This window comes from Capricornis sumatraensis, chromosome 3, assembly GCF_032405125.1.
Source record: "Capricornis sumatraensis isolate serow.1 chromosome 3, serow.2, whole genome shotgun sequence".
Taxonomy (NCBI): Eukaryota; Metazoa; Chordata; class Mammalia; order Artiodactyla; family Bovidae; genus Capricornis; species Capricornis sumatraensis.
The window spans coordinates 3,984,793-4,106,688 of NC_091071.1; the positions used below are offsets into that span (position 1 = coordinate 3,984,793).

At 48.5% G+C, this 121,896-nt stretch overlaps 2 protein-coding genes across 3 annotated transcripts; one reads left to right on the forward strand and one right to left on the reverse strand.

Annotated features, from left to right (window-relative positions):
• Positions 1-60,084: 60,084 nt before the first annotated feature.
• Positions 60,085-74,588, forward strand: CYTH3 (cytohesin 3). Of its 2 annotated transcripts, XM_068969608.1 has the most exons (12): positions 60,085-60,132; positions 60,527-60,593; positions 63,159-63,277; positions 65,697-65,777; positions 66,496-66,608; positions 66,688-66,836; positions 67,121-67,232; positions 67,559-67,561; positions 71,001-71,077; positions 71,160-71,231; positions 71,310-71,464; positions 71,696-74,588. In XM_068969608.1, exons 1-12 carry the CDS (start codon positions 60,095-60,097, stop codon positions 71,766-71,768), a joined length of 1,059 nt encoding a protein of 352 aa, XP_068825709.1. In that variant the 5' UTR covers positions 60,085-60,094; the 3' UTR covers positions 71,769-74,588. The 2 variants fall into 2 exon arrangements, with proteins under 2 accessions (XP_068825709.1, XP_068825708.1); XM_068969607.1 differs by lacking the exon at positions 67,559-67,561.
• Positions 74,589-75,080: 492 nt separating this feature from the next.
• USP42 (ubiquitin specific peptidase 42) lies at positions 75,081-112,826 on the reverse strand. Its single transcript, XM_068967187.1, has 16 exons — positions 112,586-112,826; positions 110,377-110,577; positions 94,874-94,984; positions 93,114-93,216; positions 92,320-92,387; positions 91,274-91,344; positions 90,063-90,145; positions 88,525-88,636; positions 87,584-87,724; positions 87,298-87,398; positions 86,081-86,234; positions 83,663-84,376; positions 83,436-83,530; positions 80,426-81,895; positions 78,882-79,183; positions 75,081-75,909 (listed from the first exon to the last, which is right to left on the reverse strand). The coding sequence occupies exons 1-16, from the start codon at positions 112,824-112,826 to the stop codon at positions 75,869-75,871; spliced, it is 4,008 nt and encodes a 1,335-aa protein (XP_068823288.1). The 3' UTR covers positions 75,081-75,868.
• Positions 112,827-121,896: the final 9,070 nt, after the last annotated feature.

Here is a 121,896-nt window from a genome sequence, read left to right on the forward strand (position 1 = left end):
TAAAATCAACAGAAATGTGGGGCTTCCCTGGTGGTTATGACTTCCCGCTTCCAATGCACGGGGTGTAAGTTCAATCCCTGGTCGGGGAAATAAGATCCAGCGTGCCACTCATCTCGACCAAAAATTCTTTAAAAATTAAACAAACAGAAATGAATCTCTTCCAGTCCTGGAGGCCAGATGTCTGAAGTCCAGGTGTCAGTAGGGCCGACCGGAGCCCCTCTCCTGGCTGTGGGTGGTCCCCAGCAGTCCCTGGTTTTCCTTAGATGCTAGCTGCTTCCCTCCAGGCTTCGCCTCCGTCACATGGCCATCTCCCCCGAGTGCGTCCTCTCCTCGCATAAGGACACCAGTCCCTGGATTTATGGCCCACCCTAATTCAGTATGGCTTCCTCTTAACTGACTACATCTGCACAGACCCTACTTCCAAATAAGGTCATATTCTGAGGTCCTGGGTGGATGTGAATTTCGGGAGGGGGGGACACGATTCAGCTCGGTACATGAACAAAAACTGTAAATGGTGGCAAGGATCCTCGAATTCCAAACACACAAACCTGATACACAGAAACACAGATTCAAAGCCAGAGTCCCTCCTTTTAAGTACAACTACATTTCATCGGCTTTCTTTTTGTTTGTTTTGTTTTTTTAGGTTAAACTTCTGGGGCTCCTTCATGCCCCAGGCAGCACCACCCAGCCCCAGGTAACCGCCGAGCAGCTGGGGCCTTCGGGGAGCAATTAGAGGTAGCAGGGGTTCTCCGGGGGCAGTGCTCTGAGGGAACCTGCACGTGCTGGGTGCCAGTATACAGAAATACAGCTGGTTTTTAAACGCGGCTGTTACATCCTGTGACCTTACTGAATTCACGTCTAAGTCCCAGGAGACTTTTTAAACGGGTCCCTTGGAAGTTTCTGTGTAGACAAGCACATCATCTGTAAATAGGAGCGCTTTTGTGTTTTCCTTTGGCACTTGTGTGCCTTTTCTTGCGTTTCTTGCAAGTTCGTTCCGGCTCGAACTTCTAGGACTCTGAGGAGCGGCGGTGCTGAGAGTGAAGTCCTGGCTTTGTTCCCAATCTCAGGGGAAAATCTGTCAGTCTTTCAAAAATAAGTACGATGGTGGCTGTAGGCTTTTTGTAGATTTGGAGGGGCAGCTGTGCTGCGTGGCACATGCAGACCAGGGGTCAGTGTCACCTGCAGCGGGAGTGCCGAGTCTCAACTCTACCTCCAGGGACGTCCCCCCAGTTCTTTACACGACTGAGGAGGTGTCACGTGTGGGACAGTCCACAAGCAGACCGCGAGTGGCGTGGCAAGGTGTGTTCCCGAGAACAGACTTGGAAGCAGAACAGCTAGAAGGTGGTGGTGAAGGGGGGAGCCCTTACTGAGATCCACCCTTGCCTCCCAATCCAGACACCTACATCCTGGCGGGCTTGGGGAAGAGGGAGCAGAGAAGCTTTCTGTGCGTGACAAGGATGAGCATCGATTGAGCGCTTACTGTGTGCACTACACTCGTGGCGTATGATAGCATCGAGCTCTAGTTCTCAGAGTAGCTGTATGGGGCGGAGTCATTGTCGGTTCCATTTCAGCCGCAGAAACTAGGGTGCTAGGAGAGGTGAAGTCATTTGCCCAAGGTCACACAGCCAAGAACACGAAGTGCCTGGGCCGTCTGACTTTAGAGCCTGAAATATTCACTTAGCAGAGGTGACGTGCTGTGATGCCTCATGGCTGGGGCCTAGTGACCTTACTGGGCAAAGTCAGTGAACGACGGGAACTCGTGGCTGGCTTTCGCCACCCGACAAGTCAGACTGCAGACTCACACTAGCTCGGGCACAGTGAGGCTCTCTGGGTCACAGAATACTCTGTCAGGGGTATTGTTCTGCCACTCAATTGCTGGCTAAGAGCGGTTTCTATTCAGAGGACAGGGATCACAGATGTCCCATGTCCTGATGTTTGTCATTTTCACATTTTTTTCCTTTTTAGTTGCCTGTCTGACAGTCCACTCTGCACCCGGGGATGGGTTTTCCTAATGAGTTTAAGCTGCACACAGCAGACTCTGACCAACTTCTGAAGGGGACATTTTTAAATTAGAAAAAAAAAATTTTGTTTTTGTTTTTAGTAGTTCAGGGACATCCTATAAAAATGAAGAGTGAGATAAAAATAAAACAGCTTTTTATTACTACAGAAGACACTTTGTGTTTGAGAACTCAATATCCACATTGCCTCGAGTGCGTAAGTGAAATGCCTTTCTTCCAAAGAAATAGCTCAAAATGGTGGCCAAGTTATTTTTTCCCCCCGAAGTTTAACATTACTGAGAAATCTGACCTGCCTTTGTTCTTGCAAAAATGCAAGTGACTAATCAATCTGAAAGGAATTAAGCTGCCCTTGGTAACGTGAGGCCATGGAACTCGTCAGTTGTGTGGATTCCAAGGGGGAAGAGAACACGACCAAGTTAGACTGCCCTGAATGATTGGAAAGGGAGATGGACTCTGTGAAGAAAGTGATGTCTGGGTCTTTGAAAATTTAATGAGGGTGTGACTTGACACTTGGTCCCCTGTTGTTCGCCTGGGCAGAGTGGAGAACACTAGTCTGCACAAAATCATCTCCACTCCAATGAGACATTTTCTTTCCTAGATGAAATCAGACTTCTGAAAGCACTGTTTTCCTTTCATGATTGTGATGTGGCAGTGAGCGGGCCACTGTGTGAGACTTCCCCAGGCTGGACCAGACCCCTGAGCAGATGTAAGGGATTAGCTGAGGTTTCCATCTGCTGACGGTCACTGCTGTCTCTGAATCTCCTGACTGGTTATCAGAGGACACGGGAACTGCTTTGTGCAGGCGGCGTGGGCTGCCTCTTTCTGGCTGAGGGTGAAGAAACTGGCCTTGGCAGAGTTTGGGCTATTGTGACCTCAGTGCTGCGCGAGGACCCTTCTGTCCAACTGCATAGACTTTCTCTTGGAGGACTGAGATGAATAGAAAGGAGAAGTCCTCTGACCTTTCTGGAATGTGTGCACATTTTTTTGATTTCTTAAGCTCATTCTGCAATGGTCAAAGGCTGATAAATGGGTTTCAACATGTTTTCAAGATGTCTCCCACTTCTGCTTGCCATGGTTGTCCAGCAGCAAAACCAGATACGTCCAATTCAAGCAAATGCTGTTGCTTTCTCCCCTTCTCTGATACGGCCAGGCCCTGCAGTGGGTCACAGAGACATAATAAACACAGACTACAGTCTTGGTCTGAAGGAGTTTCAAGGCTGCAAAGCCAGTAGACAGGAAAACAGTAAGAGAAAGTCTATAAATACAGTTGTTGTTCAGTTGCTCAGTTGTGTCCCACTCTTTTCGACCCCACTGACTGCAGCATGCCCGGCTTCCTTGTCCTTCACTCTCTCCCGGAGTTTGCTCAGACTCATGTCCATTGAGATGATGATGCCATAAGTAGAGTAGGACATCACATTTTCAATTAAATAATTATTTGAGTAATTATTTGCTTAATGGCTACATTCCTCCTAGGTCAGAAGGCCCTTGAAGGCACAAAAGGAGTCTATCCTTTTCATCACGGTATTCCCAGCACCTGGGCAGTGCTTGAAACAAAGCAAGTCCCTAAATATGTATTGTCTGATGGAATGAGATTGCAACAAGGTTTTGGGTTTAACACTTGCTACCTTGGAGTGGTGTCTGCTACATGAATTGTTTTCCTTACAGGTTGACATATAAAGCTTTCAACCTCTAAGTAACATAGATGGGCATAAAGTGAGTGCCTATCTCAGTGGATAACTAGGATACTTAATTTTCCTTTGTAGGAGCAATCTGCCTGTGAGCAGATTAAAACGCCTGCTGCCTTGGTGGGAGGGGCTTCCCCAGTGGCTCAGTGGTAAAAAATCCACCTGCAATGCAGGAGACATAGGAGAAGCGGGTTAGATCCCTGGGTCAGGAAGATCTCTTGGAGGAGGAAATGGCAACCCACTCCAGTATTCTTGCCTGGAGAATCCTATGGACAGTGGAGCCTAGCAGGCTACAGTCCATAGTGCACAAAGAGTCGGACACGACTTAGTGACTGAGTATAGCATAGCACATCTTGGTGGGATTTAAGAGACACTGGAAAGCAGCTCCCTTTAAAAAAAAAAATTCTAATTTTTCAATTAGATATTCATTCCTTTGCACACTGCAGGTTTTTAAATCTTCCAATTACCCCATTCAAGTGCAGAAATAAAGGTGTGTACCTTAAGCTTCAGGACTTCCCTGGTGGCTCAGATGGTAAAGCATCTGCCTACAATGCTGGAGACCCACATTCAATCCCTCGGTTGGGAAGATCCTCTGGAGAAGGAAATGGCAACCCACTCCAGTACTCTTGCCTGGAAAATCCCATGGACAGAGGAGCGTGGCTACAGTCCATGGGGTTGCAAAGAGTCTGACACAACTGAGCAACTTCACTTCACTTCATCTTAAGCTTTTATTCTCCCAACACCTTTTGCAGGCTTTGTGGAAATGGAGGCCCTGCCTAAGCTGTGGGGATAATATTGATCTAACTCTCTGCTTACAAATAATGGGGCTACGGTTGATTCTGATGGCAATGAGCTTAGGTGGTGATTGGAGAAGCAATTTTCAGACTCAAACTTGGGAGAAGCACTACAGATCACACTCTTAAGAAATCTAAAGAATTCGGAACTGACATTGAAAAGTGTTTAAAATTGATAATATCATTGAGTTCAAAGCTGCACATGTCACATAATCAAGTTCAAAGTATACAGTCATTCTTTCTCAGTAACTACGCTGTTATCTCCAGGATAACCAAGGCTACAGGAACAAGATCAGGAAGCCAAGTCTGAGGGCTGAGGCCTGATGCCCAGACCCCCTTTCTGCTGTGCCTTCGTCACATAAGCTGCCACACGTCTTATCTGCACCCAGAACTATGTGGGGAGCCTTGAGCAGCACCCAAATGCTGGTTGTATAACTTGAGATTATTAGGAGATTGAATTCTTTGGGATCATCCCACAACCTCGAACAAAGAAAGTGAAAACGGCCCGTTTTGATAAATGACAGCAGAAAGTTCCTTCAACTCAATGGGCCATCTGTAGATATAAAACAGTTGCTAGTAAACTGTATTAGAGATGAATTATCTCCTCCATTACAATGTTTCCTTTTCTGTAATGCAATTTAGTTCAAGCAAATTGAACAGAAAAGCTTGGGAGGGGTCACATTCAATGGTGGTGGTGGTGGGGGCTGGGGGGGGAGGCAGAGAACTTACTGGAAGCAAGATGTGGAAAGGGAAGGGAGGTCCGGAGCACGGGCCAACGGAGGCCTGCTGCCCAGGAGGCCTGTGCCGAGGACCCTGGCTGTGCCCACGGGAAATTGAATTCAGAGCTCCTTCTGGATCGTAAATCCAGGGCAGCTGGCAGCTTGCCCAGGGCGGCTGGCGCGAAAGCGCAGGAGCGTCTGTGTCTGGCCGACCCCTCTGAGGGTGGGCCCCAGGTGTGCCGGCTGGGGATTCGGTTCCAGCCTTAAGATAACGTTCATCCATAAGCTTTACACTTTATGAATGTCAAAGCGCACTCATCGCCAGGAAAGGAGGGCCTCCATGACACCCCAGAAAGGGCTGAAAAGCTGGAATGACTCTGAAATGCCTCCGGACGAAGGGAGAAGGCTTGACTTTTAAATACGTTTCTCGAGCTTTTTCGCTGAGCGCAAGTGCGAGGAGGACCCCCGCCCCCGGACCGCCCCAAGCCCCTTGCCGCCGGGTTTTGTTCTCCGGACCCCACGTCGGTCCACAGGCTGCGGGCCCCTGCCCGCCAGGGTGCCGTCTCAGACGCTCGGGGCTCCGGGCGGGGCCGCGCGCGCTCCCGAGGCGGGGCCGGCGGGGCCCCGCCCACCGCGCCCGGGGCGGGGCCTGCGCGCCACGTGACGGCGGCGCCGCGCGCTGAGCGCCCCGCCCCGCGGGAGGAGGCCCGGGCCGCGACCCGGCCCGCGCGCTGCTGGAGCCGCCCGGCCGCCCGCGCGCTCCGCACCCGCGGCTCCTCGCCCGCCGGCCCCGGGCTCGCCGGCTGCGGCAGCCGCCTCAAGATGGACGAAGACGGCGGCGGCGGCGGCGGCGAGGGCGGCGGCGGTGAGTGTCGGAGGTGTGGCCGGCCCGCCCGGCGGCCTGGGGCCGGGCCGGGGGGGTGGGGGTCGCGGACCGCCGGGGAGCGGGGACGGCGGCTCCCGGCTCGGCGGCTGGGGGTCCGGGTCCGCCCGAGGAGACAGCGTCTGGGCAGCAGCGCTGCGGGCTGGCGACCGCCGAGGCCCGCGGCGCGCCGGGCCCCGGAGCCCGAGGCGGGGGTGCGGGGACCCCCGAGGCGGGGGCCGGCGGGGTCGTCGCGGGGGCCGGGCGAGCGTCCGGAACGGCCGGGGTCGCCAGGAGGCTGGGCCGGGACTCGGGGGTCGCTTTCCCCGGGGCGGGGGACCTTGGGGGCGACCTTCCCCGCCTCCTGTCGCCAAGGGCGTCCACGCCCTCGGAGCCCAACCGCCGGTGACCACCCTCCTGGCGTCTTCCCCAGGTGGTGCGGGTTGCCAGGGGGGGACCCCGGGAAACCGGGAGGGCAAAGTTTGGAATTGGGGATACCCCGGGTCCAGGAAGGGCGGCTGCGGAGAGAAGGTTGAGCATCGTGACAGTTTTCTTGGCTTTAGGTCCCAAGTGGTCACGGGGGTCGTTTAAGTGAGGAGGGGGCAGCGAGGGCACACGCGTGTTAGAAAGTAAGGGAACGTGACGGAGTCAGCCGAAAATAATAAGTAAAAAGTCAGAGGAGACGAGGGTCGGAGTCGGGAACTGCTGCCCGCCCGCAGGTGGGACCAGAGAGAACCAGGCTGTCCGTCCGACGCTCAGTCACCTCTTGCTGGAAGATTCACGTTGACTGTAAATTATTTAGTGGAATACAGATTCCTGCCGTGTCATGCTGCGAATTACGCCTTTCAAACCGAATAAGGCGTCCGCATAATATCTATGGATGGAGTGAGTCGTTGGCTTGGGACACAAAGGGTTAATACGCCTGTTTTTTTACAGGAACACTGGAAGTTAAGGATCTCTCTGTGTGTGTTTTTGCTAAAGATCTAAATGCTGACAGACGGAATCATCAGAATCTCTTGTAATAAGGGAGCGTTTGGGGAAAAGAAAAAAAAATTCTTAATTACAGGCTGCCGGAGCAGCTGCCTGTAAGAATCAGCAGTATTGAACGCTTCCGGATGAAGTAGTTAATCAAGGTGCTTTCTAGAATTTAAGTGATGCTCCAGGGGGAGATGTTTGCCTCGCAGTCAGCCGGTGGGACTGGGAGGGTGGGAAGTTGGCCCGAGCCCTGGCATTTGCGGAGTTCACTTCTCCTAGTTGAAGCTAGGGGTAGCACTGTGGCACCGAGTGGCTATGTTGTTTATGATGGGAAGTTCTGTGGGAAGAAGGAGCCCAGGTGCGCACCCTCCTCCAGCCAGACTGCTGTCTAAAGCGTCCAAGAGATGGATTCTCCCTGGACGCCCTGCTTCCTGCCTGTCACAGCTGCGGTAACGGTACAGGCAGACAAGCAGCTCCTCCTTCGAAAATGAAGACTGATCCACTATAATACTTAAACGTTTGGCATTCGCGTCCAGGGAGCATGCTGGCTTGGCAATTTCATTCGAAGGTGTTTTGGATTCTGTGAATCAAGAAATGAAGAAAACTTGAAGGTCACAGCAGGTATACATGTTTGTAAAATAGGAAGCCAGTTTAGATCTTGAAGACTAGAGCAGAGGATAGTATTACATCTCAAAAGTCTCAAGACTTGCTATTAACATAGCTCTTTCTGGGGATACAGTCTTGAGATGTCAGAAAAATACCTCATACAGGGGGCTTGCATTAACACTATTCATAATACAGAATTGGAAATTGCGGTGCCTAATAGATTGGTGAAGTAAATTATGGGACATTTTTGGATGAAATATTTCACAAGCGTAAAAAATAAGCAGTCTTATATATTATGGTCTAAATAATGTAAAAACTGATATACAGATGTTTTATTTTCCCAGTTTTTATTCTCCAAGTTTATGGAATGGTATATATTACTTTCAAATTTGGGGAAAATCTTATTAAAAATTTACCCTGCAGTGGGAAAAGGGCTATGATTGTTTTTAATGTATGTGTCATTTGATTCACTTCACTGGAACAGTCAACAGTGATACTTATTATCTAAATGTCCCTATAGCATTAACACATATTGGTGCAGTTTATAAAATATTTCTTCCTTGCTTTACGAAAGGCACTTTTAAAATATGTTCGGCATTCTTAGGATGAATATGTTTTTGAGTAAATGGAAATCTTAAGAAGAGTCATTATACAGTGATTATTATATAAATTTGGTGTGCTTATATTTAATTGTATTGATGGGGGTTTTGAAGTTAACGTAACTCTTTACAGTTCGCTAGTTTTTTTTAATCACCATTTAGATTTCTAAAAAAAATTGCTTCGCTTTAAAATTCTTGTTTTTAAAACTGAAGTTCAGCTCTTTGGAAGAGAATAATTTCTCGTGCCAGTCATTTGCAAACGTAAGTTTTTTTTGGCCTGTTTTTTTGAGTGTAGTATAAAACTTTGAACTGTATGTGGGGAAGTCAGTTTCAGCTTGTTTACAAGACAGGGTAAATAATCTATTCAAACAGTAGTCATGCCAGAGGGAAAAGGATTTAAAATACCTTCTTTGCTAATATCTTGGTCGAGTTAGGAGACTTCACGGGAGACTCCTGCTTGCTGTTTGGATCATTGAAGTTTTCCTTCAAGGCATTATTTGTTCTTTAAACGCAGGATAAGGAGAGAGGATGTGGCAGGAATGGCTGGAAGGCCCTTCTAAGGAGGAACACGTAGGGGGTACTGGAAGACAGGAGCACATTGTTATTTATAACCGTGCGTTGAGTGCATTAAGGTATTTTTGATTCCTTTGGGGGCCCTGTTGCCTTTCAGTTCTCGACCAGTTCTTGAGACGCATCTGTATTTGGAAGGTGCCTGGCTCGTCTGGCTGGTTGCCACCGTCCTAAGGCTCAGTTTGGGAACCCGTCTGATTGAACTTCCTTCGTGGACCATCTGTGGCAGATGAAGTGAATAACTTTCCTGGGCTTGCCTCTCCCTCTCCCAGCCCCCCACGCCCACCCCGCCCCGCAGCCGGTGTACATAAGAGTGAAATTTGCGCTTTAGGTGAATAGCTGCTCCACCTCCTTCAACAAAACTCACATAAATTAAGACCAGGTTGAGATCCCGGACTCCGCTTGTCAGACGAGCGATAACCCCCACACCTGAAACCATCTGTGGGCCCGAGTATCCATCGGGTTCCGCTCTTAAGGGGGCAGCGCCGGCCAGGGTTTGGTGGGTGTGGACCCTGCGCTTGGCCTGCGCCCCGCCGTGGGGCTCATCTCCTCGGGCGCGGTTTGGCCGGTAGGAGGCGCCGGTGGGTGACCCGATGGCGGGAGCCCAGGGAGGCGCCCGGTTATCATCCGCCCCCTCCTTCTGCCTCCGGCCGTGTGTCCAGCGGCTGGTCTGCTTTTGGCTCCAGCTCCTGCCTATTGACCCCTGAGCTGGAAAGCCATCCTTCCTCTGACCCTCCAGTGCAGAGATGCTGGCCGCTTGTTCCTCTTGCTGATCTCTGCATCGTCTCACTATTTCCTGTATGATCCTTGGCTTTTCTGTCACACGTGTAACCAACCCCCTGTTTTAAATTCCCTCTCCTTCAGCTCCTTAGAGGTTTTCTCTGGGTGGGCCCAAAAGAGATGCATCAGCTTACCACTGTGGTGAAGAACCTGCCTGCCAGTGCAGGAGATGCAGGTTCAATCCCCGGGTCGGGAAAACCCCCTGGAGGAGGAAATGGCAACCCACTCCAGTATTTTTGCCTGAATAATCCCATGGACAGAGGAGCCTGGAGGGCTACAGTCCATGGGGTCACTGAGCATGCACACACACATATCCTTGGAGGCAGCAATGCGGGTTCAGGAATTTAACATGTGTTTTTACATGTGTGAGATACAGGATTATTCACTGTGTGGCTTGTAATAGTAAAAGATAGGGAATAACCTGAGCGTGTGTTGCAGGTTGTGTACCCAGATGGCAAGTGAAGATGTGAGGCTTCCGAACGTTTTGCTAAGTTATAAAAGCAAAGTGTAAGCAAATGTGCATTGTTTGTTACCATTTCCGTTTCAAAAAAGGGGGCAGAAAGGAAGTGCTTGCATGAAAATTCTCAGGAAGGCTCAACGAGGAACTCCTAACAGTGGTTACCTGGTGGGGAGGCTGATGGAGGCAGGGAAACTGAAACCTCTCTCTGTGCCTTTTTAGTTTTTGCTGTTCAAAAAAAGGCTTGTCCATCTCCATTGTTTCCCAAACTGGAAACCAGTTTCACAGAAAAATAGTACACTGGTAAGGAAACACCCTTTGTTGAGAGAAATTTTGCAGTGGAAACAGTTGTTTCCATACAATGTTACATTAGTTTCAGGTGTACCACATAATGCTTCAATATCTTGTAGAGTTTTGCTATATTAAAATGTCAGGATAGCATGTAGAAAGTTGTGGAATACATTACTTGTTTTTCAGCCTATGCATAAGAAATTAACTGCTTTCTTATGAATGCTTCAAAAGTGGCTCGATGGGTGCCTTCACAGTGCTAGGACAGTTATTCAGCAGACATCGATACTGTCTGTGCCAATGCCCGGTCCTGTGCGAAACGGTGAATATGATGAATAAAGCAGCTGAATTTCCTGCATTCCTCAGACTTTTGTTTAGATGGGAGACTGATGAAAAATGTAAACAGATGTATCAAGTCCTTGCAGATTATGCTGATGTGTGAAAGGAAGTGTAGGAGGGGTGAGAGGTTGGGGGTGAGCGGGCTGGGGGCAGGAGCAGGTCGGTGGGGTGGGTGGGTAGGGGCAGGCGGCCTCCTGGGGAGAAAACTCTTTCAGGGGTGGCCTGAAGGGGTCCAGGGCCTGGCCAGCAGAGGGCCCAAAGCTGCCCTGTGTGGTGTGAGCAGAGAGGGAACTGGGATGTGTCTGGCAGTTAGAGTGGGTAAAGAATTCACATTTTATTTGAAGTGCATGAAGCCAAGGAAGGGTTTCAACCTGGGGAATGACATTTGATTTATGTGTAAATAATTGTAGCTAATGTTTACAGAATGGCCTCCGTGTCTGGTTCTGCCCCGCCTGCCTTACGGATCTTAACCTATTTATGTTGCGCAATAAACCTGGTAGGGACTTGACGTCAGCACCGTTTATGGATGAAAAGGGAAACCGTGGAGGCACAGGGAAGCCAGGTAACCTGGTTCAGCCGCCGCAGCTAGCAAGTGGTGGAGCCGGGCCCCGAACCCTGGCGTGCTGGTTCCAGAGGCCTTGCCCTTCACCGCTGGACACTGCCCTGTGCCGGAGGGGAGGATGGGCGGCGGGGACCAGGGCCCGGCCCCAGGTGAGGTGAGGCGGGTCGTGCGGCGGAAGTGAAGGCGACGCACAGAAAGCAGTGACACTCTTGTGTTCCCGTCCCCCAGGGTTCAGGTAGTAGGCGTTCCGTGTCCTGTCGCCCGATTCCAGGTCTTTACAGAACACAAGGATGGCATTCCAGGCGCGTGTCTCACCTCCGCGCCCGGCAGCGCCGTGCCTCGGTCGCCCGGGCGGCGGCGCGGCGCCGGCCTCCCCTTCTGCTGCCTTAGCCCTCCCTTAGTGCTCCGTCCCCCCGATGCTGTCCTTGGCGTCCGGCAGCCAGAGGTCGTGTCACTCCTCTCCACGTCCGCGCTGTCCTCGGTTATCCCAGAGCCCTTTGCTGCCTGCATCCAGGACCTGCGGTCAGGGGTGCCCGAGCCCTCGGCGGGGGGCTGCACGCTTTTCCTCCAGGAGGCCCGCCCGGAGGCGTTTGCAGCTGTGTGCACCACACACGGGCTCTGGAGAACTCTCCTTGGTAGCCCTGGTGGTGGTTGTCGTGTCTGACTGTGGTGCCATAGACTGTAGCCCACCAGGCTCCTCTGTCTGTGGGATTTCCCAGGCAGGAATAATGGAGTGGATTGGCCGTTCCCTTCTCCAGGGGATCCTTCCCACCCAGGGTTCGAACCTGCATCTCTGCCTGGCAGGCGATTCTTTACCACTGAGTCACCTGGGAATTGCTGATAACCCTTTAAAAACATAAAGACTACTCTTATCTCGGCCTGTCCTTGCCCTCTCTCCACCATGGACGCGTCCCCTCGCTTGTGTCCCCTTGCCGGTCTCCTGGCTGCTCCGAGCGCCCCCAGCCCCTGGTCTTCCCGCATGGTCTCCCCTTGGATGGCTGGGCACGCCCTGGCTTCCTTCCTTCCAGCTTCTGTTCCCGTGTCTCCTTTCCGCAGAGGTCTTCCTCGACCCGCCTGTGGTAAGCGGCATCTCCCTGCCCCCTTTCGCAGCCTGCTTTTTCCTGCTTGGCTTTTATCATTCCTCACCTGCTCCCGTCCTGTTCATAGTTGGCGTCTTCTTTCTCAGAAGGTGAGTTCTGTGAAAGCAGGACTGTGGTCTGCCTTTATCCGCCACTGTGTCTCCAAGACCTGGGCCACTGTGTGTAACAGGCCACCAGGAAATACTTGTTCATGAGCTGAGCGAGTGGAACTCGCTTTTGTCGAGCAGTTGTGGCTCCCTGCCTGCCTTTTGTACTTCCTCGAGGCAACCATGATGAATGTGATGTGGGCCCCCTGGGAATGGTTCTCACGCTTGAACACGTATGTGTGTGTGCCCACAAGCAATGCGTGGATCTATTTTTTGGTTTAAAAACTATCAAAAATGTCATTGTGCTGCGTGCAGTGTTCTGCAGCTCCAGTTAGAGGCTATCCACGCTGTTACATAGAGACCCTGTTTACGTGTTCTCTCTCTCAGCCTGCACTTGGACTGTCTGTCACCTTGGGTTTGTATCGTTACAAACAGCACTAAGGGGGTGCTCATCTCCATTTACGGGCGTGTGAAAGTTCCTCGCAAGTATAGCAGCTGTGGGTTATAGGTATGCTTTCTGCTTCCCCAGATGTTGGCAGGCTCCTTTCTCACTAGGTGTATTACCAGTATTCTAATCAACTCTTGCCATTTGTGAGACTTTTAAAATGTCTTGCCATCTCCTGGGTAAGAAAGGATGTGTTGTTTTAGTCTGCATGGCTTTGCTAGATGTATTTTGGAGAATCAGAAAAAGGTACTGACAGCTTGGAGGTTAGAGGAGGAACTGCAGAAGCCAAGGGGACCCCTCGGCTTCCGGCTCCTGTGACCGAAGGTGGTGCTGCAGCTTCACGAGGAGGGCAAGTCTTGAGAGAAGACTGTTTGGAGGGGCCACTTGTTTCTTTTTTTCCTTTGGTCCAAGGTGTCATTATTTTGCTTTCACTTTTGAAGGACAGTTTCTCTGGGTATGCCGTTGTGGGTTAGCTGGTTAATTCCTGGCCATGCTTTGGTGGGTCGAGTCATTGCTTTCTGCCTCCCGTCGCTTCTCTTGAGCAGTCAGCTGTATCAGGCTTGTTTTGTTGAGGGTGGCGTGTCTCTCCCCTCCCCTTGGGCTGCTTTTTAAGATTTTTCTCTCTGCCTTTGGTTCTTAGTTGTGTCAGGTTTTCGTGCAGTGTCCAAAGAGGGTTTTCTTGGAATTGGTCCTTATTGGAATCGGTGGTGGTTCTTCTTTTTGGTAGGGCAGTGACACGACTTACTCTTAAATTAGATTTGGGGAAGTCTTGGCGTCTGTCTCCACGTGTATTATTTTGGCTGTATGTCCTGTCTCTTCTCCTCTGGGACACGAGTTACCTCTTCATCGTGCCCGTGTATCTCTTTGACGTGCTTCCTGTTCTTCATCCTTTTGATCTCTCCATGCTTCACTCTGCGTAATTTTCTCCTGACCTACATTCCAGTGCACTAATCCTTTCTCCATCTCTGTCTGATCTGTGTTAAATTCTTAATTTCAGTCATTGCCCTTTTCAGTGTTCTTGATTCTTTTTTTTTTTTAGATACCAGTTTTCTATGAAAAACTTTGATCTTGTCAGTGACTTTCTGTATTAATCAGTTATAGGCGTCTGATAAACATTTGGGCATCCTGTGAGATTCTAGATTGCCTGTTAAGCTCTACTTAAATTCTGGATGATGGGTATGAAAAATGGTAGGGGTAGTCTGAGACTTGTCTTCCTCTAGAGAGGCTTCTGGTGGGCAGTTAGGATAGGGAAGTACCACTTTAGAGCCGTGAGGGTCGGTCCCCCTGTGGTTACCCCTCTCCTAGGGCATGGCTCTTCCGGGGTTCCAGCTGCAGGCTCGGGGCATTTACCAGCACCTCTTCTGCTTGGCAGCCCCTGAGTTCTAATTTGGTCTCCCAGTCCCATCAGACTGCTGGAGATTCTGCTGACCTCAGATTCTCAACTGCTTGTCTCTGCCCAGCTTCTTGGCCTGTCACTCTCTGCCTGAATTGGCAAGTGTCTTGAGGAGGAAACTGCACCTTCTCTGTGGGATCCTGGCCTCCTAGGTCCTCTGATACCTTCACACAGTTAGTTCTTACAATGTACTCAGCTTTTTTAGTTGATTTTTGGCAGAAGGGTTGTCTGCAACAAGCTGGTCAGGTTTTACTGGAAACAGAGTCTCAGGAGTTCCATTTTGGTGTTTAAAATCAGACCTGTTTGTTGAGATGTCCTGGTAGAGATGGTAAGAAGATGCTTAGCTGTGTAGTCTGCTAGGAAGATTTAAACTCATTTTAATTCATGGGAATGGATGAGTGAGATCACTTAGAGAGAGTTGAGAGAGGAGGAAAATCCCAGGACTGCAGACAGCCCAGTACAGGAGGCCGAGAAAAGAGTAGCCAGCGAAGTCAGGCGCAGCCTGAAGGCCGCGTGGAGTTGCAGGGGGCGCTTGGAGCAGAAGCAGTGAGTGGCCAGCTGCGCTGGCTGAAGTGCGGTGAAGGCGCCCCGTTGCTTGTCCGACTCTGCGACCCCATGGGCTGCCGTCTCCCAGGCTTCTCCGTCCATGGAGTTTTCCAGGCAAGAGTACTGGAGTGGGTTGCTGTCTCCTTCTCCAGGGGATCTTCCCAACCCAGGGATCGAGCACCGTTCTCCCGCATTGCAGGCAGACGCTTCACCGTCTGAGCCACCAGGGGAGCCCAGGCCTGAATGAGAGGTGGACTGAAATGAGAGTGGGCACGTGTCTACAGGGTTTGATAACTTTAGACCGGAGAGGGCTAAAAGTGAACGGGAGAGATTTTACCTCGCGGAGGAGTAGCCTGGGCCGTGGCCCTTCCTAGAAGTTTGCTGTGTGATGAGAACAGAGGGGAGGGGAGCTTAGGATGAGAAAGGTAGGCATTTCTCAAGTAAATCCTGCTGACGGAGGACCAGAAGTGATCCATCAGGCGAGTTAGAGTAGTAACGCTGTTTGCACACTACCACTCTTATTATAAATAACTTTGGGAGAGAGAAATTGTTTTCTTAAAGTTATTGGCACATCCTTCAGGATGCAGGTTTATCAGTTTGTAATAGAGGATTGTTAAAACTTCTGAAGTGAAATGAAATGAAAAAATAGATTTTACCATAGTATCCCAAAAGCTGCATGAAGCATATTAAATATTTCAAACTTGTGGGGAAACAGTAAATCATTTAAATGAGAGTAGAAAAATACATGATTCTCCAGCCTGATTTTTTTTTTTTCCCTTGGCCATGTGGCCCGTGGGATCCTGGTTCCCTGACCAGGGATTGAACTCACACCCCTTGAGGTGGAAGCGTGGAGCCTTAACCACTGGGTCGCCAGGGCAGTCCCTCCATCCTGATTTTGAAGTTAATCAAGCTTGTCGACTTTTTACAGTTAATGTTAGCCTCCCAGGCGACATGATAGAACCGACATGAGGTCCTGTCGTGTTTTGTAATGTGACTGGAGGCAATTCAGCAAGTGTTTATTTTGGGTAAATGTCTTTCAGTTTTCTGTAAATATTAGAAAAGACTCACCTGAGTCAATTCAGTTGGCTAAGAATATTTTGTGATTTACTTTGCTAGAGCAAATTTACTCTTTTTGCTGACTTAATGTCACCAGGATCACTGTTCAAATAGTGAGAAATAAGTTCCTGTCTTAAACTCGTAGCAGGGCAATTTTTAAAAATTATTGTTCTCTTCTTTGAGCAACTTATTCCTGTAATTAATAAAAATGGCAGTTTGCTATAAAAAATGGCAGTTTGCTGTAAAACTGGGCATTTTAATGATAATTGGAAAGTATTTCCCAATATCTGGCTAATAGCGATTTTTTTTTTTTTTTCCGGTTTTCATCCAGATGTTTGGCAACATGTCGACACAGTCTTACTGCAGTTTTCAAATTCACTTTCATGGGAACATATAATATCCTCCGTTTATCTTGGACGGCAGAGCTTCCTTTTTCTCTGGACAGATGCATATGAAACGCATGCTCTTCAAGTGGAGTTTGTGGTCCTCTGAGAATTCCATGAAGGAGGAAATGGGTTGACCTATTTGGTTGCTATGAAGTAAAAACAATCTTGTTTTCATTTTTTTTTTTTTTTTTTAGAGAACATCTGGGTTGCATTTATTTTACATTCTGGAAGTTCTTTAAAACCACAATTTGATAATGTGAGGCTTCATTAAAGCAGTCACTATTTAGCTGTTTCTCTAGTTGATTTAGTGCTAGGGTGGCCGCATAGGCTTTTGAAAGTATTTAGAAAATTTTTGCTTTCTGTAACATGTAACTTTTAAATAACAACCCTTGATTTTAAACCAGAAAACAGGACCTAGACATTTTGGGGCAGCAGGGGAAGGGCGAGTCAACTGGGTTGTTTCTCTGCTGCCCACCGAGTGCAGGCGGGCCGTCTGTAGGGCGGAGTTGGAGTCTGTAGCAACCCATTTTGCTCCATATCCCGAATAAATCCTCTCTTTCTTCCTTGCTTAACAACCCTGATTTGCTTAAGCCGTCTAAACGGGTAAAGGTAATCCCGTTTTCCTTATTGAAGGAAGGATATAGAAGCCAAGTTCAGCATGAGCTTCGAGGGGCAGTTTACAGGGAGACTTTTGGGGAGACTGTTTTCCTTCTTGGAGGAATACTCAAGGAGGAAAGAGTTTCCTCTTGCCGTGGCCTTTGTCGGGCCCGGGTGGTGGCCAACCTGTATTCACGGTACCCCTCAAATCTGTTCAGTTCCAGGCCCTCAGGCTGAGGATGGTCTGCCGGGCTCTCGGTGGAGTTGCTGGGTCACATCCACCCAGGAGGGCCCTCTCCCCTCCCGTCTCCACGTGTCCCGTCTCGTGGGACTGTAAATACCTGTCTTGTTTTGGGCTGTGGAGAGGTGGTGGACCCAGGGGCCGCGAGGTCGCCTGATGCTGGCCGGAGCAGCAGGCGAGTTTCATTCTCTTTTTTATCAAGAGTAAGGATCTTGTCTTGGCCACTGAGGGCCCAGGGGAAACCTCATCTCTCTCCCACACGTGTTCGCTGGGTATATATATTTATCCCTTTAAGAACTGGGCTAGGTTATACTTTCTTTCTGAGATGAACACTTTTCTCCTACATTGAATAAAACAAAATCTATTTTCACATGCTCGTAAATCCATTAACAGTTTCGTTTGGCACATCCTTATGACTACATTTATTTTAACACAGAAGGACTTTTTTTTTTTTTTTTTTTAAACACAGCAGTCAGAAGCAGCAGGCATCGGCCATTTAATATTCTGTTAGAAGACAGGACTTCCTTTGAGCTCTTCGGAGAGGAAATAAAGCGATCAAGAATGTCCTTTTCCAAGTTGCAGTAATTAGATTAAAATTTTTTTGAATTGAGACAGGCAGATGAGTTCATTTCTGTGTGTGTTAGAGTATGGGAAAACGGGAGGATTTCAGTGACTTTTCAGTGTTTGGCCTGTTCACACGATGAGGCTGTATTTCCCGAGTGTGGGAGGACAAGTGGCCACAGACTTTGATGCAGTGTGTGATGCACTCAGAGGGCGAGAACCGTCTTGAGAATAAAATGATGCCTTTCATCGCCTGCGCAACAGGAATATTAATGTCGGGTGAGTGTTCTTCTGAAACATTGCCTGTCCCCAGGAATCACAGAGTGTCTGCCGTGGGCTCCCCCAAGATGCGCCGTTTCTGGAGCTTGAGCCTTTTCATTGAAAATCGCGATTAAGCTCTGTGCCCATCAGACGGTTACTGTGATGTTTTTGACACAAAGTCACATGCCTTCTTCCCTCCTTCCTCGGGTCAGACTGGTCCTGAGGGGCTCTGAATCTTGCTCACGAGAACATTCCTGCCGGCGGGGCAGCCCGAGGGAGCGTGTGCGGGTCCCACGCCCATCTGGCAGCCCCTGTGGTGGTTCTGCCTCCCAGGTGCCCTGTTCTTTGGCCGGACGTGCAGAACATGATTATTATTACTATTTTTTAATCTGGAAAGAACATAAGCCAAGATGCTTCCCCGGGGGCTCTGCTTCTGTCAGCACTGAGGTGCTTGGCTTCAGGATTTCAGTCTCTGGGCCCTGCGGGGGCCTCCCTTCTGCACCCCCCCTCCCCGGGGGGGTGCATCTGAGGCCTGTGTCACGGCTTTTGCACAGAGCAGGCTCGCCCGAGTGTAGCACTGAGAAAGCCTCTCAGAAGTGTTCTGGCTGCTTCTCCATTCGAAATTCTATCTCCCTTTTCTGTTGGTGAGAATTTGTGCGTGTGTGTCAGTCACTCAGTCGTGTCCGACTCCGCAGCCCCACGGACTGTAGCCCTCCAGGCTCCTCTGTCCATGGCGTTCTCCAGGCAGGAATACTGGAGTGGGGTGTCATTCTCTTTTCCAGGGGCTTGTGAAAATTTGGGGGTAGGGTAAAAAGCATTGCACGCTTGAGAGGAAAGTCTGCTTCACCTAGTCCTTCCAGCGCCCGGAGATCTGCGGCAGGCCTGCCTGGGAGCCCTGAGTCAGGGGTGCGCCCCAGCCCACTGCCCTCCAGGTGGGTGGTTGCTGGCCGCAGCTGTGTCCCTTTGGAGAGGGAACACCTAGAAGCTTCTCTAATCTCGAGCTTGGCTTGGGCAGTTTTATCTTGGTTTTAGCAATCAAACAGATTGGCGACTGGGAATTTCAGGAACAGATTTGACAGGAGAACCATTTCCTTAATTAAAAGAGCTGTAAATTGACAGCCAGGGCCCATCCAGCGTTCACTAGAGATGAAACACCAAGCTCCGGTGGTAAAAGCTAACCTCATCACCTTCCCCAAGTGCTGGAGAGGATTCTTTTAGTATAAACCCTTCATTTTGAGGCTGTTTTTGCTTGTTTTATTGAAGCTCTTGTTCCCTAGTGTCTCTGCACTCCCCCACCCCTCATCCATCATCCATCCAGAGACCATTACTTTAATCCGTTTATTGGAATCAGGGTGCTGGGTGATTCAGTGCTGTGGCGGTGGCCTTCCTTGTCCTTGGCCATGCTTCCTCCTGGCCGGCTGTGTTGGGATGAACCACGCAACCGCTCCGGCACTGATAACCTCAGTCCCACGGGATTGGAGAGGGCCCCCCCCCCCCGCCCCCGCCCCTTGTGAAATCTGGGCATTAAGAGTCCAGGGTTTGCCCATTTGCTCCATCAGGTCAGCCACTGAAGGATGTTTCTGACAGTTTCCCCAGTTTAAGGCAGAAGATAGTCAACCGTGGCATCAGTGGTTTGTTCTGAGAATCTGAGTCTAGTAGGGAGGTTTGTTTAAACATTTGAACCTGTTATTTGCTGTTGACATTTTTAAGCAAATATCTGCAGCTGTGGTACCTCCAGCCTTGAGGCTTTGTGTCGATTACTTAATCTCCTTAAGTCTCGGTCTTCTCATATGTAAAATGGACATGAAAAAGCCCATGTGAAATTATGTCCTGAAAAATTAATCAAAAATCCCAATCAGTAGGCATTTAAAGCCATTAGTCAGCAGAGAGGCCCGCCCCTTGCCCCCATTTGCGTTCACAGCAGAGCAGAGGGGCGGATCCTGTGGGTTTGGGTTTAGGAATAACCAGTGATTGGCAGTACACTTATTGTTTCTTTTCTCTCTCAAGTTGGTGTTTTAAAAACCTTTTGAGTCTGCAGAAAAGTTGAAATAGTGTTGTCAATATCCATGTATGTTAACCTCATTGCTAGCATTTGCCACATTTGCCTTATCTTTTAACACTGTTAATACTACTTTTTTTTTTTTTTTGGCTAACCCATCTGAAAGGAAGTTATGTATAATGTGACACTTTATTCCTGAATACTCAACAGCATTCATCTCCCGAGGACAGTCTCCTACTTAACCACACCGTTGCCACACTTAAGGGACCCAGCAGTAAGTCCACACTGTGCTTTCACATGTCATTCAAATCCTGCTCTCCCCAGTTTGCTATTTTTCTTACCTATCCAGATTCCCGTCAGGGTTTACACTTTATATTTAGTTCCGTCTCCTCAGTCTTAAAAACAAACAAACAACTTTTTTGTTTTTTACAATGACTTTTTAAGAGTCCAGGCTGGTTGCCTAATACCGTTATTTGTATCCTGTAGTCTACATGACATATATGTAAACAGAAGAGAGGAATGCTTTGGTTTCTTTCATGTCATTTAAAGAACTATATGTTAAAGTCATGTGCTTGATTCAAGGTCAAAGCCACATTCATTTTTCTTGTTCTTTGGTAAATGTGGATCAGATTGGTAACCAAAAGGAGTTACTAACCGGCTCAGATGTCAGTGGAGTATGCGCGTGGGCGGACTTGGAACCAACGCACACAGTGGTTGGTTAGCCCACCCCCATATGGAGGTGATTAGTTATCTGGCTTAACATACTGAGGAGTTTGTTTTAATATTTGGCCCTGGTTTCACAAAGAAACGAGCTTTAGAATTGGAAAACTTAGTAAGACAAACTATTTACATAACACAGAAGAGATGTCTTTGCTGCCAGAACCTTGGAGGAAGAGCAGACGTTCCAGCTCTCAGGGACAAGTCTTTTTCTTCCTCTCTCCTTCCCTCCGCGCCTTCCTATTGGCTTCAAACGCTTGTAGACTTGAGCTGCAGCTGAGGCTAATACAGGATCCAGCTGTAGCTTTTTCTGTTGTTGTTAGTATATCCGGTGATGATCATAGCACACTCATTGTATGAAAATTCAGTAAAGGAAAGGGACGGGGGGGGGGGGGGGGGGGGAGTGACACTTTGTAAAAGTATTCGAGAGACAGTGACTGGTTCCAGGAGTCTCCCTGCCAGACCTGCCCTGAAGTGCTCCTTCTGTCTGCGAGGAGTCCAGCAGGCCTCTCGGTCCCTCCCTTTTAATCACGTGAACAGCACGAAGCTGACGTGTTTTCAGCGGGGCAGGGACCCCTCAAAATGCTGTTCATGCTCCCGTGGAGGGGGCAGCAATCTGGGGAAAGAGTGGTGTTTTCTTTCCTTAGATCTGTTCGGTAGAAGTCACACTTAACTCATTTGCCAGACAGCAAGTCAGTATGGAACCAGCAGTTCAGTAAGATTAGACTGCAGACTTGCTTCTCCGCTCCCACAGAGTTCCTGTAAAAGCCCTCGTCCCTGATCAGCTCTGTCGTGCCAGTGTCCGTCGCTCAGTCGTGTCCGATTCCTTTGCGACCCTATGGACTGCAGCCCGCCAGGCTCCTCTGTCCATGGGATTCTCCAGGCAAGGATACTGGAGTGGGTTGCCATTTTCTTCTGCAGGGGATCTTCCCGATCCAGGGATCGAATCCAGGTCTCCTGCATCGCAGGTGGATTCTTTATGGTATGAGCCACCGCGTAACCTCACCCGGTAGCAGAAAATGGATTATGGGTTTCCAAATAATAATTTTTGTGATCGTTGTAGTAATCATAAGACTAGTGATTTTCACATCCTGTGCATCTTGAACATTTTGTTTCTTTTTTTTTTTTAATGTTACGGAGGTCAGATTTCCCAGGTTTCTTCTGGTTGTAGCAGACGTCTTGTCTGGGGGCAGTTTGAGACCCGCAAGGCCTGTGAAGAAGTCCTGGGGTTCCATGGTGACCGTCTAAGCTGTGGGCTCTGGACTTGTCCTTGAAACTCTGTACTCTGTTTTTAGATGATCTCTCTACGTTTCTGAGGTTCAGGCATCAGTAGTAAATATATTTATTATTTAGCATAGAAATACTGTTGAGTGTCTTAAGGCTGTGTAAACTTTATAAGAAAAATAAGCCCGTGACACTTTAGTGGATGCAAGAGATGGGTGCTGCTTAACAAATCGGAGAGCTCTCTGCCCGGTCCCTCAGGCCCCTGCTGTGTACACGCTGGACAGTTCGGTCTCCTGGGTTCTCACAGATTACTATTTTCTGCCTCCCACTGAGAGAAGCGGTTTTTTTTAATGACCCTTCAAGAGACTTCCCACAGTCTCCTCTACCTCCGTCCTGCCCCAGCTTTAGTCATAGTTTTTGCTGTTTTTTTAAACTTCCAGGTGGCTTAGTGGTAAAGAACCCGCCTGCCAGTGCAGGAGGCGTAAGAGATGCAGGTTCAGTCCCTGAATCGGGAAGATCCCCTGGAGAAGGAAGTGGCAACCCACCCATTCTCTTGCCTGGAGAATCCCACGGACACAGGAGCCTGGCGGGCCATAGTCCGTGGGGTCGCAAAAGCGCCGGGCATGGCTTAGCAGCTAAAGGAAGGAATAGGCTGGTAGCGTCTTAGATTTACGACTGATCCGTCTGCTGCTCCGTGTAGCACCAGAGACCCCCCGTCCTGAAGTGACCGTCCAATGAAGGTGTTACGGCACCTCTTCTTTTTTTCTTCTTTTTTTTTTTAGAAACTGAACTGTGATTTACATAATATTTTGTCATCCTTTTAAAAAAGTTTATTTTTTATTTTCATTCTGTTTAGGTTTAAAATTTTTTTCAAACTTTTTTTTTTTTTTCAAGTGTCCTGATTTTTTTTCCCCTTTTTCAAAAAACTGAAGCATAGTTGATTAACAGCGTGTTTCCGGTATACAGCAGTGCGATTCAGTTATACATATATTACTACACATGTTTTCATATCCTTTTCCAGCATGGTTTATCACGGGATGGTGAACAGGGCTCTCATGCTCTACGGGAGGACTTGGTTGTTTATTTTATAGATGCTAGTTAGTATCAGCTAATCCCGAGGTCCTCATTCATCCCTCTCTGCTACACCCCCTCTTTGGTAGCAACTGTGTTTTCTGTGTCTGAAGAGTCACCCTTTTAGAGTCATACAATTCCTGGTTTTTAGTATATTCACAAAGTTACGCAGCCATCATGTAATTTTAGAACATTTTCATCGCCTGAAAGAGCACGCCACCTCTGTTAGCACAGGCCTCCCTACTCGGCCCCACTCTTCTGCCTTGTGCCGCTGTGGATTTGCCTGTTCTGGACGTTTCGTGGCCATGTCTGTGTTTGGCTCCCTTCTCTGAGCGGGTTCCTCCGAGTTGTAGCATGATCCCATTTTCCGAGCTCATCCACACCCTGAATGATTCAGTCTGGAACGCCTGCGCTCTGCCGGGGAGTGCGGGGGCCCTGGATTGGCTGGAGAGATTTTACTCACCTTTGTCACATGGTTGACAGCGTGGTTTGTGTGCTGCCTTGAAGGTTTTTAAGTTGGCATGTGTTTTCTTCCCATTGAGAAAGCTGAAAGTTATTTTCGACATTTTTATTTGAAGAAGGACGACACTGAAGGTTTGCTGTCCTCAAGCCTTGGTTTAGAATGTAATGCTCTGCGTGGTTGCCTCAGAGCAGAACCGAGTCGTCAGTAGAAGATTTTTACGCTGGAAACCAACATACGGGTACAAGAAGCCGACTTTCCCAGTGAGCTGTACTGAAATGTTTTAACGAAAGCACAGAGAATCCCCCAGTGGGGATCCAGTGAGACTTGGCAAGTGCGATCCCAGCGGCGGATGCCTGAGACCAGACTTCTGTCCTGTGTTCACCCTGCGTGCACGTTAACTCACTTCAGGCGTGTCCGACTCTTTGCCACCCTTTGGACCAGTCTCCTCCATCCCTGGGATTCTCCAGGCAAGAGTACTGGAGTGGGTTGCCATGCCCTTCTCCATGACATCTTCCCAGCTCAAGGATCGAACCCACATCTCTTGAGTCTCCCGCATTGGCACTAGCACCGCCTGGGGAGCCCCTGTTCACCCTGAGATCCCAGCAAACACTCAAAAAGGAGGCAATAGGAAACTCAGAGCAGCAGAGACTGGGAGAGGGACCTTGTACCAGAGGAGAGTTTTCTACAGACCTTTGAAAGAGATAAGAAATTGGAACCTTTCAAAAAGAAGATGAAAACCGGGTGCAGGTTGAGAGTGAGCAGAAGGGCTCCCGGGCCGCCCCTGGGCTGAGCGAGTGTGGTCGTGGATGTGGTCGAGGACTCAGGCCGTCCCCCGGGGGTGCTCCTTCTCTTATCCCGGCCAGGGGTCGGAGCCAGGCCCACAGCCGTCGAAGTGCCTCACTGCTGGACCACCAGGGGATTCCCACCTCTCCCTTCTCGTTTTGAGGCGATAGCACTTTGCCATAAGGCAGACGTTTCTTCATGGAGATGGAATTCTCTGGGGAAGAATGGGGGCTCCCGGAGTAGGTACCAGCACCCAGCTGGAGCTTAGTCCCCCGCTGTGTGATGGGGGCTTTTCATCCCAAAGTGAAGCCTGCCAGGGACTTGAACACAGTGAACCTTCCCGTTCAGGATGCAAGTCGAGGAGGGAAGGTACCTAATCCAGTGTGAGGAAGCCCCACAGCTGCGTCTTACTTGTAAATATGTCCAGACAGATGGGGAAAAAACAGCGTGAAAGAGAAAACGTAATACAAAATTTTTATGGAGAGGGTAACTGCCTCCCAAAGGAGGGGGATTCCGAAGCTAGAACCCTTGAGAAGAGGATCATTGGAAACTTGAGGGAAGGTGGGACTCGCGCACTGAGGGGTTTGACTTCCGGCCTCCCCTCCCCGTCGGGTCACTAGGTTCTGATGGAAGTGATGGAAGAGAAAAAAAATCAGTGAAAAACCGAATGGTGAGAATGGAAATCAGGGTGAAGAGATCCCAGGGGCTGACTCCTGACTGCTTCTCAAGGGCTCGGTGCAGGGTTAGGAGAAGTGCAAGAGGACGTGCTCTCGGCTCTGCCGATTGCAAGGAGTACAGGGAGAGAGAGGCCGGAGGACACAGACAGCTGTAGTGTGCTCAGGCCTAGAGGGGGTCCACCGGCTCACAGTCGCGCCCCCCCCCGGCCCCCCCGCCGGTGCAGTGGGAGCACCCCAACTCTCCGGAGCAGAAGCCGTGCCAGATGGAGAGTGATGTACAGAAACTAGGTCACAGAAGCAACACGATGGATTCACGGAGAAGCTGGACCACTCGCGAATGGGTGATGCAACCTGATGTGCCTCGGCCCTTCAGCTCACAGACTTAGATCTGGAAGGAAAAAAAAGCCCACCAAACTCAGCTAGTCCTAAGCAGTACCAGCCATTGTTTTGAGGGCAAATCGCACCTGAATATCCTTGTTCCATGATAAGTAAAAAGCAAAAGAAGCAACATGTTGCCAGGATAAAATAAGCGACAGTGGGAGACTTTTTCAGGCAGAGGAAAAGTGTAATTTTTGAGGAAGACTAATTATAGAAACTGTAAGTCAGTTTCAGGTTGAATCTGCTTTGTGCTTTTTTAAAAAAAATAAAATTCAATTTAAATAAAATTCAAGGAAGACTCTGAAATAACGTGATTGAAAGAGGAGATAAGGGAGATAAAGTGAAATGAATGAGCTGAGAGGAAGAAACCTTAATGATACTAAATGCATTTGCAGGAAGAACATCATTCCAATGTAGCAAGTTAATCAGTGCTCTGATCTAAATAAGTTGTTCCTGAGGAGGCTGACCCAAACCAGCAGAACAGAGGCAGTAATCAGAGATACAATGGAAAAACCTATCTTTGAGCTGAAAAAACAACAGCTGCTTCTGTGTATTGAAAGGGTTCATTCTGCTAAGATGAAATTAGTGGAAAGAGCAACTGTGCTTGTGAAAGTTTTAGATCTCAAAGATAAAATACAGCACAGCCAGCCAGTCAGAAAGGGGGCTGGGGGAGGTTACTTAACAAGGAAGAATCCAGATGACTTTAGGCTTTACTGAACCATTGCCAGAAGATAGAGTGGAGGGTAAGAGTTTTGTGGCTGAAAGATTGTAACCAAGAATTAAATAATTACACTAATTGCTGTTCATTTGTGAGGGCAACAAACAGATGTTCTGTGAAGGTACAGAAGTCAGGCCTAGCACCCTGCCTTCTGCTGGAGCTCACCCTGCTTTTGCACTTAAGAATTACAAGGGCCAGCATATTTCCTTATGCTTTAAGGAGCTTTTTTTTTTTTTTTTTTTCCTGCTGCTACCTGGACCAAATATCTTCCTGATAGGACCAGCTGTGAATTTTTCTTGGGGTAGGGCGGGCACTTTTTCAAAGATATATTCCAATTTACTAAAAGGTTACTTAGAATAACTTAGGAAGGAGAAAGTTGTGATTTATATTTATAATATGATTTACAATGTGATTTATTTTATAATAAAATGGACATGGAATTGAAATCAGGTAAACATAAGTGTAAGTGTATGTAATTATAGATTTGGTTACAAATCAAAATTCAGTCGTCATAAGTCTTGCCAGAGAAGATAATGTAATGAAAAAAAAAAAAAACCCACAGTAATTCAGTAATAATGGCAGCAATAATAAAGGTGGTTTGAACTCGAACAGAAGCCAAGAAGTAGGTGATGGGGGAGTCAGGGAGGTTGTGACAAAGTAAAAGTCCTGCGTTTTCCTCTTCCTGTTTTATTTTTGATCTTGAAAAATAGAAAAATATAGTTAGTAGTGTGATTTTAAAAAAATAGCTTCAAGTAACATCTAGAATATTTGAAGTAGGATATATACATTCCACATCACTAGAGGGAGAAAAATACGGGTAAATTAATTCACGGGGTAGGGTCAGGTTTTGTGGGATCCAGGGACGGGGGAGCCCGGTGGGCTGCCGTCTATGGGGTCGCACAGAGTCGGACCCGACTGAAGCGGCTTAGCAGCAGCAGTTCCCTGACTGGGGACTGAACCTGTGCACTCTGCAGTGAAGGTGCAGTCTTAACCACTGGACTGCCAAGGAATTCCCAGTGGAGTTTTGTTTTTGTCACTGGCTTTTTGAGTTTATTTAGAGGAGAATCACCTGCTTTTCTTCTGCCCACATATGGGAAAATCTTTAAGAAGTAAATGCCTTGGGGGGGTAGGGGTTAGTGGGAGATTATCCATTCTGTGGAATGTATTTGTTTAGAAATTTAGATCCTCCGTGACTCATCCCCGTGCTATTTTGAGATGTTTCTGGACAGATCTTTAGGAAGGTCTCTGAGGCAGAAAGGACTGGGGAAGAAGGGTGGTGTGATCAGAGGTGGGGAGGCGGGTCTGGTGTGGCAGTGGCTCCCTCTAGATGCGGTTTCCCAAAGGTGCGCCTTCCGAGGGTGGCGAGGACCACGGGGAGTAGGGATAGCCCAGTGAACTGCCCCATCCAAGCGTCCTTGGCCAGCTGGGGAGGAACTGGCTTTTGTGGGACATGAAACTCATCATTTGGAACACCCTCTTCAAGAAGCATAGCACAGAATTGAGTATCAAAGCGAAATTGTTTACAGTGAGAAAGAAGTCATAACTTAGAAATTTTAGAAAGCTTAAAAAACCACAAACAAGTCAAAACTGAGACAAATCCCACAGTTCTTTTCTGTGCTTGCCACAACTTTATACTTTTCCCTACATTTTTGGTTGCCTACTCTAGCTAATTGATAACTTCTGCACATAACAATTATGTTGTATTTTACTGAAAAAAGGAATAGCAAGATCATTCAGTCTTTCCCCCTAGGATGGCTGAATGAAAAATTTAAATTACTGATAATTTAGGAAGGTTTCTTTTAAGATTTTGACCATTGAAAGTTTTTAAGTTTTCATTGTAATACAAGAATTTTTTTTGACATTTCGAAGGTTTTTCCAGTCTTTTCTTTCAGTTTCTGGTTTTGAATTTTACCAGGATACTTTTCCATATATTTGAGTTTTTGATTGATGAAATGTTCTGAAAAACATACCAAATTATTCTAAGGGTGATGCAGGTAGAAATGGAATCGGAATGCATGGAAACGTTCCCGCCAAGTTGTGTTACATTACGTAGTTGAATCATGAGCGGGTTTAGAATTTTGTCACCTGAAACCATGTTTCTTCAGGCTCTTTTGTCACTTCGATGGTAGCCTGTGTGCTGCTTTGCCTGTGGAGTCTGACACTGCCAGGATGCACCAGACTGACTGTGGTTCGCTGGGCTGCATCAGGCATGCACGTTCAACACAGACCTACCTGCTAGTTCCCGGCCGCAGGTGTAGAAACCTGTACGCATCGGAATTCTCAGACTCTGTTTTTCACGGTAAACACCAAAGAAGAAAAAAGTGTACTTGTGACTTGTAATCGGCAAGTGTCTTCCTAACAGGGCAGCATTTCCGTTTTGATGAGACTTCAGTGGTAGGATCAAGTCTGCTCTGTCTGCAGCGTCCTCGGGATGTCCCCCGTGGCCCACTGGTTAGGACTCGCCCACTCTCACTTCTGAGGGCCGGGATTTGTTCTGTCCCTGGTGGGGCAACTAAAATCGGTAAGACGCAGGGCAAGGCGCAGAAAAAAAAAAAGGTACGTATCCAGTGATGGGAACCACTTTCCACAGACGGCCTTCTGACTCGGTACAGTTCCCAGCTCATTTCTCCTCCGCTGCCCTCCCCCTCTCAGGCACCGAGAGGCCTGACTGTAGTAAAGACCCCTCTGCCTGGTGCCCGCGGTCCACTGTTCCATCAGGTAAGGAGGCCTAGGTGTCTGTCAGCCCTCGGATCACGTGTCCTGTCACGTGATCCACAGGCGTGGCCGAGAGCCACGTAAAGTATCCCAGGAACCGGAACCACGTACATCCCCAGCTCAGCTTCTTCTTCTTCTCAAGTTTTGCAAATTGATCTGAGAGAGAAATTTCCACAAGTGGGATTCTGGATCCAAAGGGAAAATGGATCTGAGAGGCTGATAGAGGTTACCAGACTTGCTTCCACACCTGTTTGCTATTTTTAACTCCCACCAACCACGTGGGAGACCTCAGGAGCCCGCGCAGCCTCATCCACAGAGAACGCCAGCTAGCCTGTGGGTCTGCGCCGCCCGACGGTCAGAAATGGAACCTTAGTTTAGGTTTCATTTGCTTGCCTCTCATTGTGTGCCCGTTTGTCCGCTGGGTTATTGATCGTTTCCTTTTCAACTTCTAGAAGGTGCGTCTTTGTTCGGGCCATTCATTCCATGATCTGCAGATGTTGTCTCCCAATTTGCCGATTCTGTTTTGACTCTCCTTATGACGTTTTGTTGGCTTGTTTTGCTGTCATGAAGAAAATCTTATTTTTAGTGTAGCCAAAAATTTTTTTTTCCTTTTGCTGCGTCTTAATTTTGAGTCATACTTAGAAATGACTTCCCCATTCAAAGATTTTCATAAAAGAGTGTATCTGAATTTTATTTTATAGTTTCCCTTTCTACATTTAAGTCTTTGAACTACTTGGGATTGCTTTTGGTGTATGATGTGAAGTGTACATACAGCTCCCCGCCCCTCCCCCGCCCCCCAGAGGACTATTTGGTCCCCATTTTTTAAAAAGTTCATCTTTACCTTGCCGCCTTGTCATAAGCTAAGTTGCCATCTGATTCGAGTCCTTCTAGACTTAACTGTTCTGTTCCCTTGGTCTGTCATGTCAGTACCGCCCGATTCCCCTTCCTCATTGCCGGTGCTGTTTTACCATTGTTTAGGGTTGTTTCTGCCCCTTTTCATTTTTCTTTTCAGAGTTTTCCTGGCCCTTTTTCTTTGCTTCTTTTTTTTTTCTTATGATCTTTACAATCTGCTTGTGTACAGCAGAAAATAAACAGCTGCCACTTTGAGATGGCGTTAGATTTATAGATTACCTTGGAGAGTATGACATGTTTCTGATGTTGCATCTTTATATCCAGAAACATGATACGTCTTCTCATTTAAGTCTGTAAGGTCATGCAAGAATGTGTTAAAGTCTTCCTTCCACTTAGACACAAGTTTTACACATCTACTAAGTTTATTTCTGGATGTTTGATGTTTTATTGCTCTCTCAATTGAGGTGTTCTTTCCAGTTTGTTTCCATTTTATTATCTAACTAGTTATTGTTGGGATTGAGGTAAGCTGTTGATTTCTGTGTATTAACTTTGTGTCTCACTAGCTTACCAAATTACTGTTTTCTAGACATGTCAAGTTTTGGTTGGTTCTCTTAGATTCTCTACTTCCACAGTTCTTTCTTTGGCAAGTGATCATTTTATCTGCTCTCCAGATTTTATTCCTGTGATTTTAGTCTCTTGTCCATTTGCATTGGCCCGGAGTCCTGTTTTGAAACTGTGTTTTGAGATGCTAGGGAGGCCTCCATAAGGAGGAGGAGGAGGCGTGGGTTTGAAGCTGAGGAGACAGCTAATAGGGCTGGGAATCATATTTGCAAGTCATTAACTGAAGACATTGGGAGCAAGTGCAGTGGGGAATGGGGACAAAGCTGGAGACAAAACGGTGACGATTCGTGGGCGATGATGGGCAGAGACCCCAGAGCCCAGGCGGGGAGGTCTGGCTGGCTCTCTTCTTGTTTTCCCCTCATCTTAAGTAGACTTTATTTTTAGAGCAGTTTTAGGTTCAGAGCAAAACTGAGCAGAAATTTCAGAGGTTTGGTGTGCCCGCTGTCTCTCCGCCCCTGCCGCGGGCAGCGCCTCTGGGAGTGGTCGGCTGCGTCGGCGCCCTGGCGCATCGGGCAGGGCTCAGGTCACCTCAGGCCTGCTCTGGCGCGGGGCACCCTGTGGGTCTGGGTGCAAGTCTGGTACCTGGTGTCCCGCGCAGCCGCTTCACAAAAGGCTTCCTCTGAGAGTTTCCTCCTGCTTTCTCAGGGCGCTTGCCCACACTGTAGGCTGTTCACATTGCACTGTGCTTTGTGTTTTCTCTACTAAGCACACGACTCTGCCTAGTCTTTGTTGAACTCCATCTTGTTCATTAGCAGTCATTTCTTTAATCTTTCGCTATTTTCCCCTCAGCCCTTTTATTCTCTCTAAAAGCAAAGTAAAGAAGTTCCTTCCGTGGGAATTGTTCAAACAGGTACCTGCGGGGGAACTGTGCCTGAATGGCGGCCCGAGGGCGCTTGCTTCCTTTTGGTGACAGATAAGCAATAAAATACCTGTTTAGGATTCAGTGTTGTTGTTTTTTTTTAATGGACCTGAACTTAAAAAGCAATTCTTTTAAAAAGAAAACAGCTTTAAAAAAATACAACTGGTTCCTAGAATGTTAACAGTTCATTCTTCTTCTGGTTGGTACAGGCTGTGTAGTCATTTTGAGTGATAACTGTCGGCAGAGGAGACTCATAGGGTCGGAAGGTTGTCCGAGGTATATAAGATGTATTTTCTCCTATCGGAATGTCACAGTGAGGGAAGGCCGTGGTGACGCTGTCCTCGTGGCTCAGCGTCGCGGCCGGCCGGGGGTGCGGGCCACGTTCTGGAGACAGGAGCAGACACACCCATGCGCGTGGCTAAGTCTCAGAGGGTTTCCACTCTTACTGTCCCTGCAGGTTGGCCAACTTGGGAGACTTTGTGTAGACGAGATGAAGATCAGTGTATACATAGCGCTGCCGTCTGTGGTGTGGCGTCTTAGCTTTTGGTGGGTTTCATACGTGGTAGGAGACCACCATGTGTGAGGAAGAGAGTGGGGGCCTTGGTGGGGGCACCCAGAGCCCAGGACAAGCACCAGTGGCCCTGCCACAGGGGGCCTTGCCTTGGGGGTGAGCGCTTCTGGCCACAGGGACCAGGGCCGACCCGTGGAATGAGTGGTACCTGAGGCTGGGGGAACGAGCAGGTGGTCCTCCTGCCAGGGGGACACGTGCCCCCAATGGCAGGGAAGCACGCTGAGCCTAGGGGCCGGGTGGGGGAGAGGCTTGAACTACTGCCAGGACCAGAGGCGAGGCGCTGCACGGCTCCCAGGAGGCTCTGGTTCCTGTGGTGGGTTGGTGGGGAAGAACCGTCAGTGATGGCATGCCCTTGTTCTGCCTGCAGATCGCCCCAGCCCTCCCACTCCCGAGCACGAGGAAGTCCCGAGTCCCCTTCAGGGTGGCCCTGCTGGACCCCGGGCGCGTCCTGCAGCCGGGCGGGGAGCCGGAGGGGGTGTGGTCTGTGGGCACTGAACACGCAGCTGGCCCTGCCTGCACACAGCTGAGTGACGGGGCTGCTGGGTCCCCAGCGGGGACCAGTCCAAGTTGGTCTTCAGTCCAAGTTGTGCTGAAACCAGCCCCCTCCTTGAGCGCGAGCCGTGGTGTTGAGCCCCTGACGGTGTCCTCCTCGTAGGGGCTTGAGGTGTCTCCTGCTGGCTGACCTGTGCAGTCAGGCTCCCCGAGAACTTCCAACACGAGGGACGAGGGCCTCTCTGCTTTGCCTCCAGAAGGTCCCTTGGCCCAGATGCCGAGTGGACCAGTGGCATCGAGTTCCTGGAAAGGCAGATCTTGGTCAGGACCCAGGAGTCGTGTGTCCTTTTCCCAGGGCGGTGGGCGCCCGTCCTATCTGGTAATTGCATCCTGGGGACTCGGCACGCCCCTTGCTGGCAGCTCTGCAGCACAGGAGGGTTGACCCCACCCCGCCCCGGGCTCCTGCAGCACGTGATTGGAGGGGAGGGTGGGCACGCTGACCAGCTGGGTGATGTAGGAAGATAACTGTGTGCCTTACATTTACATCAGCGAGGAGGTCTTGAAATAGGGTACCTGCTGGGACTAGAGAGGAAGAGACAGGCTTACTGTCTTAAACAGAACCAGCACTTGACAGAGGTGGGGTTGGCAGGACTTGGTGACCTCTTGGGTGGAGGTCAGAGAGAACTAGCGTGGTGCCCAGTGAAGACCTGAGTCAGGGAAGCAGGGCGAGCCGAACGCATGGAGTTCGGGGTGGCGGGGTGGCTTTGGACACGGTGGTGTGTCTCTGTGACGTCGCGGTCGGGACGTCAGGCAGGCAGGTGAGTATCCTGGGGCAGCCCACGCCCCGTTGACCTGTGCTGTGGTGACAGCGCTGAGCTGTCAGGAGATGCAGGGGCAGGGGGTGCCCGAGGGCCAAGGTTGCAGGGAGTGGCCCTGCGTGGGGAGCGTGGGGAGCTTGGGGAGGGGAGAATCTGGGGTGGCAGGGTGAGGACGGAGGCAGCGGGGTGCGGGTTCAAGTGACCAGAGGCAATGGTTGGGAAGACGCCAGGGAGGGCACGGAACCTCTGGGAGCCCGAGAGCCCCACGTGGAAGGCCAGCTGCGGCTGGAAGAGGCCGGGCCGCAGAGCCCCCTTCCTGGGCAGGTACCCACCGGGTCCTGGCTGCTGCTGGCACTGGCGAGCTGTCTCTAAACTTCCGGAGCACGTTCTGTGAGCCGGAGCCCGGCGCAGGGGCAGCTTGCAAAGGCTCCGTGGGTTCCCAGATGTCAGCGGCCCCTCACGACAGGCCAGGAGGCGGGCTGGGAAGGTCGGCATGCACCACACTCCTGGTGGGCTTAGCAGGGGCAGGAGCAGCAGCTGGGAGGATAAATGGCCAGTGGGAGGAAGGAGACCCCTGTGCCCCGGGGCCTGGTGGTCAGGGCCGGAGTGTGCTTGACCTCTGGGGGCTTATGGCCGCCCCTACAGCCTGGACTCCTGGGGCCTGCCGGCGTCTGGCTGTGGGTTTACCAGGGTTGGAGAACTGATTCGCCTCCTGGTTTGTGGTACGAGTGCAGGAATGCGCTTGTCTCTGGGTTGGATTAAAGGGTGGTTGAGTTTATCCTTTGTTTTTCGCTTCTCTTCTTTTCACAGCTATTTGTAAGGCCTCCCTAGACAGCCATTTTGCTTTTTTGCATTTCTTTTCCATGGGGATGTTCTTGATCCCTGTCTCCTGTACAATGTCACGAACCTCATTCCACAGTTCATCAGGCACTCTATCTATCAGATCTAGGCCCTTAAATCTATTTCTCACTTCCACTGTATAATCATAAGGGATTTGATTTAGGTCATACCTGAATGCTCTAGTGGTTTTCCCTACTTTCTTCAGTTTAAGTCTGAATTTGGTAATAAGGAGGTCATGATCTAAGCCACTGTCAGCTCCTGGTCTTGTTTTTGTTGACTGTATAGAGCTTCTCCATCTTTGGCTGCAGAGAATATAATCAATCTGATTTTGGTGTTGACCATCTGGTGATGTCCATGTGTAGAGTCTTCTCTTGTGTTGTTGGAAGAGGGTGTTTGCTATGACCAGTGCATTTTCTTGGCGAAACTCTATTAGTCTTTGCCCTGCTTCATTCCGCATTCCAAGGCCAAATTTACCTGTTACTCCAGGTGTTTCCTGACTTCTTCTTTTGCATTCCAGTCCCCTGTGATGAAAAGGACATGTTTTTTGGGTGTTAGTTCTAAAAGGCCTTGTAGGTCTTCATAAAACCATTCAACTTCAGCTTCTTCAGCGTTACTGGTTGGGGCATAGACTTGGATTACTGTGATATTGAATGGTTTGCCTTGGAAACGAACAGAGATCATTGTGTCGTTTTTGAGATTGCATCCAAGTACTGCATTTCAGACTCTTGTTGACCAATGGCTACTCCATTTCTTCTGAGGGACTCCTGCCTGCAGTAGTAGATATAATGGTCACCTGAGTTAAGTTCACCCGTTCCAGTCCATTTTAGTTCGCTGATTCCTAGAATGTCGATGTTCACTCTTGCCATCTCTTGTTTGACCACTTCCAATTTGCCTTGATTCATGGACCTGACATTCCAGGTTCCTATGCAATATTGCTCTTTACAGCTTCAGACCTTGCTTCTATCACCAGTCACATCCACAGCTGGGTATTGTTTTGCTTTGGCTCCATCCCTTCGTTCTTTCCGGAGTTATTTCTCCACTGATCTCCAGTAGCATGTTGGGCACCTACTGACCTGGGGAGTTCCTCTTTCAGTATCCTATCATTTTGCCTTTTCATACTGTTCATGGGGTTCTCAAGGCAAGAATACTGAAGTGGTTTGCCATTCCCTTCTCCAGTGGACCACATTCTGTCAGACCTCTCCACCATAACCCGCCTGTCTTGGGTTGCCCCGTGGGCATGGCTTAGTTTCATTGAGTTAGGCAAGGCTGTGGTCCTAGTGTGATTAGATTGACTAGTTTTCTGTGAGTATGGTTTCAGTTTGTCTGTCCTCTGATGCCTTCTTGCAACACCTACCATCTTACTTGGGTTTCTCTTGCCTTGGGTGTGGGGAGTTCCAAAGAATAGCAAGAAGAGATAAGAAAGCCTTCTTCAGCGATCAGTGCAAAGAAATAGAGGAAAACAACAGAATGGGAAAGACTAGAGATCTCTTCAAGAAAATTAAGAGATACCAAGGGAACATTTCATGCAAAGATGAGCTCGATAAAGGACAGAAATGGTATGGACCTAACAGAAGCAGAAGATATTAAGAAGAGGTGGCAAGAATACACAGAAGAACTGTACAAAAAAGATCTTTAAGACCCAGATAATCACGATGGTGTGATCACTCATCTACAGCCAGACATCCTGGAATGTGAAGTCAAGTGGGCCTTAAAGCATCACTATGAACAAAGCTAGTGGAGGTGATGGAATTCCAGTTGAGCTCATTCAAATCCTGAAAGATGATGCTGTGAAAGTGCTGCACTCAATATGCCAGCAAATTTGGAAAACTCAGCAGTGGCCACAGGACTGGAAAAGGTCAGTTTTCATTCCAATTCCAAAGAAAGGCAATGCCAAAGAATGCTCAAACTACTGCACAATTGCACTCATCTCATATGCTAGTAAAGTAATACTCAAAATTCTCCAAGCCAGGCTTCAGCAATACGTGAACCGTGAACTTCCAGATGTTCAAGCTGGTTTTAGAAAGGGCAGAGGAACCAGAGATTGCCGACATCCGCTGGATCATGGAAAAAGCAAGAGAGTTCCAGAAAAACATCTATTTCTGCTTTATTGACTATGCCAAAGCCTTTGACTGTGTAGATCACAATAAACTATGGAAAATTCTGAAAGAGATGGGAATACCAGACCACCTGACCTGCCTCTTGAGAAATCTGTATGCAGGTCAGGAAGCAACAGTTAGAACTGGACATGGAACAACAGACTGGTTTCAAATAGGAAAAGGAGTACGTCAAGACTGTATATTGTCACCCTGCTTATTTAACTTCTATGCAGAGTACATCACGAGAAACGCTGGGCTGGAGGAAGCACAAGCTGGAATCAAGATTGCCGGGAGAAATATCAGTAACCTCAGATATGCAGATGACACCACCCTTATGGCAGAAAGTGAGGAGGAACTCAAAAGCCTCTTGATGAAAGTGAAAGAGGAGAGTGAAAAAGTTGGCTTAAAGCTCAACATTCAGAAAACAAAGATCATGGCATCCAGTCCCATCACTTCATGGGAAATAGCTGGGGAAACAGTGGAAACAGTGTCAGACTTTATTTTTTGGGGCTCCAAAATCACTGCAGATGGTGACTGCAGCCATGAAATTAAAAGATGCTTACTCCTTGGAAGAAAAGTTATGACCAACCTAGATAGCATATTCAAAAGCAGAGACGTTACTTTGCCGACTGAGGTCCGTCTAGTCAAGGCTATGGTTTTTCCTATGGTCATGTATGGATGTGAGAGTTGGACTGTGAAGAAGGCTGAGCGCCAAAGAATTGATGCTTTTGAACTGTGGTGTTGGAGAAGACTCTTGAGAGTCCCTTGGACTGCAAGGAGACCCAACCAGTCCATTCTGAAGGAGAACATCCCTGGGATTTCTTTGGAAGGAATGATGCTGAAGCTGAAGCTCCAGTACTTTGGCCACCTCATGCGAAGAGTTGGCTCATTGGAAAAGACTCTGATGCTCGGAGAGATTGGGGGCAGGAGGAGAAGGGGACGACCAAGGATGAGATGGCTGGATGGCATCACTGACTCGATGGACATGAATCTGAGTGAATTCCGGGAGTTGGTGATGGACAGGGAGGCCTGGCGTGCTGCGATTCATGGGGTCGCGAGGAGTCGGACACGACTGAGCGACTGAACTGAACTGAGTTTTTCCAGGCGTGGGCTTGGCAGTGGGTCTGGTGGAAGGGCTGAAAAGGAAAGAAGTTATTAGAAAGGTGCGTCTTTGTGCTGAGCAGGGCACGTGGGACCTGGAGCGTGTGGAGAGACCAGGAGACAAGGGCGTTTAGTGAAGGCAGGTGGCGGAGGAGAGCAGAGCACCCAGGTTGTCGCCCAGGTTGTTGGGTCAAAGTCAGAGGAGAGCCTGGGAGGGGACAATTGGGAAGAGGGCTTGTTGGGGGCATCTCAGGACAGCAGCGACGTGTCCTCGAGGCCTTCATGAAGGGGGAGATTGGTTCCTGTCTCGGGGCTACAGACTGTGAAGGCAGTCCGTCCCTTCCTGGGGTGCAGAGGCGGAGCTGCCTGCTGGCCCCCAGGGTCCAGCTCGGTGAGACCCCGTTCGAGTGTGAGGGTGTGTGCAGCGGGCGTCAGCAGTCCCCATGGAGGGACGGGGCATCTGGCCAGGTCCTGATGCCCTTAAACTGCCCCCTTCCTGGGTCGACTGTGAGCACACAGCGGTTTTTCATTATGAACGGGCTCCCCACCTGGGAGCTGGTGTGGTGATCATATTAATTCTAGTATCTGCCTGTCCCCTGGGATAGGTCCATAATTAACCTCTGAACTGACCAGTCAGCATGAAAGCGATGAACAGTCATATTTCTTACTGTAAATGGATAATCAGGCATGCCGATTTGAGACATAAATTGTTCGAATGTGACTCTTGTGTTGGAGGACCTGAGAGGTGGGCCCACTCCTGGCACATAAGTGCAGCTTCTGGGCTGCAGGGGCCCTCCGGCAGTGAGCACCCCTGGGTGAGGCCACTGGTGGGAGGGTGCCCTTTTGCGAAACACTGTCACTGGGTCCCGTGAAGTCTGAGCAGGGCTCCCACTTCTGCAGAGCCCTGAGTCCCTGCTCCACAGGGCCCCCTGTCCAGAACGCCCTTCAATCTGGCTCCGTCCCGCTCAGCTTCCAGGGCACTTGGGCAGGTCCTGAGGCCCTTAACCTGCCTCCCTCCCAGTTCAGCTTCGTGGGCAGCGATTCTCCATTATAAGCGGGGCTCTTCCCAGCCCTCTCTAACCCTCAGTCTAAAGTTCCTGCTATCCTCTTTCTTCCCTCGTGGAACTGTTGTTACTGTTCTAATAATAATGCAGTCCCTGCTCTGGGCAGGTGTTGAGTAGTGTTTACTCAGCAAATAGAGCCCTGGGTGTGGGGGGTACAGGTGGGAGGGCGGAGACCTCGAGATGAACCCGGGGAGTGAGGCGAAACCCCGCCGAAGGTCATGGGGGCAGGTGCCTCTGAAGCATGGAATGACATCATCGATTTTCTTTTTTCTGATTGTAAAAGTATAAGCTCCTAAAAAAAATTTCCAGAAAATTACAAAGAGGAGAAGGAAAGCCATCTATAATTCTCACGATCCCCATTTTTGGTTTGTGTGACTGTTCTGTGGGTGAGTATATATATTTTTCAGAACATGAACACAATTTCATACACTTACGGTTTCCTACCCAGGTCTTCTCATTTAATTACGTCATAGACATCCTTCCGTGTCAGCGAGATCCATGTTGGATGGGCTGCATGGTACGGTCATTGGAATGCACGCCTTTCTCCTGTTGCAATTGCGTAGATTACATTGGGTTTTTTTTCTCGGCCGTGTAAATTGCACTGTGATGAACAGGCTTCAGATTGTCATTTCAGTCCTCCAAGACAGAACCTTCCTTGAGTCTGTGGCGGGTGGAGTAGAATGCAAACTGGGCTCCAAGCATTTCTTTTTGACCGGTTCTGTCTCCTTTGCGTGAGTCATTTGATGCCCTCTGTAGAGCCAGAAATCCCCAAAAAAGTTCCCCTCTCCCTCTGAGAAGAAGGGGAATAGGTATTTTAGCTTTAGGTGCCTGAGGCTCTGCGTGAAGGAGGAGCAACGCATAGTGAGTCCCTCTGTAGGTGAAGGATGCTAATAGTTAACCGGATGAATTGCAGTAACAGCAGGAACGGTTCTGGTGGTCGGTTATTAATTGTCCACGACATGCCCCGTGTTGCACGTGGCACTTTGTGTTCTAGAGTAGGAGCTTCTCGGTTCTCTCAACAGTCCGTGAGATCGGTGCTATCAGCCCCATTGTACAGATGAGGAAACCGAGGCCTGACCAGGCGGTGCTGAGCCGTGGCCCCCGCAGCTGTGTGTTCCTGGGGTCCGCCCTGGTGACCGTGCCCCCCTCGGTGCCTCTCAGGAACATGAGCTCAGCTGGCGGCCCTGAGAGGTAGTTTCTCTGTAAAGTGACATTAAAAAGACTTTAAAGACACCGTGTCTGTAAAAGGAGAAGCAGAAGTGTTTTAACATCTGGGGGAGCATATTTAAAAACCAGGTGTGGCTGATTCTGTCTGTTTGGCTGCAGAGGCGGCGGGGGAGAGCAGGGCCGTCGGGCGCCCGGCCGCGCGTTTCCTCCTGGGTTCCCCCTGCTCTCTCTCTGGCTCGGGCCGCTTTCACCTTCTGTTCTTCTGGTCTGCGCTGTCGCTGGACAGCTGCTGGACATCTGTTGCTGAGGATGTGGTGCGCGGATGTGCCAGCGGCTCTGACCCTGTCGGTATCGGCGCCAGGAGCCGAAGGGTCTCCACGGGCGCTGGGCCGCGTCTTCTGTTCCCCCGGTCACCCCAGCCTCAGGCGCTGCCATCGCCCATAAAGATGTCTGACAAAGTTAAGGGCCTTTCTCCCATCGCAGGAATAGAGGAAAAGATGAGACAAAGTGGAAGGAAATCTCCCATTAAAAAGGGGTGGAATTTACATCCTTGAACACAGTGTTCTCCAATGCGAGGGAATCCTCTGTGGATCTGGGCTGCGGGAGGGGTGGCCGAGGGGGGAGAGGGGCCCGGGCTTCCAGAAGTTAAAATGTTAAACTTGAGCATGGCTTGGATGCAGATAAGAAGTTCTTTTGCCTCCTCGACTTGCTTTACAACCCTCATTTTTTATTTTTAAGGTCATCTGGGGGCAGTCTCTCCACTCGCAGCCGGGCTCTTTCAGTGTGGCCTGACCCCCGAGTCCAAGCCCTCCCACACAACTTGAGAACTCGATTCTTTGTTCACAAAGACTTCTTTCCAACCCTTTCCTCCCCTCAAAATACTCCATATTTGGAGCTGAGTCTTCTGAACCAGAGCATGGCCAGAGGACACGCACGTATGTTCTTCTGTCGCGTAGACACAGAAAAATCTGCTCCTTAAAGCACGGGTGTGAACATGGAAATGCCCCTCCCAGCTTGGGGCACACGGTTTTAGGAATGTGCTAAGCTGTGTGATCTGTGTGATGCTGATCCCCGAAACTGAGAAGGTGATCAGCGGTGGTGTGAGATAGTAAAGGGGGCTGGAGAACCAAGGATACAGGTCCTTAGGCCGTTGTTACGTGAGCCTGGGTTTAGCAGTTAAACCCTGAAATGGGGACGTAAAATAAGGGAAGCTTCACATTTTTACATTGATTGTTACATGATTTTTTTTTTTTTTTAATAGGAGAATCTGAGTCAGAATGAGCCCGAGCCGTGGTCTGGGTTTTGAAATCAGCCCCACCTCCCACGGTCTTCTGATTAAAGACACAGAGCCGAAGCAAGTCAGCGGCTCTCGTTCTCCAGAGAGCTAGAGTTTTTATCCCCTGGTTCAGCCGGGGTCCCATAAGGTTACTTGTTCACACACATGGTGGAATTTTCTGCTGGTCAGTCTCAGAAACATTTGCAGTAAAGTTTACGAGATGATGTTGTCTTGGAAGACACACAAAGACTCTGACAGCCCGTTTGGGTGGAGAACTACAAATCTGCTAATTATTGGAAACTTAGTTGATGTCAGTGCGCCTTCCCTCTGGAAGCCCCGCGGAGCCGCGTGGGTTGGAGGCAGCGTCTGAGATGGCTGCGCCCGCGTCTTGGCCCGTCCTTGTTGGGAGTGCTTCCAGGTCTGCTGAGTGTTGTAGGTTTCTGCCAGAGATCCCTTGCCGAGGTTAAGAAATCTTCTATTCTTAGTTTACTGCATTTTTTTTTTAAATCAGGAAGGGCTGTTGAATTTTATCAAGTGCTGTTTTTCCGTCTGTTTGAGACAGTCATGTGTTTTCCATTAGGCGCCTTTCTGTACCGTTCAACTTTCTCAAAAAGCCATTTGCACATAGTACATCCACTCACCCAAGGCTTAGAGCTCCTTTAAAGCCCTGACTTTGCAGCCGTGTTACTGCATGTGTTTTTCCTCGAGTTTGATTTCTCCTTCATTCTGTACCTGTCTCCTTTCCACTTTGAGGTGATTCCTGCATTTCTAGGCTGTTGGTGATTCTTCTTTTTCCAGAAGCCTCTCTCGTCATTTCACTCATTTAGTGGAGAGGGAAGCACGCACCCTTATGCCTGGGCTGTCCTTTGACCTTGGGCTGCCCTTTGACGTCGGTCGTCTCAGGGACTTTGAAAAGCAAACGACAGAATTACCCTTTTTTCTTTTTTAAAAATATATTTCAGCACAGGGTTTCTCTGCCTTTAGTTTTTTTGCGAGCCTCATGTCATTTACCATCAATGGAATCACACGGTATGTGGGCTTCTGCAGCTGGCTGCGTTTGCTTAGCATATCTAGTAGCAGGAATCAGTAGTGGGGTTTTTTGTTTGTTTGTTAATTTTTGTGTTCTTTTTTTTTTTTTTTTTGCTGAATAATATGCTCCATTTTGTGGCTATATCACAACCTGTTCATCTGTTCATTGGTAGCTGGACATTTGGGTTGTTGCTGCCTTTCAGCTGTTGTAAACGGTGCTCCAGGAATATTCATGTACCAGTATTTGTTTGAATCCCCGTTTTAAGTTCTTCTGGGTATATTCCTAGTGGAGTTACTGGGGCATATAGTAATTGTGTGTCCAACTTTTTGAGAAGCCTTTAAAATGTTTTCCGGAGAGACCGAATCATTTTACGTTCCCAACCAGCAATGTATCAAGAAGGTTCCGATTTCTCTGCCTCCTTGCCAGCACTTGTTAGAACACTTCCTTGGTGTGAAGTACCACCTCATTGTGGCCTTCATTTGCATTTCCTAGTGACTAGTGGTAGTGAGCGTCTTCCCGTGTGTTTCTTGGGGGTTTGTATGTCTTCTCTGGAGAGATGTCTGTTCAAGCCCTTTGTATTTCATGAGTCGTTTGTCTTTGAGTTACAAGAGTTCTTTATGTTTTCTGGATGCTAGACCCTTATTAGACACATGATTTAGGGATATTTTCTCCCATTATTCTGTAGGTTGGCTTTTCACTTTTTGATAATTTCCTTGGATGCACAAAAGTTTTTATTTGATAAAGTCCAAATTACCTTTTTTCTTTTGTTGCTGGTGCTCTTGGTATCATATTTAAATAATGCCTTTTTGCCAAATCAGGGTCGTAGTGATTTACCCCTTCCTGTTTTAAGAGTTCAGTGGTTTATTTAGCTCTTAGATTTGGCTCACTGATCCATTTTGAACTGACTTTTGTATATGGTGTGAGGTAGGGGTTCAACTTCTTTCTTTTGCATCCAGATCATTTGTTGTCCCAGCATCATTTGTTGAAGAGACTGTTCTTTTAAATACTTTTTAATGCACAGTTCTGTCCTTAGGCTCTGTATCCCATTCCATTGATCTGTCTGTTTTTGTACCAGTACCACACTGTTGTTACTAGAGCTTCAAGGAGGGCATCCAGACCTCAGTATATACCTGCTGATACCAGCCTATTAATAATACTCAGATTATCTGTGTCTTCAAGAACCAGAGAGAAAGTGCAGGCTGCTCCTTCTAGCAGTTGACGTGAGGAGAAAGGAGATTGTGTGACAGCGCCGAAGGACTGCGGTAAGTAGTTCAGAGGCCTGGGGTTGGAGAGATTCGATCCAAAGCAGCTGGGTCAGAAAGATAGAGGTTAAAGATAAAAGAGAGAGAGAGGGGCTGTGCCTTTGGGAGCAAGATTTTGGAGGAGAAAAGGAGTTAAAGGCAAGGACTTCGCTGGTGGTCCAGTGGTTGGGACCTGGCACTTTCACTGCGGGGAGCCTGGGTTCAGTCCCTGGTTGGGAAACTGAGATCCCACAAACCACACTGCAGGCGAAAGAGAAGAAGGTCAAAGGCACAGGCTTGTGTGCACTGAAAGGTGCTGTTCACGCCCTGGGAGAGCGAGGGACACCGTACTGGGAAACAGGAGCACACTTCGGCTTTTGTAATCTAGATGGGGGCGGGGGGTTGTGGCTTGAAAATTGGGCTACATGTAAGTAGTTGAATTTAAGTGGATGTGTGAAAGCTAGTCATTCTTTTCTCTGTTAGGACTGCTATTAGTTTTTCCTTTAATGAGTACAGTGCAGTCTTTCTCTATGGGGAATGAGTTTCAATTTAAAATAAACTAAGAAGGACTAAAATAAATGGTGAACTTAACCAAACTTAGTTTTGACCTAAAACGTAACTCTTGGTCCTATGATATGAGATTTAATTTTGTTTTTGTTGCTTTTCATATCGTTACAAAGTTTCTTTAAAAGGGTGGAATGGTGTGGCGCTGGTTTGTGTGGCCAGGAGAAGTGATACAGTGAGGTGCTAATTATTATAAGAAAGTGAGCGGCACTGAGCATGGAGCAAGGCACCGCCGTGCAGCCTGGGCCCCAGGTTGCCCAGCCGTCAGGCTGTCGTGTTAGTGTTGTCCCATTAAACACCCTTAAAGGTTCCCACTTCTCTTTCTGTGTCTGTGTATACTTGTCTATCTGTAACCTAGAAGGATGGATCTAGAATGCTAACTGGGGGGTTGTAACTGCTTTTTCTTCTGCTTCTCATTTGCTTTTTCTGCTTGAGTGAGGTAGAAAGATTTTAAAGATGGGTGAATGGGGATAGAGTTGTGAATCAATGAGAATTGTGCATGGAAACAGAAGACAGTATTTGCCCCACTCAGACTTTAATGATTTGACTGCTGTAAGTCACACTCATTGTCTGTTCTTGAAATCTTTGGAGAACCTGTAGAAATACCTACTCTCCATGCAAGTGGAGAAGTGAATATCCTTACTCACTTTCAGCTGCTTCAAATAATGGAGAAAATCACTTGCCTGTCAGTAAAGACTCCCAGCAGGTATTTTGTTCCTGTTAATTACCGATTCATTGACTATTTTGACCCCGGCTAACCGAAGTGTTTGGAGAAGGCAATGGCACCCCACTCCAGTACTCTTGCCTGGAAAATCCCATGGACGGAGGAGCCTGGTGGGCTGCAGTCCATGGGGTTGCGAAGAGTCAGACACAACTGAGCGACTTCACTTTCACTTTTCACTTTCATGCATTGGAGAAGGAAATGGCAACCCACTCCAGTGTTCTTGCCTAGAGAATCCCAGGGATGGGGGAGCCCGGTGGGCTGCCGTCTCTGGGGTCGCACAGAGTTGGACACGACTGACGCGACTTAGCAACAGCAACAGCAAACCGAAGTGTTGTATGGAACCACTTTATAAAATATTCTTTTGTCATATTAGCTGTGTTGTCAGATAAAAATTAACCATCACCCCAAATCTGCAACATTTCTTTATTATAAGGACTTAGAATAACTGGATCGGCTCAGGTGAAGAGCACTCGTAGTGACTTCTGTCTGGATTGCTGCTTCCCGGAATGTTAAGATGGTAACGATCCTCCAGGTGGGCGGGCATCCTCACCGACTGCGCTGCAGGGGAGCAAAGCCAGCTCTCACCTCCCTTAGCAGAGTCGGGGCCTCTCTCTTACCGGCTTGTTCCCATCTGATGGAGTGAGTATCTTTAAAGGAAGCGAGCCCTGTTGCTCCCTCAGTGACCTTGACAGTTCTGCTCTTGAAAGTCAGCCTGCTGTTTCCTTAGCACTCCGATCCCACCCCATTCAGAGACTGGGATGAGCACTGATGGGGGCAGGGGTGGGGGGCCTGCGGTTCTCTGCTCTAGAGCTCTTCTCGGACCCCCTGCCAGTTTTCCCTGAGGTGGCTCATGGGACTGGGTAACTGGAGATCAAGGGGATAACGAGTTCCTTCTGTCCTGTCACACGGGTATAGAAACACCTGTTTGTTCCCCTCTAGGTGATGTAATTTTTTTTTAAAAAAAGCAAACTTTTAACTTAGAAAGAAAGGAAAAGGAAAGTGAAGTCACTCAGTTGTGTCCAACTTTGCGACCCCATGGACTATAGCCTACCAGGCTCCTCTGTCCATGGGATTTTCCGGGCAAGAGTATTGGAGTGGGTTGCCATTAAATTTTGAACTAATTATAAATTGACAGTTGCAGAGCCAGATCTTACTTGCTCTTTACCCATCCCTGCTCACTGGTTACGTCTCATGTAACTAATACAATATTAAAATCAGGACGTGGGCATCGGTTTGATGTGGGTATGGCTCTGTGTCATTGTAACCCTTGTGTCGGTCGATGTAACGACTAGCGCCATCAAGATGCAAAACCACAGAGATCTGTATCTTTCTCCTGCTGCCCCTTTACAGTCATCCCCAGGCAGTGACTGATCTGGTTTCCATCTCTATAATATTGTTGTGTCAAAAGCATCATATAAGTGGAACCATACAGTATGTAACCTTTTGAGATTGCCTTTTTCCGCCACTCAGCATAACGCTCTTGAGTTCCGTCCGACTTGCGTGTATCAGCAGTTGGTTCAGTCATATTTATTGCTGAGTCGTATTGCATGGTACAGATGCACCAAGTTTATCTCCCTACCTATTGTAGGACACTGATTGTTTCGCACTTTTAAATGTTATAAATAAAACTGCTGTGGACATTTGTGTATAGGTTTTTATGTGAACGTAAGTTTTCTTTGGGATAAATGTCCAAGAGTGATGTTGCTGGGTCGTGTGCTTAGCGTGGGTCATTTGGAAGAAATTGGTAAACTGTTTTCTAGAGGGCTGTAACAACTTATATTCCCACCAGCCACGTAAGAGAGACCCAGAGTCCTGCATCCTGTTTTAAATGCTAGCTGTTTTAATCGGTGTGGTGCATTTTTCTAATGACTAATATTAAATATCTTTACTTTTGCTTATTTGCTGTTTATCCTCTTCAGTGAAATGTTTCTTTATGTGCTTGCCCGTTTTCTAATTGGATTATTTATTTTAAACATATATATAATTTATTTTTGGCTGCGCTGGGCCAGCCTTGCTGTGCAAGGGCTTCCTCTAGTTGGGGCGAGTGGCGGCTGCCCTCTGATTGCGGTGTCAGGCTTCTCACCACGATGGCGCCTCTGGTGGCCGAGCACTGGTTTAGTTGCTCTGCGGCACGTGGGATCTTCCCAGACTAGGGATTGAACCTGCGTCCCCGGCATCAGCAGACAGGGAAGTTTCTGTTTAAGCATGTTTAAGTATGGTGAATCCACCAGTTAGCAGTCTACCAGGGAAAGCACTTAGTCTCATCCATTTCTTTCTGAAAGATACGTGAAGTTGGAAGGAGAAAAGTGGCTTTCCTTAAGCGTGGGGGCCGCTGCTCAAGGCGGAGTCTGAGGTGGGGTCAGTATTCATATCAGAACTGGTCAGATGGATTGGAAAGAAGATGGACATAGGCAGGTTTATTTTGGGGACATGCTTACTTGATGCAAATTCTATGCATTTTCAGCTAACTGGTTATAAAAATGTTCTTATCTTCCCAACTTAATGAAGCTTTCAAAGGCAGAGTTTTTGAAAAGAGTTTAAGTGAAAAGAATAAAAGGGCATCTTAAATTTTAGGTGATGTTCTTCTGACATCATGGTTGAAAATCTCATTTGGAATCTGATGAGGTACCTCTTTCATCTTCTGTCTGATCTTTAGAGGAACTTTTTGGAAGTCGGGGCCGATTAAAATGCCAGCGCTGACGCCCATAAAATTGTTTAAAGAATACTATTTGGAAGCTTTGAATGTCATGATCTCTTTTTTAGAAACATTATTAATCGAGTTTTTGGGGGGAGAGTTTTAGATTTACATTAAAAATAAAAAACTGAGCAGATAGTACAGAGTTCCCGTCTGTCCCCTCCATGTCAGGTTTCCCTGTTCATAACACCCTGTTACTACTTCAGTGTGGTCACATTACAGCTGATGGACCAGTAAGTTACTGTTACCTGAAGCCTGTAGTTTCCAGTAGGGTTTGCTCTTGGTGCTGTCCGGTTCCGGGAGTTTTGACAAAGGCATAATAACACTTCTCCACCGTTAGGGCATCATCCAGAACAGATTCGCTGCCCTAAGCGTCCGGTGCACACCCGCTCACCCCTCCCCTGAGCCCCTGGCAACCATTCATGCTTTGACTGTCTCCGTAGTCCCAGAGGTCACGTGCCTGGAACCCCCCTTTCAGACTGATTTCTGTCCCTTAGTGACGTGCATTTCCAATTCCTCCGCGTCTTCGTGGCTGGATCCTCATTTCTTCTTCACACTGAGTAACATTCCATTGCCTGTTGTACCACACTTTACCTGTTCACCTCCTGAAGGATGTCTTAGTTGTTTTCCAGTTTGGGGCAGTTGTTGTGTTTTTTTGGCCATGCCCCTTGGCTTGCGGGACCCCAGTTCCCTGACCAGGGATCAAACCTGCGCCCTCAGTGAAAGTGCAGAGTCCTACCCACTGGATCTCCAGGGGAACCAACTCCCTGGGGCAGTTTTGAATAAAGGTACTGCAGGCATTCGTGTGCAAGTTTTCCTGTGGCCAGGGATTTTTCAGCTCAGTCGGGTGAATTCCTGGGACTGTGATTACTGGATCGTATTGTAAGGTGGTGGTTAGCCTTGTCAGGAACTGCCAAACTGTTTTCACACGATTTTTATTCATCTGTATTTGTGAAGCTGTTCCCACTCTGTCCTCCACCACCGATCGCAGCTTCTGCCTGGGGAAAAAAAAGAATCAGTTGCAGGCCTGATGTGAAAAGTTGTTTGCTTTTTCAGTTATCCAGGGTAGAAATAGAAAGTCTCATTGTTTATTATTAGTTATTCGTGATTGAGGTTAAAATGCATCTTTCAGGACCTTTAAATGGTTCTTGCTTCAAGATACAATATTTATCTTGAAATTTCAAGCAACGTTCAAGAAGAGCATTAAATTTTGATTAGCTTTTTGATGAGTAATGTGGGGACTATCCTATCACAGCTGAGGCAGCTGAGGCACAGAGAGAGTCGGTAAGTTGCTCAAGGTCACACAGCTAGTAAGTGGCGGAGACAAGCTTTGAGACAGGCAGTCTGGCTGCAGGACCTAGGCTCCTAACCACTTTGTATGTATTTAATGTATTGCACTCCTGATTTGTGTTAAGGACGTAGCTGCGCATAGCTACATTTTAGCAATGTTCAACAGAGTCATTTGGGAAGCTCATTAAAATTCAGAGTCCCTGGCCTCCTACCCAGAGGTTCTGATTTGATAAGCATGGGCTAGGGCCTTGGAACCCTATTTTAGCCAACTGCCTTCACGGGTTGCTGATGAGAAGGCCTGTGGACCGTGTTGAGCGAGAACAGCTGTAGATAATGAGCTGGGATTGCTGATGCAGATGAGACGCGATTGATGAGGCTTCCAGAGAGCTGGCTGAGTCTTGGCTGTACGTGTACTTTTGCTGGATAGAGCCAGGGGGTCACTGCCCTTCGCCACTGCTTTCCGTGGTACACACGCCGCTGTGGAAGTCCTCCCATCACGTGGTGGTGGTTGGCTCTTCACCCACCGGGAAAAGTGCCCATTGTGGGTTGGCAAGTGGTCATCCAGAGGACGTTGATATATGAGTGTCGAAGCTTGTTTGGTGAAGTGCAGCCCCATGTATTCAAAAAGCTCGCAGGGCCTGCTCTCATTCCTAGCTTCTTACTGACTTGTCCTGTCATTTCTGTTGAGCAGTGCTTCTTAATGGGCCCACCCCAGAATTGATGCTCACACCTGAGGGGAGGGGGCCTTTGGAGTCACAGCCGTCGTTTTCAAAGATTTCACCTTCTAGAGCAGTTAGCAGTGGTTTTTATCTGCTCTGAAAGCAACTTAGAGTTGAGGAATCCTGTTCCTTTATAAAGTAAGCGTTCTTCATAGCTCTTCTGCCATTGATCCTAGGATGCACATCTCAACCTCTCTAAAACTGGAATGTGTCTTACAGTTGGGCATCTTTAAAATTAAACTTGGTAGTCTTAGGGCTTTTTCCTTCTTCACAGGATGCAAAAGAATAATCAGTGGACTCTGTGATGACCTTGGTGGGGTGGGATGGAAGGGCGGGAGGGAGGCTCCAGAGGAGGGGATGTATGCATATATATATAATATAATATGTATATTTATATATATATAAAATAGCTGACTCAGGTTGTTGTCCAGCAGAAACTAATGAAGCACTGTAAAGCAGTTATATTCCAATTTTAAAAGTCTAAAAAGAATTTTAAAAATAATGGATGGATTTTCAGTTTTCTGAAATAGGCTAACCTTGGAGACATCGCAGCCAGGCCACCGACTCAGGTTTGTACCTCAGACCAGCCTACCCTGCCGTCGTCCCAGGCGGGCGCGCGTCCGTTTCTGTCCACGGGGCAGGTGCGAATGCTCTTCCGGTGTCTTTTCAAGGAAATTCTGCCTTCGCTCTGCTGAGGGTTATACGGGGCCACTCCTCCAGAAGCCGACCTGCAGGGCGGTGAGCGCCCCGCCCCGCTCCCAGCGCGCAGAGCTGCTCTCCGTGGTAAGCGCATGCGCAGCCGCCACCCAGATCCAAATGCAGGGCGTGTGCTGGCCCACGGCAGGCTCCCCCTTCCCCGGACGAACCCGTCCTCCGGTTTCTGTTGCCACCCGTTCGTTTTTTCTGTTCTTAGCCTGTTCTGGATGTTTCCTATCAGCGGAGCTATGCAGTGTGTGGCATTCTGTGGCTGGCTTCCTTCCCCTTGAGCATAACGTGTCTAAGTCTCAGGACTTCGCTCCTTGTGTGGCTGCATAATATTCCTTTTTTGGGTTCACTCTGTTCATCCACTCATCACTGGGTGGGCCTTAGGCCTTCTCCGCTTCTGCCCTCTTGGGAGTGCTGGAGCTGTGGACAGCCATGCACCGGTGTCTGTGTGGACACGCGTTCAGTTCTCCCGGGTGAGCACCTGCGGGGCACTTGCTGGATCCCACGCAGGCTCAGTGTCGAACCTTTTGAGGAGCTGCCGGACTGTTTGCCAGAGTGGCTGCACTTCACTGCCTTTTTAAAATGAACTTCTTTTCTGTTCTATTTTCTCCTTTGGGTTTTAAACTTATTTTAAGGTGAATGCTTCTCTTTTCATCTTCAGCGTAATTCTTAAAGAAGCATTTTAGCTTGTGAGTTTCTAAGGACTGGTTTAGCTGGAGCGGATAAGTATTGACACATAGTTGTTTATCATCATTCTCAGAATGTTCTCATTTTGAGAAAATGCTATCTTATGGTGTATTCTTTTGTGTGTGTGTGTGTGTGTGTGTGTTCTTATGGTGTATTCTTTGACCAAGGAATTATTTACAATTGTGTTTCTTAACTTCCCGCCTGTTCAATGGGTTTTCTAGTCACTTTGTTGCTGATTTCTAACATAATTGCTGTGTGCCCGGGGAACGTGGTCTCTACGGCAGCATTGTTGGAGTGAGTGCCACCTGAGATGCGTGAAGCCGGGTGAGTGTCTGGAGCAAGAAGAGAAAATATCATAGGGAATCAGGTGCTTCTCACAGTCCTGGAATGGCTGGAGGACGGGGCTCTGGCAAGGTCTCCAGAGTTGAGTCATGGATGGAGACCCTTGTAGGCGGCCCCTGGAACCATGGAGGTCTCCCGGGGGTCGGCCCACAAGCCTGGATCCGGAAGCTCTCTGCTGCAGCCCCGCCTCGATTCCTAGCAGCCCCTGGAGAAGGAGCGCGAGGAGGCTGTAGCCGGAGACCCTCCGCTTCCGCATCCTCACTGGCCGGCCGGGAAGCCTTCTTTCACACGGGAGGACCCCTGCTTCTCCTTGCTCTGTGGACTCCTGGGCGGTGCGTCCCACGCGGAGAGCCTGCTTCGTCTTCAGAAGTCTAAACGTGAGAGAGTCCAGGGGTGTAATTTTGACCTTTCAATGGAGCAGAGCCAGCTCATTGCTTCCGCCACTCTGGTCCTGTGACAGTTCGCGCGACTTTTGCTGAGGGACAGTGTGCAGTCAGTTTGCATAAACATCCCCCTGCGAGACCGCACACCGCCCAGCTGCAGGGGTGTGACTGAACCTCTGTCTCCAGTCGTTGTAAGATGCGTCATCATTTTATGTTCCATTAAGGAAGAATCTGTCAAACTAGACTTAATGATTTCTTCTCCCTTAGGCTTTTTAAAATTTATACTAATTGAAAGAGTTCTTTGAACTTCTTGAAGTGTTTAATTTTTTTTTAATAGCCTTTACTAATTATTTACTAATAATTATTTTATTAGTAGTAGATTAGGTTATTTACTAATAACCTTTACTATCATGCATACATAGAGTAAAATAGAACCCAAATAAGTTGGTTGAGGTGGTTCTAAAACGTACTCACATCGGAGCCGCCCTCCACGCAGAGTAGGTGTTCGGGAACACAGCGGCGGCGTCCTCTGCTGCTCAAGGCGCGGCTGACCCGACCCTTCTTGAATGGCTCCTCCTGTGCTGTCTTGGGGAGTTCTCCAGTTCTGCAGGTTATCGTGCTGAGACTTGGTGGATCTTACCAGAGGGGACCCATGCACATTCCGAAGCAGCAGCCAGCCTCCTGTCTCTTCATCGATGGGTCTTACGTCGTGTTCTTCGCAGACCCATCAAGGACTGGCACGTCCGCAGCGCCCCCGGCGGTGGGACGCTCACTCCCAGACGTGAAGGCAGTGACCTGTGTGTGTCACATTGGATTTCATAGATGCGAAGATGTGCCTCTTAAAACTGACGAAGCGGAGGATGCCTATTAGTTCAGCTTGTTAATTAGTCAAACCTATAGCTCTTTCTTTCGCCTTTAGGAAGAGTCCATTTTTACAAGTACACCTGTCAGTTTTTGCTGTGTATGTTTTGAACCTGTCGTGTTAGATGAGTGGATTTCAGACTTGTTAATTTGGGGATTAATGTAACAGCGTCAGTATCTGGTGACTTTTATCTCTTGTCTCTTTTGCCTGCGTTCGCGTCGCAGGACCAACTTTCCTTTGGTCTATCACTCCTTGCCCTTCTGCCTTCAATTGTCATGTGTTCTTACGTTTTGAATAAGCCTCTTGTATCTAAATGGTAGAGATGAACTTATTTCCAAGAAGAAATAGAGTCACAGATGTAGAAAACAAACTTAACGGTTACCAAGGTGCAGGAAGGTGGAGGTGGGATGAGCTTCGAGATTGGCATTGACGTATATACCCTAGAGTATATAAAACAGATAACTAGTGAGAACCTGCTGTAGAGCACAGGGAACTCTGCTCTGTGGTGGCCTAAACGGGAAGGAATCTGAAAAAGAGGGCATATATGTCTACGCATAGCTGATTCACTTTGCTGTACAGCAGAAACTAGTACAGCATTGTAAAGCGACTTTACTCCAATGGAAATTAATTTTAAAAGGAAAAAAAAAAACCAGGCCTGTTTGTCCCTAATTATACTCAACAGGCTACACAGCACAGAGGTGTCCTGTTTTGTAAAAAAAAAAAAAAAAAAAAAAAAGTCCACCATCAAGTCAGTTAAGAATCTTCTTAGGGACTTCCCTGGTGGTCCTGTGGTTAAGAATCCGCCTGCCAATGCAGGAGACACAGGTTCCCTCCCTGGTCCGGGAAGATCCCACCTGCCACAGGCAAGTAAGCCGGTGTGCAAACCCCAACGAGAGGCCCTTGCAATGAGAAGCGTGCTCACTGCAACTAGAGAAAGTCCTCACGCAGCAACGAAGACCCAGCGCAGCCAAAAATAATAATAAGTACATTTTTAAAATGTACCGAATAAAGAACCCTCTTAGTTCAATACAGTTAGTTTTCCTGGTGCTTCTTCTCTGGTTACAGATTTCATGGCATCTCTAACATATTAACTTGCACCATGATGTCCTCAGAGCGGTGATGTATGACATTGGATTATGGAGCAAATCCATGTTTGTGGATTTAAATTTCAAAAATTTTACTCTTCACGTTTATAGCAGCATTGTTGACAACAGCCAAAATATAGAAACAGCCGAAACATCCATCAGTAGATGAATGGACGAGCAAAACGGTGGCTTCCGCTGACCGGGCCCCTGATGTGGCTGACATACTGCTGGCCCCGCTAGCCACGTGGACTCCTCCGTCACCACACGAGGGGCAGCCAGTCCTTAGGGTGACCACACCCGGAGGTCCAGCTGCCGCCGGCCACAGTGTCCCTCGGTGCAGCCGCACCTTCAGAGCAGCTGGCCCCTCCTGCTTTAACTGTCTGTCGCGTTTGCATAGTGCTCCAGGGAGGTGTTACTTGCTTGGGTTGAACCACACTCCGCTGTAGAGTCTCAGAGTTCCACCTCGTGAATTAACGGGACCAGAGGCCCAACCCTCGCTTTCCCAGCATTCTTAGTGCTGCAGCATTGACCAAAACTCTGAAAAATACCGTATCATAACAGAAAAGTTAGTATTGATTAGTAGCCGAGGTAACAGTAAGCTTTAGGTGACATCAGTTTCCATTAGGGCTAGGTTCCGAAAACACACAGTTGTGAGGCATCTGCATGTGCTTGCTTAACTCTGTCTTATCACCTATTATCAAATTTGTTAAATTTATTAAATTATCAGTTTGATGTTGAGTGGCTAAAACAGTGAGGGTTTCTGGCTGTAGCTCACATCTGTGGCGCATTATCATCTTCTAGGAGAGCTACTGATTAACCTTATAGAGGGCTGTGTGTGTGTAAGATTTGTAAGGCAGTCATTAGATAACTATAGCAATAAACCAAATCGCAGCTTCTTGGTGGATTGGAAGCTGTTAGCTAAATAGGTTATTAATATAATTTGAAAATTAGGACATACTTGGAGATACCATCTGCTTCTGCTTTGATCAGCATATATAATAATCTCCCTTTTCCAGTGATTCTGATTTGCAAAAAATTTCCAAATCTTGACATCACTGAAATGGACATTATATTTGATGGGATCTGAGGTCTTATTAAACATCATAAAGTGGTGATTTAATCACTAAGTCGTGTCTGACGCGTGCGACCCTGTGAACTGTAGCCTGGCAGGCTCCTCTGTCCATGGGGTTTCCCAGGCAAGAAGTACTGGAATGGTTGCCATTCCCTTCTCCAGGGGATCTTCCCCACCCAGGGATTGAACCTGTGTTGTCTCCTGCATTGCAGGCGGATTCTTTACCTACTGAGCCACTCTTATTAATAAGCTATTTTTGCGTGCTTTGTGTTTGTGGTTTATTTCAGGGTTTAATTGGTATTTCTTCTTGGATATTAGATAGTTTAATTTATCAGACTCTACTATCAAATAATATCACACCACTTCACATCCCGCGTAGGAAGCTCCTAACTGGAGTTGCATTTCTCCCCTTCCAGCCTTTGTGCTCATGTGTTATCAACCTAACACACGTTTTTGTTATTTTTGCCTTAAACAGTAGCTGTAAATGTTTTTAAGAGATTCATATCACGTGGGGAAGCGGTTTACTCCCATAGTTGGCCTTTACAGTATTTTCCATTCTTCCATGTAGACGCAGATTTTCTTCTGGTGTCTGTCCAGCCCCCACCCCCCACCCCCCGCCATCCCATCGGAAGGACGTTTAAACATTTCTTAGTGACTCAGCAGTAGAGAGTCCACCTGCAGTGCAGAAGATTGCCTGCGGTGCAAGGGATGCAGGTTCAGTCCCTGTCAGGAGGATACTCTGGAGGAGGAGATGGCAGCCCACTCCAGTATTCGTGCCTGGGAAAGGCCCTGGGGAGAGGAGCCTGGCGGGCTACAGTCCATGAAGTCGCGAAGAGTTGGACAGGACTGAGCAACTACACCACCACATCGCGCAGGTCAACTCGTGACAAATTCCTTAAGGTTTTAATGTCTGAAGACGGCTCTGTCTCACCTTCGTGCTGAACGCTCCTTGGCAGGGCGCGGAGCTGTGTCCGTTGTTGCTGTTGTTTCCAACAGGAGGCTAAGTCTATCCCTGTTACTCCGTCTGGGCTGAAAGCAGAAGCTCTCACTTCAGTCCTTTAATTAAATCACATGTCCCGAACCCCAAACACCGCCCTCCCCCCACGAGCCTCCATTTGTGGGAAGGTAGTGACTTCTCAAGAAAGGCGGGGGCCTGGCCTGAATTACACAAATTGCTCCTGATTCTTAATCTGAAACCTCACTGGCAGCACCTCTGTACTAAAACGGGGAATTTCTCACGACCTTTCCACGCTGCTTTTCCCCCGTGAAAACATTTGTATTTGTAGAAACTACACCTGCTGGTCGTGGCTAAGGGAACTGGCCTGAAGGGACATGAAGAATAACCCCGTGTCTCTGCCTCCCCATCTCTGTGTTGAGACTTGAGCAAGACCCTTATTGCTGGAAAATCAGGAAGACTGTGATCATGATTGAAGCGTTCAGCTACAGTGAATTGCAAAGAATTCTTACCAGCAAGTTCCAGTTAACTTGCTTTTTAAAAAAAAGAGCTTTTATTGAGATTGGAAGGAAATGTCTCATTGCATGCGCTTTTGTATATGTTCAGAGAACATGTGCCTGTGTGTAACCATATCCATGTATAACTTTTTCAGTGAAGAAAAAAAAAGCTAGCTTCTTAGGAGAAAAATCAGCTGTAGACTTTCATCTTACCTAACGAAGTCAAAGTGAGAAAATGTGGATGATAAGCAAGCCAAACCCAATTTTTGTCTTCACTGGGAGAAGGCTGCCGAGTTGTGGGAGAGGTGGTGATAGTTAAGAACACTTTCTTTGAACATGGCTTATCTCCCCATTTTTTTCCCATGGCACTTGCACGTGATAACCTGTGCATGAGCAGAGTCTGTGACCACAAAGTTCTTTCGAACGCCAAGAGATACTGATAGACTCTCTCTGACTACCCGCAGAACGTTGGTATCCACTGCGCATTTTGGCTGGTGATAGAAATAATAGGATAGCGAGGTATTTCAGTGACAGCTTGAAGAGATTGGCCCCGAGTATTTCATTGTCTGCTTCTATTCTTTCTATTGACTAATTCTTTCAAGTGTGCCAGGGAACATCCCATTATTTCTCATTAATACTTTAGCCAAACACCCTGAAAAGGTGCCATTTGTACTTGAAACCTTTTTTTTTTTTAACTTATGAAAAATTCTAAACCCTTAAAGTATGAAATAGATAATGCATACCCATATATCAATCCAATAGATTTAACAGTTGTTACCATTTTGCTTAATTACTTTTTGGCTGAATTATTTCTAAGTATGGCTGTAATAACATCACAGCTCGTCAATTCTACAGTGTGAATAAGGACATTTTTTTAACATAGTCACAATGTCATTATCCCCCCTTACAGAATCTTTCTTTTAGAGGAACAAATTCTGGTCAGAGTAACTGTAAAGTAAATGGTTATTACTTTAACTCTTTCAGGCCTTAATCGTATAGGACAAGATGGGCATTATTGAGAGAAGGTCAAGGAAATCCATTGATGATCATGGTTAGAAGCTTCAGGATCTTGAGTTGAATCACCCCGTGTTTAGATTCTCTTAGGATGTACCTTCATTCTGTTATCGGCCAGCCTTACTTACCAGGGTTGGAGGGGAGAAGCTGGAGGTGGGTTTTTTTAAACCAAAAAGTCTATTGATGATTGAACTAGAGTGCCACCCTTTCAGACTCTTGTCCTCACATATCTGCCCAGGTGAACTCAGCAGAACAGGTGTGTTTTTTCATTACGAGGTCCCTTTTGGGAGCCCAGTCTGTGCTCTGTAGGTATCTTTATTCTTTCATAACAGGATAGTGTCACCCAGCTGGTTTGTTACTTTCAGATTTCCTTCTTAATTTCATTAAGATGCTTGCTGATAAGAGTAATTCCTTGGAAAGTTCAAGGATTGGCACATCTTTCCTGCCTTGGTTTGGGAAGCATCATTCTCTGCTGGTTCTTATTTTTTCTCTTGATCTGGATACTTCCCCCACCCCTACCCCCCATGTATAAATAAGAAGCTGCTGGAAGCCACTAGCAGCAGCTTTAGGATGAAGCTGACACTTTGGACACCAGGATGGAAAGACCATGTCCATGGTGACACTCTTGAGCTCCTGGGCCCATGTGTAACATACTCTGGGACCTTGTGGGTCTTTAGGTTTATCCTGCTTGGAGCTTGAGCACCTGGGACATGTATATTCATGTATTTTATCAAATACAGAACATTTTAGCCATTACTTCTTCAAATATTCTTTCTCTATCAGGGAAGATCATTAGATGTCTCTTGGCCTGTTTCCCTAATTATAAAATTAGGATAAGAATGGCTGCTCTCAAAGTTATTTGGTGTGGAGGGAGGGTGTGGGGTGTGCGATACAATTTCCTACCCTGAATTTATAAATACATTCTTTCTTTATAAGAAATTATGTGAACTTAAGCCTTTATTCTACTTGGAACTGGTAAAAAATATGACGATAATCAGGATTCAGTTTCATTTTCTCACCTGGAGATAACTGACACAGCACATGTCGCGCACAGGAGTCTGCCCTGTCTCTCTGAGCTGCAGCGTCCGCTCTGTGCTGAATCAGTTTCTGTGAGTCCGGGTGTATCTCTCTGGCTACTGTCTTCCAGTTCATTGGTCCAGTTGTCTACCCCGTGCCATGATCCCATTATCTTGTTTGAAGATGCTCTGTGTGTTCTCTTGCTCTTTGCTCAGATTCTTAATCTCTTGTTTCTTTAAACAAATTAATGAAATAGAAATTAAACATACAGTAGAGGATTATTAAAATCAAAGCCTGTTTCTCTGAAAAGCTTTACGAAATAAGTCAATTATAGCATAAAATGAAGAGAATATAGACGTAAGAATGGAAAATACTACAGAGGTTAATCATTAATACCAGGATATTATGAAGAACTCTGTCAGATAAATATCCGTGCGCCAGCCAGCCTTCACCCACTGTGTTGATGCTTCCTAATATCCTTCTTCCCTGTAGCTCAAGTGGTAAAGAATCTGCCTGCAGTGCAGGGGATCTGGGTTCAATTCCTGGCTTGGAAAGATCCTCTGGAGAAGGGAATGGCAGTCCACTGCAGTATTCTTGCCTGGAGAATCCCATGGACAGAGGAGCCTAGCAGGTTACAGTCTGTGCGATCGCAGAGTTGGACGTGACTGAGCTACTCTCACACAGACACAGACACACCCACACCCACACAGACCCACACACCCACACAGACACACACAGACGTACTTTCTCCCACACCGGCCTACTCGGAAGGAGGCGGCATCGGGAGTGCGGTGCGTTACTGACGCTCTGCGGCACACACGTGTCGCTCCTGAGGGCGTCACAGCCGGTGTCTGTCTGCTGCCGTTACCTTCTTTTCGTTCAGCGTGAGCTTCATCTGTGTGAAAGACTGGGCTCAGCCCTTGGTAATTGTGCGAGATCCTGTTTCATGACTATGCCACAGTTTATTTTCTTAGTGGTGACTCAGATTGTCTTTCTATCAAAACAGGGCTGCTACGCATGTCCTACATGTGGTCTGCAAGCGACGGTTCCTTGGTTCCTTTGAATAAATAACCTGGGCACAGAATTGCTGGCTTGCATGTATGCCCATCTTCAACCTTAGTGGATGTCTACAGATTGTTCTCCAGAGTTAATTTGATTTTTTTTTTAAATTTCAGTGCCTGAAGACCTGTCACTAGAAGAAAGAGAAGAACTTCTAGACATCCGTCGAAGAAAAAAGGAACTGATTGATGACATCGAGGTAAAACAAAAGAAATGCCTTTTCATTTTTGCTCTTGGGTAAAATTGTAAATCGAGTAGCTTCATGAAAATGTGAAAAAGTGGATATCTAGTGTGTGCATATTCGAAACACACGGGGAGGCAGGGGTGGGAGTTACCCAGGCTGGTGGAACAGAACTGGTGCTCGCCGGGCAGACAGACTCTGGGGTGGAGGAGAAGGCCCGACTGGAGTCTAGAGCTGGTGACTCCTGACGCCAGCGTCACAGAGGGCATCACACGTACTGCCCTCGGAAATTGTAGGATGAGTCCCTATCTCGACCAGTGTCCCCAGCACCTAGGACGCTGCCTAGCATGTTATTGGCACTCAGGGATCTTTTGAATAAAGGGCTAAACCTATATCGAGTTCTGGCCGTGCACCCCGCACCTACCAGGTGGTGGGAGTAGAATGACGGATAGACGCAGACACACGGGCGTTGCGCCTTCTGCCCTTGTGTGCTCAGAGGGTGGAGTGGAGGGCTCCCACGGGAGGTGCAGGGGAGCCAGCCACAGTGTCCGAGTTGGTACATTCGTAATACTTCTAGAAACCGATCGGACGTCCGGCTGCTCTCTGAGCAGCTTCCTAACCACTGGCGAGCCCAAGTCCACTCCGCCTCCCCAGCCACTGGCCGTGAGACCGAGCCATGTCCAAACGGCAGCTCCTTTCTAGGTGCTCACGGTTTGAGTCTGGAGTTTCTTGGCACCTAAGAATCATAGGGGCTTGATAAAAATTTCCTTGTAGTTGAGAGAGAGTTTGTGAAGCTTTTTCTTGTATGGTTATCTGTCATTCTTGGAAAAATTAGGTAACCCAGAATATGTGCTTTGGTTGAAAGTATATTTCAAGGCTAACATTCCAGCGTGGATGTTAGTGATCACAGTGACCCCAGAGCCTCGTGTGGTTCTCACGACCTCACTTCTGAGCTGAGGCCGCCAAGGCCCAGGAGCTCAGAGCCGGCTCAGTGGGGAGGACCCGTCCCTCCGTGAGGCCTGGGTTTGCCCGAGGCCACAGGCAAGAACCTTGACGCCTCCTGGGCTCTGTCCACGGTGCTGCATCTCACCCAGGGTGACAGGATCATCCGGAGACGGTGGCTGGGGGCCTGGTACTGACCTGTGTGTGTCTGGCCCAGGCCGTCCTGAGACCTGGGTGCCAGCGCTGGCAGGTGGGCGAGTGGCGGGACCTGTTGCTTCCTTTTGCTGTTGGTACCCTTTTACCCCTGTGATTTTACACACGCACACTCTAGACTCTGCCTGCTGGGCCCCCCTGCTCTCGCTCTGATGGGAGGTGGACAGGCGGTCATTTTGTTTGCTCCTGAGTCGGGGTGGCTCTGACTGGGAGGCGCTCTGTGTCAAGAAGAGGTCCTGGTTTCTCCACACTTGTGTTGTCCCAGCGCATCCGAGGGCAGCTAGAACCTGGGGGCCTGAAAGGTCTCCGGGAGGTGGAGGCCCCTCTGTCAGCCCCACAGCGCGCCCTCTCTGTCTCAATAGAGGCTGAAGTATGAAATCGCAGAAGTGATGACGGAGATTGACAACCTCACGTCGGTGGAGGAGAGGTGAGCGGCCGTGGCTGCCCCTTCAGGCCGCCGTGGTGATGGCAGCGGAGGGGGCCGGGCCGGGGGCGCCTGTCGGGGCCTGGCCCTTCACCACCACCCCTCACTGTCTGGCCTTGCCACTGAGGACACAGGCACAAGCCCCTCAGAAGCACCCTGCCCCGACGTGCCCTCTCTCTAACGGGGAGCTCTGCTTCCGCTTAGCAGTTCATCACTGTGAAGGGAAGGAGCCTTGTGGCCGCCCTGAGCTGCACCCACCCGGGAGACTGGGGGCCCCTCAGGCAGGGGCGTTGGGGGGCTGTGGCCGTTCCATCCCGAGCTGTCTTGTCAGGACACGAACTCCTTGTGCTCTGTGCAGACGTCCAGTAACAGCTTCTCCATTGTTCCCCACGCACAGCAAAACAACTCAGAGGAACAAGCAGATTGCCATGGGAAGGAAGAAGTTCAACATGGATCCCAAAAAGGTAAGCAGCCGCCACGAGCACGGCTGCCCGTGTTATTTACAGATATCCACACCATGAGTCCCTATTCAAGGGTCTCCAAAGGGAGTTTTCTTCAGATACAGCACGTCTGCAGGCGCAGGAGAGTCTCATTTAGCTGGGTGTTCCGGCCGCCGTGAGAGTTTTCCTCTTGCTTCCTGATTCTCTGCTTACAAGGTGTGAGTCAACTCCAGATCGTTAGGGCAACAGTTTTGTGAACTTGGTGATGATCTGATATTTGGGATTTGTAACAAGAGGCTTTTGTGTTTTTTCCCTTTGGAAGTTGAGTTTACAGAGTAGATGCAACAAGCACTGGAGGGAGGTGATCTAACAGGTGGAAGTTTTCAAAACCAGGCCTTCAGTTCTGGGGGCAGCACGGGGGAGGCCGTCCAGTTCGTGGAGAGAGTCAGGTTTTCTCTCATAACAGACAGGCAGGGTAGTATCCCCGCTCGGCCTGAGATGCTCACTGTCAGGGCCTAGGAATCCGATGAACTCTGCATCACACCTGCAATAACAAGGACTAAGGTTTACTGAGAAGTAACTGTCAGGAGCTGTGCAGAGCACAGCCGAAAAAAGAGAGCAAAGAAACCAGAGCTCACAGTAAAATCTGGCAGCCACGGCCCCACCGTGGGCCCACGGCCGCAAGGACCCCCAGCAGGGAGGCAGCTGCTGCGGGGGGCTGGCACGGGTGGCCACTGGGCACCACCCTCGCCGGTATCACAGCCACGATGGTCACAGAGACCTGTGTCCCCGGGGAGCTTTTGCTGGTCTGCATCCTGGACCTTGGGCTCCTCAGAGCCCCGCTCCCTGCAGTGTTGGGGGCACAGAGTCTACCATCTTGCCCATAGCCCGTCGAGCCCTCACGATGAGGGCTCCAGTGAGGCCACGGGGGGCGGCCCTGCCCCTGACCCCTTGGCATGGATTTGAGGTCAGACAGCCTCTGCCCAGCCCGCCTCCCCACCTCACTCCATCCCTCACCCGGGCACCACCCTCGTCCCTGGCGTTGTTTTCCAGGAATCTGGGTGAGGGCTGTGCTCACCTCTCATCAGAACACTCTGTCCCAGTGTGTCTTCACACTCTGAAAATGGTACCCAGGTGGCTGTATCCACTTAAGCTCCCACCAGAAATATAGGGCAGTTAATTTAGGATTGTCAGACTTACTGGGTTTCTTCAGTAAACTTTTTTTTTTTCTTTTGAAGAATAACATGGTACACAGACTTTAAACGTACAGCTTGAAGAATTTTAACAAATGCAAATACGCATGTAACTACAACCCAGACCAAGATGCAGGGCACCTGAGTGTTGCCTTTTTAAAAGCTTACATAGGTGGAATTACAATATACTGAGTCTTCTTACTCCGTGTCACGTCTATAGATTTTATCCATGCCTGTGTTTGTTCCATCTGGTCCTGTGGCCTTTCATCATGTGAATGTGCTAGAATGTACTTGATGGTTCTCTTACTGGCTGCTGGGTTGTTGCCAGTTTTTAAAAATTCCACATGAGGCTGTTGGGGCCGTTCACGTGTTTAAAAAATTAATGGGCTTTTCAGGTGGATCATGTGAGGGAGCCCTGGCCTTGGGCCTTTAGGCTTTTAGCTAGGCCCTCTCTGCATTTGTAGAAACAGTCTCTGGGCAAACAGACAGCAGAATTCCCTCCTCTCTTAAAAGCTTCCTAGTGTGTATGTTGAAACTAGCTCAGCAGCTGTGTCGGAGGTAGACTGTGCTCTCATTAGGGCTTCCTCCGAGCCAGAGCACTGCCAGTGTGGGTCCAGCAGGCGCTCGCAGGGACCGTTGGCTGGTTCCCGCAGGTCCCTCCGTGGCCGTGGATTTGGCTGCCCGAGCTCACTGGCACGGTGACCGAGTACTGTGTTCAGCCACGGGTGGCGGTACATCCATGAAGACAGCTTACCCTGCAGGCTGCCTTCTCGCAGCAGAGGTGGCCTCAGTGTCGAGTGGCCCCCAGGACCCAGGGCATTTCTCGCAGCAGAGGTGGCCTCAGTGCCGAGTGGCCCCCAGGACCCAGGGCGTTTCACTGTGTGCTGGCGGCTGCCAGGGCTCCTGCCATCACGTCTGCATTCACAGCAGGAAGGAGGAGGGAGGAGCCATGCTGCTCAGGAGTCCCCTTCTATATCAAAAAACGAGCAGCTCTCCAGGGTCCTCCTCACAGACTTAATCTGTTTCTTTGACCCAATCTGTTCACAAAGTCGTTTCAAGTTGCAGGGGAGGATGGAGAGGGGGTGCTTGGGACTGGTGTTGGGTCGGCCAGCTGCATATGACGAGCTCCTCTCACACGCAGCACAGACCCTTTTCCTGAGCTGGGGAAGCTCTGTGTCGTGGCTCCCTCTGCCTTTATAATGTCTGGTGACTTAGGAGGGCTTATTCCGCAGCCTGTCTGTCCTTAGCCCGGTCGCTTCTCTTTGACGGGTGAGATGAGTTCAGTGATGGGAGCGCCCCACTGGTCGTGTCAGTTCGGCTGTGTCCAAACCAGCGAGGCGGCGACACGTGGTCTCGGGACCTTCCTCAGCGCTGCTTCCTCCACGTTCCTCTCCAGGGAATCCAGTTTCTAATAGAGAATGACCTGCTGCAGAGCTCCCCGGAGGACGTGGCCCAGTTCCTGTATAAAGGGGAAGGCCTGAATAAGACGGTCATCGGGGACTACCTGGGTGAAAGGTGAGCTCAAGGGGAGACGGCCACCCGCCTGCCCAGGCCGACCCTTGCATCGGGGTCTGTCACGAGGGCTCCGGGGGTGCCTGTGCTCCTCAGGACTGAGCGAGCCCCGCGGAGCCACATCCTCCCCTGTGTCTTTGTGAGCAGGGGCAGGGGGCAGTCCTGGGGCCAGGTGGGGTCTGCGCTCCTCTGGGGCCCTCTGCTTACCCCGGGGACTGTAGCAGAACCCAGGAGGCCGCTGCTTGCCCCAGAAAGCATCGTGACCTTCTTGGGATGTTTTGCACAGAAGCCTCGGCTCTCTCGGCGGTCGTCTTGCCCCTGTTAGTTGGGGGTATGAGGAAGACTTAATGTTGCAAAAATGGCAACTGCCTACACCTTGATAAACAAATTTAACATACTCCCTAGCAAAATCCAAGCTAATTTCTTTGTAGAAGTTGACAAGCTCATCCTATAATTCATACAGAAATTCAAGGACCCCAGAATAGCCATAGCCATCTTGGAAAAGAAGAACAAAGTTGGAAAAGTTACACTTCCCAATTATCAAACAGACTAAAGCTCCACTAACGAAGACAGTCTGGTGTAAGAACAGGCATGTCGGTCATCGAACAGAGTTGAGAATCCAGAAATAGACCCTCACATAGACCGTCCAACGAGCTGCCGAGTCTGTTCGGGTGGGGAGGTAGTCCTTTCAGAACATGGTGCCGCGACCACTGGAGACCCACACGCAGAAAGACGGCACTGGATCTCTCACCAAAGACCTAGACACGAGCACTGAAACTATAAAACCCTAAGAAGAAAACCTCGTGATGGATCTCTGTGGCCTTGGATTAGGCCAGGGTTTCTTAGATAGGACAGCAGAAGAGAAAAACAAAATCATCAAATTCCAAAACATCAGTTGCTTCGTAGGACATCATCAAGAAAGGGAGAAGACAGCCCACAGAATAGGAGGAAGTATTTGCAGGTCAGAAATCTGATCAGGACTTGTATCCAGTATATAAAAAGAATTCTTATAACTCGGCCATAAAAAGACAGTCTTCGATGGGCAAAGGGTCTGAATAGACATTCATCCAGAGAGGATATACATACCTAGGCGTATGATAGGGGACTTCCCTGCTAGTCCAGTGCAGGGGACGCAGGTTCAGTCCCTCGTTGGGGAACGAGGATCCCACATGCCATGGGGCAACTAAGCTTGTTCGCACGCACCGCTGCAAAGCGCCTGTGCAGCCAGAATAAACAGGCATAGGACAAGGCCATGAGCACAGTGGCCAGTAAGCATACGGTGAGGTGCTCAACATCATGAGTCATCAGGGAGATGCAAATCAAACCACAGTGAGGTAGCCGTTCACATCCACTAGGAATGGCTGTTCTTCAAGATCATAAATGTTGGTGAGGATGTGGAGAAACTGGCACCCTCATACATGGCTGTAAGAAAACAACGATGGTGCAGCCATTTTGGAAAGTCATTGGCAGTTCTTCCAAATAGTGAACTTACCATGTGAGCCCAGGACCTTGCTTTCTGGCTCGTGACCCTGGAGGAGCCGTCTCCCGGCTCTGAGCCTCAGAATCCCGCCTGGGAGGTGGGAACGGGACTAGCGCCTGCTTCGTGGTGGCCCTGAGGTCGAGGCTCTGCACCACGCACCTGGGTGGGTGCCTTAGCGCTCAGCACAGGGGACTCTGAACCTTGGCAGTCGGGCCTGTATTTGGGGTCTTACCGTGACTCGTACTGATTGTGAAGTAAACTCCACATCCTACTGGGTCGTCTCCTTTGAGCTAAGCTTGAAGACAAACGCACTGTGAAAAATAACTTGTCTTTTAGTCATATGACATGAAATCTCTTGAACACTTGCTTTCAGTTCAGTGCAGTCCCTTGGTCGTGTCTGACTCTTTGCAACCCCATGAACTGCAGAACGGCAGGCCTCCTTGTCCATCACCAACTCCCGGAGTTCACCCAAACTCATGTCAGTGATGCCACCCAACCACCTCATCCTCTGTCGTCCCCTTCTCCTCCTGCCTTCAATGTTTCCCAGCATCAGGGTCTTTTCAAATGAGTCAGCTCTCCGCATAAGGTGGCCAAAGTATTGGAATTTCAGCTTCAACATTAGTCCCTCCAGTGAATATCCAGGACTGATCTCCTTTAGGATGGACTAGCTGGATCTCCTTGCAGTCGAGAGTCTTCTCCACCACAGTTGAAAAGCATCGATTCTTTGGCGCTCAGCTTTCTTTATAGTCCAACTCTCACGTCCATACATGACCACTGGAAAAACCATAGCCTTAACTAGACGGACCTTTGTTGGCAAAGTAATGTCTCTGCTTTTTAATATGCTGTCTAGGTTGGTCATAACTTTCACTTGCTTTAGGAAATGTCTAATGAAACGACTGAAATGACATGCAGTGAGGCTGTAAAGTCCATTTTCTTTCCTAGGGATGAATTTAACATTAAAGTTCTTCAGGCTTTTGTGGAACTCCACGAGTTTGCTGATCTCAACCTCGTACAAGCCTTAAGGTGAGCATTCATGCCCTGCGCGTGAAGGGAGGCTGGGCGGGAGAGTGGCTGGGCGGTGACCCTCCGGGTAACTCCAGCCACCAGAGAGAGAAACGGGGGCGGGCCTCTCCTGCCTCCACGTGGCCCAGGCTCTGGCTCCGCTCCCTGTCGCTTTGCCTTCTCTCTCTTTGCCTGGTCTTCGGCAGTTGTGGGTGTCCCCCTTCCCACCTCTGGGTGCGGTCTCAGTGCCTGGGCCCACTTTACGCCACTTTTGGCTTTGCCCACTAGCCATGTGGAGGCCTAGGGTGTGCCTAGGAGGGTGTGGGTTTTGTGCCCGGGAGGCCGCCCTGGCCCAGGATCCCAGCCTCGTTGGCAGGTGCTGGTCTCAGCCTGTCTCCTGTGTCCTCTGCCGCAGCGCCCGCCCTTTCCTGGTGACTGCTCCCCCAGCTGTGAACTGGGGTGGCCGCTGTCTTTCTGTGGGCTCAGCCCCTGGCCTTGGCTGAGGGCCGCACTGGCGGGTCCAGTTTGAGATGACGCGTTTTGAAGACGGTGTCTTGGGGAGGGGCAGGCCTGGCGAGCCTGGGGTGCGGCCACGAGGACCCTGTTCTTTCCATCAGCTGCAGGACCTCCCGCAGACAGCGGGCGCGCCTTGGGGTCCAGGGGGTCAGTGTGCTTCGGCCCCCCGGAGGGCCTCTGGTCTTGGAGATGTCCACCCACCCCCCTGTTCTCGCCCCTGCAGGCAGTTCCTCTGGAGCTTCAGGCTGCCGGGCGAGGCGCAGAAGATCGACCGCATGATGGAGGCCTTCGCTGCTCGCTACTGCCTGTGCAACCCCGGCGTCTTCCAGTCCACGGGTGAGTGCGCGGCGGGTGGGTGATGCGCGGGCGCCCGGGCTGGGCCCGTGCTGATGGCCCGCGGCGCTGACCCCCCCAGACACGTGCTACGTGCTGTCCTTCGCCATCATCATGCTCAACACCAGCCTTCACAACCACAACGTGCGCGACAAGCCCACGGCTGAGCGCTTCGTCACCATGAATCGCGGCATCAACGAGGGCGGGGACCTCCCCGAGGAGCTGCTGCGGGTGAGCCGCCCCGCCATGCGCCCCTCCTCCCCGTGCACCCCACCTCCCCGTGGACCCCCGTGTCCCCTGCCCCCTCCCCAGGTAGCCGCCCCCCGTCCCCGCCCCGTGTTCCTCTTCCCCGGGCCGTGTCCCCCTCGTCCCGTCCCCACCTCTGCTCAGGAGCGTCAGGCCCTGCCCTTGCGCCCAGGTCGACGGCCTTTAGAGGGGCCCTGGGCGCGCCCTGGGGGGCTTCGCGGGGCGGCTGGTGGCGCTCGGCCTGAGCCCCGGCCGCCCTCCCTGCGCAGAACCTGTACGAGAGCATCAAGAACGAGCCGTTCAAGATCCCCGAGGACGACGGCAACGACCTGACGCACACGTTCTTCAACCCCGACCGGGAGGGCTGGCTCCTGAAGCTGGGTGAGCGGCGGCGCCGGGGGCGGGACCCCGCCGTGGCCCCTCCGCCCGCGCCCGCGCCGCAGCCCCCGCGGCGCCCCGTGCGCCTCCCCGCGCGGCCGGAGGCGGCGGCTCCCCGAGGTCCCCGCACAGCGGCCCCTGGCGGCCAGGCGCGCCCGCGCGGCGTCTGCTCCGGCGGCCGCGCCGCCCCCGGGCGCCCGCCGCCTCTCTTGGTTCGGTGTGGCTGACTTTCGATGCGTGGTTTAAATGTGCCTTCTTGTTGTTTTCCTTCTGCCTGTGGCTCCCACCTTTCTGTTCTGTGATGGGCTGTCCCTGCTTGTCCTGCGTAGGAGGTACGTACCCAGCGGCTTCCTGCCCTTTGCCAGCTGCTCTCTCTTCTCCTGTCTCTCTGTCGGTTCGTGTGAAGCTCCGACTTGCTTGCCATCCATCTGGCCCTCGTGGCTTCAGACGTGCCGGGCTCACTTCATCCTCCACGCAGGGCAAGGTGCCGCGGCCGCGTCGCCCCTCCGCGGCTGGGCGAGGAGTGAGGGACCGAGGCGCGTGGAGATGCCGGGCGGAGACAAGCTCGCCCCTCCGCGGCCTTGGCCCTGAGCGCATCGCCCGCCGCCCATCCCGCTAACCAGGCAGTGCGTGTTTGCACCACCTGTGCAGCGTCCAGGCGCGTGTGTTAGAACACGGGTGCTCTCGTCTGACCTCGGAAGCTAAGCAGGGCCAGGCCTGGTTAGTACTTGGATGGGAGAAGCGTGTTAAGAACCTCTTGACTATTGACAAACAAGCAGAAGAGCATTTATATATTCTGGGCCATCTTAGGGGTCCGTAGGGAGTTATCATTCTGGTGGGGGTTGAGATTCCTCCTCCTGGTGACATTAGGGCCTGTGAGATGAGCCAGATGACGCAGGCACTCTGCAGACAGTGTGTCAGACACCAGGGCCTACAGGAATGCTGGTGGCTTGAGTCTTTAACCAAGAGGGGATGAACATGGGCCTGGTGACAGCGTGGCCAGTGTAAGAGTGTGTAGCGTGGGGCGGCTGTCCTGATTTGGGATCTAGCTCTCACCTTTCTCTGGCTGTGCCAGGGTTCGGAAGACTTTTGGATCTTTGCCTAAAAAGCCAGAAGCGTAGCAATGGCCCTGGGTAATGCCTGAGTGACCTTCCAGACACACCTGGCTTTGAGATCCCATCCAGCCTGTGCGCCTGGGATGAGGATACGAGGAAGGTGCCCAGAAGAACAGCAGCTGCACTTGGGCTCTTCCTGTTCTCTGTCGCCAGCAAGGGCCCCCCGGGATGGTGACAGCACAGGCCTGCCTGGCAGCCAGGGTGCCCCCAGTGCCCCCTGGGTGACTCTAAAGACTGAACTAGATGTCTGACACCAGGGCTCGTGTTCCAGCCTGTCATCTGGTCGAGCAGATGACCGGACCACAGCATTGGGCCAGGGCACCGACAGGCACAGGGCTGGCTGGTGCCCAGGAGGGGCCAGGGGCCCAGGGCTTGCTGCTCACCCGTTCCTGCGGCCCCTGCTGTGTCCTCAGACCCAAGGCTGAGGGCCACAGAGCTGGTGACAGCTCAGGTCGCACCTGCAGCCCGGAGCCTCAGCCCCTGGGGCTGTTCTGCTCTCAGAGCTGTTAGCGTCCCCCAGGGTGTCCAGTGCACAGCTGGCTGGTCAGCGTGCCAGACTCCTGCCTACGGTTCTGACCCCATGAAGGGTCCCTGGGTGTTGGTCCCCTAGGGACCCAGGAGGCGGGTGCTGAGGCCGTGTTAGGCTGGGCCTGGGTGCACACCTGTACTTAGTGAGGACACACAGCCCTAGGCCCCTGAACGGCCTACACACGCAGGCAGAGAAGCCAGAACTGTGGCGTGTATGTGCTAAGTTAGGAACCGGAGGTCCTAGCATGACCTCGCTTGGGGATTGGTTGTCGTAAGTTAATCTTAGAGGAGACCGTGCTTTCAGGAGGCCAGGGTGCCCTGCCAGAGCAGAGCCTGGTGATGGTGCTTCATGATGGTCCTGTAAATACCGTGTAGTCACTGTGTTTTGAGAGTGAGTCAGATGTGTTAACACAAGAGTTTGGTTGGCACAGAGCTGGCGTGCAGAACAGGCTTGCGTGGTATGCATGAGAGCCCGTGTCTGCTGACAACTATGCAGCAGCAGGCGTTTACAGAGAGAAACGGGCTGCTTCTATCCATACTAGTCAGGAGCAGCCAGGCTCCTTCCTGCAGGGGTGTGTGTGTCTGTGTGTGTGTCTGTGTGTGTGTGTCTCCTTGTCCCGAAGCCCAGTCACAAACACACGCTTGGGCAGAGCTGGTCCATCTCCTGCAGCAAAACCTGCTGGAGCTCAGAGACCAAGAGGGTCACCGCCGCCACCCTGTAAGGGGGCTTGGGGCCGGGCCAGGCTCGGGTCCACCTGACCACACACCTCCGTCTCAATGCCCACTGCCCCTGGCCCAAGAGGCTCCCCTGGTCTCAAGACCTGGACCAGGGGTTGGGCTCCTCCAGACGTGCCACTGAAGTTGGGTGTAGCAGGGCAGGAGTCTAGGTGCAGAAGAGTCTCGAGGCCTTCCAGGAGAACAGAGAGCCCTGCCCATGGTTCGAGACACACCTTGAGGGGGTGGAGGCCTTGGGGGTTGGAGGCATGAAGGGGCCTCAGGGTACGAGGGCCCCCAAGGACAGTGGAATTTGGACAGATGCTTCTGACGGGGATGGAAAGTGAGATTAGGGGAGCAGGGGAATCTGGGGACCCTCTTCACGGCATAACTGAGGCTGCCGCCCCACACACCTGCCCTGCCTGCCCAGCCAGCCTGTGGCCATCATGAGGATAGACATCTCATCAGTGACCCAAGGGTGAGGGTCCCAGTCTCCGAGGACCCCTCAGTGGCACTGAAACAGCAGGCGGGGCTCCCTCCCTGCAGCTGGGTGTCTGCGTGTGTCTCCTCCCCCCAGATCTCCCCAAATGTCAGGCCTTGTGCCTCAATTTCTGGACAGCCTTCATGTCCCCCCATGTCCCTGTCTGGGCTCCTCAATCTCGGGGACCAGGTCCGTGACCCTCAGCCACAAGGGTCTCACCTGTCTGCACCAGGGAGCCAGGGGGCGGGGCAGCTGCTGCTTACTTCATGCTGGTGGATCGCAGACATCTGTCACCAGGCGCACGTTCTCTCTTTCAACTTTTGTTTTTAAACTTCATGTCGGAAGCAGAGACTAGAAATAGAAATGGAAACCAGTTGGTTTCTACTGAATATTTGAGAGTGAAAGGTTTCTTTTCTGTAGTTTGAGGAGAGTGGGTGCAGATGAGCTGTGTGTGTGCATGTGTGTCCCAGATCTTGTTAAGAGATTAATTCAATCTAATAATTCCCTGGGCCAAGGCCATAATCGATTTTGATGGATCCCAGGGCCGCCCCAAGTCCTCAGTAATGTGATGACGGTCCTGACGTAACGGGATTAAGTCCTGGACAGACCGGCAGCGGCGCTGACTTCATCCTGTTGTCATTTCCATGTGGGGAAATTAAGACCATTCATCACGACTAACTCTTCCAGGAAGCAGACTTGGGAAACGCTCGGGTCATCTGGGTGCCCTGCAGGCGGGCGGGGGGTGCATGCGGGCCCCAGCAGCCACGGGCAGGCCAGGCTGCACACCGTGGCCAGGATCTGGGGCAGAATGTGAAACGTTTTCACGAAGGAGGAACTGTAAAACCCAGCTCGGCCCCAGTGGCATTTCTGAAAAGCACAGTAGCTCGTGTAGGGCTTGCTCTGCCCAGACTCACGGGGTCCCTCTGCTCTTAGGGGGGCGCGTGAAGACCTGGAAGCGGCGCTGGTTCATCCTCACCGACAACTGCCTCTATTACTTTGAATACACGACGGTAAGCGCAGGGCTGCGGGTCCTCCAGGTCGCGGGACCCTCGGCGGGTGCGGGGGAGGCTGGCTGAGCGCTTTGTCCCGCAGGATAAGGAGCCCCGGGGAATCATCCCGCTGGAGAACCTGAGCATCAGGGAGGTGGAGGACCCGCGGAAACCCGTAAGCTGGCTTCCCCGCCGCCCGCCCTTCCCTCCCGCTCCCCCAGCACCAGGTGACAGTCCTGTCTGTCTCCACCAGAACTGTTTCGAGCTGTACAACCCCAGCCACAAAGGGCAGGTCATCAAAGCCTGTAAGACAGAGGCGGACGGCAGGGTAGTGGAGGGCAACCACGTGGTGTACCGCATCTCGGCGCCCAGCCCGGAGGAGAAGGAGGAGTGGATGAAGTCCATCAGGTGTGCCCGGGCCCGCCGGGCGGGGCCTGTGCTGTGGGCGTGTCAGGGGCGGGGCCTGTGCGCTAGGTTGGCCGGGAGGGTTGGGCTCTCGACTGGTCGGGGCGGGTGAGGCCCCAGCTGGGGCTGTCAGAGGGGCGGGGCTGTTGTCGAGCGCGAGTGGCGCTCTTGGTGGGGCCTTGTGTGTAGGACTGCCCCTCCCATCCTAACCCAGTTTTTTTTACCCTCTCCCAGAGCGAGTATCAGCAGGGATCCTTTCTATGACATGTTGGCCACGAGGAAAAGGAGGATTGCCAATAAGAAATAGAGCTTTCCTGGTCTGAGCAGCAGGTAAAAGTAAACTGAAACCCCACAGCAGAGTGACTGGGGGCCCCTCCACGACCCCCTGGACCACCCCGACGGCCTGCCCTGTCTCCTCCGGGACAGCAGCCCCTGCTGATCTCAAGAGGCCTCACGTCACCCCTTCCCGCCGCCGCCCTCCCAGCTCCGGGTACATCCTTCTCGAAGCCCCGGCCTGCAGCTGCGCCTGGTGGTCCAGCCTTGAATATCCGCGGGGCAGACTAGGGGCCACACGTGCTCCTTGGTGGCAGTGGCGGTGTTGGCCGTTCTGGAAGCCACTGTTTTGTGTCATAACAGGAAAGGAAAAGCTACCACTTTTTTATTGAGTTTTTTTCTCAGATATATAGGATTATAGCTTTTATACGCCTTTTTATATTCTGAAATTATAATGAAAGATACTTTCTAACAGTAGTATTTTTAGAATGGCAGCTATAAATTTAACTTCTGGACACACGTATATACTGTGCACTGAGAACAAGTTACATATACACATGCAGCAACTGGGGAGTGGGGTGCCGTGCTCAAGGGGAACCCGAGGGCGCCCCCTGGTGGAGGGAGACGCCCGCGTCCTTGAAGACGCGGCGCTGGGCAGGGTGGCTCCAGGGGTCCCGTCTTCTGAGTCATCCAGCTCCGTCTTCGTGGCCCCGCAGATAACTTTTACAAAGACACAAATCATTAAATTTTGGTTTGGGGTGTTTATCCTGTAACTGCTGAATCCCAGGACGGACAGTGTATGTATTGAACCACATGAAACTGCTCACATTTGACCCCTTGCTGATACCCACAAACAGCAGTGTCACGCGGTCCAACCAAACACATGGTTCAGGCCAGCTGTGACCCCTGTCTTCACTACTTAAGGCCTGTTGGCCAAACGAATGCTTATAACGATCAGATATATTAATGTAATGTGTAGACATACAAGGAACTAGAGACAATCTTCCTCCGAGTTTTGAGAGATTTGACATATTACAGGAAGGGAGAGAGCAGGCTGGGGAATGAAGGTGTATAGCACTTACGCTTTTCTGTAAATAGTTTAAAACCCCAAATATGCACTGGTGGTCGGACTGGCGAAGATCCCTGACCAGGAGGTTGCCGGGTGCCGCTGGCTGAGGGAGAGGTGCTCAAGCGTGCAGTGAGGAGCTGGGCCCATCACGCCGCAGAGATGGCCCAAGGGTGCACAGGTGGGGCATTCAGGGCCGGGCCAGTGACATGCCTCTTGTTGTAAGTTTCATTTCCACCACCAGAACCCCCGCACATTATACGTAGGACCGCCTCGCCCACATGGGCTGTTCCGGTGGAGGGTCCCTTCCCTGGGGGACCTTTCCCTGCCCCACTGTGAAGGCACCCACCTTGTTCAGTTTGTACACCTGAGAGGTCATCACCTCTCCTGTGCAAAGGCCAAGTTCAAGAAAGACCACCTCAGCCTATGCATAGAGAGGTAAAACAGAGAAAATGTTTCCTGGGAGTTGCCTCGATGCTGAGACGGAATGGCTGTGGGCTCTCAGCCTCGTGCAGCTTACAGTCACACTAAACTGCATGGGGGCCACGCCCAGGACTCTCCACCAGGCATCAAACTGACTTTTTTGGTTCATTTCCCAAGCATTTAGGCTTTGCTACTGTACCGATACCTCAGATTCAAACCTATAGTTCTGAGAAAGGCAAGTCAGCATTCTTGACATGCCTGACTGGCATATATGCAACTCTGGCCCCAGTCTTCGGTGAAAAGACGCTGCCCAGACCACCCGACCAAACACTGCTGACGACACCGGCAGCGCCCGCCCCTCGGGCCAGCCCTGCTCCTGGGCTGCCTGGGGCACAGGCTCCATCAGTATTTTGTGTGGGACAACCGATCTCTCTCTCCTTTGTTTGATCCAGGTAGAACCCTGGGGATACAGGACTTTCTGTCTTTTGGGTCTGCATCAGGGTGGGGTTGAGAGAAGTGAGCAGAAGGAAACCTCTGTAAGACATTTTCTCTGACCACTTGTGAAGGAGCCTCACCAGACGGCTGTTTGTCCAGAAAGATGCAGAAGGCCGTGGTGCTCAGGATCTGTCCCTTGCCCTAGGAGTGTTACGTGAAGTCATGGAATTGCAGGTTTTGTTGTGACAGTATTAACCTGACAGGCTTAAGGTGTCCTCCCCCCACTAAGCCCTCAGATGGCCTGGTCCAGAAGCCCTGCTGGGTCAGGGCTGTGCGGGGACAGGTCTGTGGCTGGTGGGCCTGGTTGCCTGGACCTCGGTGTGATCCTGTTCACCCCCCTGCCACCCTCCCGTCTGCACTCAGTGCTTGAATTACTTGCCTTGTCCCAACTCTGGCCAAAGAGCTTCCCTCCAGCGACAGGGCTGGAGGCAGGAAAGGTCTGCTGGGTGGGAGGCATGGCTTCCACAGCCCGACTTGCCCCCATTAACATGTGGGGTTTAAGTGGACACCCTGGGCCCATACAGGCAGGTGTCCTCAGGATCACAACATCCTTGAGCAGTTTAATGTGGTACCAAACGAAGTCCAAATAGGAGCTATTTATAGATGAAGCAGCATTTAATGCTGCATATAAAGCAATGCATATTTTTCAAGCTAAAATGCATATATCTACGTAGATGTGCTTTGCTGAGAAGTTAGGTCTGTTGTAGACCAGAAACCACACATTGTGATTTCTCGTTTTATTTTCTCTTAGAAAACATTTCTATTTACAGTAAATAGTTAATATGTAAATAATGTACATATATGTTGATTTCTGGAGTGTTTGTTATTCAATGTACATACTCTACAACGTGCATGAAGAAATACCCTTTTATCTATTGATAATTTTGTTGTAAAGTGAAAGGTAAGCCTGGAGAGTGTATGGTTGTCAAATGGCAAATACTATGTTCATTAAATAAAAACACAGTTAAAATAAGATTGCGTATAGCTGGGTTCTTTAAAACAGGGGGAGTGTGGGTGAAGCGGCCCACGCCGGACGCTCTCACCAGTGGGGCCGAGAGCCCATGGCTGGAGCTTTAGAAGTTTTAAGAAAGTAAATGCAGAGAAAGAAGTCCGTGAGAAGTGTCTGCAAGCAAATGCGGAAACAGCAGTAAAAAAAATAAGACACAAAAGGTTTAATTTGCTGCCATTTATATACTATATAAATTTTACATGCTGTATATTTACAGTGGGGCAAGTGCTTTTTTAATCTTTAAAAAAACAAAGATCAAACTTTAGACATCTCTGAACAACACAAACTGTATAAACCATACAGATTATTCAGATACAAACTGTATTAAATACAGTTTTCCCCACTCCATCTCCTGATGCAGGACCAGTGAATTATAAGTGTATCACAGTTTGATAGCATATCCATATTAAAAATAAAATCACAGTATGATTTTGTCTGTAACTAGAAACTTTAAGGGACCAAGCTGACAACTCAGACTCCAATATCATAGTCAAGACAAGAGACACTGTATAAAAAAGTGTTATGTAATAAAAACATACTGTAGGCCTTACAAATAATGTTTGGATTATACATTCATAATGTAAATACTCATCATAACTGGTAAATTGATTGGAATAGTCCCACAAAGTTCAAAAACAGAACTTGTCTATAAAATACGGCTTCAAATCTTGAACACAACTAAAATACGAAGCAGGTTAGTTTCTAGTGTCAGACGTTACAGAAAACAGACCGCTCTCAAGTCTAGCCGAGAGCTTGTGAATCTTTAAATAAAGTCTTTAAATTAAATATACACGCTGTCAGTTTGAACTTTTAATAATTCCATGGTTTCCCGGTTGGTCTTGCACCGGATGTCTAACTTGGAGGAGCATTGCATGGAATACGAGTGATCAACCTGAGTCTGTGATTAAGCAGCATTTGAGATGTTCTAGTCCAGGGCGTTATTTTTCAATGTGATTTATATACACAGTTTATAGATTTACAATGGTCAGCAGTTGTAGAAAGTGTTCATCCGTTTGGAATAAGGGTAATTAAGAAAAGGTAAAAACTAAAAAAAAAAACGTCCTCCATGGTAAAATCTGTACAGTATTTACTAAAGAAGCACCACGCAGATTTGAACAAAGTTATTTTCTCTATTTATAATTTAAGCTGGGTTGGGGATGGCTTCTGTTGAACACGGTGAATCTGAAAGACAAGAGGCAGCCGAGTCAGTGATCCAGAGGCAGGAAGTGGAACCCAGGGCCTGGTGAGCCCCAGCTGGGCTGTCTTCCATTCACGTCCCCCCACCCCTTCGCAGATGCCCCAGGTCTCTAGGAAAGCCCCCTGGCCTCCCTGCGGGCAGTAGCTGGGAGGCCAGTGGGGAGGGCGCCCTCTGCTGGGCACTCGGAGCCGCCGCCCTAGGAAGAAAGTCTGCGAATTCCTCAGCGGGGCTCAGGGCTTTCCCCTTGAGAACTCGCTGCTAAGCGTTCACTGGCCCCACGGTGGTCCTCTGTAGACAGTTCAGTCAAACCTCACCTTGCTGAGGAGGAGTTACACATTTGGGCAAAAGTCCCTCCCCCACCCCCGCTGGCACCACTGAGCACCAGGCCTGGAGATGATGCTCGAGGCTTTGATTTGCTATAAAAAAGCACCCAAACCTCATTCAGATCAAGCCAAGCCCTTCTCGTCTGAAACAAGCGCAGGGTGGGGAGGAGCAGGGCGCCCAGAGCTCAGGACAGGGGTCTTGGGAAGGGGCCCCCTCCTTCAGGCCCTCAGGTAGGGCTGTGAAGAAATGGCTTCTCCATCTTTCAAATGACTTAAGCTTCTGACCTGCCCTCGTTTTCTCCAGTGAGGGAGAGTGTGTCTAAGGCCCTGAACCTCACCCCTCTCAAGGGCTGACTCCCCACCTGCTCCCATGCAGCCCCAAGCTCCCTCCTCAGGCCCCTCAGCGGCTCCACAAACGGTCAGGACAAACATGCAGAGAAGAAAAGAGCTCACCATAACTAGTGAAGTTTTTGTTTTGAGGCCAAGTTTTCAATCACCTAGAAAGCAAAGGTTAGGAAACATTTTAATGATGTTTTGGCAAAAATTTTAGCGCCTGTGCTCTGTGCGTATCATGTCATTAACTTAGAAGCAGTTCTCAAACAGGCTCGTTGCCTGAAATAAGTCCTACACGAGCTGTGCTTCCAAGGGTTTCACTGAAAACACGCTTTTACATGGTGACTCAGGGCCACGTCCCCGTGGGAACAGCCCAATCTGATCCCAGCAAACCCATCAGCATTTCAACCCTGGGTCAAAGAAATCCAGAGCTTGATGGTGCCAGAGAACAGGAGTCTGGAGGAAAGGTCAAGGCACCAGCAGGTAAAGAGGTCCGTCCTCTGAAAGGTGACAGAGGTCAGGACAGGATGGGCATCTGAGCGTCATCAGATCGAGGACAGGAAAGGGTCCCCCCGCCTGCAGCCCCTGGAGACCTGCATGTGGGCCACCACATGTCCACTACCGGGCTTTGCATGCCACCTACTGTCCCCCGAGCCAGCTCTGTGGGTGAGCCGTGCCCATGGTGGGCTGGCGGCCTCTGGCTGTGGTCCTCACCACAGACCTGCAGCCTGAAGGGGAAGATTCAGGCAGACACGCAGAATCCTGAGGACCTGCCCGGACCACTTCACCACATGCAGTCAGAAGGGACTCATCTCATCCAGCCCCTGGCCCAAACCGTGGAAATGTTGGTGGAAACCAAGGTGGAAATGCACATTGTTGCCATCTTAACAAACACAGCAGAGGACACCTAGCTTCCCTTTCCTAATGGCCCCACGAGTCTTCTAATTTGCTCCAAGCATCCCTGGCATCCACCCCTCCCCAGACACCCCACCTATCATGATCTCTGCTTCTCCCAAACGCCAGTGCGCTGTGTGGCCATCTGTCCCTCCTCTACCAACCATGACGTGACTGTGGGCCATGGGAGGGGGTCCTCCTCTAACCAGCATGACACCTCCCTGGGTCCAGAACACGGTAGAGAACCCATGGTCTCCGGGGCTCCCGGACGGCAGGCAGGGTCACAAGGGGGCACCTCGGGGGTCAGGGTGGGTGGGGGGTCAGCAAGCTGGTCCATGGAAGGCCCAGGCCGGGCTCCGCCAGCTCCACGGGGCCACAGACGGACTGGGCTGCAGCGCAGCTTTACTGACACATCAATTTCACAAAATTTTCATGTGAAATGAGTCTTCTTTGGACTCTTCCAACCATTTAAAGGAGAAGCCAATGGCAACCCACTCCAGTACTCCTGCCTGGAAAATCCCATGGACGGAGGAGCCTGGTGGGCTGCAGTCCATGCGGTCTCGAAGAGTCGGACGCGACTGAGCGGCTTCACTTTCACTTTCATGCATTGGAGAAGGAAATGGCAACCCACTCCAGTGTTCTTGCCTGGAGAATCCCAGGGACGGGGGAGCCTGGTGGGCTTTCTTCTATGGGGTCGCACAGAGTCGGACACGACTGAAGCGACTTAGCAGCAGCGGCAACCATTAAAAAATGTCCAATCCTTCCCAACCGGCGGGCCACGTGAAAGTGGCGTCCCGCCCTCGGCCCGGCCCCCTGCAAGGCTCAGCACTCCTTCTAGGGTCGAAGGTCAGGGGAACAGCTAAGAAAGCCAGAAGGGCTGCGTACAGGGCGGTCAGAGCAGGAGAGGCTACAAGTGGGCCAAGCCCTGCAGGGCAGACAGGAATCCCAGAGCCCGGCAGGCTGCGGTCGCCCGGGACCCCCACCTGCAGCCGTAGCCCAAGACCCGGGCCAGAGGCGTGACACCTGCACACCGTCACCAGACAGACTTCTAGGGTCTCCTCACAACGGACAGGGGTTCAGGACCCGGGAGAGAAAGGAGGTACCACAACAGTATTTCTGTCAAACATGGCGTCTGAACAGTTCTGTCCCCAGTCAGACGCCCAGGGCCACACGCAGCACGGGCTCCCGGCTCTGCCTCGCTCAGCTTTCCCACCAGCCTCGAGGCGCCGCGCGAGGCCTCGCGGGAGCCGGGTGAGGACGCGGGGCGGGGCTCAGCGAGACTGACAGCTGCTCCGCCCTGTGAGGCTCCTTCCTCGAGCGACCGCCTCCTCCCGAGGGAAGGGCGCCTATGGCCGCCACTCCCAGCGCGCCCCCTCCGCGGCCGCTCGCCCCGCGCGCCCCCTTACCCTGGCCGCACTCGGACAGCCGACACCTGACCTCCCGGCTCTCCATCCTGAAGTGTTTGGTTTTCTCACAGAAAGGTGCCGCGCCCTCCAGCGGCAGGCCGTCTGCGAGGGGGAAGGCGCCCTCCGCTCTCCGGAAATGGTCCACAGTCTCACAGCTGGCTGCCTTGGGCAAGCGCGGTTCTGAATCTCGCCCAAAGTCCTCTGATTTCCTCGAGTGTCTCTTCTTTTTCTTCTTCTTCTTCTTGTGTCTGTGGAGGTCAGCGTCAGAGTGCGCTACGGAAAGGTCTGAATCCTGCTGATGCCTGCCGAAGACAAAGCCAGGACTAGGGCCACTAGGAAAGCAAACCGCCCCAAGGAGAACTGGTCCTCTCTCTGACCCACACCCACTTCTGCGGACACTCAGCACGCACACACAAGTGAGGCTCTCCTAATTAAACATGCGGTTTTCACTGTAGTAATTTAAGTCCAGGGTCATAAACTCACCAGTTTCAACCTGTCCCCACCGCAGCCTTCAACTCTGGGGAGAAGAGCTCTGGCCAAAGCACCAGAGGAAGGAAGGACTCCACCACCTTTTCCTGAAACTAGTTAGTGGCTAAAGGAAAAAGTATCTTTGCCGGGTGTGTCAGGCACACAGAAGGAAGGAGGTTTGATGTCCTTTTCCTTCAAGTAACCACTCTTCACCTGTGGCTTCTGGTAGGTAACCTCTTCCCAGGGTTTCGCTCTTAAGAGACACCAGTGTATAGTAACTGTGTGCTCAGTCCTCTCCTCACGGAGAAGTCATTTTCCAGAAAGCTGCTGACCAATTTAGCTTTTAAAAAATACAAGAACTTCCCAATGAGATTTCAAACTGAGAAATGCAGAAATGGAAACTCAGTTTGAAATCTCACTGGACAATTTGTTGGAGAGTATCAACAGACGTAGAATTATAACTACATCTGTGAATAAATAGGTTAACAGTCAATCCTAAAGAAAATCAACCCTGAATATTCATTGGAAAGACCGATACTAAAGCTGTAGCTCCAATACTTTGGCCACCTGATATGAGGAGCAGACTCATTGGAAAAGACCCTGATGCTGGGAAAGACTGAGGGCAGGAGGAGAAGGGGACAACAGAGGATGAGATGGTTGGATGGCATCACTGACTTGATGGACATGGGCTTGAGCAAACCCTGGGAGATGGTGAAGGACAGGGAAGCCTGGAGTGCTGCAGTCCATGGGGTCACAGAGTCGGACACAAATGAGCAACTAACCACCACCACCACTGTGAAGCTGGACAGCGCCAAGCTTCACCTCCTGAATGCCGCATGTGTACTCAGAGTTACAAAGGACCAACTAAACACAGCCACGTCTTGAAAGACCAGGTTTTTGGGTGTTTTATAAAACCACATAATAAGATACCGCTTAAAACAGAGCTAAGGTTTAGGAATCGATAAAAACAGGGCAGTCCCAAACCCCCCGAGATGAAAGCTACGCACGACAGAGCCCTCACCCATCCGCAGGCTGGGTGCGGAGGGCGCACCCCCCCACACGCAGCCGCCCCTCACCTGGAGTCTCGGTCCCGGTGTTTGTCTTTGGATTTCTTTTTCTTCTTCGACTTTTTGTGCTTCTTCACTTTGGGCTCCTCTACAGGGTCCTTCTGTAAGCTTCTCCAGGCTTTCTTTTCTACGTGACTCTCATTCTCGAAGCTATCGTATCTCCGTTTCCGTGACTTAACGTTGTCGTGTTCGTGAAACCGCGTGGCCAGGTCGCAGCTGCCATCTTCAGCCCCGAAGCCGAGCCTGTCGTGGGCGTATTTGGCAGCGGGGTGTGGAGGGGGCACGTGGGCCATGCCCGCCCGGGGGCTGCTGAAGCGGTGCCGGTCCCTCTCTTTGGCCGCCAGCTCGTAGCCCTTGCGGCCTCTGTAGTGGTCCTTGTAGGGCCGGCCGCCGTAGGGCCCGGCCCGCTCGTACTCTCGCTCAGCGTGGAAGGGTCGCCAGTCCCGGGGCTCCCGGCCGGGGTACAGGGGGGACCTGTCGTGGTGGTACCGGCAGCGCTCCCAGCGCAGCCTGTCTGGGTAGTACTTCTCCCGGGCCCAGGCGTGCTCGCCCTCGGCGTGGTGGTAGCGGCCCCACTCCTGGTCGGGGGCGCCCCTGCTCCGGGAGTGGTGGTGGCCCGACCTGGCCAGGGAGCTGGGGCAGGGGGGCTGTGGGGCCAGAGCGCAGGGCTCCAGCCGGGGCCGCTCAGACCGCGGCCGCTCATGCTCCCGGTGAGGCCGCTTCCGCCGATGCTGCACCTCGGTCCTGCTCCGGCTCTCCCGTGCACGCTCGCCACTGGATGAGCGGTCCCTTCGGCTACGGTAATGTCCTCGGTCAACCTTTCTGAGGCTGCTGACCTTCTCCTGGACCGGACACGGCTCTGGGGCCTTGTGCCCGGCCTTACTGTCTTCCCCTCTCTCACTGCTGCTGCGCTCGGGGGGCCCCTCAGGACGGTTTTCTGTGGTCATGTCTAGCTGCGGAGAGGGCACCTCATCTGTGGACACCCCCGTGCTCTTAGCGGGACCCTCCACCTCTGAGCCTCTGTCCCGACCGCTGTGACCCAAGGGCTCGGGCTCACGGTCGCCCTCGGAAGGCACAGAGGGAACCGGGCTCAGCCTCCCTGTGGCTTCTGCAGCCACCGGGTCCGGGGGCCGCTCTGGTAACGTCCCTCCCACATCTGGGGACGGTTTGCTCTGATCATCTGTTAAATTCCCAGGGTCACAGGGTGCTGGAAGCTGATCGTCCCCGAGGGCATCCTTGTCGGGGTTACAAAAGGTGCTGACACTCGGCACAGCCTCCTCGGGTTCTGCCGAAACATGTTCAGAGACTTCTTCTTTGGTAGGTTTGATGCTGGGGTCCGAGGGCGGCGAAGCCTTCTTGAGTTTGCTGCTGAGATTCGAGACAGGCTCCAGGTTGTCCTGGGCATCGCCGGGAGGGGAGCAGCCGGCCTCCAGCTCCGCCTCCAGATGCTCCAGAGGCCTCTCCTCCGAGCCAGGTGTCCTGCAGCCCCGCAGAGACAGAAAAGGACAGGGGTCATTTACTCTCTGGGTTTTTGTCAATGGGCTACAGGGACGGACAAACACTTCATTCATTTACTGAATATTTTATGGCTTTACTGTATCTGGCTGAAACCTAAAACTGGGCTTATCATTTTTGGAAACTTCAAGTTTTCTCATTGTACATAAATGTAAAACTTTCTATCAAGCCTACTTAATTTTTCAGTAATAACTCTGCAATTCTAAGTGCCTCTGGTTTTCAGATATTTTTCTAATTCTTCTCAGTAACTAAGTCCAGACCATCAAAAAAGTCAAATAATGACAGGGCGCTTACTTTTTCTCTGGATCCCTTTTCTCCGAATTTTCCTGGAGCCTCAGAGACAGAGTAGTTACCTCCCAACAGAGCCAAGAGCTCCCTGAATTACCAACAAACTGTGAGGGACCACTGCTGCAGTAAGCGAATTCTGCCATGCTTTTGACGGACTCCTCAAGTTAAGGAAAGCTGCCAGAAAACAAGAAAAAGCCTAAAGCGGGCCCCCTTTTCGGTCTGGGAGAGAGAAGACACGCGAGGTCACTACAGAGGCTCAAGGTCGCACGTGCAGCTGGGGCAAGCATGGCTGGGGTGTGACCGTCACAGGTCACCTGTCATGCTGCTCACGCACGTTCCACCTGAAGACAAGCTGAGCGACGAGGACAGCCGTGCTGCCAGGGACTGAGTGCTCAGGCTGCCCTCTCTGTAGGCTCAACTGGGAACGTTCCTAACTGGGGTTCTTGCTGAGGGCACATCCCCCTCAAAGGCCCTTCTGACACAGAGTGCATGGAGGTTGTCCCTGTGATGGGGGAGACCAGCGCACCAGTAGGGAGGGGCTGAGGCAGGCAGTTCTGCAGAACAAGCCAGGCGCCCACGGCCCGAGGTCCACGTGGAGAAAACCTCAGCTCTGTTACTGGCCCCTTCACAGACACCCCCAGGTGTCCAGCTAAAGACAGTCACACCTTGGCCGAGAGCTGTCCTCCAGGAGGCCATCATGGCGTTGACGTGAGGTGACGTGACCTGACCTCTGCGAGGTGCTGGCTCCCGGGCTGTCCACCTGGTGACCGTGGCTGCCGCCTCACGGCCCTGCCTTTACTCCCATCACGTTATGTACGCTGAGGTCAGGACACTGACGTGTGTTTTTAAGCATAGAGACACACCGCACTGACCATTAATTTAATCTCAGAGCTCTAGAGAGAGCATAACAAAGCCTTTGCTCCTGGACAGAGCAAGACTCCCAGCCCAGCCCCTCTGCACACCCTCGGGTGCCTGTTAGGGGCGCTGAGTGGGACGTGCTGGCTGGTCAGACATGTACTGACCCAGCACGGGGGGAGGCTCTGCGGGAGAGGAGGCGGGCGCTGGACTAACAGGCCCCGGTAACTGTTTACCTGACTCTCCCACCAGGCAAATCAACGAGTTCTACAGATGCTTATTCAAGAAGGCTCATCCTGGGCCTTCCGTGAGCAGACGCGCCCTGCTCCCGCATCCTGCTGCCCTGGGACAGCCGTCTTACCTAGTCTCCTCTGCCAAGCCTTTGGCTTTGCTGCCGAGTTTGAAGGTCTCTAAGATTTTGTCTTCTGGAAGAGGTGGCAAAGGAGCAGGCATCAACTAGGATTAAAAAAAGAAAATGTTTTTCAGCTGTGAGTGCCACGCCCGTGCCTCCTGAAATCCAGCCATGTGACCCGCCGGACACGAGGGCAAAAGGGAAGCCCGCCTGCCCGCCAACCTAAAGCTGCTCACCTTCCCAGGGAGGCCGTTTGCCTTGGGAAAGGGGTGTTCTGAGTGCAGCGCAGGCTGGCCTGGGCAAGGGGCCCCGTCTGAGGGCAGGCCATTTTCCATCGGGTCGCTGTCCGGACTAGTAGCACCATTTAGAGCCACGGGCTCTCGGAGCTCGTGCGGGGAGGCGTCGCCGTCTCCGGCGTCTGGAGCAGGGGAGCGCACGCTCTCGGTCAGCCCGCGGCCGTTCTCCTGGCCGAGGCCCTTGGCCTCCTCGTCAGACTCCTCGGAGGACTCGGCGCCGTAGGGGACCAGCACGCCAGCGCTCAGCCTGGGCCTGCCGTTCATCACGGGCCTGGAGCAGGCCTCCCTCGGGGCCGTCTGCTTTGGGACCTTACTAGAGGCGGGCGGCGTGGGGGCACTCGAGGTAGACTGTATTGCACAAGAAGCGGTAATGGTAGAAGAGGGGGCGGGCTTGTTGGGGTGCAGCTCCAAAGAACTGCTGTGAAGGCTAGACTGACACTGACCTTGGCGCACAGGCAACTTGTTGTGAATACTGATCGTGATTTTCTGTTTCTTGGGGTGTTCTGGAATAACTGAGGGCCTGCTAACTGACCAGTTCTGAACAGACGGGGAGGCGTTCACAGTCCTGCTGACACTGGAATTCCCGCTGGGGCCTGACATGGGGCTGCTCGGCGTCTCCTTCGGCGGTCCCGTCCCATTCAGGTGAGGGGGGTTCTGGGGACAAGCAGACCACAGCGAAGTGAGAGCTCCAGAAACCGCCAGACTCAGAGACCTGAGGCGGCGGGCCTTTCCCACTCCGGCCCTCTTTTCTTTCTCTCTGAGGAATGAGGAACACCGCCCCTCTCACGTGGGCCTGCCCGCCCCGGACCTTTCACAGGCCCCCGTTTTCTGGGAATCAATTTCTGGTAAACAGGGACAATGGCTTTTGTCAGAAAACAACCCCCAGACCAAACTCTTCCCGCTCTGGCAGAAAGCAGCAGGTCCTCTTGGGCATGGAGAAAAACAGGTTCTCCTTTGTGGTTCTGGGAGCCCCTGGCAGTTCAGGCAGGAGGCGGCCAGCCCCGGGGACTTCCCAAGGCCCCAGGAATGCGGCGACAGTCGCTTAGCCATCCCTGCCTCTGTGACCTCCCACCCTTACTTGAGTAGTTCTTTTGCTCCATATCCCAGCTTTTGCTGCTAAAATCCAGAAGTTGCACACCAGTGGTCATGGGTGAATTCTGCCTCATAGAGGAACTTTGTTTGGCCTTCAAAATGTTTTCTTAAGTATCTGAATTAGTTGCTAACTTACCACTGGATAATGGCTCAGCTGATAAGGCGTCTGCTTACAGTGTGGGAGACCTGGGTTCAATCTCTGGATTGGGAAGAGCCTATGGAGAAGGGGAAGGCTACCCACTCTAGTATTCTGGCCTGGAGAATTCCATGGACTCTACAGCCCATGGGGTCTCAAAGAGTCAGACACAACTGAGTGACTTTCACTTTCACACCGAAGTCTTAGCCGCTCATTTGTACCCAACTCTTTGAGACCCCATGGACTGCAGCCCACCAGGCGCCTCTGTCCATTAGATTTTCCAGGCAAGGATACTGGAGTGGGTTGCCATTTCCTTCTCCAGGGGATCTTCCCGACCCAGGGATCGAACCCGGCTCTCCTGCACTGCAGGCAGATTCTGTACTGACTGAGCTACAAGGGAAGGCTTCATAGTTAAACAAAAACATCTCTTGACCAGTCAACAGCAGCGGCCCCTCCACACAGGGCAGGCGCTCTGCAGCTGGTCTGTCCCGCACCACTCAGGCCTAGCCCAGCCCAGGACCTGCTGCCTGTCCAGCTCCCTACAGCACTGAGGCTGTGACTCCCTGTCAGCTGAAAGGCTGTCATGGCACGATGGCACAGGTGGCAGGATTCTTCCACGGTGTGTACAGGCTATTCCAACATGTCTGCAGTTTGAACATTCATGTCAAGCAAAAGCCAGGCCTCCACTGAGGATGCCGATGTCACAGGAACCAGACAGCATACTCTCCACTCGCTCTGAGCAGCCCTCAGGGGTGTGATGGGGCCCAGCCTGACGGCAGGCAGAAAACGTCACACCCCTGAAAGGGCTAAACGGGGGCAACGGAAGTGTTCTTTCTGTACAAGCATCTCTCTCCTGGAGGCCAGCATGAATCAAGAACCCCTCAATATTTACTCCATAAAGTGAACGGAGTCCAGGGTGGGAGGTCAAGTCCCCAGTGTTTAGACAGACTCACACCCCTGCTTCCTTCTGGATCACATTGTGCGTCCTCAGAGATGTCCCCTATGTTTGAAGTATTTTATACTAAATGGCCTGAATCCACTTTTGTGGATACGAAACTCAGCTGTGCAGGAGGTCAGGCCACCACTGTGCCACTAAGTAGAGGGCTGGACGCTCTGCTCGGGAGGGTTACCTTCATCATGTGCGAGGGGAGCTGGGGGCCTATGAATCCCGAGGCTGCCTGTTTGCTGTTGACAACCCGCTGACCGATGACCGGGCGGGGCGAGGACTGGCCGGGGCTGTGGGCGGAATGAGTAAGTTCACCTCCATTTTTCACATCATGGGACCTGGGGACAGAGAGTGACAGTGCTCAGGGTAACATGGGACACCTCCCAAAGAGCTCACGCACACCCCACCCTCGGCAATAGGAGACGCAACCTGGGGAAGTGCACATAGTCCCGGCCCGGCCCAGGCTGGCACTGGAGCTCAGGTCAGCACGCAAAGGGTCACTGTGGATTCTCATCTGATATCTGTGTATTCTAGCTGAAAGGGTTTTTTTTTGGGGGGTGGTAATTTTTTTAAAGCTACTTTTGTTTTCCATTTTTTTAATTCTAAATACGTATCACTTAGAAAGATCTGTGCTATCCTGAAAAGTTAGAAAGAAACAAAGACACTTTGCCTCCCCTCACCCCTTCAAGGAACCTGCTATCCAGATTTTGTGGATTTTCCTCCAGGCTTTAGCCTGGACTGATCTCCTCGACATCAGCGTGTAAAATTTCCAACTGCTTATCCTCCATATATAGAGCACTTTCTCAGAGCATTTTAAAAACATCATAAAAGCCACTGTCAACAGTTGCATTGTATTTCGTGACATGCACACGCTACCATTTATGTGATCTGCTATTGTTGGCAATTTCAGGATGTTCTGAATTTCCAGTTACTACCAATGGATATACCTTGGAGCACTCATCAGACTGCCCCAAGGCCCCACATCTCCAGAAGGAATTATCGAATCGGTAACAGGCAGCAGCAGGCGGGGCAGGCCCGGGCCTGGCCAGGGGCGTGGCTGGCTGCTGCTCCCCGGGGCTGAGAGATGACCACATTGGGTACTCAGGACTCCCCTTACGGGGCCTCTGCTCACTGCCTCCCCAGCCCGCCAGCCCACCTGGTTTGCTGCCAGCAGCAGAAGCCCTCTGTGGCTACTCCCGTCCCTTCTTCTGTGAATTTCTTTAACCTGCCAAAGAGCTAGGAGCTACAGTAAACGCATGGCCCACTCTCAAACACACCTTCTTTACTCTCCCCACCATCAAGATGCTGTTTAACCAAACAATGGAATTTAAGCATGCTGATGAAGTGAAGCGCTCTTTCTGACTTAACAGAAAAGGTGGAAGTGCACTTTCCTGACAATACCTGATATAAAAGAGGACATAAGCTTGCTGGCTGAGTACCGATCTGATATCACTGGTAGACACGATGGAGTCATTCATTTGGTACCAGAGGCCGTTGCTAGCCTGTAAGACAACCAACAAAAGATACTAGATTCGATCAGGTACATGGGGAACCCCAATCCAGAGACCTGTAAGAAAAGGGGGCTACCACACATCAATTGGAAAAGGCCCCCTTCCCTCCCAAGAATGCCAGTGGTATCTTACAGTATACTGTAAATAGAGTAATTAACAAAACCCACACAACTTACTTTTATGTAGCAGAAGTAATGGCCAGCATGGCAATTAAAACCAGTGTGTACCAGGACTGCATACAAAACATAAATGATCGGCTCTCCATTTGGCTGAGACATGTACGGTCGAATATCAAGATACTCAGGGTATTTCACATCCTACACAAGTATGGAGAGAGAAAAATGGAATGTCATCTCTGAAGGTGCAGATCAGCCCGTCCATACACGCAGCGCAGGGCAGGAGGCTCACGGAGCAGGGCGCCTTACGGTGCTCCAGCAGGCACCCAACACCCGAGGCCTCATTTCAGAAGACAGGTCTAACCCGGAGCACGCCTGACTCTAAGTGTGTTTACTGCAATCCCGCCGTGTTCTTCTTTCTTTACGCAAGTAAGGACCCAGACTATGTGAATTCTCCAAACTCATCAAAGCAGACAGTTAACAATCACAAGTCTGGACTTGAAGTCATCGCTTATTTTTAACAATTCAGGAGCAGGTTATTTCTTCCACGTGTTACTGGATTTCTGACCACTTTCAGTTTCAGAAAGTGGGAAGAAAATGGGAAAGGTCAGTATACTACCAATCAGAGAACAAATGAATAAACAAGAAAACAAGCTCTGGTGAAGGAATGGCAAGGTCTGGCTAGGAAATCTTTGGACTTGAAATGCCAAAAGCGTTCCCTCAACGCTCAGCACCTTCACTGACTATGACGCCCAAACGTGGGTAACAAGCACCAGGTGTGACCTTCAGAAAGTCTAGCCAGCTAAGGGATACAGACGAGAACACACACACTCTGTAAACACACATATCAAACTTTGAGCTCAGTTCTTTGACATTTTATTCTACTAACAAGTGCTGGAAGAACTTAGAACATCAGGTAATAAAACTTCCATGTAGCTGCTGGACAGTTAAGCCTTGAAAGGCTCAGCATAAAACAGTTGTTAATAACGTTATCTACCTACCTTAGCAATTTTTCCACCAGTAAAATTTGCAAAACGTTTCAGAGAAAGTGTAAGAACATTAGAAGATCTATGTATAGTGAATCTCTTTGAAGCTGGAACCATCTTTTTACACCTTGGGAAAAAAAACAAAAACAGATGTTTAAGAAGATTAACGTGGGTTGGTTATTTTTGGTTTTTTCGTCTTACCCTTGTTATTTCTCTGAAACAGTCTAAATTAAGTTTCCAAAAGAAGGGTACTGGATGAGAAATACCACCCTTTTCATCCAACAGTGAAAAAATTAAAATTTGAAATTTGAGAGATAGCTTAATTAACATGAATGAAAGCCACAGGGCAGTTCTGAAATGTCAGGCCACTGACACCTTAAAAATTAGATTTACAGAAGTTTCTCTTAATTCAAAACAAACTGAAAAACCGGCTGGTAGAAGAACTCTGTGAAAACAAAGCCCAGATACAGAAGCAAGGAAATAAATACTAGAAACGTCCGTGAGGTTTAAAACAAAGGAAGCATCCCTCTGGTCTTAGGAGGAAAGGGGGCCTTCTCCCCAAAACAATGAACCCAGGCACCGCATTTTACTGCCCTTTGAAGATACTGTATTTTTCACAAGTTGAAGGTTTGCAGCAACCCTGCGTGGAGCAGACTGGGCCATCCTTCTAAAAGCGTGTGCTTAGTTCAGGTCTCTGTGCCACATTTTGGTAATTCCTGCAGTATTTCAGGCTTTCTCACTATTACTGTATCTGTTATGATGATCTCTGATCAGTGACCTTTGCTGTTACTCCTCTAGCTATTTTGGCATTTTTAAACAAGTATTTTTAAATTAAGGTTTGTACACTGTTTCTTAGATGTAATGCTATTGTACACTTAAAAACTACAGTATAAGGTAGACGTAACTTTTCTATAAACTGGGAAACAAAAAAATTCATGCAACTCGCTTTATTTCAAGATTCGCTTTATTGTGCTGGTCTGGAACCAAACCCGTGGCTATCCCTGAGGTCTGGCCCTACTCAGTAACAACGCTTACCCATATTACCTGACTTCAAGCGAACATCTACTTAAACCGTAAGAAACAGGGCTTTCTTAAAACAGGCCCTCTTGACTTCACGGGGAAACATTACAGAATGACTCAAACTTGAGGATTCCGGCAGGTACTGCCCCCAATCCTGGGAAACCACCGTGAGAAAGAGAGAGCCTTGACTGCTCTGGGAGAAAGCGATGCACCACCCACCCCAACCCTCCATGCTGGGGTCCCTGGAGATGCTGCTCGACATACATGTGCCACCCCAGTCACCTTCACACACAGGGGCACTAACGTGTGGATGGTCTTACCCCTCCCCTCCACCCAGCTCCCCAGGAGTGAGGACCCGCCTCCCCCGGGTCTAAGGAGTGTTAACACTCGGTGCCCTGGCCCTCGGGGAACAGAGCCAGGGTCTTCCCAGACGGTCCTGGAAGCTAACAGGAACCTTGCTGGTCAGGCAGACACGCCAAACCCTTTCACCCCAAGCCTCCCCACTGCCCTGCCCACCAGCACCACCATCGTACTTGCTGCACTTGTACGAGTTTTCTCCATCGAGCTGTTCCGGCTTTACAAACTGCTCCAATGCCTTGTTGACACTCTGAGCAGCCTGGGGACAGAAGAGCACCAACAGCACGTGACCACGCACTGCCGCTTGTCAGCAAAAAGAAGAAACGGGGCTCCAAAGGGTAAAGCCAAGTGCAAACTTGGCTGAAAAAGTGCAAACTTGGTGTGAAAAGAAATGACCACGCACTGCCGCTTGTCGGCAGAGGGGAAAGGGGACTCCAAGGGCAAAGCCAAGCCCAAATTTTATGTAAAAAGAAACTTTTTTCATTATGGTGTTCAGTTTTATACATGTACACACCAAGTTATTGCCCTCCCCACACCCAATTAAAAAAAAAAAGCAGGGGATTCCCTGGTGGCCCAGTAATTAGGACTCTGTGCTTTCACTGCCAAGGGCCCGGGTTCAATCCCTGGTCGGGGAACTAAGATCCCACAAGCCACACAGTGTGGCCAAAACAAAAAATAGAGGTCGCCCACTGCAGCATTATTTACAGTAGCATAAAACAGGAACAAAATCAAAGTATCTACCAGGAAGGAAATAGGCATGTAAATTGGCTGAAGCACGACACACGGCAGGCCCAAGCAAAATGGAATGAAAATAGCAAGTGGCCCAACAGACTAAAGGTATAATCCTGTCAGTGTAAACAGTAAACAGACACTCTGGAACAGTTTATATCAAACTGTTAACAAGTGTTCATTCCGGGGGACAGGCTCACACATGTCTCTGAAGTGTTTCTCATTTTTATCGTTAGCGTGTATCACACTTGAGATCAGAAAAACAAAAGCTTCAGACAACAAAAAATGGGAGAGCTCAGAAAATGCAAGAAGCAAAAAACAGTTTCTAAAGAATAACCACCACCTAAATTTGGCTGATATTGGTATCATAATCTGGTTTTATTAAGATTAAAGGTCAAAGGGTTAATAAACATTAACCCTTTAATGTTAATAAAGGTCAAACATTTAATAAAATTATTAAATGTTTTAAGCTTTTTATGATGCCTAATACAAAGTTTCAATAAGCTCCTCTAATGAAGTCTTAGCATATTAAACTTTTCAATTCATATTCTCTAACAAGTGTAGTCTAAATTGTAAAAGAACTATAAATAAATAAACTATAAATAAATTATGACTAATTTTTGTTTAACTTGACTATTACCACAAATACCAAACTTACCTTTATCTCCAAAGTTATATCGAGATAGGGATCAAAAGTATCTGAAACACCTTTGCAATTTAAACATTTGACTGAAATAAAAATAAAACACAAAAGATAAGAAAGTATAATCAGCATGGCAATATCAACTACTGAAATGACGGAACACACACACACATTTACAAAGCAAAAGCCATAAGGTACTTTTCTCGCCTATCAGACCAGGCAAAACGTGCTCCTACTACACACTGGGAGCCACTAACTTGGTCCACGTATGCTGCTGGCTGGAGTGTAAACTAGTATAACCTCTTGGAAGAACAATATGGCAAAATCAGAATTTGAAATCACATATCCTTTGATACAGAAATTCTAACTAATTATCGTATGTACGTACACTTTTACATAGATATAAAGGTCTGTGTAGACAAGGGTGCTCAATAAAGTGCTGCTGCTGCTGCTGCTAAGTCACTTCAGTCATGTCCGACTCTGTGTGACCCCATAGACGGCAGCCCACCAGGCTTCCCCGTCCCTGGGATTCTCCAGGCAAGAACACTGGAGTGGGTTGCCATTTCCTTCTCCAATGCATGAAAGTGAAAAGTGAAAGTGAAGTCGCTCAGTCGTGTCCGACTCTTCCGGACCCGACTGCAGCCCACCAGGCTCCTCCGTCCATGGGATTTTCCAGGCAAGAGTACTGGAGTGGGGTGCCATTGCCTTCTCCGAATAAAGCGCTAGTGGTAACAACAACAAAAAAACTAGAAACCACCTAAAAGTTCCCTGGTGGGAGTGAAATAAACGGAACACTCCTGCAACAGGGAAAGGCTGTGTTAGACTTGCATGTGCGGAAAACGCTAGGAAGCTTCCAGTGTGAAAAGAACCCAGGCTGTTCACGCACAAGAAGCTGCTGGGAGGATAGCCACAAGCTGGGCCAGGGGCTGACGGAGGATGGGGGATGGGAGCCTGGGCCGGCAGGGAGACACACGGGCCCTTCTTAACCCTTTCGGAGCCCTTGCATCCTTTTACACCACATGCCAGATCACAATTATCAACCTTTAAAACCAAGAGCTTACCTCTAGATCTTAGGTAGCCTCCAAATATCTGACAGACAAGTGTGGTGGCCTGGGTGTGTCTGTCCAATCTGAAAAAAAAATAAAAGAGTGAGATGAGAGAAGCGTTCTGCAAAAATAAGAGGTGCTGTAACTGATGCTAAAATCACGTACATCCATTAAAGAATGAGAATTCACGCAAGAAAGCTGCACAATATGGAGACAGCCAAAGAACAGCCCTGCCCAATCAAAGACACGTCTGGGGCAAGGAGGAGAAGTGGTCGGATGGTATTAAGAAGGGATTCGGAAATCAGGGCAGGACTCTGGCCCTGAGGCAGGCGGCAAGAGGCCGTCGCCCAGAGCAGGACTGGGACCCAAGCGTGAGGACCCTGCTCTGCAGTCCAGCACCCTCCAGACACTGAGAGCCCGGCCCTCGGCCGCGGGAAGGGAACGCAGACCTGCGGGGGTGTCAAAGCAACGGCAAGTGGACCACGACTTGTCTGTTTCTCCACCCTTCCCCTGAGCCCACGTTTAGATTTTAAAGAAGAAACTGCAGGGACTGGTAACTGACCCCAATGACAAAGGGAACACACACAGATTTCAAAGGCTGGAGACAGGAAGCACACCTTTACCATTTCAACCATTTTAAAGTGAGGCAAACCACTTGAGGAAGAGGCGGCACAAAGTCAAAAGGTGAAGCTGACAGGGAGCGGGCACCCCTCCGGGAAGGCACCCCTCCGGGAAGGCACCCCTCCAGGAAGGCCGTGCCAGCGGGGCGGCCGGGGTGGGGGCGGGGGCGACTGATGCTGTGGACTCACTTATTGCTGCCGTTCAAGCAAGCTTTTTGCATAGCATCAACAGTGTACTGAAGGAATTCGTGGGCGTCTTCTTGGTTTCCAAAGCGGAAGTGCCTGGCTATACCTGTAGAGTTTGAGGAAAGACAAAGCCTTATCACCACCTATCATACGCCCAGGCTGTACTTCCCCTTGATTGTATCTTATGACAGTATACTGGTTAGATAACTATTTTATGAGAAAATAGCATTAATAAGTTTCCCCTGAGAACAGCTAGGATGAGCCCTACAGACCACTAAAAGCCCACATGGGCTGGAGTTTCTGAGAACCCAGAGACTCTGTCTTCAGCAATAAAATGATTCTTGAATAAACTCAACTTTAGCTGTTATTGTTTCAAATTTTTGTCTCAAATGTTATGTTAGTGCACATATCTTAACTTGGGTGTGAGAATTCCCTAAGAGAATCTATATAAAACACAAAGTGTGAACCTATCTAATTCTATCCTAATAACCTAGAGAACATATTATATTCTCCACTGCACAGTAACATTTCAGTCCTATTTCTAATTGACTAAATACCACAAGCCAAAATGACAATGAAAAACAATACAGAAGCATAAATATACACACAATTTTATGTGAATGAATATATAGATACGTATTAACTTGAATCATATGAAATTGACCACATTCCACAAATTCTGACCTACAAAAATGACAATTTCATTATTTAACCATGTATGTCTAGAGTTGGGGGGGGTGTATGTCCGTAGATGTATGTACATACACACACCAATAGCGTTCTCTTAAAGAACTAGGTTTAAAAAAATTAATTATGTCTGCCATGTATGTGTGCGTGTGTGTATACATGTGCATACCAGTATATATAATATACACATATAATTCAACAAACAAAATCACCCCTGGCTAAAATTTTGCTAAGATCCAGCAATGTTTAAAAAAAATGTTCATGGTCTTCTCCAGCCTGTTAATAGCACCAAAGGCCAAGATCTTCTTCATCCTCAGCAGCTTTTTAGGCAAAAGCATTATAAATTGTCACTGTGTAATTATCCACCCCTACAATTACCAAGCTAGATACCAGATTAAGAGTCAGGTTTTTGTTTTATTTGTAAGCATTTTTTATTCCAACTCAGTTAATTAAGATAATACAAAAGCTTACTGCAAAAAACATGCAGAAAGTGCATAAAAAATTTCATGCAACCTATCAGAATCATTATAATGCAAGAGGAGATTTTAAAGTCATTAAAAATTATATAGAAACTTGTGAAATTTATCCACAAATCTGCTAACTTCTGAGTATAAAATGTTCTTTAAGAATATAATTAACTTCATTTTGATAATTCCTGTCACTATGTATAGTGTAATACTTATTCATTGAGTTAAAGCTAACTGAAAACTATTTTAAAGAAATCGGTGGGACAATATTTAGAGTTAGTATTACTCAGCATAGAAACCCAAATATCTAGGGAAAATGCTGCAAAAGTTATCAATTTTAGTAACAAATTTGAGGGTTTTATAATTTTTAATTTGTTTATATATCAAACTGAATACCACCTTCTTTACTATATTCTCATCTTTTGCTTTAGGTTTCAAAATGTTTTTACATAGTAAATGGTTTGCTAAAAAACTGTTATTTGTTAAAGACCTATTCATACACAATAAACTGTTTGCTGCAGTACCCAAGGAGCTCATCATTTACAAGTCAGATCATTAAGAGCAACTGGCTAACAAATATTCATATAAACTACTAGAGAGGATACTTACGCCGCATCTCATTAATGACAAACATCGGTTTAATAACATCCCCAGGATTGCTGAGTGCCTGGGTGATATGTGCTTGCATTGTACACATCATGCAAAATCCTTCTGCATGACCTGAAAGATAACAGATGAGAATCCTCCAAGTTAGCAAAATATGACACCATATGTACATCAAGGGTATTATAGATAACACAAGCACACTCCTGAAACAAGGAGAGCGGAACTATGTGTCCTGTTATTGAGCTATATACTTTTACTCGTTTCCATTTAATTCTCCAACAAACCTAAGTGATAAATATATATTGGCTCTATTTTACAAGAAAGGAAACTGAGGCTCAGAGAGTTAAAAATTTGCCCAATGCCAAATAGTGATTAAGGGGCAGGCACATAATTGGGCTCATATCATACCCTTCTAATTTCGAAGCCTGTGCTCTTAACTATTGTCTATACTAGAGAAATTAGAAGTTTTTTTCCTTATGCTACCATTTGTCTCAAACAGTAAAGGAATGTCTCCTTTCAAAATCTCAAGTGTTCTAGCTTTTCCACATACAAAGGTCTCTGTTGTAATTTTTTAACAGCTTTTTAAAAATATGAAAACCACCTTAGTGCATACTAAGTGGTGCTACTGGCATCTAGTGGGTAGAGATCACAAATGCTGTTCAACAGCCTACAGTAAGCAGCCTCTACCATAAAGAATTATGTGGCCCCAAAAGTCAATTACACTGAATTCAAGAAACACCTAAAACTAAAGGCGGCTCAGTCCTGCCTAACCAAGCTTTTAAAGTCTCAAAAGGTCCAGACTGTTTCCAGTTAACATTACTGTGTCCCAGAGTAGAGCTCAAAAATATTCACAGGAATAAAAAGAAAACCTAGCACCCAGCAACATAAAATTGTAATTGAAGAGTACAAGGCATGCAATAATGCAGAAAAGACCAATAACAGAGAGCAGATAAGCAGAAATAAGACCCGGAAAGGACACAGAAATAGACCTGGAAATGTCCTCAAAAACAAGGACAATAAAAAAGACATTATATATATATATATATTTCTATGCTCAAGGATGTAGAAAAAAGCAAGGGCATGTTAAGGAGAGACACGGAAATAAAACCAAATCTACTTTACAGATGAAAGGTAGGATTTCTGAGATGAAAAACACAACAAGTAGATTTAATAACAGATTAGAAAGAAGGAAAGATCAGCAAACTTGAAGACTTAGCAGCAGAAGTTATCTATTACGAAACACAAACCTCAAAAAAAAAAAACAAAAAACACCTCTCAAAATAACAAGAACAAAAAAGCATATCAATGACCTATGGGACTCCTTCCAGCTATCCCCAGTACACTATCCCCAGTACACGTGTAATTGGAGTCTGAAGAAGAAGAGACAGGACAAATATTTTAAGAAATGACTGTTTTCAAAGGGACAGCACAAGGCAGTTTTTTCTTAAGAGCGGCAGAACAGTTGTGCATTCTGACTGAGGTGCTGGTTTACATGAACCTATCACTCAAAGAGTTGGCTCACTGGAGAAGATGCTGATGCTGGGAAGGATTGGGGGCAGGAGGAGAAGGGGATGACCGAGGATGAGATGGCTGGATGGTTGAGTCTGAGTGAACTCCAGGAGATGGTGATGGACAGGGAGGCCTGGCGTGCTGCAATTCATGGGGTCGCAAAGAGTCGGACACGACTGAGCGACTGAACTGAACTGAACTGATACCTGTATTAAAATTCATAAAACTGACCCTCCCAAATTAACAGACATGTACAGTAAAGAAGTTAACCATATAGTAACTCTAATAATTGTTATAAATGTTAATTAATTTATTAATGTGAATAAATACTGGGGGCTCCCCAAGTGATGCTAGCGGTAAAGAACCTGTCAGCCAGTGCAGAAGCTGTGAGACACACAGGTTTGGCCCTCAGGTTGGGGACATCCTCTGGAGGAGGGCATGGCAACCCACGCCACTACTGCCTGGAGGATCCCAGGGTCACAAAGAGTTGGACACAACTGAAGTGACTTAGCACAATTATAATAAACGTTTTCTTAAATGACTAAAAAGGCATACAAACACAAAGAGTAAATTTACAGATCTAACAACCTCAACAAAACCCAGACAGAAGGCTACTTATAACAGTGATAAAAATCAAAACTTTAAAGCAAGTGGAAATAAATGGTGTATATGAGAACAAAGGTACAACTGGCAACAGACTTGTGAGGAGCGATGCAAGAGACGGCAGCAGAGCGCCAACTCTCACGTGTAAAGAGAAAGACGGCAGCACAGGACTTCCACACCCCAGGAGGACATCTTTCAGAAACACAGATGAACGTCTCAGATGCACTGGCGGTACTTCTTCCTATTCCTCCCACTAAGTACAACAACAACAAACACCCTCTGGCCACTGCATATGAAACAGACATAAGAAAGCTGGGAAAGGTAGAGAGAAAGAGACACATTAACAGTTTCAGAGCCCAAAGAATGACATGGCGGTGAGTTTTCTGGGTTGCTTTCTACTTCATATATTTCTGACTTGGAGCTGAAGAAGCCACCAACCTGGAAATAGCAATAAAAGCGGGGAACAACGCCACAGTGAAAGCTTCTGGCATAGTGTTAAAAAAAAGCAGATTAGGAATGGGAACTTTCATCCACGCTGAGTGATAACAAACCACACCCCCACCTCACATCAGTGAGATCAAAAGAGGGGCCTGGACTTCCACCTCCAAACCCAGCAGTAAAGAAGCATCCCTCCATATTACGCTCAATTTAAGTAAGTCAGACACAGAAAGACAAATGCTGCTATGGTAATACTTACATGTGGAATCCAAAAAATACAACACACTAGTGAACAACAAAAAGGTAACATACTCAGCTACAGAGAACAAATCAGTGGTTCCTGCGGGGAGAGAGACGGGGAGGGCGTGACAGCAGTAAGAGATTAACAAGTACAAACTATTGTGTAAAATAAGCTGCAAGGATAGTGTGCAACACGGGAAATATAGCCAGTATCTTATAATAAACGTGCTTATAAATGGAGCATAACCTTTAAAAACTGGGAATCACTATACTGTACACCTGGTAAAGGCTGAGCGCCGAAGAATTGATGCTTCTGAACTGTGATGCTGCAGAAGACTCCTGAGAGTCCCCTAGACTGCATCAAACCAGTCAGTCCTAAAGGAGATCAACCCTGAATATTCAGTGGAATGACTGAGCTGAAGCTGAAGCTCTACGACTTTGGCACCTGATGCGAAGAGCTGACTCAGAAAAGACCCTGATGCTAGGAAAGACTGAGGGCAGTGAGAGAAGGGGACGACAGAGGGTGAGATGGCTGGATGGCATCGCCAAATCAAAGGATGTGAATGTGAGCAAGCTCCGGGAGACAGTAAAGGACTGGGAAGCTGGGGGTGCTGCAGTCCGTGGGGTCACAAAGAATTGGTCACAACTTAGTGACTGAACAATAACATGTAACACTGTAATGAATTATACCTCAAGAAAGAAAGAGAGGGAGAGAAAGAAGCATCTGTCCAGCTTCCCACTGGGTAGTGTCAGAAGCAGGACTCTCGCCATCGGCCAGCAGTAAAAAGCCACTGCAGTCTCCCTGGAGACAGGGGGGAGGGGAGGTGCGGGGGGGGGGGGGGGCGGGGAGGGGGGAGGGAGCAGAAACCCCCACCTCCATCCAGCAGGAACGTGGAGCCCAACCCCAACCTCGGCTGTCAACTGTGGAGTCTGGACTTCTATCTCCACCTAATATTTCCTCCTTTGCCAGAATGGTGTCAAGAGAAAGCCAGCCAATACACAGGCCAGATAAGATCCAGTATTTTACAGCATAACACAAAAATGTCCAGCTTTCAACTGAAAATCACTCATCGTGCTAAGAACCAAGAATTTCTGAATGCTGGAGAGGTGAATGAAAGACAATGAATAGATGCCAACCCTAAGATAATAAGACATGTTAGAATTATCTAACAAAGGTTTTAAAGCAGCCACGATAAAAATGCCTCAACAGGTAGTTATGGATATACTAGAAACAAATAAAGCAATGTAGAAAGACTCAACAAAGAAACGAGAGAAATAAAGAACCAAACGGAAATTTTAGGAATGGAAGCACAATAACCCAAGTAAGAAGCTCTGTGGACGAGCTAAGCAGAAGAATGGAACTGACCGAGGAAAGCGCCAGGAAACCCGCGCGCAGGACAACAGAACTCAGGTACTCTGAGCAACAGAGCAAAGCGGACTGCGAGAGCCAGCAGGCCGAGCCAGGGCCCCGTGGGACTCTAACAGAAGGCCCAACACGCGCGCTGCCAGAGTCCCAGCAGCAGGGGAGACGGAAGACTGGGTGCAAAGGGGAAGAAACGAAGGCGGCAACTGCCCCAAGTTTGGCAAAAGATGTAATTCAAGAAGCGCTGCAAACACCAAACAGGAAAAAGAGCAAAGAAATAAACACCAAGACACGTCACATCCAACTTGTGAAAACTAAAGACACGGAAAAACACCTCGGAAGTAGTGGCAGGAAAACACCACTTCACCTGTAAGAGAAAACTTGACTAGAAATGGATTTCACACCCGAAACCATGGAGGACAGAGGAAGCCGCACGCAAATTTTCAAGTCCTTAAAGAAAGGGACTGTAAGCCCAGAATCCTATGGCCAGGGGAAAGGTCCTCCAGGAAGATGATGAAATCAAGACACGTCCAAGTGAAGCAAAACGCGGAGAACCTGTCACCAGTAGACTTACCCTAAAAGAATGACTTAAGGAACGACTTAAAGAACGCCTTCCTTAAGTCAGAAGCTCTCCAAACAAAAAGGAAGTGATTTGGGTTTTTGGTTGTTTTTTTTTTTAAAGCAACCCTGGAACATCAAGGAGGAAGAAAAAAAACATAGTAATCAAAAATATGCCGCCGCTGCTGCTGCTGCTGCTAAGTCGCTTCAGTCGTGTCCAACTCTGTGCGACCCCATAGATGGCAGCCCACCAGGCTCCCCCGTCCCTGGGATTCTCCAGGCAAGAACACTGGAGTGGGGTGCCATTTCCTTCTCCAAACCATGAAAGTGAACAGTGAAAGTGAAGTCACTCAGTCGTGTCCGACTATTCACGACCCCATGGACTGCAGCCTACCAGGCTCCTCCATCCATGGGATTTTTCCAGGCAAGAGTACTGGAGTGGGGTGCCATTGCCTTCTCACCTATAGATAAATACATTTTCCTTCTCTTGGGTTTTCTAAATTATGTGACAATTGAAATAAGGATTATAACACTGTCTCTAAATGTGGTTCTAAATGTACGTAAAGGAAATATTTAATTACATGGTAACTAGGGAAGAATAAAAGAGACAAAAAGTGAAGTTTCTACATTTCCCTTGAATTGGTAAAATGACAACATTAGTAAACTGTGAAAAGCTACACATAATGTAAGCCCAGAGGAACCTCTAAAAAGACTATATAAAGAGAGCTACTCAAAAACATAAACACGAAAACAAACTGTAAACAAAAGTTTACAATACTCAAGTAACCCACAGGTAGGCAGAGAGAGAGGAGAAACGAATAACTGAGCAGAAAACAAAATACAAAATGGTAAACTTGAGTCCTAATGTATAAACGACTACCTTAAATATTAATAAATATACTAATTAACAGATCTAAGCTAACAAAGCAGATTTAAAAACATGATTCAACTATTTTGCCTATAAGAAACTCACTTCAAATGTAATGAGACAAACAGGCTCAAAGAAAAAAGATCGAAAAATGTATGTCATGCAAACACTAACCCAAAGAAAGCAGGAATGGCTATGTTAATGGCAGACAGAGTAGACTTCAGAGCAAAGAAAGCTGTCAGAGAAAAGGACATTATATGAAGGATCAGTCCATCAGAAAGAAAAAGCAATCCTAAACGTGTTTGTACCAAACAACAAAGCTGAAAAGTACATGAATCAAAGTCTGACAGGACTGAAAATGGATATACAGAAATCCACAACTAGAGCGGGAAACCTCAACATCCTTCTGTCAACAACTGAACAATTAACCAGAAAGCCAGCCAGGAGAACTCGACACCACCAAGAGCCAACGAGATTCCATCAACATTTATAGGATACCTCACCCAACACGTGTGTTTCAAGGGCTCACAGAACATACACCAAGATAAACTATATCCTGGGCCACAAACAAAGCTCAAAAAATAAAACAGAAATCATAACAAGTACGGAATGGAAAATCCTAAAAATCAGTGAGAGACAGAGAGAGAACACAAGAAAGTCTATAAATACCTGGAAACTGAGTAACACTTCTGATTAACCCATGGTTCAAAGGGTTAAAATAAAAACTGAAAAGACAATGTATCAAAAGTTTGGAGACACAGCTAAAGCAGTGTCCAAAGGGAAATTTACACTTGTAACAATATCAGAAACAAAAACAAGAAAATCAACACAGACCCTGCAGACATCAAAAGAAACACAAGAGAATATATATAAACATATTCTGTAATTAATTTGACTCATGTAAATTTGCCAACTTAGGAGAAATGGACCAACTCCTCAAAAAAGTGGAATTACCATAACCCATTGAAAATAAAATAATCTGAATAGCCCTATACTTACTAAGGAAATTAAATCTGCAACTTTAAACTCCCCCCCAAAAGAAATCTCAAGGCCAAAATATTTTCACCGATGGATTCTACACTAAATGTTTATATAAAAATTTACATCAATATTCTATACAATCTCTTCCAAAAAATAGGAGTTAACATATCCCAAACACATTTTATAAAGCTCAGTTTGGTTCAGTCGCTCAGTCATGTCCAACTCTTTGCGACCCCATAAATTGCAGCACGCCAGGCCTCCCTGTCCATCACCAACTCCTGGAGTTCATTCAGACTCATGTTCATCGAGTCCGTGATACCATCCAGCCATCTCATCCTCTGTCGTCCCCTTCTCCTCCTGCCCCCAAACCCTCCCAGCATGAGAGTCTCTTCCATTGAGTCAACTCTTCGCATGAGGTGGCCAAAGTACTGCAGTTTCAGCCTCAGCATCAGTCCTTCCAATGAACACCCAGGACTGGTCTCCTTTAGGATGGACTGGCTGGATCTCCTTGCAGTCCAAGGGACTCTCAAGAGTCTTCTCCAACACCACAGTCAAGAAGCATCAATTCTTCGGCGCTCAGCCTTCTTCACAGTCCAACTCTCACATCCATACATGACCACAGGAGAAACCATAGCCTTGACTAGACAGACCTTAGTCGGCAAAGTAATGTCTCTGCTTTTGAATATACTATCTAGGTTGGTCATAACTTTTCTTCCAAGGAGTAAGCATCTTTTAATTTCATGGCTGCAGTCACCATCTGCAGTGATTTTGGAGCCCCCCAAAATAAAGTCTGACACTGTTTCCACTGTTTCCTCATCTATTTCCCATGAAGTGATGGGACCAGATGCCATGATCTTCATTTTCTGAATGTTGAGCTTTAAGCCAACTTTTTCACTCTCCACTTTCACTTTCATCAAGAGGCTTTTGAGTTCCTCTTCACTTTCTGCCATAAGGGTGGTATCATCTGCATATCTGGGGTTATTGATATTTCTCCTGGCAATCTTGATTCCAGCTTGTGCTTCTTCCAGCCCAGCGTTTCTCATGATGTACTCTACATATAAGTAAAATAAGCAGGGTGACAATATACAGCCTTGACGTGTACTCCTTTTCCTATTTGGAACCAGTCTGTTGTTCCATGTCCAGTTCTAATTGTTGCTTCCTGACCTGCATATAGGTTTCTCAAGAGGCAGGTCAGGTGGTCTGGTATTCCCATCCATTGAAGAATTTTCCACAGCTTACTGTGATCCACACAGTCAAAGGCTTTGGCATAGTCAATAAAGCAGAAATAGATGGTTTTCTGGAACTCTCTTGGTTTTTCGATGATCCAGCGGATGTTGGCAATTTGATCTCTGGTTCCTCTGCCTTTCCTAAAACCAGCTTGAACATCCGGAAGTTCACGGTTCACGTATTGCTGAAGCCTGGCTTGGAGAATTTTGAGCATTACTTTATTAGCGTGTGAGATGAGTGCAATTGTGCAGTAGTTTGAGCATTCTTTGGCATTGCCTTTCTTTGGGATTGGAATGAAAACTGACCTTTTCTAGTCCTGTGGCCACTGCTGAGTTTTCCAAATTTGCTGGCATACTGAGTGCAGCACTTTCACAGCATCATCTTTCAGGATTTGAAATAGCTCAACTGCAATTCCATCAGCTCCACTAGCTTTTTCATAGTGATGCTTTCTAAGGCCCACTTGCCTTCACATTCCAGGATGTCTGGCTCTAGGTAAGTGATCACACCATCGTGATTATCTGGGTCGTGAAGATCTTTTTGTACAGTTTTTCTGTGTATTCTTGCCACCTCTTCTTAATATCTTCTGCTTCTGTTAGGTCCATACCATTTCTGTCCTTTATCAAGCCCATCATATAAAGCTAGTATTATCCTAATACCAAAACCAAACAAAGGAGGTATAAAAACAGAAGATTATAGACTGATACATCTCATGAACAGATGTAACAACCCTTAATAAAAATTCAGCAAAATACAAAAATAGGAGAAGGAAATGGCAACCCACTCCAGTATTCTTGTCTGGAAAATCCATGGACAGAGGAGCCTGGCAGGCTGCAGTCCATGGGGTTACATGACTGAGCATGTGTGCAGGAGGGTGGAGGGTGATGGGTTGGTAGCAATAAACTGGTAGAACTAAAAAAAATAAAAATAAACATAATTAAACATCATGACCAAATGTAGTTTATTCCTGGGATACAAAGCTGACTCAATATTGGAAAATCTACCAGAATATTCCACCATGATAAGCTAAAGAAGAAATTCACATGATCGTATCAATTTGATATAGAAAAAGCTACTGACAAAAATCCACACTATTTCATGATAAAAAGCAGGAACCGCTAAAACAGGGGAAAAAGAAACAGAGAAGAACTTCCCTGATTGGATAAACAGGATACACCAGAAACCCACAGCTAATGTCAAACTGAATGCTCTTCCCCTAAGATCAGAAATGAGGCGAGGATGTCACCTCCGATCACTGATTCAACACAGTGCTAGAAGTTCTAGCCAGTGAAATGAGGCAAGAAAAGGGACAAAAGGATACAGATCAGTAAAAAGTAAGTAAAAATGCCCCTATTTACATATGGCATGACTCTCTAGATAGAAAAATACAAGGACTCCACCAAAAAAAAAAAAAGCCTAGAACTGTTGAGTGAAATCAGCAAGGTCAACATTCAAAAATTTACAAGAATGAAATGTATTTTTATATACCAGCAATAAATAGATGAACACCAAAATTATGGTGATGCCTCTGATTCCTCAAAAATTAAAAGAATTAGACGTATAACTAACAAAACAAAACATGCTGCTAACTATGCAACACTGACAAAGCAAAACAGAGACCTAAGGAAATGAAGACACCACATCCACAGACTGGAAATGTCAGCACAGTGAGACGCCGATTCTCCCCAAACTGAGATACAGGCTTAACAAAATTCTATCAAAATCCCAGTAAGTTTTTTGGTAAATACAGACAAGATTATTGTATAATTTATATAGATAAACAAGGGAACTGGAATAGAGAAAAACAATTTTGAAAAAGAGTAAGTGGATGGAATCACTCTATCTGATATCAAGATTTACTGCACAGTCACAATAACAAAAGACCATACTGAGGGTCAGATACGTACCTCAACAGAACAGAACAGGGGACCCAGAGACAGACCCACACCCAAGTGATTTTTTACAAAAGTATGAAAGCTATTCAGTGAAGAAGCTAGCCTTTTCAACAAATGGTGCAAGAGCAAGTGAACATCCACAAACATACAAACAAAAAACCAAACTGACACAAAAAGGATCATATATCTAAACGTAAAACATAAAACTTTTCAGAAAAAAAAAAAAAAAAACAGGAGAAAATCTTTAGGGTCAAGGGCTATGCAAAGAGATCTTATACTCAACAGCAAAAACACAATCCATAAAAGGAAAAACTCACCTTCACCAAAATTTAAAACTTATGTTCTGTGAAAGATCCTGCTAAGGGTAAGGGGATAAAAAGACAAGCTTCAAACTGGCGGGAAATGTTGGAAATACATACCCAAAAGACCTACTATCTAGAATACATAAAGACGAAAACAACAGTATAAAAACAAAAGAGCACGACTGAAAACGAACAAAGACACAAAGAGACATTTTACCAAAGAGGATATACAGACGATCAACACACACGGAGAGAAGTTCAGGACCTTCAGGCATTAGGGAAATCCAAATTAAAACCACAATGAGATATCATAGTAAGCATAATCAAAGTATGGCTAAAATGAAAAACAGTGACAACATCAAATGTTGGCAACAATGAAGAGCCATTGGAACTCTTCATACATTGATGGTGGAAATGCAAAATGGTCAGCCGTCTAAGAAACTATTAGTCAATTTCTTATAAAACCAAATATGCAACTGCCTCGTGACCCAGCAACGGCAGTCTGGGCACTTATTCCAGAGAAATAAAGACTTGTGATCACACATATGCTCTACACAGTAATGTTTACAGCAGCTCTATTCATAATATCCAAAACTAGAAACAACCCAGACATCCTTTAATGGATGAATGGTTAAACAAATTGTGGTTCATCCATACCACGGAATACGACTCAGCAACAAAAAGGAACAAATTATTGATATATACAACAAAGTGAAGAAATATCCAAAGACTTAGGCTTAAGTGAAGAAGCCAATTCCCTATTATATAATTCAATAGATGCAACATTCTTGAAACAACAAAATAACATAACTGAGAACCAGTGGTTACCAGGAATTAAGGAGGATGTAGGGGCTTGAGGGAAATGGGCTTGGTTATGAAAGGGAAACATTTCCTTAGGAATGGAAATGTTCCATACCTTGACTGTATCAGTATCAATATCCTGGCTGCAGACTGAAGTGCAGCGTCACCACTCAGGGTAACTGGGAAAGGGTACGTGGGAAGTCTCTGTGCGATTTCTTACAACTGCATGGAAATCTAAACTTACCTTAAAATAAAAAGCTTAACTTCAAACAAGGCAAAATAAAGACATTTCGGACCAGGAATAAAAAAAAACAAAACAAAAATCAGCAAAAACAGTTCAGAGAATTCCTCCAGGCATAAGAAAATTTCAGCTGGTACCTGGATCTACACAGAGGAATTAAAAGCAGCAGAAATGAGAAGAGTAAGAAAATATAAAAGATTGGTAAAGAAACCTTAACAAACCTCTCAAAACTTTCAACTTTTATTTAAAGCAAAATAACACAACATACTATGCGGTAACAAGATAAGTAAAAATAAAATGCATGACAACAGTAGCACAAACGCCTCCTAGGGAGAGGCCGTCAAGGTGTGCTGTCACACAGTCCTTACAAACATACAAAATGGAACAGTATTGTAAAGAAGGCTGCGATAAGCTAAAGATACGTGTTAAACCCTAGAGCAACCACTAAAAGGAGAAAACAAAGTTGAGAAGATATGCCAGTAAAGTAGAGGAAATATCATATAATCACTCATTCCAAGGAAGGCAGAAAGCGATGAAAAAGGGACCAAAGGATACAGGACAAACATAAGACAAATAGCAAGATGGTAAACAAAAAACCCAACCATATCAATACTCTCATTAAATATAAATGATTTACACTCTAAAATAAAAGATAGAAAAAAATATAATAAAATAAAAGATAGAGACCGTAAGACTGGATTAAAAAAATAAGAACTATAGGCTATTTATAAGAATTTTATTCCATGTATTTTATTTCAATGTATCTCTCTCAAAATTTGATAGAACAAGTAGACAGAAAAGCAGGAAAGACATAAAAGACTATCTTAACGTTATCAACTAACTAAACATAATCAGCATTTACAGAAACGCCAACCAATGCAGAATACACATCCTTATTAAGCACACGTGGAATATTTAACAAACTAAACCACATTCTAGTGCATAAAGCAAGTCTCAAGTTTCAAAGGATTCAAACAATAAAAATATCTTCTCTGACCACGATGGAATTAAATTAGTCATCAGTAGCAGGACAATTTCTGAAAAATCCCCAAACATCTGGCAACTGAATGACATGCCTCTACGCAATCACATGGGTAACCAATCAGGTAACTGTATTTAAAAAAAAAAAAAGAAAATACTAGAATCAAGGAGCTCGAAAACTTGTAGGATACGAGATCAATAAACAAGAGTCAACTGCATTTCTACGTTCTAGCAATAAACAATCAAAACTGGAAGGTCAAAATATATATTACCATTTATAATAGCTTTCAAAAATACGAAATACTTAGCAATAAATCCGACTGTAAGATGTGCACATTACACTTGTATACTGAAAGCTACGCAGCAGTGCAAGAAAAACCAAAGCGAACCTGAACAAACAGAGACGCGCACTGTGCTTGTGGGTCAGAAGACAACACAGTTTAGCCGCCGAACATCTCAGACTGATTTACAGAGTCCACACGATCCTAGCCAAGCTCTCAGGAGGCTTTTTTGTAGAAATTGACAAACTGATTTCAAAGTTAATTTGGAAATGCAAAAGACCAAGAATAGCCAAAACAGCTTTGAAAAAAGAGAGCAAAGTTGAAAAAGCTACATAGTTTCAAAACTTTTAAATACACAGTAACCAGACACTGCTGTTATCAGGCTGTGGGGCAACTAAGCCAGAGGGCCCTACAGCTGTGTTCTGCAATGAGAAGCCACCTCATGAGAAGCACTAGCACCCCAAGAAAGAGCAGGCCCCGTTCGCTGCAAAGAGAGAAAGCCGGTGCAGCAATGAAGACCCGGCGCAGTCCAAAATGCAAACAATAAATAAAAGAAAGAATGTGTTTGAAAGACACTGTGTTATGGAGTCAAGACAGACAGTGGATCAGTGTAACAAAACAGGTCAGAAACAGATCCATATGGATACAATCAATCGATTTTTGACAAAGGTACAAAAATAATTCGGTGGAGAAAGGGCTATCTTTTGAACAAACAGCGTTGGAACAATTGGATATTCATATTGAAAAACATGAACTCTACACCACAGACAAAAATTAACTCAACATGGATCACTGACCTAAACATAAAAACTAAAAGCATAAGACTGCTAAAAAAAAGCAACAGAGGAAATCTTTGCGACCTTTGGTTAGGCAAAGATTTCTTAAATACAACACTGAGCGCACAAGAGACAAAAAAGAAAAATACTGAAGTAAATAAAACATGTTATTTGAAAGACAGTGTGAAGAGGCTATTTTCTCCAGTTTGAGAAATCACATTTGCAAATCATGTACTGGATAAAGGACTTCTATCCAGCATATATAAAGAACTCTCAAAATTCAACAACAAGAGAATTATCCAATTTTAAATCAGGCCAAAGATAGGAGCAAGCCCTTGGGCAAAGCAAACACACAGCTGCTAAAGAGCTGAAGAACCTTATGGAGGGATGTTCAACACCATTATTCACTAACAGAGATGCAGACTCAAGCCACGGAAAGATACTATCACACTACACACCTGTGAAGAGCTGCTAAAATCAGAGAGGATCAGGGAGGATGTGGAGCAAATGAAACTTTTGTTCACTGCTAGTGGGAATGTGAAATCTCATAATCCTCTTCCCAGTCTGGAAGTGCAGTGCACCCATATTATGGGACCAGACCATTCCTTTTCTAGATGCTTACCCACAAGAAGTGGACACATGTCCTTACAGAAACCTCACAGCAGCTTCACTTATGATGACCCCAAAAGGGAAATAACCCAAAGGTCCGTCAACAAGTGAATGGAGAAACACACTGTGGTACATGGATCCATACAGTGGAATACTACACAGCAATAAAAAGTGACCACTGATACAGGCAGCAACACAGACTGATACTGAAATAACTGTGCTGAGTGAAAAAAGCCAGGCAATATAAACATGAATACTGTATAATCCCCCATAGATGACATTCTAGGAAATACAAGCTCATCTGCAGTAAAACAGAAAGCCCATCAGTGGCTGCACAGCCTGGAAGGAATGCGGGGCAGGAAGGGCTGGAAGGACTGATTTCAAAGACACACTGAGACTTTCCGGGGCGATGAAAGAGTTCATTATTGTGGTAGTCGTTTCATGGGTGCGCACAAACGTCAAGATGCATCGAACTGTGTGTATTACGGATGTGCAGTTTCTTGTTCATTGATAACGAGGGAAAACTAGTGATGGCCTGTAAAAGACGAGCACCTGACTCTGAAACCCCAGGCAGCTGCATCTTTGTCTCCATCCCTCTCTCTCGACGTCCAGGTGCCAGGGCTGGACTCTCATTCACACCCCCGTTTTATTAAGTGCAAAAATGATCAGAAAGCTGTCCGTGTTATGTCAATTATTACATATCAACATAATGATCAACGATGGACTTGGAAAAGGAAAAAATGAGGGCAAAGAGCTCCTCGTTCTGTAATCTGAACCACATGGAAGAGCACACATCTCCTGGTGGTTGACAGTCTCAGTGATTTTCCTTTGGTTACTTTAAAATTTTCTGTACTTTCCAAATTCTTTACACAGCCATTATTTTGCTCTTTGGGGGGAAAAAGTTTTAAAAGAATGCGTCTAAATTCTCCATCAAATAAAGGACTATTCGGGAATTTCCTGGTGGTCCAGTGGTTAGGACTCACCACTTTCACTCCCGAGAGCCCGGGATTCAGTCCCTGGTGGGAGAACTAAGATCCCACAAGCCACACACAAAAAAGTAAAGAACTATTCAGAAAGAAAGCAAGGGCTTTTTTTTCCACCCCAATAATGAAGGCCTAGCACCTGAACACACACATTATCACAGATCAAAGAACAGGGAGTTTTCATTTATAAAAGGTGAAGTGCATTTATAATACTTTATGTAGAAGTTCAAACCTCAACAAAAAATGGATACATTCTAAATTCTGAATTTCACTAGTTGACCACTGAGTTGACTTTCCCCTAGTTAAAGTAAAACATGCTCTTTGAAAGACATAACATGTTTTTAAAGACATAACATGTTTTAACGAATTTCCTGCCCTCTAGGTTGGAAACTGAGCTCTCACACACCAAAGGGAAAGTCCTGCACAAATTTCCAGGGGTTAGGAGCTGTGACCAGAGGCTCCTCTTACGCCTAAAGCCTGTAAATGAATCAAGCCTTCAACACAGGATGGACACCAGGAGAGGCAGGACTCAACCCTGTTTGTCCCAAGCTGTTGGCAGTAGATATTTATGGCATGATTTTTAGCAAGTGTAGAAAGTCAGCAGTGTATTCAGAAATGCCAAATGCTGAAAAAAATACACGTTTCTTTTTAAATAATTCCACAGATTAAATTACACGCAAAATGTTTTTCACGCAACCTGTATGCAAACCTTTTGAGTCTTCCTCCGTGGTTTCTAAAAGACACCAACTTAGTGATGACCAAATTCTTGACTTAATTTTTTCAGAGAGAAAAATGAAAGTAGGTTAGCATACCGAAACACCAGCACACGCATAACATAACACAGGACACTTACATGTCTTGGAGTGCTCATGCGACAGCATGTAGTTGGCGAGAGGTGGTGTGTAAGTTAAACACTGCAGTGCTGCGTTTGCAAAACAGGTATTGCCCAAATTCTGGAGCCCAGCTCCCACTCTATGAGTCTGCTGCCATTTAAGACAAATCTTCTCAGATGGGAAGAGAACTTTTTGTGGAGGAGCAATGCCATCACCTAGGGCTAGAAAAATAAACATTAAAAACGAAAGCTTTGTACACTTCTGAAGCTAAATAAATAACAACACATCACACCTGAATCTGACCAAGATTCTTATGACTAGCTAACCAGAAACGCAGTGGAGAAAGGGACATTTTAAAAGAAAGCCTAGAATTCGGGAAATTCTAAATGATTTGGTTTTTCTGATAAATAAATTTCAAGGACAAGAGTGTGTGTGGGAGGGGGGACAGTATTTAACAGATTTTAAAAAACTTAAAGCAGACATTCAACAAATGCAAAGGGCAGACCTTGTTTGGAAGTTGGTTTCAATGACCAACTGTTAAAAACCATTCTATGACACCTGGGGACATCTGAATATTGACTGGACTTTTCACAGAAAAAACATACTAATTTTCAGAAAAGAATGATTTAGATAAACACATTAAAATATTTAGAGATGAAGTAGAAATTCTTAGATTTGCTTTAAACGGTTGGGAAGTGAGGAGAGGAGTTGAGTGGGTGGAGGTATGAGTGGCCAGGAGTCGATAAACAAAGCTGACGACAGGTGCCTGAGAGTTCATTATAGCTATCCTCTTATATCTACTGAAATAAACACCCCCACCACAGCAAGCGCAGGCAAGTCGCCGCCCGGTGACACCTGCGGTGGGCGCAGACAGTCCGGCCCCCAGCACCGCCGCCCGCTCTCACTCAGTCCTCACTCGCTGTGGGTCAGTCTCGAGTCTAGAGGCTGGTAGTGACGTCATCCCAGCTTTACCAGTAAGGAAGCGGGATTTCAGGCACCAGGATAACATACTCGTAAAGATACTATACACGAACAATTTTTTATCTATTTTTAAGACTCAAATGGCTGATTGACAACTATGCTAATAAAACTCAGGTGAAGTGCAAAAACAACTTATTTAGGAGAGGCCAAAATCATCCTCAGCCAGAATGTTTCTCAGAAGTCCGCCAGCTCCTCAGTGCCACCCGACTAAGACGCACACTAGATGGTTCTCGGCTTGCAACAGCGATCCTGAGCATTTAAGGACGCAAAACGGCAGGCTTCAGCTTTGGGAAGAAGGGTGAGCCAAGTTAGGAACAGAGACATGAGCCTTGAAAATGTGTGGCAAGGGCCCCAAAAATGGCCAGGCGAGGCGACACCAAGTCAGTCCTGAGGGAGAGGGGCCCCAGTAAGGCGAGAGGAGGCTGGGTCTGCGAGAAGACGCCCTGTGGCAGAGTCCTGCTTATAAAGGTCTCTAAACCTCTCTGGACAACAGTCAGTAAAACTGTTCTGTGAGACAAAGTCCCCACCAAACACCTTCAGCAAATCGCACCCCCCAGCCCACATCACAGCATCACATGCACCAAGAGGACTCAAACAATCCCGGGGCCGAGCCATCCTCCGTGAACAGTGTCCTGAGTGGGAATCAATCTTTTCTCACAACTTCAAAGCTTTCAAATCCCCGAGTATTAGGAGCGCCAGCTAAGGTGTCCCCATCTTACTTAACTGGATGAGTTTTAACACATGTAACACATCTATATGGTTTGATACATAATGTAATATTTACGTGATCTGCTCTCTTTCAAAGAGCTTTATGACTACAGATGACCTTAACTGGGAAAAAAACAAACAAAAAATTGAAAACAAAGTTGGGCAGAGCTCACTTGTCAAAAGTCAACTGTTTTTAAATTTTTAAGAGGCAGACATTTACTTAGGGCACGGTAGTTAATTGACAAGTTAATGAAACGCTTGTCCATCTCGATTCTCACCAGAATAAAGTTTATCCTTCAAAAAATTAGGATAATTAAAGAAATTAATAGTAACTAAAAATAATCTTACCCTGTTATGATACGTTTGTTAATCATGAAGCAGAAGCAGAGGAAAATGAAGCCCGTCAAATAACGTAACTGCTGGCCACTCAGGTGGCAATAATTTATCTTGCAAAATAAGCCCCTCTCTGAAACTACCAACTTATGGACAGCATTTATACAGGAGTTTCCTGTAGTGATTCCGTCTTTTAAAAAGTAATACCTTGATCCTTTTGTGGTGATGGTTTTGATTTTTCAGGTACAGATGAACTTGAATAAACTACAGCACCAGGTACTGGTCCTAAAGAAAGTGTGTGATTTGAAACATCATTTAACGAAGACACAGCACCCCAGCTGGCAGAACCTGCATCCATGTCTCCAGGTGAGACAGCCTCAGAACTGCCAGGCTGGTTCTGATAGGTTGATGGGTCTGAAGATTCAGAAGCTTTGTCAACTATGGTCATTGTTCAACTCTGTAAAAGACAAAAAACATACAGTTGCTTCATAAGGTCAAGAAAAGTAATCTACTTATTCTACCATTAAATCTTGGAAAATAATTAAAAGCAGGCTAATTTTCCAATAAATCACTCCAATATAAAAGCAACAGTATCTTTTTTTAGCTCTGTAATAATTTTCTTGGGTATTTACCACTGTGCTAATCGGAACATGCCAACAATTTTTCATCATAAAATCTTCAGTGAAGTATTTGATTAGATCATGTCATTCTATTTCACGCCCTCTGAAAATCTAATATTTTGATTTACAATCAAGTACCTCAATTTTCAATTCTCTACATTCACGAAGTAACTGTCTTTTTCTCTCTTTTGCTTAAACCTAGAATGTGAAATGCACTAATACCTTTGGCTCAATTTTCAATTCATATATAATTCCTCAGGGAAAAGTCTCAACTACCTGAAAAGAAAACCTAACTTTAAGCTTCAAGTTCAAAATGACATTGTTTGAACTATATTACTTTTTAAAAAAATATAGGAAGTCTCACTTTTGAAACATATTTTCTGAAGAGGCTCATTTATTTGGTATACATGACTTTTTAAAATGAAGCCGGTTAAGGCATTTCTGACATCAAACTGGAAAACAAACAACGGTTATAAAAGTACTTGACTATAATTTTCTCTCTGAACCCTACTAAAATCTTAGAACCACCATTAATTAAGCACTTTCTACATGCTGGGCATTGTGTTAGTCACTAACTTAATATTCGTAGGGACCTATGAAAGACTGCACAGAATCCACCGGGCCTACGAAATGGGGCCACCCTAACCCAAACTAGTCACCGCTGGGCACAGGCGCCAGGCCCCACACTCCCAGCTGCGCTTCCTTCGGGCTCCACCAAGGCCCAATGCACAGCCCCCCAGCGGCGGCCAGCTGAGCAGGCCACTGCCCTGCAGGTGACCCTCCAGGAGAGCCCCGCCTCTCACAGCTCCCCGACCCCTGCACCCCCGCTCTGCCAGCCCCGGAAGCCTCCCCAGGCCCTGCTGCCCTCTCCTACCTGCTCTCCCGGCTCTGCACAGGCTGGTCTTCCCCAGGTCTCTCCCACCCTTCCACCTCCAGCCAGTGAACACTCCCCCGGCTCCCTTTAGACGGCATTTCCTCTGGGACACTTGCCTGGACAGCCCCCTCCCCCAAGACGGGCTGAGAACCCCTCCTGGAAGCTCCCCAGCAGCGGGGCACCCTTTGCTGGTTTCCGGGGGAGACTGCCACGCTCCTCTCCCTCGTGTTCCTGTGTGTACACCCTCACCTGGCACAGGGAAAGCTCTCCCCACACGTGCTGAACAGGTGAATGAGCTGCGAAGAGAGAATGGAACCAGTGTCTGCTCTTTGCACCAGGCTGCAGGTGACTATTTGTATAAAGTATCTCATTTAATCCTTAAGGACTCTGACGTAGAATTAAAACTTGTTTCAAAAACTATTCAAAACAGTGAAATAAATACCCATGCATATGATACCATATGATGCACTGTCTACTCACAACAAGGTTTTTTTTTAAGCCTTGATTTTGTTGTGATTTTACATGAAAGCAAGATTATCACCTCCCTAAAAAGTACAACCATAAAGAAAAAATTGTGGAATCTTCTGTAAAAATAGAAAAGAAGATGTTAATTAGATCTTAACAAAAAGAAAAACTGAATTGAAGTGTTAAGTCAATCTAAGTAAAATATAGTACAGGACCCTTACTCAGGAAGAAAGCTGGAGCCACATTATCCAAATAAAAATTACACTTTCCTCATTTGACAGTCAAAAGAAACTACGAAACAAGAAGCAAGACTAAGAAAACAAGAGAGGAAGGAGTCGAGGAGGAAGAAAAGGAAGAAGCGAATTAACCTAGCCTTATTTACAATAATGTTAAATAGCAAAACCCTTGATTTTCTGGGGTGAACATCCCTTTCAGGACAATCATTCACTAATGACCTAATAAAACTATTTTACTTGCTGCAGTTGCCTTTTTTTTTTTTTTTTGGGTGGTCAGGGGGAACAACTCTTAAAAAAATAAATAAATAAAACATACAACTCAGTCACTGACAACCAAACAGCATTACAACTTGGGAAAACCTGAACCATCCATTCTTCTTCATGACGTGTATTCAGCCAATGAATTCTTACCCTGAAACCATCAAGCATTCAACTGAACTCCATCTGCTACAGAGAAACCTTTCTGGAAGCCAAACTATGCTGTGTAGGATTCAGATGTAACGTGTTCTTTACTCTCAGGAAAGCTTTTAAACATTACTGTTATAAATCTCAGGACTTTTAAGCAACTACTTCAATGAACAGTTTAAACTTCTCTCAACATCTTCTGATGGCAGATAAAAAATTACAAAAGCATGTTTGAAAAAAATTGGGTACAAGAATCAAGGTTGGATGGTGTGTGGAGGAATGAGACAAGGTGACTTCACAAGTGTTTCTTTTGAGTGTAACTCGCTCTAAGTACAATATTTTACTTGAAAGTCTTAAAATGCTGTCCCTCCTATGGTATGTCTTCTCACTTGTGGTGACAAGAGGCTAGAATATATGTTTCTTTTTCATTTTTAGAAGAATAAGCATCTCTCTAAACATGGCTCTCTTCATACACTGTGGTAACAATATCAATACATGCAAAAAGAAACTGTTACATTCTGTTTTTAATATATTAGCAATGTAATCCACCTTCTAGCTGTATTTCCATTTTCAAACACATAGGCTTTAAAAAGACACAACCTGGGTTTTAATTACTTGTAAGTAAACACATCGACTACCTTTAAACTTCTACAAACCAAACTCTGTAGACTTAATTCAATGACACAGAAAAGAAAGTGAAACTGGCTCTAAACACAAACAAGTGAGACAGATGATTCATTATCACCAATCCATTTTGAATGAATAAATACAGTCAAAAGAGAATGGTGTTCCAAATATACAAGTTAAGATTTGAGACTCCACTAACACGTGGAAGAAGCTAAAACAGTGGGCTCACTTTGAAAAACAGGTGCTAACTAGTTTCTCAACCAGTTTTCCTGTTATTTGAGTGTTATTTACTTTAAACAACCAACGTGCTTTTCCCATCAACAAGTCAGCCCTCCTTATAGGCCTCCCGGAAAATAAAAGAGCTATTCACCAAAAAACGATCTCGATTGCATTCATCATAAAGCGAGGTTAAAGTCCTAAGACCGTAAAAACTTCGGGTTCTGGCAAATCTTCTCAAACATCTTGATTGCCCTCTCCCGCCACCCCCTCTCCAGGTAAGCTGGCTCTTCCTGCCCCGGAGATAAAAGACTAGGACCCCGGCACACGCGCTTTTGGGGAGTAGAGGGAACCGCGACGCCGGGCCGGCCCCCACCTCTCCCTGCGAGTGGGTGCCCGCTCCGCCCGGCGGCCGGCGTGCGCAACTCGGGACGCCCGGCGGGGACCCGGCCAGGTGGCCGGCCCCGCGAGGGCGGAGCGGACCGGCGCTGGCGCGGCGGGCCGACCCGGTGGGAAAGTTTGTCTCTTTGAGGGGGCAGGGAGGCGAGCCCGGGGCTCCGGGGGGCGCTCGGGGCGGGGGGAGGGGGGCGGGAGGTGGCAGCCACGCGGGGTGGGGGGTGCTCCGCGGCCGGCGGCCGGCACACGCCCACCCGGGACAGACCGGTGCCGGCCCGGCCGCCCCGGACCCTGCCCACGGCCCGAGTGGGCGGGCTGGGCCGGGCGGGGGCGCCGGGAGGGCAGTGTCCATGGCAACCGGGGGGCAGCCCGGCCTCCCCCGCGCAGCCCGGCTCCCGCGGCGCCGCGGCCGCCGCCCCCCTCCCCGGCGGGCCTGGCTCCGGCCGGCCGGCGGCGGCAGCGCTGCCACCCGCGCGGCGGGGTCCCGGGCGGCCCAGCCCGCTGCGGAGCGGGGACGGCGGGCGAGGGGCCGCGCCAGCCCCCCGGCGGGCCGCGCTGGCTGAGAGGGCGGCCCGGCCGGCGGCGGCCGGGGCGAGCCGGGCGATCCGCGGGCCCCACGCCGGCCGGCGGCGGGCGGGGAGGAGGCGGGAGCTTACCTGACCCGGCTCGGCGCTCGCTCCATCCCCCTCGGCCGCCGCCGCCGCCGCCGCCGCACACAGCCCAGCCGCCCGGCGGGGGACAATGACGTGCCTCCATCCGGGCACCGCCGCCGCCGCCTCCGGGTCAGCGCCGCGCCCGCAGCGCCCCGCCGGGCCGCCAGGGGGCGCGCCAAGGCCGCGCCCCGCACGCGCCGCCGCCGCCGCCCAGGGGCCGTCGCACAAGAGGCGCGGCGCGCAGCTAACGGGCCGGGCGGGCGCGGGAGGGGCCGTCGCCCACAGCGCCGCGGGCGCGGGCTGGCGCACGCGTCACTGGAGCGCCGGGGCGGCCGCGGGAGCGACGCGCTGATTGGCGGCGCCGGGCCGCGCGCGCGTGGCGCGGGTGCGCTGAGGTCCTTCCCCAGCGGCCGCGGAGCGCGAGGGGAGGCCCGAGAGCGCCCCCCGCCTCTGCCCGGCGTGCGCCCGGTCTGGCCCCCGCCGGGGGGACGCGACCACGCGGGGACACCTGGGTTCCCCCCAACCCTAAAACGGCAGGTCTCCGGAAGAGATTCTCCTCGGTCTAGCGACCCGGCATTTAAGGACGCCGGAGCCAGCGGGGGACCTTCGGACTTCGCCAGCCGTGTTCCTGCAAGCGGAGAATTTTTCCACACGGGCTCCAGAAGAGGCAGACCCCCACCCCCACCCCGGCCCGGCCCATCCCGCCGCGAGATCATCTCAGCTCGGAGCCGGGCGCCTTCTTTGGGGGCAGCTAGACCGGCTCTTGTTCAGCCGCTTATTGGATGTCTCCATCGCGAGGCCGAGCAGAGAACAGAATTGATTGTGGCATCTCCCTTCCACCACCACCATCCTGCTCCTCCTTGTGTGGTTCCCTGCTTTGATGAGCAGACGCGGCCCTCTCCGCACTAACCTGAGTGCTTCCTCTGTCTCTCTCCTTCTCCCGACCCTACTACATTAAGTCACTTCCACCTGAACCTACCCAGGGGGGCTCTCGTCCCTTTCTAGCCTGGCCGCTCGCCTTCCTTCCAGTCACCCTGCTGCCCACTTTCAACCTTCACACTTGTGGCCAGGATCCTCTTTTTAAAAAAAGACAGGTCAGATGTCGCTCCCTTCCTAAGAGCCTTTAGCTACTTTCTTGACCCACAGAAAAGTCTGCTCTTCCTGGCATGGAAGGCCTCCAGTTCCCTTTCCTCTTAGGGCCCAGCCGAAACTGCCTACAAACATCCCACTCCATGCCTCTTCTTCCATTAGCGCACCCCCCGCCCATCAGAATCTTACTGCTCCCCCTATGTCTAAGTAGCTCTAATTTTACCGTTAAGAAAAGTCACTCAAGTGATCAGCTGTACATTTGGATTAGAACACTGAAGTTTAAGGAAACAAGAAAGGAAAAAGTGAATTTCAAGCCTCCAAAATTCAGGACCCCCTTTGGGGATTAAAGATCTTTCTGGTGGCTCAGACGGTAAAGAATCTGCCTGCAACGCCGGAGACCCAGGTTCGATCCCTGTTTGGGAAGGTCCCCTGGAGAAGGAAATGGCAACCCACTCCAGTATTCTTGCCTGGAAAATCCCATGGACGGAGGAGCCTGGTGGGCTACAGTCTAATGGGTTGCAAAGAGTCGGACAGGATTGAGCGACTTTACTTGGGGATTAACACCACAATTTACTTCCTGATGAAGAATGCTTATGAAATTTCACCTGCATGGTCCTGGCAACACTATTAAGAGATTTGTAAGAACAGACCAGCCATAGGGATGGAGCCAGTAATTTGCTTGCCTTTTCCAAATGACTTTCAGGTGATTAAAAACAGAAGGAAAAGGAATTAAGGAGTCAAATGCCTAACAGTCACCTGAGCTTTGTGATTATTTCAAAATGCTTTCTTTGGAAGCCACATAAGAAGTCTGGCTTCTAATTTCATCTTCCACTTCACATCCTATTGACAAACTGCCCCTGCCACCAGCCTGTTAATATAGTAGAATTGTTGTTCAGTCGTTCGGTCGTGTCTGACTCTTTGTGACCCCATGGACTGCAGCATGCCAGGCTTCCCTGTCCTTCGGGCAAACTCATGTCCATTGAGTCAGTGATGCCATCCAACCATCTCATCCTCTCTTGCCCCAGGGATTTTTTTTTTTTTTTTAATCCTTTGGCATTCTCTATCTAGAACAGAATTATTTTGAGAGGCAGGGTTGTCCCATGGCCTTCTACCTCCTCCTTCCTCTATGCCTTGAAAACAAACACAGAGGCCCTATTCCTCTAAAGAACTTCAGGGCCACTTACTGTAGCAAACCTATGACTTAAGTGCAGAAGTTGACAAAGGATGGCCTTCAAACAGCCAGGTCTTTGGCTTTTGCCACAGAAACTCATTTTCCTCCAGACCAGAGTTCAACCAAAGTGAGTGCTGCTGGAAGACAGTTTCACTCTGCCTGTTCTTACAAGCCGTGGGACCTACACGAGTTACTTAGCTGGTTACCTTGACCAATACTGTCTTTACGCGAGAGGTAAACTGACACCAGGGGCTTCCGAGGTGGCTCAGTGGTTAAAAACTCTGCCTGCCAGTGCAGAAGACTTGAGCTCCATCCCTGCATTGGGAAGATCCCCTGGAGTAGAAAACAGCAGCCCACTCCAGTATTCTTGCCTGGAGAATCCCATGGACAAAGGAGCCTGGTGGGCTACAGTCCACGGGGTCGCAAAGAGCTGGATATGACTGAGCGCACGCACAGAAAGTGACTCCAAGTGCTCCACCTCCCAGTCCAGGTAATCACGTGATCAAAGAGCAAAAGGTGTCCAAAAGGAATAAATTAGGTTTTCCAAGCACCTCTAGATACCGAGGGAGCCTGTGGTGGGTGCTGTTAATGTCCCATCTAGATCCCCTTGGCTGGCCGAGGCGCCCGACCACTCCCAGCTGCTCTGTGTGCTGGCCGCTAAGAACGCAGAGCTACCCAGTTCTAACAGCTGTTCTTGGCCAGCTGTCAATGAAATTGGTCCAGAGCCAATGAAATCAGAAGCAAGCTCATCTCCCCCTGAGACTGCATCCTTACGTAACTCCTTTTCCTGACCATCCTTCCTCCATTCTCTTTCTCCCCAGAACACTCCCCCTCCATGTAACGCAGGCATCGGAGTTCTGTCTCAAGCCTTGCTTCTCGGTGGCCCAACTTAAGAGAGTCGGTACACGGAGCGGTCCTAAGAAGCAGAGTCTTAAGGATAGGATTTCAGGTGCTTGCTAGGAAGCTGACAGCTGTGTGATGACCATTATCTTGGGGCACCTGGATGGGAGAGTGGTAGATGGGGGTGCACTGGCTTATCCAATCTCTCTGGTGTTTGAGGACGTGGGGGAAGTTTTTTACAACTGAAATTAGGTGGCCACTTATGCTTGAAAGAGGCAAAACAACTGCCTCCAGGCAATTTCTTACCAATATACAGCAAAGCCAAAAGGATCTGCTTAGCAGCCTGTTCCAGCAAATTTGAAAAACTCAGCAGTGGCCACAGGACTGGAAAAGGTCAGTTTTCATTCCAATCCCAAAGAAAGGCAATGCCAAAGAATGCTCAAACTACCGCACAATTGCACTCATCTCACATGCTAGTAAAGTAATGCTCAAAATTCTCCAAGCCAGGCTTCAGCAATACGTGAACCGTGAACTCCCTGATGTTCAAGCTGGTTTTAGAAAAGGCAGTGGAACCAGAGATCAAATTGCCAACATCCGCTGGATCATCGAAAAACCAAGAGAGTTCCAGAAAAACATCTATTTCTGCTTTATTGACTATGCCAAAGCCTTTGACTGTGTGGATCACCACAAACTGTGGAAAATTCTGAAAGAGATGGGAATACCAGACCACCTGACCTGCCTCTTGAGAAATCTGTATGCAGGTCAGGAAGCAACAGTTAGAACTGGACATGGAACAACAGACTGGTTCCAAATAGGAAAAGGAGTACATCAAGGCTGTATATTGTCACCCTGCTTATTTAACTTCTATGCAGAGTACATCATGAGAAACGCTGGACTGGAAGAAACACAAGCTGGAATCAAGATTGCTGGGAGAAATATCAATAACCTCAGATATGCAGATGACACCACCCTTATGGCAGAAAGTGAAGAGGAACTAAAAAGCCTCTTGATGAAAATGAAAGTGGAGAGTGAAAAAGTTGGCCTAAAGCTCAACATTCAGAAAACAAAGATCATGGCATCCAGTCCCATCACTTCATGGGAAATAGATGGGGAAACAGTGGAAACAGTGTCAGACTTTATTTTGGGGGGCTCCAAAATCACTGCAGATGGTGACTGCAGCCATGAAATTAAAAGACGCTTGCTCCTTGGAAGAAAAGTTATGACCAACCTAGATAGCATATTCAAAAGCAGAGACATTACTTTGCCGACTAAGGTCCGTCTAGTCAAGGCTATGGTTTTTCCTGTGGTCATGTATGGATGTGAGAGTTGGACTGTGAAGAAGGCTGAGTGCCGAAGAGTTGATGCTTTTGAACTGTGGTGTTGGAGAAGACTCTTGAGAGTCCCTTGGACTGCAAGGACATCCAACCAGTCCATTCTGAAGGAGATCAACCCTGGGATTTCTTTGGAAGGAATGATGCTAAAGCTGAAACTCCAGTACTTTGGCCACCTCATGCAAAGAGTTGACTCATTGGAAAAAACTCTGATGCTGGGAGGGATTGGGGGCAGGAGGAGAAGGGGTTGACCGAGGCTGAGATGGCTGGATGGCATCACAGACTCGATGGACGTGAGTCTGAGTGAACTCCAGGAGATGGTGATGCACAGGGAGGCCTGGCGTGCTGCGATTCATGGGGTCACAAAGAGTCGGACACGACTGAGCGACTGAACTGAACTGAAGCAGCAGTCACCTGCAGTCAGAGGGCAGACAGTTCTGAGGACCAGGCTCAGACTCACTGAAAAGGAACTAAAACTGTGGAACTTCCCTGGTGGTCCAGCGGTTGAGTATCCGCCTGCTGGAACAGGGCCCGTGAGTTTGAGCCCCGGTCCGGGAAGACTCCACCTGCTGCCGGGCCGCTAAGCCCGTGTGTC

What these genes read in the sequence shown, in the direction of transcription:
- USP42 (XM_068967187.1), bottom strand. Translation starts at nt 112,826, where the DNA reads ATGACCATAGTTGACAAAGCTTCTGAATCTTCAGACCCATCAACCTAT. An exon ending in AGGCTACCTAAGATCTAGAG is followed by an intron (nt 91,345 to 92,319) that starts GTAAGCTCTTGG and finishes TTTTTATTTCAG; the next exon opens with TCAAATGTTTAAATTGCAAA. An exon ending in TCCCCTCGCACATGATGAAG is followed by an intron (nt 84,377 to 86,080) that starts GTAACCCTCCCG and finishes GCTTGTCCCCAG; the next exon opens with AACCCCCCTCACCTGAATGG.
- CYTH3 (XM_068969608.1), top strand. Translation starts at nt 60,095, where the DNA reads ATGACGGAGATTGACAACCTCACGTCGGTGGAGGAGAG. An exon ending in CTCACGTCGGTGGAGGAGAG is followed by an intron (nt 60,133 to 60,526) that starts GTGAGCGGCCGT and finishes CCCCACGCACAG; the next exon opens with CAAAACAACTCAGAGGAACA. An exon ending in GAGTGGATGAAGTCCATCAG is followed by an intron (nt 71,465 to 71,695) that starts GTGTGCCCGGGC and finishes ACCCTCTCCCAG; the next exon opens with AGCGAGTATCAGCAGGGATC.